General features: G+C 34.2%; 1 protein-coding gene across 3 annotated transcripts; it reads left to right on the top strand.

Moving 5' to 3' along the window:
• Window positions 1-60333: 60333 nt before the first annotated feature.
• KLHL4 (kelch like family member 4) lies at window positions 60334-118632 on the top strand (the record flags this gene model as incomplete). Of its 3 annotated transcripts, none has more annotated exons than XM_080910966.1 (11): window positions 60334-60755; window positions 88261-88425; window positions 89541-89677; window positions 92574-92770; window positions 96324-96536; window positions 102036-102222; window positions 107377-107601; window positions 109190-109352; window positions 111339-111551; window positions 117092-117263; window positions 117815-118632. In XM_080910966.1, 11 exons carry the CDS (start codon window positions 60334-60336, stop codon window positions 117872-117874), a joined length of 2154 nt encoding a protein of 717 aa, XP_080767092.1. In that variant the 3' UTR covers window positions 117875-118632. The 3 variants fall into 3 exon arrangements, with proteins under 3 accessions (XP_080767092.1, XP_080767091.1, XP_080767093.1); XM_080910965.1 differs by having other exon boundaries at window positions 102036-102204; XM_080910967.1 differs by having other exon boundaries at window positions 96324-96455; window positions 102036-102204.
• Between the last annotated feature and the right edge of the window lie 25547 nt (window positions 118633-144179).

Raw genomic sequence — 144179 nt, forward strand, 5'->3', positions numbered from 1 at the left:
GGAAAGCACGGACCCTGATTGTTTCAAGGGAGCAGGAACTCTGCCTTAGGGACTTGATTTCCACCCAGAAGGCCCTTGCTTGCGGACCAAATGCTCAGGCCAATTGCCACCAGGAACAGCAAAGATCCAGGGACACAAGCCTGGCCAGACTGTGCTGCCAGTAGCCAGGGCATGTAGAGGGCTAGGCCTCATGCAGTAGGTGTGGCCCTCAGGTTGATACAGGGGAGCAGGAACTCTCTGCCTTAGAGACTCGGGTCCACCTGGAAGTCCCTTGCATGCAGACCAAATGCTCAAGCCATTTGCCACCTAAAGCAGCAGAGATCCAGGGACACAGGCCAGGTACATGGGAGTGACGGGAAAAAAAATCTCTGAAAACAAGACAACCTATAATGACAGACAACATGGCAAGAAGAAAGTGAAAAAACTTACCTAATGGAAACCAACACAACCTGGGAACATCAGAACCCAGTTCTCCCATCACAGCAAACAGTGAAATGCCAAACACTCCAGAAAAAAATTAAAAAAAAATTCAGACACAAAATCATACCTCAAGATGATGATAGAGATCCTTAAACAAGAACGGTAGGAAAAGCAAAAAGAAATAGAAACTTTTAAAAAGGAAACACGAAAAACACTCAAAGAAATCAAAGAACTAGAGGAAAATCGAAACAAAGATATGAAGGAATTGAAGGAGAAATTTAAAATGGACATAGAAACAATAAAGGAAACACTAAAAGAAACAACCCTGGAGGTAAAAATACTAAAAATCAAATCAGATGTCACAGATGCAAGCATCTCCAACAGATTACAGGAGATGGAAGAGAGAATCTAAGGGGCCAAAGACAACATTGAAAACATAGACAAAACAGTCAGAAAACATGTAAAAGCCACAAAGCTCCTAGCGCAAAATGTCCAGGAGATCCAGGACAAAATGAGAAGACCAAGCCTAAGGAAAATAGGAATAGAAGAGGGAAAAGAATATCAACTAAGAGCACAGTAAGTAACTTCAACAAAATCGTAGAAGAAAACTTCCCTACCCTTAAGAATGAGATGACCATGAGCAGCATAAAAGAAGCCTACAGACTCCAAATAGAGTGGACTAGAAAATAAATTCATCCCGAAACAGACACATAATAGACAAAACTCCAAGTGACCAAAGCAAAGAAAGAATGCTAAAAGCAGTAAGGGAGGAAGGTCATGTCAAAAAAAAAAAAAAAAAAAAAAAAAGAAAAGAAAAGAAAAGAAAAGAAATGGCGCACCAATTAGAATCACACTGGACTTCTCAACAGAGACCATGAAAGCTAGAAGATACTAGACAGACATCATGCAGACCCTAAGAAAACACAAGTGTCAGCCCAAGCTGATATAATCAGCAAAACTCTGAGTCACCATAGATGGAGGGACCAAGATATTCCAAAACAAAACTAAATTACACAATATCTAACCAGAAACCCAGCATTACAATGAATTATAGGTGGAAACCCCAATACGAAGAGGAAAACTACATCCTAGTTAAAACAAGAAAATGCCTAATCAAGATAACCAAAAGAAGAAAGACAAAAAGGCACAATTCTACCTCTAAAAGCAAAAATAGCAGGAAACAGCAACAACTATTCCTTAATACAGCTAACATAAATGGACTCAACTCCATAATAAAAAGGCATAGACTATCAGACTGGATACATAAATAGAATTCAGGATTTTGCTACATACAGGAAACTCATCTCAGAGACAAAGACACACACTATCTCAGAGTAAAAGGTTAGGAAAAAACCTTCCAAACAAACAGCCCCAAGAAGCAAGCTGGAGTAGTCATTCTAATATTGAATAAAGTGGATTTTCAACCAAATGTTATCAAAAAAGAAAAGGAGGGACACTTTTTATTCATTAGAGGGAAACATTTTCAGGAAGAACTCTCAATCGTTAACATATATGCTTCAAATACAAGAGCACCCATATTCATAAAAGAAACCCTACTAACTCTCGAAAAATATATTGCACCCCACGCAATAATAGTGGGAGACCTCAACAAACCATTCCCATCAATGGACAAATAATGAAAACAGAAACTGAACAAGGATGCTGTGAAAGTAGCAGAGGTTATGAACCAATTGGAATCAATAGATATCTACAGAACATTTAATCATCAAAAAAAGGTATACATCTTCTCCTCAGCAGCTAATGGCACATTCTCCAAAATTGACCATGTAATCAGTCACAAAACAATACTCAATAGATATAAGAAGACTGAAAGAGTCCCATGCATCCTATCAGATCACCATGGTCTAAAGCTGGTCTTTAATAACAAGAAAGACTACAAAAAGCCCATATACATATGTAAACTAAGCAATGCTCTATTAAACAATCACATGGTCAAAAAAAATGGAGGATGAAATTAAGAATCTTTTTAGTATTTAATGAATATGAAAACACAATATACCAAAACCTATGGGGTGAATGAAAACAACACTGCGAGTAAAACTCATATTTCTGAGTGTTTCCAAAAAGAAACTGGAGAGAGCATACTTGAAAGCTCTCCAACAAAAGGAAGCAGATAGACCCAAGAGGAATAGACAGTAAGGAATAATCAAACTCAGAGCAGAAATTGACCAAACAGAAACAAAAAGAACCAATTCAAAGAGTCAACAAAACCAAGAGCTGTTTCACTGAGAAAATTCACAAGATTGATAAACCCTAAGCCAGACTAACTAGAGGACAAAGAGAGAGTATACAAATTAACAAAATCAAAAAGGAAAGGGGAGAAATAATGACTGAAACAGAGGAAATTCAAGAAAATAGATCCTACTACAAAAGTCCATACTCCACAAAGCTGGAAAATCTGGAGAAAATGGATGAATTTCTAGACAGATACAAGATACCAAAGTTAAACCAAGACCAGGTAAACCATCGAAATAAACATATGACACCTAAAGAAATAGAAGAAGTCATAAAAAGCCTCCCAACCAACAAAGCGCAGGTACAGATGAGTTCAGTGCAGAATTCTATCAGACATTTATTGACGACCTAATACCTATACTCTCCAAACTCTTCCACAATATAGAATCAGATAGAACACTACCTAACTCATTTTTCCAGGCCACAATAACCTTCATTCCTAAACCACACAAAGACCCTACAAGGAAAGAGAACATCAGACCCAACTCACTCATGAACATTGATGCAAAAATACTTAACAAAATCCTTGCAAACCGAATCCAAGAACACATTAAAACGATCATTCATCATGACCAAGTAGGCTTCATCCCTGGGATGCAGGGATGGTTTAATATATGGAAATCCATCAACTTAATCCATGATATAAACAAAGAAAAAAAAAAACACATGGTCATCTCACTAGATGCTGCAAAAGCATTTGACAAAATTCAACACCTGTTCATGTTAAAAGTCTTGGAAAGAACAGGAATCCAAGGCCCATACCTAAACACAATAAAAGCAATATACAACAAACTAATAGCCAACATCAAATTTAACAGTGAGAAACTTGAAGCAATCTCACTAAAATAAGGGACTAGACTAGACTGCCCACTCTCCCCCTACCTACTCAACATAGTACTGGAAGTCCTGGCCAGAGCAATTAAACAGCAAAAGAAATTCAAAGGGATACAAATTGGAGAGGAAAAAGTAAAAACATCAGTATTTGCAGATCACATGATACTGTACATAAGTGATCCCAAAAATTCCACCAGAGAACTTCTAATGCTAATAAACAATTTCAGCAAAGTGGCCGGATATCACATTAACTCAAACAAATCAGTAGCCTTTCTCTAGTCAAAGGACAAACATGCAGAGAAAGAAATTAAAAAAAGATACCCTTTACAATATTCACAAATAATATGAAATAAATTGGTGTGACTCTAACTAAGCAAGTGAAGGACCTGTATAACTAGAACTTCAAATCTCTGAAGACGGAAATCCAGGAAGATCTCAGAAAATGGAAAGATTTGCCATGTTCATGAATAGGAAGGATAAATATTGTAAAAATTGCCATTTTACCAAAGCAATCTACAGATTCAATGCAATCCTCATCAAAATACCAACCCAATTATTCATAGAGTTGGAAAGAGCAATGTGCAATTTCATCTGGAATAATAAAAGACTTAGAATAGCAAAATCCATCCTCAACAAGAAGAAAACATCTGAGTGAATCACCATCCCTGACCTCAAGCTACATTCCAAACAACTGTGCTAGAAACTGGTCCAGAAAAAGGCATGTGGATCAATGGAATAGAATATAAGATCCAGAAATGAACCCTCACGTATATGGTCACCTGATTTTTGACAAAGGAGCTATAAACATTCAATTGAAAAAGTAGAACCTCTCCAGCAAATGGTGTTGGTCCAACTGGCACTCAGCATGCAAAAGAATGAAAATAGACCCTTACTTTTCTCCTTGTACTAAGATCAAGTGGAAGTGGATCAAGGATCTCCACATTAAACTAGGTACACTGAAACTATTAGAAGAGAAAGTAGGGAAAACCTTAGAACACTTGGCACAGGAGAAAAGTTCCTGCACACAACACCACTGGCTAGTGTTCTGAGGTCAAATATTGACAAATGAGACTCAATGACATTGTAAAATTTCTGTAAGCCTAAGGACACGGTCAAGAAAACAAAATGGAAGCCAACAAATTGTCAAAAGATATTTACCAATCCCACATATGGTAGAGTCCTAATATACAAGAAATACAAAAATATCAAAAAGTTAGACACCAGAGAATCAAACAATCCTATTAAAAAATTGGTACAGAGCTAAACAAAAAGTTCTCAATTGAGGAATATCGAATGGCTGAGAAGCATCTAAGGAAGTACTGGACATCCTTTGTCATCATGGAAATGCAAATCAAAACAACCCTGAGATTCTACCTCATACCACTCAGAAAAACTAAGATCAAAAAGTCAAATGACAGCAGATGCTTCGAGGATGCAGAGAAAATGGAACACTTCTCCACCTTTGGTGTGGTTGTAAAGTGGTACAACTACTCTGGAAATCAGTCTGGCAGTTCCTCAGAAAATTGGACATGGTACTACCTGAAGACCCAATTATTCCACTTCTGGGCATATACCCCAGAGAAGTTCCAACATACAACAAAGACACATGTACCACAATGTTCAAAGTACCTTTATTTATAATAGCCAGAAGATTGAAAGAACCCAGATATCTTCAGTAGATGAATGGATACAAAAATTGTGGTACATTGACACAATGGAGTACTACTCAGCTATCAGAAACAATGACTTTATGAAGTTCTTAAGAAAATGGATGCATCTAGAGAATATCATCTGGAGTGAGGTAACCCAGTCCCAAAAGAACAGACATAATATGAAGTCACTGATAATTGGATACTAACCACAGAAAGCTCTGAACACCCCAGAAACAACTCACAGACTATTAGAAGTTCAAAAAAAAAAAAAAAAAAAGAAAAATCATTATGCTTAATCTTTACACACCAAGAAAACTTTGATTATTTCCTGGTTCCATCTTGTTTTACATGTACTTTATGCTCATTGTAACTAGTAAGATTTTAATGCATACTATCAAACCTTTAAAAAATATAGTACGGATAAAAATGTATTCATATACAGCCTATTCAACAAATAGTGTTGGTCCAACTGGCACTCAGCATACAAAGGAATGAAAATATACCCTTTCTTATCTCCTTGTACAAAGCTCAAGTGTAAGTGAATCAAAGATCTCCACATTAAACCAGATACACTGAAACTATTAGATGAGAAAGTAGGGAAAACCTTAGAACACATAGACACAGAAGGAAATTTTCTGAACAGAACACCAATGGTTTGAGCTCTAAGGTCAAAGATTGACAAATGGGACTTAATGAGATTGCAAATTTTCTGTAAGGCTAAAGACACTGTCAAGGATACAAAATGGCAGCCAACATCGTGGAAAAAGATCTTTCCCAACGTCACATCAGATAGAGCCCTAATACCCAAGGTATACAAAGAACTCAAAAAGCTAGACACCAGAGGATTAAACAACCCTATTAAAAAATGGGGTACAGACTTAAACAAAAAGTTCTCAATCGAGGAATATCGAATGACTGAGAAACATCTAAGAAAGTGTTCAACATCCTTAGCCATCAGGGAAATGCAAATCAAAACAACCCTAAGTTTCCACCTCACACCAGTCAGATTGGCCAAGATCCAAAACTCAGATGACAACAGATGCTGGCAAGAATGTGGAAAAAGAGGAACACTTCTCTACTGTTGGTGGGATTGTAAAATGATAACAACCACTCTGGAAATCAATCTGGTGGTTCCTCAGAAAAATGGGCATAGTACTACCTGAAGACCCAGTTATTCCACTTCTGGGCTTTTACCCCTTAGACACTCCAACATACAACAAAGATTCATGCAGCACAATGTTCATTGCAGCTCTATTTATAATAGCCAGAAGTTGGAAAGAACCCAGATGTCCTTCAGTAGATGAATGGATACTACTCAGCTACCAGAAACAATGACTTAATGAAATTTTTAAGAAAATGGATGCATCTAGAGAATATCATCCTGAGTGAGATAACCCAGTTACAAAAGAACAGACATAATATACAGTCACTGATAATGGGATACTAACCCCAGAAAGCTCTTAACACCCCAGAAACAACTCACAGACTGTGTGAAGTTCAACAACAACAACAACAACAACAAAAAGAATATATTTTAACTAAAATATAACTGTATCACATCCCCCTTTTCTCCCTACAGCCCCTCATAGTTTCTCTCCTATCCCCTCAAATTAATAGCCTCTTTTCCTATATTATTGTTACATATATACATATGAGTATGTATATGTACCCACAAATACTTAATTCCAACCTTAAAAATGTATTCACATACTTTTATGCAAAAATGCTTTTAAAATCTGTACATTTATCTGTTTTTTTTTTTTAAATAAAGTTGTTCAATTAAAAAAAATCATTGGGAGGTAGGAGGTTGGGAGGACCCCCCCTGAATATACCAGAGACCTGGGAAGTGAGAGATTGTCAGGACTCAAAGGGGAGGAGACCCTAGATGAAATGCCTACAGTGGGAACAGAGAGAACTTTTAGAGCTCACCTTCAGCAGAAAGACAGGGCATCAAATGAGAGATAAGGTTGCCATCCCACAGTCAAAACTCTGACCAAGAATTGCCCCTGTCTGAAGGAATAGCAGGGATGGAAAGAGAGAAGAGACCTAAGGAAAAGAGGGTACAGGGAAAGGCCCAAAAGGGAACCAGCTCAAGGGTAGGCACCAGGGCTCACACCATTACTGAGGCTATGGGGAACTCACAAAAAACAGACCTATCTAGACTGTCCTCCAAAAGACCCAACAAACAGCTAAAAGGTACAGATGTAGATATTTGCACCCAACCAATAAACAGAAGCTGTTTATCTCTGTGGGATGAATTGGGGAAAAGCTGGAAGAATCCGAGGAGGCCAACCCTATAGGAAGACAAGCAATCTCAACTAATCTGGACCCAAGATCTCTCAGACCCTGAGTCAGGAACTAGGCAGCATGCACCAGCTGATATGACATCCCCAACACATATACAGCAGAGGACTCTCAGGTCTGGATTCAGTCAGAGAAGATTAACCTAACTGTCAAGATACCAGATGCCCCGGGGACTTTAGAGTTCTGGTGGTATGGGTGCAGTGAGGACATCTTCAGGGAGACAGGGGTATGCTGATGAGGTATGGGATGTGGAACAGTAGAAGGGTGGACTGGGAAGGGAATAAAATCTGGAGTATAAAAATAAAAAACAAAAACAAAACAACCGCATTAGTGAAAGCTCTTGTCTATTACAATTTCCTGCTTAAAAGGTTTTGAAATGATGTGTAGTTTGTATAATGATATAGTTTAATGTTTTTTTTAACTTTCTCTTTTGCTACAAGAGAATAAAATTAAGCTAGCAGGCCAGCAATCTGATATCTCAATTGAATCATGTCAGGGAAGTGGGAATAGCACTGAATTATAGTGCCGAATTAATTTATATAGAAACAAAAAATTCGGCAATGTAAAGTTACTGCAATTCAGTAATAGTTAATGAAATTAAAAAAAAAAAAATACTGAGGGGACTTTTTTCACACCATGATGTAAAACTCAGAGCATCAAATAGTTTTTATTTTTAATTCTGTGATCATTCATCTAAATTGGAATTGTGTGTCAAATGTCTCTGTTTACACATAGTTTTTGAATAAAACTGAAAAAGAATCATGATCTCTAGGCACCAGGAACCAGATCTATTGTCAACATGTTCATTGTTCTGTACATGCCTTTCCTGTTTTTACACAGAAAGGTACCTGACCTGAACATCATAGATAACAGATACCTCTGCCAAGGATTTTAAAAGCTACATTTATATCTAAAGCTATATTTTACTTAAGAACAATGACAACAACTATTCATATTGTGGGGGCATTAATTCTTTATAGCTGCTTAAAATTGCCATTCAAGATGGAAACTAATAGGTAGAACTTACACACACACACACACACACACACACACACACACACTTATGGACACATATACACACCAATATTTATGCACGCACACATCAAGGCAGATATCCACACAGAAATTCATATAGGTACACATCCCACATCCCTTTGTAGAGGAGAAATCAAGGGAGATTGAGAGAATAATTTTTTACTACAAAGCTAAAACTTAGACATCAAAATAAATTAACTTAGCTGAATAACTCAATATAACGTTAAATGAGAAAAGGGAATAGCCACAATTTAAAATAAAGAGTTAATTATATTTTTCAATGCTCATGTCTGAGAGGTGAGTCATATAGATTAAGGTGAATAATATTTTCGATATTATAATAATTTCTTTCCACACAAATTCATTTATAATTGAATAGAGAACTAACGAGTTCAATATTTCATACTAATTTGTAAATGAGCTTATAGAAACTTTACATTTTGTTGTTATATAACTGAATGCCTTTCTTTTTGATGTGCATATTATTTCTTTGATTTGAATTATCCAGAATATTTCATTGTCATATCAAGCATGACACATGATTACAAAGTCTTTAAATTCATCAAAATATTCTCATAGCTCTTGAACTGTTCACATGTCCACAGAAAGTCAAAGATAATTTTAAATGATTAGGAGCAGATTTTCAGAAGAAATATATACCTTTTACATTGTAAAATGCAAATTTTCTGTGTGTATCTAAAGAATATTTGTGGAACGATAAAGTGCCAAAAGCATCATTTCATTCATTTTCAGGATACAGGAAAAAATATAGCTGCCTTACTGAAAAGAAGAATAGAGGAGAGCCCACAGAATTGCCGGTATGTGAAATCTAAAGAGGTTTGCATTCAGACATTTTTCATGCTTCCATCTCAATTCCTACCTGAGATTTAAATGTTTTCAGGCAAATTGAGGAGAGCATTAAATCTTCCACATTCTTCAATGACATTGATCTAAGTCTCTCCTATTACAATCTCAGATAACTTAAGGAAACTCCTTTTAAAATTTAAGTGTTAAAACATGTTTTGTTTCACATATATATTTCTAGAGTCATGGAAAACGCACTGATGTTATGATTTGAATGTACTGGCAATTTATTAGTCATGATAATGTTTAGATGTTTGGCACAGTGTAGGATTGAGGCACAATTTGATCTTTTGAGGTGGAGCATGACATGTGGTAGCACTATTTACTCAGTGGCTTATCAGAAATAATCATCAGATAGCCAGTTTGAGGCAGGAGAACACAACAGCAAATATGGTGAAATAAGAATCAGACATCTTGGGATGAAATTCTTGCTGCATCATTTATTATCAGGGTAACCTGGAAGAATTTCTTAGAGCTTTATTGTTTTAGTTTTCTCACATTTATAATGTAAAATAGAGCTATCTCATAAAGAATCACCTTCCCTGCATTCAAAGACCTTGCTTGATTCACTATGCCATGCTGGTATACCTTATATGAATGACATTGATATATCTAGCTTAATATGAATTAAATATATCTGCCTGTATTGTGATAAAAATATCTGTAATCAGAATTGTGAATAAATCATATTTAAGAGCATTTAAAAGTACATCTTGTCACATAACTGAGGTTATCTGGCACTTTCAAAAAAAGATCTCATTTTAAACTTCTGTTTAAACCTAAAAAAAAAAAGAAAAGAAAAGAAAAGAAAAGAAAAGAAATGAGTATCTGTCATATTGTGGCAGGCAGGAAATACCAGTGATGTTGACCTTCCCCTGGAAAAACATGACATCCATTGTTGGCAGTGGAAATCTGGGAGCCTGTATAGGAAGGACATGAACATATCTTAGCTATCATGAGGCTTCATAAGTATCCAGGTTTAAATTATCAGAAACTTCCCAGAGGAGTTGTTGTGTTTCAGGATTGCTAAAGTAAATAATAAAGACATTAGGCATTTCTTTCTAATATTTGACCTAAAGTGATAGGAAATTTATGCAAAAATATACAAATAAATGTTTCTTTAAATTCAGAAAATCTTGAGTGAGGAAAATATTGATAAAAACTTTATAAGATAAATATTTAAAACATTATTGACACTGTATTTAATAAAATTTAAGTGATTCTATTCTTGAAACTCTCAGGAAAGACTTACTGCTTATGAACCATGATGATGATAACTTTTGCCAGAGTAACCAAAATGCATACCTATAATCTAACACAAACATCAGAATAATGAAGGTGCTAGTTACTCTAAGCAGTCCTCTATCCAGTCTGATAAAATACCTAATTCACCTTACTGTCTGGCTGTTCTCCTTGGCAATTTCATTCGGTTTGTTTTATAAGAGGTCCAAGTGTGTAGCTGCAGTCCCCACTTACCTGTGTATGTCATGTGTGCCCAAAAGTCAGGTAATTATCTAAGCAGATAGTTAGCTAGGATCTATTTTTGTCTTTCTACATTGCCAAAATTTATTGATTAATAAATTCATATGGTAAAGTGGTTTTACTGACAACATTTTTTTCACACAGCCTTTTGGTTGTTGATAACACTGGCTCAGGCAAACACAGGTTTTTTTAAAATATTTCCAAACTGGGACTTTATAATTCCTACTCATTTTTTTATTATAATGAATACTAACAATGTCAACTCTGTTGACCAAGAATGAAACCAAGACATTTGTTTGATTACTTTGTTCCTTTCCCTATGTTGATCCCATCTAATTAATTAACTATTTTGTGAATTTTACTATATAGATATGTATTCTGTACTACATTTCATATTAAATAAAATTGATATAGTCAATCATAAACTCTATTCTCTCATGTGGTGTCTAATTCTGTGTTTAGACTCCTTACTTCTCTGACCAGTTCTTTCTCAATATACTCTTAGATACCCATCCAGAATTATTTCTTTTAAAAGCATTGTTTCCTTTTTTATCAAAGTACTTATTTCAATTTGTTGTTTTCTTCTAACCTGTTAATTCATAGTCTGTCTTCTTTGCTAGAACTAAATGCTTTTGAAAGCAGAGCATATAGCTAAATCAGTAATTATTCTCTAGTGCTTAGTATAACATTTGTCCTATATAGACAATTAATAAATCTTTGTTAGGTGCATGTATTATTGTGTGGTATAGTTCAAGCCTTTATAGTTACTGAAATCATCACCAGAAGCTTTATGGGAATCTAAGGGTAATCAACTACTTCTAAAGTGTATGAAATAAATTAAATATTTGGTTTAACAAAAGTCCATGAATAGTTGCTGTATTGCTTCATCTTGTATTAATAACTACTTGAAATTATAGTTGTGGATCACTGGTTTCAAACAGCTTTTCTTCTAGTATAATGAAGACAGGAAAATTCTCCCCTAACCTAAAACTCCTACATTAGGTATTATCCTTATTAGAGTATTGGCAAGATCAAGCAAACAAACAAAACCTACAGTTTCTGACCTCTATGGGTATTTCTAATAAAACACACCCTTCTGAACATTTAAAATTAACATCTGCAAGGTGACAAAGAACATTGGAGCTTTGTGTTTCTGTGTCTGGATTACTTCATTATACATTAAAAGTTAATATTCTTAGTAAAATATTATTTATTTTCTTCTATACTAATATGTTCTTTGATATAATTTATAAATCCATGAAACATAATTGACAAAATTTGTTTCAATTTGCTTTGCTTAAATTTGATGACATCTAAATAAATATTTTGGAAGTCATAATGTTTGTATTTGCTACAAATTAGATTTAGATGATATTATGAATATAAAAACCATTAAATCAATGGTTCAAATATAATAGCATGTGAGAAGAAATTTTACCTCAAGTTAAACACTATTTTAGAAAATTAATATAACTAAACAATTTCAATTTTAAGAGCCAAGTAAGATCTAATAAACTTAGCAGAAAATTACTATTTAACAACTCTAATGGAAATTAATTAACTTAATAGAAGCAATTGAATGTTCTAGGAACATAGTAAAGCATTGCACTAAGTTTTGAAATTTCATAGCTAGCTTGACACAGTTTAAATCTTTTAAGCATGTACTAGTCATATTACATGTTATAATCAGCAAATTATATTTATTACAGTGTTATTGGTAGGATAGTCTGTTCAATCAATAATGATAAATATGGAAACATATGAGAAGAAGTATAAAAACTTTGGGATAATTGAATAATGTTATTTAAAAAGCCCACATAAAAACTGAATAAAATAGAGGTAACTATGAAGGAAAAAAAAACATCAATGAAAGTATTAATACATGTATTTGTAACTGTTCTTAATTGAACTGCAGATATTGATAATTTTTAGACATACCAAACATATAAACACTTAAATGTCATCAGTAATTGTTTAACATTTCATTATGTCAAGGATTCAAAATTTTGTAATACACAACAAATATTATTTAATAGTCTCACTATTGTAATACTATTATTTCTATTTGAAATTAAATCTAATTTCTCAAAATTGAAAACTTAAAGTAAGTATCTGTAAAACAATCACAGTGAGTCACTGTTTCAGTAAATATTAAAAAATAATAATGGTTTACCATCTCTAAGGGCCTTGAGGTCTCACTCCTCAGGCTCGACCCTGATGCAGAGCCTTGAGCACCTCTGTTACTAGGCCCAGGCCACCCTGTCCAAGCGGTCCTAATGGCCCAACCAAGTCCTCCAAACTCCCTTCCCTGGGAGGTCTTCCTCTGCCTGCCTTCCACCTTTGTCCCAGGTGTTCATTTACCTCAAAACTCACATAAATACAACTCTACAACCCAATAGCTTTTCATATAGGTTTATATATTCAACTCTTAATCCACAAACCCTCTACACAACAAGATTGCATCAAATAGACAAAGATACAAATTGCCCTTCTATAGAAGATACTAGACCTATAAAATCTTTGATGTTCATAGTTATTTAATGCCAATTAATATCACATTGGTCTAGCTGGTCCTTGGAAAGCTCCATGTTGCCATTTTCTCTACCCCTAACATCTGACCTCTGAGACCTAGGCCTTCTCTCCATCTTCCTTGCCCTAACCTGTCACTGGCTTTCCTTTATTTTACTACTTAAAGTGAGAAGGTTCAGATGTTGTAACCTCTTTAGTATAAGACTGGGCAGCCCTTCTTGGGGGAAGTGGAATTAACATTAGAATACAAGCAGCCTGAGGACAATCTACAAGTCACAATTAGTGAATTTTAAGATTAACTGTAGTACTCAGCTATTAGAAACAATGACTTTATGAAATTTTTAGGAAATGGGTGCATCTAGTGAAAGGAAATTAAATTCTAGGACAGAGAACTTTGTAAAACAAGTCCAGGCATGCCCATTGTTAAAAACATCCCTGAGGCTAGGTTAAGTAACCTTAAAGATACAATGTGGTAGCTGGCCCAGGCTATTTTTTAAAACTGAGTCCCCAGTCAAATGAGCCCCTGCTGAGTCTATTCAAAAGTAAATTAGATGTTAACCACATGAATGCTGACTTGGATAAACATCAGCTCCCCCAGTCTCCTGACTTCTTAACTGCTGGTAGGCTATGGGTGTTGGGTAAACTGTACTTCCAAGCCCCCAACCCTCTCTCCCACCCCCCCCCCGCCCTATAAAAACCCCCAGCTTTCAAGTCTCATGGTCAGTACCTCTATCTCCTGCATGAGATTCGAGATGCATATCAGCCTGGAGCTCCACCATTAAACTGCCTAGTGCTTTTACAGTAAAAAGACTCTAGTTTCCTTGGGTAACCCCGCGTCCTAAGACTCCAGTGGGAGTCCCCGAAAGGGGGTCCTACACTAGAGAATATCATCCTGAGTGAGGTAACCCAGTCACAAAAAACAGACATAATATGCAGTCACTGATAATTGGATACTAACCCCAGAAAGCTCTGAACTCCCCAGAAAAAACTCAAAGGCTATATGAAGCTCAAGAAAAACAAAGGCTGTTCCCAGTGACAAAATAGAGAACTACTTCAAGATGTGCTAAACATTTTTGTACTTGTTTGCAGTAATGGAAAATAAATTATTCTACGTATGATTATTTTTGGCAAATATATATAGATGTTTGGTATTTCTACAGCTTCCTTTATAAAATTTATCAAAAATGTATTGCCTATTATTAAGATTCTGTGTCAAACACAGGGCATGTCATGGCACTTGCAGCATAGTTTTTATTTTATCTTCTTAATTAAGAGTCAAGGTAATTAGATGAAAGTCAGCAAAGAAGAAGGAAGAATAAAGAAAGTAAGAGACTGAGAAAATTATTTTGTGTTTAGATAGTGTCCAGTATTTACCTGAAGGAAGTGATAGAAATTCATTATGGATCATTTGAGGATTGTAAAGGGTATTAATGTTCACAGTGTTGTACTCATGGCAAGTTAGGTAAGGTAGCAAGTTACTCCCGTTTTAGTTTACTGCTTAGGATTTTCTCTAATTGCAGTCATTGGCTCAGAGACAAAGAGAATTCACCAATGAAACTTAAAATATTTGTCCTATAGCTATAACTAAGAAATGGCCCAAACAGAAAAGTACAGTGTCCTAATTTAGTCCTTGTCTCCTAAAACTACATTTTAATTAAAATAAATTACTCACTACATTCAGCTATGAAATAAATTTTTGTGCTTAGAATAATGATGAAGAAATCACTAAGTAGAAGGCATATATATTTATATATATTTTTTTTTTCTTTTCCTTTTATTAAACTCTTTAGACATAGAATGACTACTTTCTTTATTTTCACTGTGGTTAAATTTCCTTAAAGAACATAGTTACATATACTTGGATTTAACAGTTTGTTGAATCCAAGGTAGTTAAAGCAGTGTATTAAAATGAAGTTAAAGTCTAAAAGAAGTTGTTGTTTTCAGTGTAATGCATCTCAATGGTTATTAATACTCAAAGTTTATGCCTTTGTATTTTCTTAGTTTTGGCAGTTGTGTGCTGTAAACAAAGAATAAAATTGTCCAGTAATAATATTTTTGTTATTGTTGTTGTGGCAGAACCAAAATATTCTTTTACTATGAGCATTTTTGTTGATTATTGTGGAAGTTCACAAATTAGCATATAGTATTACTATCTAAAAAATGTCAACATTATCATTAATTTAGTAGAAAATATTAGTAATTGTTTTTTTGCTTTTATTTTAAATATAACCACTAAGTTGCTTTCATATTCTCTCAGGATTCTAATCTATTTCATCTCCAACTGAAATAATAGATTATTTGAGTTTGAAGAACTTTGTAGTATATATAATATAATATAACTAATATCTTATTATTATTTGTTAACATATTACTAATTTTATAATGTATGTCAATTTATATAATTAAATATCAATGGTCATTTTGGTAATATATTAATGTCTATGATAAGTTCTTTAGGTATATAATTATATTATACTTATGATTAACATATTATATATAAAATCAAACTATTCTAAGAAATAACACAAAGGAGTGTTTGTTTACCTTATGAATTACAGCATAAAATTCATATTTGGAACACATGAACTGATTCTTCCAGCTTCTGCCTGCACCCAGAGTGGACCCAGTGCCAGAGCACTTTATACCCAGACCTCACTAGGAGAAAGACAGTCTCACAGGAGTGCTGACACATCTGAGAGCATAGGTGAGACCACAACCTCTGCTAAAATTCCTGGCCCAAGAGGAAACCTGCTTGAGCCTTCAGGACATAGGAACAAAGGAGAGCAGTCTGGGGCAGGATACTTCAGGTTTCTGCCTGTGCCTGTATCTAATCCTGCACCAGAATACTTGGTACCCAGAACCTATGGGGAGAGAGCTGGTTCCCCAGATGTGCTGACATACCTGAAATACCTGAGAATACAAGAGGGTCAAGCCACTGTCAGAATCAAGAAGGCCAGCTAAGATAGGAGATAGCAGATGGCAATAGGAAAATTAAAGAACCTAAGCAACAGAAACTAAGGCCACTTGGTATCATCAGAACCCAGTTTCCCCAAAATAGCAATTCCTGGATGTCCAAACATATCTGAAAATCAATATTTTGATGTAAAACCACAACTCATGATGATGTTAGAGGACTTTAAGAGGGTTATAAATAACTCCAGTAAAGAAATACAGGACAACACAGGTAAACATAGAAGCCCTTAAAGATGAAACACAAAAATCAAACAAACAGGCAAAGGAATTGAACAAAACCATCCAGGTTTTACAAATGTAAATAGAATCAATGAAGAAATCACAAAGGGAGATAACCCTGGAGATATAAAAGCCAGGAAAGAGATCAGGAGTAATAGACAAAAGCATCACAAATAGAATACAAGAGATAGAAGAGAGAATCTCAGGGGCAGAAGATATTATAGAAAACATTGACACAACAGACAAAAAGAATGCAAAATGCAAAAATTTCCTAACCCAAAACATGAGATGATCAAACCTGAGGATAATGGGCATAGAAGAGAGCATAGATTCTCAAACTAAAGGGCCAGTAAATATTTTCAACAAAATTATAGAAGAAAACTTCCCTAATTCAAAAAAAGAGATGTCCATGAACATACAAGAAGCCTACAGAACTCCAAATAGATTGGACCAGAAAAAAAAAATTCCTACTGTCACATAAGCGTCAAAACACCAGACTCAGAGCAGAGCCTGGCCCATCTGCCACCCAGAATAGCAGCTCGTAAAGGCTGAACAACTGGTGAGTGGAAGACCTAGGCTACAGGGGAGCCAAGGGATCTCTGCAGAGTGCACACTGAAAGTGCAACCCCTGCCTTGCCCTGCCCTGCCTTGCCTGATCCAGCGAACGGGAACAGAAATTTAGAACTTCGGTTTCCACCCAGCAGCGACTTCAGGACGCAGAGCAGAGCCTGGCGCATCTGCCAGCCAGAATGGCAGCTCATAGAGGCTGAGCAACTGGTAGGTGGGAGACCTGGGCTGCCGGGGAGCATAGAGATCTCTGCGGAGTGCACACAGAAAGTGCACACCCTGCCTTGCCCTGCCCTGCCCTGCCTGAGACAGCGACCAGGAACAGAATGTTGAAACTTCTGTTCCCACCCGACGACTCTGAGGCATAGAACAGTGCTCGGCCATCTGACACCTGGACCAGTGGAGATCGAGGGACACAGACCAGATACCAGGGAAAGGCAAGAACATATCACTGACAACAAAATGGCAAGAGGAAAGCGAAAGAGTATATCCCAAGAAAACCAAGACAATCTAGCAACACCAGAACCCAGCTCTCCCATAACAGCAAACATCAGAATTCAAAACACTCCTGAAAAAGAAGACACAGACCTGAAATCATACCTCAGGATGCTGATAGAGATACTTAAACAAGAAAAGGAGGAAAAGCAAAAAGATTCAGAAGCTTTTAAAGAAGAAACAAGAAAAACACTCAAAGAACTCAAAGAGCTAAAGGAAAACAGAACCAAAGAAATAAAGGAATGGAAGAGGGAAATTAAAACGGAAATTGACACAATAAAGAAAATGCTAAAAGAGATAACCCTAGAGGCAGAACACCAAGAAAAGAAATCAGGAGTCACAGAAGCAAGCATTTCCAATAGATTACAATATATCGAAGAGAGAATCTCGGGGGCAGAAGACAACATTGCAAACATAGACAAAACAGCTAGAGAAGATGCAAAAAAACAAAAAGCTCCTAACCCAAAATGTCCAGGAAATCCAAGACACAATGAGAAGACAAAACCAAAGGATAATAGGAATAGAGGAGGGAGAAGAGTATCAACTAAGAGGCACAGTAAATAGTAAATATCTTCAACTAAATCTTAGAAGAAAACTTCCCTACCCTCAAGAACGAGATGACCACGAGCATAAAAGAAGCCTACAGAACTCCAAATAGGTTGGACCAGAAAAGAAATAACTCCAAACACATAATAGTAACAACATCAAGTGCCCAAAGAAAAGAAAGAATACTAAAAGCAGTAAGGGAAAAATGTCAGGTAACATATAAAGGCAGGCCAATCAGACTCACACCCGATTTCTCAACAGAGACTATGAAAGCTTGAAGAGCCTGGACAGACATCATGCACACCCTAAGAGAGCACAAGTGCCAGCGCCAAGCTGCTATACCCAGCAAAACTATCAATCACCATAAATGGAGAGATGAAGATATTTCAAGACAAATCAAAATTTACACAATATCTGACCACAAACCCAGCACTACAACGAATTATAGGTGGAAAACCCAAAACAATTAGGGAAAATACAGCCTGGTAAAAGCAAGAAAACTCCTAAACAAGAAAACTAAAAGAAGGAAAAAACACAGACACAACTCAACCCAAAAAAGCAATAATGGCAGGAAACAGAAACAACTATTCCTTGATATCTATTAACATAAATGGACTCAATTCCCCAATAAAGAGACATAGACTATCAGACTGGATACATAAACAAAATCCAGCCTTTTGCTGCATACAGGAAACTCATCAAAGAGAGAGAGACAGACACTATCTCAGAGTAAAAGGGTGGGAAAAAAACTTCCAAGCAAACAGCTCCAAGAAGCAAGCTGGAGTGTCTAATCTAATATCGAATAAAGTAAATTTAAACCAAAAGTTATCAAAAAAGATAAGGAAGGACACTTTTTACTCATTACCGGGGAAATCTGTCAGGAGGAACTCTCAATCCTTAACATATATGCTCCAAATAAAAAAGCACCCACGTTCATAAAAAAAAAAAAACCCTACTAAAGCTCAAAAAATACAGCTAACCCCACACAATAATAGTGGGAGACTTTAATACCCCACTCTCACCAATGGACAGATCATGGAAACAGAAACTGAACAAGGACACTGCAAAACTAGCAGAGACTTTGAACCAACTAGAATTAATAGATATATACAGAACATATTATCCTAAAGTAAAAGAATATACCTTCTTCTCACCAAACAATGGCACCTTCTCGAAAATTGACCACATAATTGGACACAGAAGGAGCCTACATCGATATAAGAACATTGAAATACTCCCATGCATCCTCCAGGTCACCATGGTCTACGGCTGGTCTTTAACAACAACAAAGACAACAAAAAGCCCACATACACATGGAAACTAAACAATGCTCTGTTAAATGATAGCAGGGTCAAAGAAGAAAGAAAGAAAGAAATTGAGGATTTTCTAGAATTCAACAAAAAGGAAAACGCAACATACCCAAACATATGGGATGCAATGAAAGCAGTATTGAGAGGAAAACTCATAGCCCTAAGTGCTTCCAAAAAGTAACTGGAGAGAGCTTACATCAGCAACCTGACAGCACTACTAAAAGCCCTAGAACAAAAGGAAGCAGATATACCCAAAAAGAGTAGATGGCAAGAAATAATCAAAATTCGAGCAGAAATAGACCAATTAGAAACAAAACGAACCATTGAAAAAATCAACAAAACCAAGAGTTGGTTCTTTGAGAAAATCAACAAGATTGATAAACACCTAGCCAGACTAACTAGAGGGCAAAGAGAGAGTATCCAAATTTTCAAAATCAGAAAAGAAAGTGGCGACATAACAACTGAAACTGAGGAAATTCAAGAAATCATCAGATCCTACTACAAAAACTTATTCTCCACAAAATTGGAAAATCTGGAGGAAATGGATGAATTCCTAGACAGATATAAGATCCCGAAGTTAAACCAGGATGAAGTAAACCATCTAAATAACCCTATAACACCTAAAGAAATAGAAGAAGTCATCAAAACCTACCAAACAAAAAAAGCCCGGGTCCAGACGTGTTCGGTGCAGAATTTTATCAGACATTTATTGGGGATATAACACCAATACTCTGCAAACTATTCTAAAAGATAGAATCAGATGGACTATTACCCAACTCATTTTTTGAGGTTACAATAACCCTCGTACCTAAACCACACAAAGACCCTACAAAGAAAGAGAACTTCAGACCAATCTCACTTATGAACATTGATGCAAAATTACTCAACAAAACAATTGCAAATGGAATCCAAGAACACATCAAAATGATCATTCATCATGACTAAGTAGGCTTCATCCCTAGGATGCAGGGACGGTTTAACATAAGGAAATCCATCAACGTAATCCACCATATAAACAAACTCAAAGATCAAAATCACATGGTCATATCACTAGACACTGAGAAAGCATTTGACAAAATCCAACACCCATTCATGTTAAAAGTCCTGGAAAGAACAGGAATCCAAGGTCCATACTTAAACATAATAATAGCAATATACAGCAAACCAACAGCCAACATCAAACTTAATGGTGAAAAACTTGAAGCAATCCCACTAAAATCAGGGACTCGACAAGGCTGCCCACTCTCCCCCTACCTATTCAACATAGTACTGGAAGTCCTGGCTGGAGCAATTAGAGAGCAAAAGGAGATCAAGGGGATACAAATCAGAAAGGAAGAGATAAAAACATCACTCTTTGCTGATGACATGATAGTGTACTTGAGTGACCCCAACAATTCCACCAGAGAACTACTACAGCTGATAAACAAGTTCAGCAAAGTGGCTGGATAAAAAATTAACTCAAACTAATCAGTAGCCTTCCTATACTCAAAGGACAAACATGTAGAGAAAGATATTAGGCAAAAGACACCCTACACAATAGTCACAAATACTATGAAATACCTTGGTGTGACTCTAACTTAGCAAATGACCTGTATGACAAGAACTTCAAACCCCTAAAGAAAAAAATGAGGAGGATCTCAGAATATGGAAAGATCTCCCGTGCTCATGGATTGAAAAAATCAACATCTTAAAAATGGCCATCCTACCAAAAGCAATTTACAGATTCAATGCAATCCCCATCAATATTCCAACCCAGTTCTTCATGGAATTGAAAAGATCAATGTGCAACTTCATATGGAATAACAAAAGACCTAGAATAGGGAAATCCATCCTCAACAACAAAAAAACATCTGTGAGAATCACTATCCGTGACCTCAAGCTATATTACAAGGCATTTGTGCTGAAAACTGCATGGTACTGGTACAGAAATAGGCATGGGGATCAATGGAATAGAATAGAAGATCCAAAATGAGCCCTCATGTATATGGTCACCTGATTTTTGACAAAGGAGCCTTAAACATTCAATGGAAAAAGGACAGTCTATTGAACAAATGGTGCTGGTCCAACTGGCACTCAGCATGCAAAAGAATGAAAATAGACCCTTTCTTATCTCCTTGTACAAAGCTCAAGTGTAAGTGGTTCAAAGATCTCCACATTAAACCAGATACACTGAAACTATTAGATGAGAAAGTAGGGAAAACCTTAGAACACATAGGCACAGGATAAAATTTCCTGAACAAAACACCAAAGGCTCAAGCTCTAAGGTCAAAGATTAACAAATGGGACTTAATGAGATTGCAAAGTTTCTGTAAGGCTAAGGACATCGTCAAGAAAACAAAATGGCAGACAACAGAGTGGGAAAAGTTCTTTACCAACACCACATCAGATAGAGGCCTAATATCCAAGGTATACAAGGAACTCAAAAAGCTAGACACCAGAGAATCAAATAACCCTATTAAAAAATGGGGTACAGAGCTAAACAAAACGTTTTCAGTTGAAGAACACCAAGTGGCCGAGAAACATCTGAGGAAGTGCTCTACATCCTTAGCCATCAGGGAAATGCAAATCAAAAAAACCCTGAGATTCTACCTCACACCAGTCAGATTGGCCAAGATCCAAAACTCAGATGACAGCAGATGCTGGTGAGGCTGTGGAGAAAGAGGAACACTTCTCCACTGTTGGTGGGGTTGCAAGCTAATACAACCACTCTAGAGATCAGTCTGGCGATACCTCAGAAAATTGGATATAGTACTACCTGAAGACCCAGCTATTCCACTTCTGGGCATATACCCCAGAGACACTTTAATACACAACAAAGATATATGTACCACAATGTTCATAGTGGCTTTATTTATAATAGCCAGAAGCTGGAAGGACCCAGATGTCCTTCAGATGATGAATTGATACAAAAATTGTGGTATATATACACAATGGAATACTACTCAGCCACCAGAAATAATGACTTAACCAAATTCTTAAGAAAATGGCTGAATCTAGAGAATATCATCCTGAGTGAGATAACCCAGTCACAAAAGAACAGAGATAATATGCAGTCACTGATAGTGGGATGCTAACCCCAGAGGCTTGCACTTCCCCAGAAACAACTCACAGACTGTATGAAATCCAAGAAATAAAGAAAACAAAACAAAACAAAAAAATATTTACAAAACAAGAAAACTTTAACTATTTCCATGTTACATTTTGTTTTACATTTACTTTATGCTCATTGTAACTATTAAGTTTCCAAGGCATACTATCAAACCTTGTAAAAAGTCAAGTACTGACTAAAAAATATATTCATATAGTTTCATGTAAAAATTATGTTAAAATCTGAAAAAAAGTACTGACAAAAATGTATAATTTTAAGCAAAAATGTTTAAAATATGTACATTTATTTTTGATTTGTAAAATACAGTTGTTTAAAAATAAAGAAAAAAAAAGAAAATTAAATAGCCAAAAAAAAAAAAAAGGGTCAAAACACCAAATACACAATAGGAAGAAAGAATACTATAAGGAGTAAAGGGAAAAGGTCAAGTAACATATAAAGGCAGACCTATCAGAATCACACCAGAATTCTCAACAGGGCGTATGAAAGCTACAAGATCCTGGGAAGATGTCATACAGACCCTAAGAGAACACAAATGCCAGCCCAGGCTTCTATACCCAGAAAAACTCTCATTTAACTTAGATGGAGAAATCAAGATAGACCAGGACAAAATCAAATTTATGCAGTATCTATATACAAATCCACAAAGAATAATCGATGGAAAATTTCAACACAAGGAAGGAAATTAAACCCTAGAAAAAATAAGGAAGTAATCTTTCTTTCTTTTTTTCTTTCTTTTTTAATTGAAGAACTTTATTTTAAAAAAACAAAGATAAATGTACAAATTTTGAGCATTTATGCATAAAAGCATATGAATACATTTTTGTCATTGCTTGGCTTTTTTTTTTTTTAGGTTTGATAGTGTGCATTAAGATCTTACTAGTTACAATGAACATAAATTACATGTAAGACAGGATGTAACCCGGAATTAGTCAAAGTTTTCTTGGTGTGTAAGGAGTAAACATAATGGTTTTTTCTTTTTTCTTTTTTTTTTTTTTCTTTTCTTGAACTTCACACAGTCTGTGAGTTTTTTTGGGGTGTTCAGAGCTTTCTGGGGTTAGTATTCAATTATCAGTGACTGCATATTATGTCTGTTCTTTTGTGACTGGGTTATCTCACTCAGGATGATATTCTCCAGATGCAGGAAGTAATTTTTCAACTTACCCAGAAAAAGACAACCACACAAACTTAATGCTGCCTTTAACAAAAAAAAAAAAAAAAAAAAAAAAAAAAAAAAAAAAAATAACAGGAAACAACAATCATTTGTCCCTAATACCTCCCAATATCAATGGACTTAATTCCCCAATAAAAAGACAAAGACTAACAGAATGGATACTTAAAGAGTACCCAACATTTTGCTGCATATAGGAAAAACACCTTTGTAGATTTGTGTTAAGGCAATACATGTTTGGACAGTGGAAATTAAGCAGAGTAAAAGTAGGAAAACAGAAGAGGAAGGGAGTTTGAGGGGAAAAAAATCAAGATGGAGCTGGAGAAAGCAGACCTGGAACCAGATGGCCATAATTGGCATTAGGTAGAATTGAATATTTTAAGGGATTTTGTAGGTCTATTATCTCTTATAAAAGGGAAGTTTGTGTCTTTGTCTAATGGGTGTAATCTTACTGTGTAGAGGGTTTGTGAATTGAGAATCTATTATACAAACCCGTTTGAAATGTTACTGGGATTTGAAATGGTGGAAAGAAGACACCAGGGCGGTAATTCCATACAGACAGAGGCAATAGGACAGGCATAGTGAACCTCCTGGAAAGGGAACTTTGTGGAGATTATGGCTTGCAGACCAAGTGACAGAGTCTGTGCAACGTCTCCATACTAGAAGCAGCGTACGAGGAGTGAGACTATGGGAGCTGATAGAGAGATAAGCCATACATTTTTAGTATTTACTGCAACATACTTTAGTGACAAAACAGACACTGCTTCAAAGGAAAAGGCTGCAAAACAACTTTTCAAGCAAATGGTCCCAAGAAACAAGCTGGAGTAGCCATTCAATAAGGAATAAAATCAACGTTCAACCAATAGTTATCAAAAAAGATAAAAAAAAACCAAAACAAAACAAAACAAAAAAACAAAAAAAAAAAACTGACCCCATAACAGGTAAAGTAGAAGACCCCTAGCAGGTAGAGTAGAGCCAAAAATGTAGGCTAACCAGTTCTGCAATACTATCCTTCTATTTTAGGAACTAGCCAACCATAAAAGAATTTATAGCCCTAAGGACAGGATGACTTTGTTTCAGAAACTGACTGACTGTAAAATCATAAAAGTTAAATAACACATTATAAACAATCTTGAGAAACCGGATGTCCCCCTGGAGATTCTTCACTGGTAATTTTCACCTTATAGGCAATCTTGAGAAACCAGATGTTTCTCTTATGATTCTTCACTGGTATTTTTGGTATTCTCCAATGATGTACTCCCCCCCCTCATCCAGGTTGTGGATTGTCTTCCTTAAAAACCCCTATGTTCAGCCACTTGGGGTCGAACTCCTCTACCCCTGTGTGGGATACAAGTTTCAAACCCAGTTCTGGACTTCAATAAACCTCCTGTGATTGCAAGAAGGATCCCCCCAAGAGTCCTTGGGGGGTTGTTTTATCCAGAGACTTGAGTAAGGGTCTCTCCTTTGCAGGGTTCTTTCAATACCAATACTCTTCAAATTCTTTCCCAAAATAGAAACAGATTTAACACTAGAACACACGAACTCTTCTTTTTAAGTTAATTATAGTAAGGAGGCTGGAGACATGGTTCAGAGTTTAAGAACACTGTGTGCTCTTCAGAGGGCCTGAGTTCAATTTCCAGAAATCATTTGGTGACTCACAAACATCTGTCATGGGATATGATGCTCTCTTCTGATGTGTCTGAAAACAGTTGCAGTGTACTCTTATATATAAAATAAATTAATATTTCTAAAAAGGCAAAAATAATTGTATAAAAAGTTGTAATTAAAAGAAGTAAATGAATCCTAGTCTCTGCATATTAACTATACAGTTTCACTGCCTCTCAGTTACAGATGAACTTACTTTGTAGGGTGTTTTTTGCGTTTATAAATAGTACAATATTATACAGAAAGACTTGCTTTTGTGATTATTTGCAATATAAAAAGCTCATTGATAGGTAAAACACAACTAATCTCTGTGAAGAAAGAATTAGGGATTGGTATTTGTAAAATTCCTTTATTTAATAATTCCTCTGATTATATAAAAAGTGACTGAAAACCAAATTTATAACCTGGCTATCAATAAAATACAGCAATGAATCTTATTTTATAACCTAACCTTTGTTTTCATCTTTCCATACAAAGTAAGACTTTGCCTACATTTAGTGCTTTGGAAATTATTTACAAAGTTTAATTAATAAGATTAATCTCTGATGTTGACTTTTGTATTCAAATAAAAGTATTGCATATAGAGTCATAAAAATCATTAATGTTGAAATGTAAGGATGATCTTAGAATTAAATGAGGGAAACTAATATCAATTAAGGTTATTTCATGTGTCAGTATCTTACTTCAATTGACCACCCTATAATTTGTCTAGAAAAACATGATTAGATAAAATTGTACTCCTAATTTCATCTGTTATGTGAAAATTATATACAATGGCCTGAAGACCATTTACAGCTCTCTATAATAAATCCACCATGTAATAACACCCACAACATCCACAATATTTATCCTATTACCAAAGGAATACATGTCCCGTGCACCTTTCCAGGTTGCATTATCCACTCCAAATAAGACCCCAGCAACTGCCACCTAGGGACTATCATTTGAACCTTTACATTACATAGATTTCTGAGTCATGCAATGGCAGCTTGCTAACTCCAAAGAACAATTTATTCTATACAGAGAAACTATATCTAAGCTGACTTAAGCTATGGACCATTTATTATACCATATTTGTATACCATCACCAAATCACACTTGAACTGAACTCCAAATACTACTCATTGTTTCAAAACCAAAGGAGTTATGATAAGAACAAACAGAAATCTGAATAGCTATATAATGTGGCAGGGGCAGAGGACAGATATCCCTACCAAAAACACTATAAATGATCTAATTCTCAGGTGCCTATGTCCCACCATAAAAAGCACAAAGAGTATAAATAATCAATACAGTCCCCAAATTAATTCTCACATTCCCTGAGAAAAACAGCTTGAATGACTCACAAAGCAATGGTGTCAAAATAACAATTATAAATACATTAAAGGAATATAACTAACATAATGATAAATCTCATAATAAAGACCATGAAAATAAAGTTGAATTCAATAAGGAAGCAATTCAAGATATGAAAAGAAAATAAAGAAAAGGAATTTCTTGAATTTTACATTATTTCTTTATTTTATTACTTATATGTGCTATTTGATACTATCATATAAGTATAAAATGCATTTTAGTTGCTCTAATTTTGCACCGTGTTCAACCACTCCTATGCCCTATATATTTTTTCACGACATTCATGTTTTTGTTTTGTTTTGTGCCTGATTTCCTGCCTTGACTTCCTGATATAACTTCCGTTGATGACAGATTGTAATCTGTCAGGTGAAATGAACCTTATTGTCTCCAAGTTGTTTTTTGGTCATTATTTTATAACAGTGGCTGACACCCTAAGACTGGAGTGTGGCCAATCTCCTAGGAGCCATACTCTTAAAGAAAACTGACTTTTGCTCGCTGAGAAGGTTCCCCCTTGCATACTCCTCCATTAGTGTTGGGAGCTTATGAACTACTTCTCATTCCAGTGACTTGAACTTGTCCAGGCTGTTTGCAGGCCACTACAGTTTCTCTGAGTTCATGAGTGCAGTTGTCACATCATGTCCAAAAGACACCTTTTTCTGTGGTCTCCTAGATCTTACAATGTTTCTGAGCCAACTCTATTATGGTCCCTGAACCTTAGAAAGGTGCTGTGATATAGATATCCTTTTTTTTTTTCTTTTTTTTTTTCTGAGTATCCACTAATACTTGTTTTCTACTTTGTGACTAATTGTGACTTTCTGCATTAAACACATCCACAACACAAAAAAAAATTTCTCTGATGAGGTCTGATTAATTTACCAATTTATGGTTATAAAAAACAATTTTGAAGTAAGTTTTTTCCTATGTTCATTTAACAAAGTATAAATAGTTGGTTCACCTCAGATTCTTGTGAGCTCCCAAACCATTGTTTCTTGCACAGATTTGCATTATATGGTATATGTTTCCTCCTGTGGAGCAGGCCTTCAACCCGATCAGCGAACGGGTTACTACTCCTTTCACATTTGTGTAACTATTGCAGCCATGTTCCTATCATATCTCACTGGTCTTTATTGTAGTTTAGAGTTTTCACAGTTGAGTATGACTGTTGATGACTTTTCCCTCAGTAGCTGGAGTAGTAGCTTTCCACTGTATATGAGAGCTAGACATCAGGGAGAAAGTTTTCTAATAAGTACTGAGTTGATTTTCCTGTGTTTGATGAACAATGTTTACTATGACTTAATCAATTATATCTTGTTATTAAGTACTGATGTACTGAGAAGTTTTTTTTTTTTTTTTTTTTCTAACGACCATTCAGAGCTCCCAGGGACAAAAGCAAAAGCCAGACAGTATACATGGAAGGAGCCAGGACTCCAGATACATATGCAGCAGAGGATGGGCTTATCTGACATCAATGGGATGGGAAAGAGGCTGGATGCCCCAGTGTAGGGGAATGCTAGAGGGTTTTAGGCACTTCATAGAATCAGGGTGGAAGAGGAATAAGATGGAGGTGTTGGTGGAGGGGGAACTGAGAAGGGGATATAATTTGAAATGTAAATAAATGGAATTATTAATGAAAAAGAAAAAAACACTCTGAACAACTATTTTTGAGTTCTTTTTTTCTCATGAAAAACTGTAGTATCTGGAATATTTGACAAAGTGATTGCAAAGCTTGTATAATAGAACAAAAGACTAATAGTCAAAATATTTTGGAAAAGAAAAATTAATGTACGTTATTGCTTAATGGAAGGCTTTCATATAGCTAGAATAATCAAGACAAAGTATTAATAGCACCAACACTGTCATTGAGAACAGTGGAATGTGTAAGATGTTGAGAAATTGACATAGTAACAGAGTCAACTAATTTTTAGAAATATTGCAAAAACTATTCAGTAGAAAATGATTCTTTTTAACAAATAAAATGCTCTGTTTTAATGTAATTATCCATTTTATATAAATATAGTCTTTATAGGAAATATTTTTCTCAATATATTCTGATAAATTTTTGCTTTCTCCAGTACCTCACAGATACTTCCTTCCTCACTCCCTAATCAACTCTATACCCTTTTGTTCACTTTGTCAATGAGTCTATTAAAAAGTAAAACTATTTTTTAAATTTTTTTATTAATGGATATTTGTTTTGTATTTACATTTCAAATGTTATCACCTTCCCCACCTCTCCAATATCCCCTCCCATTCCACTTGCCTCCATGAAGATGCTCCCACTATTAACCAACTACTCCCACCTCATCACCTTGGCAACCCCTACAGTGAGGAAATTAGTCTTCACCGAACCAAAAGCTTCTCCTCCCATTGATGCCAGACAATGCCATCCTCTGCTACTCTGCTATGTATGCAACTGGAGCCATGGGTCTTTCCTTGTGTACATTGGTTGGTGTTTTTGTCCCTGGGAGCTCTGGAGGAAGGGATTGGTTGATATTGTTGTTCTTTCCATGGGGTTGCAACCCCTTTCAGCTCCTTCAGTCCTTTCTTTTTTTTTTTTTTCTAAATTGAACAACTTTATTTTAAAAAACAAAGATAAATGTATAGATTTTAAGCATTTTTGCATAAAAGTATATGAAAACATTTTTGTCAGTACTTGATTTTTTTAAAGGTTTCATAGTATGCATTAAAATCTTACTAGTTACAATGAGCATAAATTACGAATGAAACAAGATGTAACCTGGAATTAGTCAAAGTTTTCTTGGTTTGTAAAGATTAAGCATAATGATTTTTCATTTTTCTTTCTTAGCCTTTGTTTTTCTTGAACTTCATATAGTCTGTGAGTTGTTTCTAGGGTGTTCAGAGCTTTCTGGAGTTAGTATCCCATTATCAGTGACTGCATATTATGTCTGTTCTTTTGTGACTGGGTAACCTCACTCAGGATGATATTCTCTAGATGCATCCATATTCTTAAGAATTTCATAAAGTCATTGTTTCTGATATCTGAGTAGTACTCCATTGTGTAAATGTACCACAAGTTTTGTATCCATTCATCTACTGAAGGACATCTGGCTTCTTTCCAGCTTCTGGCTATTATAAATAGAGCTGCAATGAACATTGTGGTGCATGTACCTTTGTTGTATGTTGGAGCGTCTCTGGGGTATATGCCCAGAAGTGGAATAACTGAGTCTTCAGGTAGTACTATGTTCAATTTTCTGAGAAAACACCAGAGTGATTTCCAGAGTGGTTGTACCAGTTTACAACCCCACCAACAGTGAAGAAGTGTTCCTCTTTCTCTCCATCCTCGCCAGCATCTGCTGTCATCTGAATTTTTGATCTTAGCCATTCTGACTGGTGTGAAGTGGAATCTCAGAGTTGGTTTGATTTGCATTTCCCTGATGACTAAGGATGTTGAGCACTTCCTTAGATGCTTCTCAGCCATTAGATATGCTTCAATTGAAAACTTTTTGTTTATGTGCTAAGAAGTTTAATAGCATTGACTTATTTGTTTTGACCTTCTTCTTCTTCTTCTTCTTCTTCTTCTTCTTCTTCTTCTTCTTCTTCTTCTTCTTCTTCTTCTTCTTCTTCTTCTTCTTCTTTTTCTTCTTCTCCTTCTCCTTCTCCTTCTCCTCCTCCTCCTCCTCCTCCTCCTCCTCCTCCTCCTCCTCCTCCTCCTCCTCCTCCTCCTCCTCCTCCTCCTCCTCCTCCTTCTCCTCCTTCTTTTTTTTTTGCCCAGAAACTTACAGGGAAACATCCCACACATGGCATTGTTTTTTTTTTTTTTTTTTTTTTTGGTGATTTTATTTGAGAATTTACTTGGATTATTATAATTTCTCTAGCAAGGCAATTTCAATTAAGTTATCTAGGATGAATATACATGCATGTGTGTGTGTGTATGTTTCTTTTATATAATAGTAGGATTCTATATAGCTTTTCTCTTATATACTATTGTGTCAGAGTGCAAATTGATGAAGCATCTATGTGAATTATTGTAACAGTTACTTTGAATACTTTATAAAAATACATTTTATTCCTGGGTATACATTCAATAGATTTTCTTTTTTATCTGTCTGCTATCTATCTCTCTCTCTATCTATCTATCTATTTATCTATCTATCTATCTATCTATCTGTCTGTCTATCTGTCTGTCTATCTATCATCTATCTATCTATTTTTAAATTTATTTTATGTCATGATAACAGCCCCCCTGACACTTTCATTCGCAGTCCCACCCTAATAAATCATTCAGCCCATTGCCCCCTCTCCTCCTTAGAGAAAAAGAGCACCATACCCACCTTAGATACCATGCTACCCTGGTTACCCTAGTCCCAGTAGGTTTAGGCACATCCTCTTCCACTGAGGTCCAACCAGGCAATTCAAGTAGAGGGAAGGGTATCCAATGGAAGGGAAGAGACACAGAGACAGAGACAGTCCCCATCCCTCATCAAAGGGAACACCAAGCTGCACATTTGCTACAGATTTCTAGGTGGTCTAGGTATAGCTCCTGCATGTTCCCTGGTTAATTATCCGGGCATTGTGAGTCCCCATGGTCACAGGGTAGTTGTCTCTGTGGCGTCCTTGACCCTTCAGAATTGCTAATTTCCATCTCCCACTTATTCTTAAGACTACCCGGCTCTGCCTGATGTTTGATTCTAGGTCTCTGCATCTGCCTTCATCCTCTGCTGAATAAAGCCTCTCAGCAGACAGTTATACTAGATTCCTGTCTGCAAGCAGGAGCAGAATATTAATAATCATGTTGGGAATGGCTCTTTCAAGTGGAATGGGTCTCAAGTTGGATCAGTCAACTGGTTAGTGGTTTCCTCAGTCTCTTCTCCATCTTCATTCCTGCAAATCCTGTAGCAAGACAAATTTTTGGTGGGTTGATATTCCCCCTACCCGGTTGTCTGGAACTTATGCCTGAATAGAGCAGATGGCCATTTCAATCTCCATATCCTCTCTGGTAGGAATCTCAGCTAGGGTCACCCTCCATAGACTCCCCATATCTTTTCCTAAAACAAGGCCTCCAACAAGTCACAAGAGACGAACTCCCTTCTGATTTCTATTCTCACTCCCAAGCCTCTCTTCCCCCCTGCTCCCCATACCTGGTGTCCATCCCCATTCCCCTCTTCACTCCTTCTACTACCAAATTCCTTTTTACCATCTACCACAGGTGAAGGTTTAGTGTCCCCTTTTGAGTAAGATACACACATACTCCCTTGGGACCTACTTTTTAACCCAGTTTCTTTGGTTCTTAAGATTGTAGCCTGGTTTTCCTACACTTGGACTTTATTTTCTACTATGGACACATATGCTAATACATGTTCAGCTGCTCTATTTTAAATAACTAGGCCTTACACATTTCCCCAGTATAGGTGAATGCTAGGGCAATGAGGTAAAAGTGGGTGGGTAGGCCTGTGAACATCTTCAGAGAAGAAGGGAGAGTGTGGAGGAGGAATGAGAGAAAGAAATAGGAGAACATTTTAAATGTAAATATATAAAATATCCAATAAAAATAACTAGGCCTTCAACCAGACTAATTACTGATCAATTAATGTCCGCAATCAGTAGTGACAATTTTGTATATACATACAGTGGAATTTTATGCAGCTGTAAAGAAAAATGGAACTTGCTGGTAAATGGATCAAGTAGGAAAATTTTATAGTGAGTGAAGTTAGCCAGGACCACAAAACCTTCATGTTCGCTCTAATATGTGGACTTTTAATTGATTATTTTATTTATTTACATTTCAAATGTTGCACCCCTTCCTGGTCTACCTTCTGCAAACACTCCATCCTATTCTCCTCCCTTTTAGAGGTAACTCCCCCACCTACCCACTCCCACCTCACCACTCTAGCATCCCCCTTTGCTGGGCAACAAGTCTCGAAAAGACCATGTGCCTCCCCTCCCATTGATGCCAGATATGGCCATCCTCTACTACACATAGATAGTAGCTGGAGCTGTAGATCCGCCCATACCTACTCTTTGTTTGATCCATCATGAAATATCATAGGACAGCACTTACAGGGTTCCTGTCTGAACTTTTAGATTTAATTAGGAGTACTCATAGTATCCAGGAGCCTAGAAATCATCATTCTTTTTGGAGAATGAGGTGAAAATCTTCTGGGTAGGGTACAGAAGAGTGCAAATGGTATGAAGGGCAAAGAATAATGGGGAGAGGGATGAGAAGGTAGGACAGAGGAAGGTATTCGGGAGGAAAAATTAACACAAGCATATTTCTTTTGACATAATAGCCTTCAACTGACTCATGTATTCATAAATTATAGGACATTTGTATATATAAGGGTTATTTTAATATAGTTTCCATAGTTCTTCATCATTTGGTATACACTAAAACTGTTTCTGTTTCTGGGAATAAACTCATATATGTCTTTAAAATTATGAAAATAAATGTGATAGTGGGAAAATAGCTTCTGACAAGTAAATTTCTCAAGAAGATGAACTAGACACTCCTGATAATTCATAATGGATCAAAATGATAAACAATTTCTAATATTATTAAAACTTATTTATGAAGAAAAGTCAGCATTTGAAAATGTAAAATTTAGCTTACTCCAATACAAAAACATATTCACTATAGGTAAAAAAAAAATAAGCTTCAGAATCATGCAAACCTAATAATCTGCAGCTTTTTTCTTACTAATATGAATTGAGAAAACTTAATCACTAGTTTTACGTTAAGTTAAACTTTAGACCTCAGTTTTTCACACAAATTTTGAGTATAATGATAAAATTTGCCAAAGATATATTGCCAGAGGGCATTGAACATATCATGTTCAAAATGCTTATGAAATACTTAGTATAGTGTATTCTGACACAGAGTTATAATTAATTAAGTGTTGTTGAGGTCTTGCTTCATTATATTTTCTGAGATTGATTCTAACAAGAATTACTAATAACAATTTTCTAATTACTTCCATATCCACTTGATGGACAGTTACTTAAAATTATTGAAATATTATATGTCCCTAGATTTTGTAATTCATAGGATGAGTGATAGTGAGTTTAAGATCGCTCCCATAAGGGTGCTTGTAAAATATGCAGATTCAAAATATTTGAATATGTTTCAATCTATTTTTAAATTACATAGTAGAATTGCATTCTAACTTGATATTTTACCTTCAAGATTAATTGATACAAATAAGGCTATTAGGTAACTAAATTCTCAATAAAATGGCACATTAATTTCTATGGTCAGAATTTTTAAAATGCACTTAAAAATATGCTTGGATCAAATAATATTATTTGGAAAGTTCATAAATCTCTGTGAAAAGCAGCTTAAGCTAATTTTGAACATTGTATACATTCTCATTTTAAAAATTTCTCCAAATTAGCTAATAGATGATGAGGATGAATAGAAATCATGCATTTTTTGTGGTGTCTGAACCTATCCATAGGCACTCTCTAGTAGCTGAGAAATTCTCACTAGAGAATTATTTCAACCCATAAGTGATAAATCAATTAAGGTAATGGTGAATTATATAGATTTAATGGTAAATTTTAGATTTCTGTGTTATGGTATTCTAAGAAAAAAAAAACTTTGTTAATCATTTGTAACTACACATGCCCTCCTATTTATTTGCTTATATATCATATCAGATAAAATGTTTGTATTAAAAACTACATGTGGGTTACTTAGTTGTATTCTTAAAACTCTTGTATAACAAGGTTAGGCAATAAAATTATAGCAAAAAAATGAGAAGCGTTATCACATCATTTAACACAATGTTTCAATTGAATGTGAGGAAGGTTCAGCAGTATTTCTGTAGAAGTAAACTTAGTTCATCTCACTAGTAAGTTTTCTTAGCTTACTTATTTTGTAATCTACTTGTTTAAATTGAAATATTATTATTTTAATGTTTTGTGCTTTTTATGTGCCCTAGCTAAATTTCTTTGTAATTATTTTAAGTTGAAACATGTTTTATTTAAATGGTCTGTATTTTTGCTTATTAATTAATTAATTAATTAATTAATTAGCTTTTGAGACATAGTATTTCATTAGAAACTGGGGTCTTTCTATTTAGTGAGATATGAAGCAAATCTGAGGAATGAACACCTTTCCACTTTCCAAGCCTTGGGATTACAATTGTGCACTACCACACTTAGATTCTTGATAGGAGATCAAACACAGGTCTTCATACTTAAGACAAACAGATGGAAACATGTATAATTAATTAAAAACTATAATGCTCTTTTAAAACACAGCAGGTACAACGAGCAATAAAATGTTCTTTGTCCTATAAATGAAATGCTTTGTTTCTTTAGTATGGTTTCATTTTATGCAAGTAGAGTAGCTTATTTATGGGATATAGAACATAAAACACATCTGATTACTTACATGAACAGGAAAATTATATCTATTTAAAATTGATAACAACAAATCAGAGATGAAATCTCTACATTATTGCTTTCTCAAAAACACTTTGTATTTCCAATATAAATATTTATATTTTCTATATTGTGCATCCTTTAAGGAGCCTTGGTGGCTATTGTTATTTTTAACTCTTTTATTTAATTTTTTTATATTATGATTAAGATTGATTTAATTACCACCATTACAATTCATTTATGCATGTACTTTAGCAGCAATATTTGTATTCTCATGTGCTTTTGTGCTGCTGTTTGAAGTTTATTCAGCTGGACTTCAAGGTCAAGCAGGCAGTTTGCTATGCTCTCTAATAGGGTGTGGCTGTTATTTAGCTTTTGGTTAACATTCACTGTTGGCTAGGCTCCCTGCTTGGGTGTGGTCTCTCCTTTGGAGATCAGCATCCTTGGCAGGAGACTAATTTTCTTCCATAGTCAGCCAGTACAAGTTAAAGGAACTCCATATTTGAGTGAAGTTATTGATGCAAATTCTGTTGACAGAACTAGTACTGTGGGTCCAAAGTCACCAGGAAGTTCTGTGCACTAATCAGTGTGATACTCCCTTGCTTTCCTTGCTTTCCCCAGTAGTATAGCTGTACCATTAGCCAGCCCATCCTGTTTCCATAACGGAACATAACAAAAGTGAGCCCAGCACCTGCTGTTCCAAAATGGAAAATAATAAATACTTGGTCTCTTGCTTCATACATTGAATCATTGCCAGTGAATAGTCACTACTTTTGTCTTCCTTGCTCAAAAAGCAACTGTGTTCAATGGCACCTTTTTTCACCTGGTGCTTTACTGATCCAGGTAAGAGTCATTAGAAACAAGTGCCATTTCTACTCTTAACATTTATCATTCTGTTTCTATGTTCTCCCATGGTTCTCTGGCCTGAGCCTATGTTCTGAAATTCAAATAAAGGCATTCATCTTTATGAAAAACAATTACATTTGTGTTTTATTCAAAGAACCATAACTGTGAATCTTCTATTCAAGTCTTACTACAACCTCTTATTTCTTCATTTCCTGATTTATTCCACAAACTTTGTAATTTAGCACACTTTCTCTGAATGTACTATGTTTCTGTATCTTTAAATGTACAAAAATTTATTTGTCTTATATCTTTTCTACAAGCCTTAATATTAATATGGAATATTCATGTATTTTACTTCTACAAAACTCCATCTAACTGCTCTATTTTATTTTAATAGTTTCTCAATGCAATCTTCCAAAGGAACATTACCCTTTATTTCAATATTAATTTCAAATAATTCTCCTTTTCACCTTCATATTTCCATTGGGTTTCGTAAGTCATTTGGTGATTTTGATATCTGATTTGAGAAGGGAAATCATCCATTTCTGTTGGGATATATAGACTATATCTGTGAATTTCCCTAAGAGAATATTAAATAGAAATGTTTTGAATGATGTAAATTTCAGAAAATATTCATGAAATTAATTATCTTGTAACAATAAGGAAGAGTAATAAAAAATAGAACTCTCTATAGAGATCCATTATTAACTGGAATGATGATTGCATTATTGAAGCAATCTTAATGAGGTGACCTAAAATGATTCAAAGGCCAAATTTTGCATCATTTTAGGTTATATCACAATCATAAAGTGTGATAGAATTCTTTCAAAATGTCTTTATTAGCACATGTTTAGTTTAACAATTGAAATGATAGGTTTCAGTTGTGACATTTTTGTCAAACTATGTAATACACATTGAGAGCACATAATGTATTCCTAATTTCAACTTCATCTAAATTTATCATCTCTGTTTTCATTTACTTTCCTGAAAATGATGTAATTACATTGTTCAAAAGAAAATATGATCCTGTAAACAATGATGTTTTATCTATCCATAATTTGAGCTGTAATTTTAATGATAATTATTTGCAGTAAGATAGCATGTTTGTGCACATATTTGAGATGTTGTAAGCATAGGGAAAGCATGACTAATAGATATGAATTAGTTTAAAGATTAATTTTATCTTCCTTAGCTATTGTGTGAATCAGCTTTTATTTATAAGTAATTCGTAAATTAATGAAGTAATAACCAGGAACAGCAGAGACCCAGACACACAGGCCTGGTGAGAAGGGGACCCGACTTGTCAAGGGGCTGAGAGATCTCTGTGGAGTGCTAAGAAAGTGTGCCCCTGCCCAGCTTGATCCAGGGACCCAGGAACCAGGCATTGGGATCTTTGTACACAGCCGGTGGCTTTTGGGTACAAAACAGTTCTTCTCTTCATAAAAGAAACCCTACTAAAGCTCAAAAATTACATTTTACCCCACACAATAATAGTGGCAGACTTTAATACCCAACTCTCACCAATAGCCAGATCATGGAAACAGAAACTGAACAAGCACACTGTAAAACTAGCAGAGACTATGAACCAAATGGAATTAATAGATATCTACAGAACATATCATCCTAAAACAAAAGAATACACCTTCTTCTCAGCACCTCACAGCACCTTCTCGAAAATTGACCACATAATTGGACAGAGAACGAGGCTCAATCAATATAAGAAGATTGAAATACTCCCATACATCCTTTCAGATCACCATGGTCTAAGGCTGGTCTTTAATAAAAACAAAGACAACAAAAAGCCCATATACACATGGAAATTAAACATTGCTCTATTAAATGATAGCAGGGTCAAAGAAGAAATAAAGAAAGAAATTAAGAATTTTCTAGAATTCAATGAAAATGCAGACACAGCATACCCAAACCTATGAGATGCAATGAAAGCAGTACTGAGAGGAAAACTCATACCCTAAGTGCTTCCAAAAAGAAACTGGAAAGAGCATACACTAGCAACCTGAAAGCACAGTTGAAAGCTCTAGAACAAAAGGAAGCAGATACACCCAAAAGGAGTAGACGGCAAGAAATAATCAAACTTAGGGCAGAAGTAAACTAAATAGAAACAAAAAGAACCATTCAAAAATTCAACAAAACCAAGAGATGTTTTTTTGAGAAAATTAACAAGATTGATAAACCCTTAGCCAGACTAACGAGAGGGCAAAGAGAGAGTATCCAAATTGACAAAATCAGAAAGGAAAGTGGAGAAATAAGGACTGAAACTGAAGAAATTCAAGAAATCATCAGATCCTACTACAAAGGCCTATACTCCACGAGGTTGGAAAATCTGTAGCAAATGGATGAATTCCTAGACAGATACAAGATAATAAAGTTGAAGCAGGACGAGGTAAACCATCTAAATAATCCCATAACACCTAAAGAAATAGAGACAGTCATCAAAAGCCTCCCAACCAAAAAAAAAGCCCAGGTTCTGATGGGTTCATTGAATAATTTTATCATTTATTTATTGACGACATAATACCAATACTCTCCAAACAATTCCACAAAATAGAATCAGATGGAATACTGCCTAACTTATTTTTTGAGGCTAAAATAACCCTCATTCCTAAACCACACAAAGATCCTACAAAGAAAGAGAATTTCAGACCAATCTCACTTATGAACATTGATGCAAAAATACTAAACAAAATTCTTGCAAACCAAATCCAAGAACACATCAAAACAATCATTCACCATGATCAAGTAGGCTTCATCCCTGGGATGCAGGGATGGTTTAATATCAGGAAATCCATCAATGTAATCCAACAAATAAACAAACTCAAAGGAAAAAACACATGGTCATCTCACTAGTTGCTGAGAAAGCATTTGACATAATTCCACAGCCCTTCATGTTAAAAGTCCTGGAAAGAACAGGAATCCAAGGCCCATACCTAAACATAAGAAAATCCATATACCGCAAACCAACAGCCAACATCAAATGTAACAGTGGGAAACTTGAAGCAATCCCACTAAAATCAGGGACTCGACAAGGTTGCCCACTCTCCCCCTACCTATTCAACATAGTACTGGAAGTCCTGGTCAGAGCAATTAAACAGCAAAAGGAAATCAAAGGGATACAAACTGGAAAGGAAGAAGTAAAAACATCACTATTTGCAGATGACATGATAGTGTAATTGAGCGACCCCAAAATTCCACCAGAGAAATCCTACAGCTGATAGACAAGTTCAGCAACGTGGCTGGATATAAATTTAACTAAAACAAATAAGTAGCCTTCCTATATTCAAAGGACAAACGTGGAGAAAGAAATTAGGGGAAAAGTAGCCTTCACAATAGTCACAAAATCTATGAAATACCTCTGTTTGACTGTAAGCAAATGAAGGACCTGTATAACAAGAACTTCAAACCTCTAAAGAAAGAAATTGAGGAGGATCTCTGAAAATGAAAAGATCTCTCATGTTCGTGGATTGGAAGGATCAACATTTTAAAAATGGCCATCTTACCAAAAGCAATCTACAGATTCAATGCAATCCCCATCAAAATTCCAACCCAGTTCTTCATTGAGTTGGAATAAGCAATGTGCAATTTCATCTAGAATAAAAAAAGACCTAGAATAGCAAAACCCATCCTCAACAACAAGAAAACATATGTTGGAATCACTATCCCTGAAGTCATGTTATATTACAAGGAAATTGTGCTGAAAACTGCATGGTACTGGTACAGAAATAGACACATGGATTAATGTAATAGAATAGAAGGTCCAGACATAAGCCCTCACATAAATGGTCACCTGATTTGTGAGAAAGGAGCTGCAAACAGCAATGGAAAAAGGACATCCTATTCAACGAATGGTGTTGGTCCAACTGGCACTCAGCATGCAGAAGAATGAAAATAGATCCTTTCTTATCTCCTTGTACAAAGCTCAAGTGTAAGTGGATCAAAGATCTCCACATTAAACCAGGTACACTGAAACTATTACATGAGAAAGTAGGGAAAATCTTAGAACTCATAGGCACAGAAGAAAATTTTCTGAACATAACACCAATGGCTTGTGCTCTAAGGTCAAAGATTGACAAATGGGACTTAATGAGACTGCAAAGTTTCTGTAAGGTTAAGGACACTGTCAAGAAAACAAAATGGCAGACAACAGAGTGGGAAAAGATCTTTACCAACCCCACCTCAAATAGAGGCTTAATGTCCAATTTATACAAAGAACTCAAAAAGCTAGACACCAGAGAATCAAAAAACCCTATTAAAAATGGGCTACAGAGTTAAACAAAAAGTTCTAAATTGAGGGATATTGAATGGCTGAGAAACATCAAAGAAAATGTTCTACATCCTTAGCCATCAGGGAATTGCAAATCCAAACAACCCTGAGATTCCACCTCACACCAGTGAGATTGGTTAAGATTCAACACTCAGTAGACAGCAGATGCTGGTGAGGATGAGGAGAAAGAGGAACACTTCTCCACTGTTGGTTGGGTTGTAATCTGGTACAACATCTCTGGAAATGAGTCTGGCGATTCCTCAGAAAATTGGACATAGTACTTCCTGAATATCCAGCTATTCCACTTCTGGGCAAATACTCCAGACACACTCCAATATATACCAAAGACGCATGCACCACAATGTTCATAGCAGCTCTATTTATAATAGCAAGAAGCTGGAAAGAACCCAGATGTCCTTCAGTAGATGAATGAATACAAAAATTGTGGTACATTTAAACAATGGATTACTACTCAGCTATCTGAAACAATGACTTAATGAAATTCATAAGAAAATGAATGCATCTAGAGAATATCATCCTGAGTGAGATAACCCAGTCACAAAAGAACAAACATAATATGCAGTCACTGATAATGGGATACTAACCCCAGAAATCTCTGAACACCCCAGAAATAAGTCAGAGACTGTGGGAAGTTCAAGAAAAAAGAAAAAAGAAAAGAAAAGAAAAAAACCATTATGCTCAATCCTTACACACCTAAAATCTTTGACTAATTACAGGTTACATCCTGTTTTACATATACGTTATGCTCATTGTAACTGGTAAGACCTCAATGCACACTATCAAACCTTTGGGGAAAAAAAAGTGCCAAGCACTGACAAAAATGTATTATTATACTTTAATGTAAAATTGCTTAAAATTTGTTTATTTATCTTTGTTTTTTAAGATAAAGTTGTTCAAAAAAATAAAGTAACTAAAGTAATAAGAAAGATGTATTTAGATAGCATGATGTGTGAAATGGAACCTTTAAGTTTTTGATTATTTTACATTTTATCAAAGTACATCTTTTAAAAATGTCATAAAAAGCTCTAGAATATCTCCTAGTGAGAATAAAGGCAATAATTTTACAGGATCCAAAAACCTACTAATGTTCACTTATGTGTGTTACAAGGATTAACAAATACTGATGTCAAAAGAGAGATTAGTAAGTATATTACAAATGAGTATGAGATAAGCTTTGTCCTAAAAGACAAAGCTTGAGTTGTTTAGAGTGGACATGTTGTGTTTTAAAATAAGAGAAAACAGTGTACAAACATATAAAATGCAATAATAAGTGGTGTGTTGTTCATGAATATGTTTGGAATTGAGAATCCTAAATAGGAAATTTCAGTCGATATATGTGAATAACTATACCATATTTTGGAATCTCTAATGCACAAAGAAGTGAAAAGACCAAAATAATCTCAATTGTTGTTAATATATTGCTTGCTTACACACTTTGATATTTGATTTTACTTGTATTCTCTCCTCTCTCACTGGTCAGTATCACTTTAAAAGTTTAGGTAGCGTTATAAACCTAGGGACTAATGAAGATCAATCTCAACCCAATATTGTTTCCATTTGTTTTTATGGAACGTTTCTTGTTCCACATTTTCAACTTAATTTGAGACCAGCCTTTTAAGTGGAGAAACTGAAACATTATATGTCATAACATACCTTTCTGCCACATATGAACAATAATAGGTCCAGCTTTCACAGGAATGGCTTTTTTTCGAAATCACAGCAAATTGTCCACAGCTTTTACTCATGTCAACATTTATCTCTTAATTTACTGTTTTGAGTTGATCGTCAATAGTCACAGTTTAGTGTGTGTGCAAATGGACTATTTCCTATTTGGAAGATGACAATTTTTACATATGACAATTCACTGCAATATTTGTAATAAGTTATAATAACATCTATTATACTTCATCAAATAATTATGGTGTAACATGGTGGTAATTTCTGATATAATGGAAGGGAGAGGTCAGGGAAAACATACAGCTTCAGTTTTAGGATAACATCATCATTGTGTCAGAGTACTTCCTACTCTACTACAAACCATAGAATTTCATTAGGCTGCTGGATGCCAATAGTTTATCAGCTAGACATCCTCAAATTGTACGTATTTTTTAGTAAAACACTCTTTCACCAGTGCTAAGATACCATGCTTGGTGAAACAAGTTAATGTAAGGCAGAATTCTAATTGGAGAAGTTATCCTTTATTCCTTGTAAACATTAAAAGCATGAGCTGTGCCACCATAAAAATCATTTTGCGTGTGCTCTTCATTCTGGACCAAGCCATTATAGACTCTATGTTGCCTATGCTGCCCATTACAAAAGTACCATCACCTTGCCATGAGTGACTCATTGCTGTACCTGGGTCCTTCTACTTTAGGGTTGACATAAACCCATCACATTTTATTCTTCCGTCTGAGCAACATCTATCATTGTTTATAAGAAGTTGGGAGCCATCTGAAGTGGCTGGTGGGAAGCAAACATTGCTACTGTGCCAGTGCAGTACTTGCTCTTAGCTGCTAAGCTATCTCTCCAGCTCCATCTTTTAAAAAATATTTTTTCTTCTAAGCTGCTTGTAACTAAATTCATCATTTTCTTCATCCTAGGAAATTGTTCTATTAGATTCACATTCCTGACACTTCTGTTTTTTTCCCCTCATATTGAGTTTTCCTTCAATTTCTGTGTTGAAATTTTCTATTTCAGTTGGTTTTTGTTCATAGACAATCGAAGAAAAATTTTAATCCAGATTTTAGTTCTTATGCACTCAATTTTCCATTTGTTTTTGTAGCATTTAAAATTACTTATGTAATTATTTTTAAACAACAAAATCAAATTTTTTCAAATTTGTCATAATCTTACCAAAACTGATAATGAATCTTATACCACCGAAATTATTAAAATAAAGATGTTCATATAGTATTCATTCTATCATCTCAGGCAGGAAGCAAAAGCTTAGCCAATATTGGTTTATTACTATGAATGGAGTGGCTTGCAATTTGATTTAGATGGTATATTTGACTATGAAAGTACGGGGGAAAACACTCTGAAAATTTATATCAGAATCAGCGATCAATGCCTACCATTGTTAGACTTTGGATTGCTCCAATAACTAGATTATGAAATTCTTGTTTCAAAAATTAAAATTCAGATAGTTAAAGTTCAGTAAATTAAGCTATCATTCCTCAATATGAACCACTCTACAAACTACCCAATTCTGCTGGTAATTGTTCTATCTTCTCTTTGAGTATAAATAGTATTTGTTTTTTGGTTTTTGTTTTTATGGGGATTTAGTTTATTTTTTCAATTTTTTATTGGATATTCTCTTTTTTTACATTTTAGATGTTATCCCCTTTCCCCGGATCCCATCCTCCTTCCCCTTCCCATTGCCTCCATGAGGGTTCTCCCTCTCCCAATCACTCTCTTCCCATCTAGCGCCTTGGCATTCTCCTATACTACTGAAAGAACAAGCCTTCCCTGTAAAATTTTTACATTTATCTGTGTTTCTTAAAATAAAGTTTTTCAATAAAAAATAACTGAAAATATTAATAAACCCTTCTTAAATATATGAATTGCCATTCACATATGCAGTTGTTATTTTTATAAAAATATGTAAACAAATAAACTTGCAACCCTGTGGAAAAAATAAGAAAGAAAATACAAGATATTACATTATGTTTGGCAGTGTGGGAGAAATGGAGAAAAATGCCCACTTTGTTTAACAACTAACTCTTTGAAGAACTAACCATGTCTCCTTAAAATGAGTCAAGATTTTCTAAATAATCCATTCTATTTTAAAATATTTTACTTATTTACATTCCAGTCATTGTCCCTGTCTCCCTTGCCAAAGTTCCTCATCCCATTCCTCCTACCCCTTGTTTCTGAGAGGGTGCTCCCCGCCACACACCTCTCCCTTCCCTAGGCCCTCATGCCTCTCGAGGATAAAGCACATCTCCCAATGAGGCCAGACCACATAGACCTCTGCTATATATGTGTCAGTGCTTTAGACCAGCCAGTGTGTGCTCCTTGTTGGTGTCTCAGTCTCTGGGAGCTTCCTGGCATCTGGTTTTGTTGATACTGCTGATCTACCTATGGAATCGTACTGCTTTCATCTTCTTTAATTCTTCCCCCATTCCACTAATTCAACTGAATTTAGTCCGATGGTTGTGTGTAGGTAAAATTTGACTGTGGGTTAGTAACCCTGTCCCTTTGCTGGAGGCTCTATCTAATACAGGTAAATTATTCAAGTTCTCTTTCCCCAATGTTTGGAATTTTGGCTACGGTCACTCCCATTGAGTCCTGGGAGTCTCTTACCTCCCAGGTCTCCGGTACTCTCAAGATTGTTCCCATACTTCCCACTCACCAAGGCTGCTTATTTCCATTTCTTCGCTTGGCCCTCCAGGCTTCCCTCTTGTCCCCTCCCCGACCTATCTGATCTTGTCCCCCCCTTTCACCTCCCACTTTTTTATCACACCCTGGTTTCTCTCTCACTCTGCCTTCTGTGATTATTTCCTCCACTCTCTGCCTTCTGCCCAGTCTAAGTGGGACTGAAGCCTCCTCACTTGGCAATTTCTGCTTGTTGTACTTTTTATGGTCTGTGTCCTAGGTATTCTGTACCTTGTTTGGCTAATAACCACGTAACAGTTGGATCCAGTATACTATGCATTTCCTTTGGGGTCTGAGTTACCTCACTCAGGATGGTTTTTTCTAGTTCTACCCATTTGTCTACAAAATTCATGATGTCCTCATTTTTTAATAGCTTGATATTATTCCATTTAAATTAACCTCATATTGTAATTTCCATACTGTAAATTAACCTCAATTTCTGTCAAGGGACATCTGGGTTGTTTCCAGTTTCTGACTATTACAAATAAGGCTGATATAAATAAACACAGTGGAGCACATGTCCTTGTGGTATTGTGGGGTTGTCTTTTGGGTATATGCCCAAGTGTTGTGTAGCTGGGTCTTCAGATAAAACTATTTCCAATTTTCTGATCCAACAGATTGATTTCCAAAGTTGTTGTACCATTTTTCAATCACAGCAGCAATGGAAAGGGGTTCTTTTTCTCCACATCCTTATCAACACATGCTGTCACCTGAGCTTTTAATCTTAGTGATTCTGCTTGGCGTGAGGAGGAATATCAGGGTTATTTTGATTTGCATTTCCATGATTAATGGACTTTAAACATTTCTTTAAGTGCTTTGGGGCATTCAATTTTTTTTTTTTTGTTACAAATCCTCTATTTAGTTCTCTACCCCATTTTTAAATTGGGTTATTAGGGTTCTTGCAGGTCAACTTCTTGAGTTCTTTATATATTTTGGATATTAGCTCTCTGTCAGATTTAGGATTCATGAAGATTTTTCCAATATGCAGACTGCTGGTTTGACCTACTGAGGCTCTCTTTTTCCATACAGAAGCTTTTCGGTTTCATGAGGTTCATTTATTAATTTTTTTTATCTTAGAGCCTGAAACATTACTGTTCTTTTTAAGAAATTTCCCCCTGAGCTAATGTATTTAAGGGTACTTCCCACTGTCTCTTTTATTAGATTTACTATATCTGGTTTTTATGTTTAAGTTCTTGAACTATTTGAATGTGAGCCTTATGAAAGATGATAAATATTGAACAATTTGCATCCTTCTATCTTTAGACCCCCAGTTAGACCAGCACCACTTGTTGAAGGTTCTTTATTTTCTCTGGTGTATTTTTTTTGGCTTCTTTGTAAAAAGATTAATTGTCCATATGTATATGGGTTTACTTCTGGGTCTTTCATTCAATTCCACTGATCCACCTGTCTGTCTCTGTGTCAGTACCATGCAGTTTTTATCACTATTGCTCTTTCATATATCTTGAGGTCCTGGATGGTGATTCCCTCAGAATTTCTTTTATTGTTGAGAAATGTTTTGATTATTCTGGATATTATGTTTTATTTCCATATGAAGTTGAGGATCTTGGTTAATGGGCCTACTATCTCTTCCTTTTTCTCAAAACCCTGCCCCATTCTTATTCAATCCGTTAACCTCATGGTATTTCTGTTTCTTTTCACCTATATTCTATATTTTTAACTTTTAATATTGGTTTTGCATATTATAGACTTATACCTTTAGTCATATATTTTAGTTGTATTCTGCCTACATCTACCAAGATCTTTAGTTGTGTTGATATTATTATTGTAAAAATATACATTTTATTCCTCTACAGGAATAGATACATGTTTTTATATATGTATGAGTTTGCTATATACATTCTAAGAGTAACCTGTTTATATCTTAAAATATATACACCCCAAATATATGCATATATATTTATATTTTTACAAAAATAAATATGTATTTATATTGCTTTTTGCTTAATATATACAATAAGACATATTTTTGTATACAACATTATTGTATTTGTTTTTCAGATTTCTATCTTTCTTTCTCTGATGAATGATGACTTCGCTGAAGTCTTTGATGAATAATTCCTTTCACAGTATTATATTTGGCTATCCCAAATCCACCCACTCAAATGTATGCCCTCTATTTTCTTTTAATTGCTTCTTATTTAGTTGTAGGACTTTTTATTCCTACTTCCTATCTCCATTCTGCGACTTAATATGTGTAAGTTCCTTGCTGTGTCCTGAAAACACAATTTCCTTATGTCTATCAAATTCTTCCCACTCCAAATGCCAATCTTTATGCTTCATCCTCTGTAATGATTCCTGAAACTTGTAAGTATGAGGTGTGATATAGACATCCCATATTCACTAAAGTTTCTTTTTCTCTACACATTGATGGGTTGTGTGTCACATTATAAATATCCAGATACTTCAAGAAGAAGCTTCTCTTTTGAAGGATAGGAAATGCATTAATTTATGAATGTAGTGATAGGTTAATAGGAATTTGCTTAATATTGGGTTCATTTAACAGGTAAACAGTTGCAAATTTTCACTTGGGGCCTAATAATCTGCCTAACCACAGTTTCAGGTTCCAACAGTGGTACTAGGTATGGCTTTCACCTTTTAGAGTAGAATTTACATTCAATCAGAAAGTGAGAGGTTACTTCTGTGAGATTTCTTTCACTATTGCACAAGTGGGCAGTTCTTTCCAGACTAGTTGTTAGTGTAGTATATAGTGCTTAAAGCTGCATAAGATTGAAGTTTATTCTTTTCCTACTGGCAGACTGCATAGTACATTCAATAAGTAATGATAAAGCTTGAATATCTGTACCAACTGATTTCTCCTTTTTCTAAACTAAAATAAGTAGTTTCTTCAACAATAGTGTCTTATCTACTTTTAGGAGATAACTGTAATACTTAATCTTAGTTGTCAACTTGACTATATGTGGAATCAAGAAAAGGCATTTGAGAACATCTGTGAAGGATTTTCTTAAATGGATCACTTGAGGTGAGAAGACATACTCTGAATCTCAGCCACAGCTTCTGATAACAGTCTATATAAAAAGACATGGAAGAAGAAAGCTGTTAGGAAGTTCTCAACATCATTAGCCATCAGGGAAATGCAAATCAAAACAACCCTGAGATTCCACCTCGCACCACTCAGAATAGCTGAGATCAAAAATTCAGATGACAGCAGATGCTGGCAAAGATGTGGAGAAAGAGAAACACTTCTCCATTGTTGTTAGGGTTGTAAACTGTTACAACCACTCTGGAAATCTGTCTGGCGGTTCCTCAGAAAACTGGACATAGTACTACCTGAAGACTCAGTTATTCCACTTCTGGGCATATAGCCCAGAGAAGCTGCAACATGCAACAAAGACATATGCACCACAATGTTCATAGCAGCCCTATTTATAATAGCCAGAAACTGGAAAAAACCTAGATGTCCTTCAGTAGATGAATGGATACAAAAATTGTGATATATTTACACAATGGAGTACTACTCAGCTATCAGAAAAAAATGGCTTTTTGAAATTCTTAAGAAAATGGTTGCATCTAGAGAATATCATCCTGAGTGAGATAACCCAGTCACAAAAGAACAAACATAACATGCAGTCACTGATAATGGGTCCCAGAAAGCTCTGAACACCCCAGAAACAACACACAGACTATATGAAGTTCAAGAAAAAACAAAGGCCAAAAAAAAGAAAGAAAATGAAAAAACATTATGCTTAATTTTTGCACACCAAGAAAACGTTGACTATTTCCAGGTTACATCTTGTTTTACCTGTACTTTATGCTCATTGTAACTAGTAAGATTTTAATGCATACTATCAAACCTTTAACAAAATCAAGTACTGACAAAAAATGTATTCATAGACTTTTGTGCAAAAATGATTAAAATCTGTACATTTATCTTTGTTTTTTTTTTTAAATAAAATCGTTCAATTAAAAAAAAAAAGAAGGAAGCCGTTTAAGCTTTGTTTGCTTTCTCTCACTATCACTGGCAAGTTTATCTATTCTATTAGTGAGGCATAGCTTCACTGGCATTAGAACTTACTTTAGAATTCCAACAAAGACAGAAGACCACTGACCTTTCCATCAAAAGGTAAATATTATTGATTAGCCAGACAACAGCCTGTGACTACTTTTTTTAAACCTTACTTTTAATAATGGTTCTTAAATACTTTAACCTCCCTTTTAGCCTACTCCTCAGCAGAGGTAGTGGGAAAGAAAGGATTCCTGGAGTGGTGGGAGGAGGATTGAATTTATCTAGAAAGGTTCTTTGAAGAAACTCCTTTCTGTGTTGTCAGGAAATATGCAGTTCAGTTTGCAGCTCAGCAACAGCTGCTCAATACACTTGCAAACATTTCATGGATTCGCCAGCAGTCCAGTAAAGGATAGCAACCACGGATCAGCAGTGTTGGCACTCCCTAGCAGAGACAGCCAGTCCTTAACCTCCTCCCAAGTTGGCAGGGACCTGGTGGAACACCAGGAGAAGTTCTTGGCTGTACCTCTCTCAGGCAAGTGAAGATCAGAGAAGAAGCTAAACCCACAAGTGTTGCACATCTAGTTCTATAGGCCGGCCAACCTCAGCCCTGTCACTGTTGGTGGAGTTCTATTTATACCCTCTCATCACCATATGTCCTCCCAGGGTTTTGCCTCATCACGTGCATCTGTGACATCTGACAGCACTTTGTCAATCACCATGAGTCCACAAAAGGGACAAGAAACTGAACCACACTTCTAGAAGTTGTTTGGTGCATTTCTCTCTATGGAGTGCCAAAAAATGCAGCTCAACTTTACAATGCAAGGCAAACCAATACATGTGTATTATCAAAGAAATCTTTACAGGTACTTTCATGTGCTTGCTTTAGCAGAACAACCTGAATCCTGTGTCTGCTTCAATAAAATATTCCTTCATGAATCTGCCTTAATCTACACAACTATGTCCACTTTAAAAAAAATTCAACCAAAATGTCAACGTGTTTGCATCGACATCCAAATAACTTTCCAAAGAACCCTTAACTTTACACCTTAACAGCCTTTAAAGCTGTTTGTTTTCTCTCACTATCACTGGCAAGCTTATCTATTCTATTACTGAGGCAAAGCCATGCTATTTTGAGGCATTAGGAGTATTATTACCTAGCATGAGGTGTCTGGGTAATTTCTCTCTATTACATTGTAACTTCATCGAAACATTTTTTTTTAAAGTGATAACATTTCATTGAGGCTGGTTTACAGGTTGAGAGGTTCAGTCCATTATCAAAGCAGGAAGCATGGTGGTGAAGGAACTCATAGTTCTACATCTTCATCTGAAGGTTGCTAGGAGGATGATCTCATTACCCATGCCCACACTGACACATTATCTTGAACAAGGCTATATACCTCCCAATAGTACCACTCCCTGGGCCAATCGTATGCAGACCCCCTTAGTATGTAATTGTTCATAGTGATCTTATGATGCACTTTATTTTTGTGGTAACAGATATGTCTCTTCTTTCATTTCGCTTTTTTTAAATTAAATATTCTCTTTACTTATGTTTTGCATGTTATCCCCTTTCCTGGATTCCCCCCCTGGAATCTCTCTTTCCCACCCACTTCCTCCCATCTCCCTGCCCTGGCATTTTCCTACACTGGGGTACTGAGCCTTCATAGGTCCAAGGGTCTCTTCTCTCATTGGTGCCTAATAAGGCCATCCCTTGCTGCATATGCTGCTGGAGCCATAGGTCCCTAAATGTCTACTCTTTGGTTGGTGGTTTAGTCTCTGGGAGCTCTGGGGGTCTGGTTGCTTGATATTGTTGTTCTTCTTATGGGGATGAAAATTCCTTCAGCTCCTTCAGTCCATTTTCTAACTCCTCCATTGAGGACCCCATTCTCAGTTCAATGATTGGTTGAGAGGATCTGATACTGTATTTCTCAGGCCCTGGAAGAGCCTTTCAGGAGACAGCTATATCAGGCTCCTGTCACAATATACTTTTTGGCATCCACAATATTGTCTGGGTTTGGTGACTCTATATGGGATAGATCTCCAGGTTGGGTAGTCTCTGGATGGCTTTCCCTTCAGTCTCTGCTCCAAATTTTGTCTCTGTATTTCATCCTGTGAATATATTGTTTCCCCTTTTAAGACGGACTGAAGCATCCACTCTTTGGTCTTCCAACTTCTTGATCTTCATGTAGTCTGTGGATTGTATTTTGGGTAATCTGAGCTTTTGAAGAAATATCCACTTATCAGTGAGTGCATACCATGTGAACTCTTTTGTGATTGGGTTACCTTACTCAGGATTTTCTACTTCTATCTATTGGCCTAAGAACTTTATAAAGTCAATGTTTTTCATTGCTGAGTAGTACTTCATTGTATAAATGTATGACAATTTCTGTATTCATTCATCTACTGAAGGACATCTGGGTTCTTTCCAGCTTCTTGCTATTATAAATAGAGCTGCTATGAACATAGTGGAGAATGCATCCCTGTTATATGTTGGAGCATCTTTTGAGTATATGCCAAAGAGTGGTGTATCTGGGTCCTCAGGTAGTACTATATCTGATTTTCTGAGAAACCACCAGACTGATTTCCATAGTGGTCATACCAGTTTGCAATACCACCAACAATGGACATTGAAACACTTGTAATAAGTGTATTTATATATTTTATGAAGCTTCTACAGGAATAGGTTTCCATATGACTTTTCCCAAATGTCTTTACTGTTACATATTCCTGAAAGTATTCCTTCCACTATGGTGCCCTCTTCTCCTCCACATCATTTAACCCATTCTGTTCTATTTTTTATTATACTACAGATAATGCTCTATTTTATTTAAATTAGGTACATAAAATGATAAACATATGACACTATATATAAGCCATACATATTTTATACATAAAATAATTTTATTTTTATTCTAGTTTCACATTTTTAAAGTTTTATTTATATGATTACACTGTAGCTGTCTTCAGACACACCAGAAGAGGGCATCAGATTCCAGTACAGATAGTTGTGAACCACCATTTGGTTGCAGATAATTTAACTCAAGACCTCTGGAAGAGTAACAAGTGCTCATAATCATTGAGACAACTTTCTAGCCCCAGTTTCACATTATTACAAACATTTACACACGAATTTCAAGGTATCACAGTGGTTTGAAGCATTTGTTGATCTTTCAGTGGACCCATATTCATGTTTCTAGTAACAGCGTGGTGGTTCACAAACATCTGTAACTCCAGCATTTGGTGATAAAATGCCCTTTTCTGGCCTTCATTGGTATGAAGCATGTAAATGTTACAACACAAATACACTAATTATTTTTTTAATTATTGTTCTCACATACATCCCAACTGCAGTTTCTGCTCTTTCCATTCCTCCCAGTCCCTTCCCCTACCTCCTCTCTCTCTCAGGTTCACTTCTTTTCAATTTCCATTCATAAAAAGACAGGCTTCCCAGGAATGGCAACAAATATGGCGTATCACATTACAATAAGACTAGACACAAACCCTCATATCAAAGTTAAAATGAACACTTGCACATGAACTTCTGTATATTTAACTTCATTTCACAGATATATATGAAAATGAGTATATGGAATTTGGGGGTGAAATATAACAACCACTGAGTGTTACACAACATTAATTTTATGAAGGCACACCAAAAGTATTTTGCTAATGTAACCAACTGCACTATCACATATTTTAGTCAATGATGGATATTTTAATGCTTTGAAATAATTAAAGATTTTTTTTTGTTGTTAGTATTTCTGGTAGTTTTTCATGTTTGAAACTTCAGGTTTTCTATGCTGAGGACTACATTTATGTACATTCTTCTCTTTAAATTGAGTCTTTTCAGGAATACCAGTACAGATAATGATAACTAATCAAAATGCAGTGTTTTGGAGCTCAGTCCCAGTGGATACATCTATAAAACAATGTTATAGCTAAGGCTGAGAAACACTGAAAGAGAGGAAAGAGAGTCAGAGGATCAAGAACATTGCTGTGAGATTATGTCTCCTAGGAATATCAGATGCCTTAAAGCCTTAGCAACATGACTGCCCAAACATGAACCAAACAAAGATGGTACCAAGGGAGATTCCAAGATCCTGAATCTCATACAAAAAAAATAGGCAACTTGAGGCAAGCTGTGTGTAGGAGTATTATCTAGAGATGAAGACACCAATTGATTGTCCAGAGCCAATTGATCAGCCCTGAAAACTTACATCCTATAACACTTTACAGACTAAACTGGTTATTTTTAGGAATATGTATGTATATACATATATGCATGCAATAACAATTAATGAATACATAGGTGGGTGGGAGAGCACCCTCATAGAAGCAAGGGGAGGGCTAATGGGAAAGGAGGTTTCTGAAGGGGAAACTGGGAAAGGGGATAACATTTGAAATGTAAATAAAGAAAATATTTAATAAAAAACAATTAATGAGAAAAGATGCTATGACTTGGAAGGAGCACAGTGAGAGGTATATGAGAAGATCTGGAGGGAGGAAAGAAAAGGGAAAAATATTATGATTATATTATAATTTGAAATAAGTATGTATATAAATTGAATTCTTATTACATATATTTTTATTTAATTATAAATAGTGCTGATTTTAATGTCTGAAAAAACAGTACTGACAAAAATGTATAATTTTAAGAAAAAAATGTTTAAAATCTTTACATTTATCTTTGTTTTGCAAAATAAAGTCGTTTAAAAAATAAAAAAAATAAATAGTGCTGATTCCTAATATATATATATATATATATATATATATATATATACAATGCATATATCATACATGTGACTAATATTAATTTATACATATTGTATATGTAATATATACATGTGTTTGCACACAGAGACAACACATACACACGTAAAAAAACAGGCAAACATATAGTCAGAATTAGAGAGAAAAACTTTTGTTAGAATAATATAATTACATTAATTAAATTTAATTAAATGCTTTGGTGAAATCTATTTTAATATAAAACTATAAACATTAATAAAAATTTAGAAAAAAAGAAAGATCAAGGCATCACCACATATTTCTTATTTTTTTTTAATTTTTATTTTTATACTCCAGATGTTATTCGCCTCCCAGTGTACCCTCTGACTGTTCCACATCCTATACCTCCTCCCCACCCCACCTTGTCTCCATACTTCTAAATTGCCTGGGTCCTTCTCTGACTCAATCCTCGACCTGGCAGGCTTCTGCTGTACATGTGTTGGGGGCCTCATATCAGCTGGTATATGCTGCCTGGTTGGTGGTCCAGTGTCAGAGAGATCTCAGGAGTCCTGATCTTAACAGTATTTTTTTTTTCTATGACAGTATTAATGGCAGCACAATTTTAAAAATTTTCTTTCTATATTGTCTTGGTCATGCTAAACTGGAAGTTATACACATGTACTCACAAGAGATAAATGACAGTATTAAGTTATTTCTTTGAAGAGGGTTTTATTTACCTTTCAATAAAAGAACAGCAGTTTCTTTTAAATATAGCACCTAACCACAGTTCTAATAATCCCAGTGTGCCTGCCTATTCTATTACATATTAATTTATTTAGGACTAAAAATTAAAGACTTTAATATATTTTGTCCTGGTAGTTGTTACACAAAAGGATACATTCATTAGAATAGCTGTAAATTGTCATTTTATATTTTCTTATATCTTGATATCTATCACACTTTATAGTTTAAATCACCCTTCTTCAAAACATTTTATGCAGTAGAAAACATCTGCACCATTCTTTGTTTTTGTTAAAAAAAAAGTCATGAGATAATTTTTAACCATTTTTTCTTAAATATTAAATTGCTATGGAAGCTAAAAACATTATCACTTCAATTTTTCTCTTTAAGTAACTATGGTTATCTCATTGTATATCATTATTTAATCCAGAAATATTGCTATATGCAAATGTAGTAAAAAACCTAGGAAGTTATTTTTAAATGTAATTTTACTCAAAATATTCCAAATATACACTGGTAGTCTTCAATGAAGCTCATCATTTCTGCATGACAAAGTGAACACTAATCGTATTTCAAAGAACTCAAACTGTGAATTTAGCTCTTGGGTTATTATTAGCATCAATATAAGTTTGTTCACTCAGCCTTGATATTCATTGGGATTTCCAATTACCTGGAATGCTTGCAATAAAGAATTGATATTTATGTGCATTTTCATGTATTGTCACAATTCATATCTCCATGAATGCTGAAAATGCTGGTTATATAACACTCGTGTGAATTTCTTTCAATTTAATAGGTAATTAGTATAAACAATGACTCATGAAATATGCCTCCCTGTTACTCTTTACATAACACAATATGATTTATAAGCAAGTATAAAATAGAAATTTTGTAACCATAAGCTCAGTGCTCTTCTCTGTACAAAATTATAATTTTATATAATGTCAGAATTATGGAATATCAACTATATTATATAATAAGTCAGCTGTTTTCTACTGTGCCTAATTTTGTGGTAACAGCATTAACTTTTCTCCATTTTATTTTTATTCAACCCCAATTATCAAATATTCCTGGTTCTCATTGAATGGGAGCTTTATGAATTTATATGGGTTGAACATGAGTTGATTGGCTTATAGGGATGTGGGTATGATTTTGGAGGAGTTGATTGAAGGTAAAATATGATCAAGGTATATTATATGAAAATGTTAACTTAAAAACAGCATTTCTTAACTTATAAATCTCAATAACTATTTTTTCCACCTCTCCCCCATTCTGACAGACATTTCTCTACAAGTTGGTACATAAATTTATTATTTATTTTAATTATATATATATATAGTTATAAAAGGTGATTTGTTTTCATTTATTTATTTATTTTATATCACAATATTAATTACCCTTCTCCCTGTACCCCGTCATGCAGCTCTTTCTACCATTCCACCCTCCTCTACTCCTTTGAGAAGGAGGAGGCCACCCCTTTGCATCTTGTAGCATCAAGTTACTGTAGAACACATCTTTTCCCACTGAGGCCCAACAAGGCAGCTGGTTCAGGGAACAGGATCCACAGGCAAATAACAGAGTCAGGGACAACATGTGCTTTAGTTGTTGGAGGACCCATATGAAGACCAATCTGCACATCTGCAGCAGTCTGTATGTGTATGTGGACAGGAAGGAGAGTAAATCGAGCCCATGCTTTCTCTTTGGTGGATAGTTCTGACTTTAGGAGCTCCTAAGGGTCTAGGTGAGTTGTTTCTGTTGGTCTTTCTGAGGAATATTATTCTCTTTGGTTCCCTCTACCCTTCCTTCACCTCTTCCACAAGACCAAATGACCAAATCAGGCTAATTAGCATACTTTGACTTTAAGTATGTCTACTTTCTTTATGGTAAGAACAGTAGAATTATTACTCAAATATTTTACAATGCTCAATTGATCATTATTAATTATAACCATCATATTGTATAATAGAGCAATGGAATTCACTTCTTCTAATATCTGACTGAATCTTTGTACTCTTGATTAGTGTTCCCCTTTCTCAATTCAAAATCTTTCCCAGCTTTGATAATCATCCGTCTATTTTCTCCTTGTGTGAGTTCAATACCCTTTTGATGCCATGTATAGATGAACTAACACTGTTTTCCTCTGTGCCTTGCTTTTCTCCTTTAACATTATGTTCTCTAGATTCAGTCATGTTGTTATACATCACTGAGTTTGTTTCTTCAAAGTCCAAATAGCATTCCATTGGGTAGTTACATGAAATTTTTAATGCAAATGAATAGTTAAACTATTTCCATTTTTACTACTTGAATAATGTTTCAATAAGCATAGTAGTACATGTCTGCTCAATATGCCAATATTAATTCCATTTTACATATGCTCAATAGTAAGAGTATTTGTTTAAATGATATTTTTATATTTTTAGAGGCTTCCATTCTGTTGTCTAAAATGACTGAACTGATTTATCACTCTACCAAATATGTAATTTCCTTACCTGACCATTCTTTAAGTTAAAATATAATTATATTATTTCATATTTTCCCCTATTCCCTTAACCCATGCCCCTCCCCTCTATCTCGTTCTTTCTCTCTCTCTGTTTTGCTCACTCTCTCTCTCTCTCTCTCTCTCTCTCTCTCTCTCTTGTTTTTTCCATGCCCCAAATCTACCTCTCAAATTGCTAGCCTTTTTTTTTCTGTGATTACTACTTTGTACTAGATAAATATAAAGGGAGCATATCTCTGTGATAGAGTAATTTTTCACTCTCAACACTCATTAGTGGCCTGTAGTTCGTTTTTCTGAAGCGTGGGACTCCATGATATTTTTCTCAACTGCATTAGTATATTTATTGATACTGACGTTGTCAAGTCTTGATTAAGCAGCCCTTTCTAGAAGATAATCTCATAGCTGACTTCCTAGTCTTCAGGCACTGAAAATCTTTGTACTACTTCTGCAGTATTCTCTGATGCTTAGGTAAAGAACATTTTTAACAGTGGTTAAATATAATGTATATAATTAGATTTTTAAAAATATAAAGGACTACAATAATTAATTTTCTGCAGTTGTATACTTTATCAGCTATAGAGTATCTCAGGAATGCATACCTATGTAATGTGTACCTAGAGTCTATGTGATATCATCTTAGAATTTAATTTTACTAAATTATTGTGGATTTTTATTTAGAGTAGCATTCTATAGCACCTTTGGAAACTTACTTCTAGGTAGGAAGGATGCTTAATACCATCCTATGGTAGGAGCACATGCAAAATGGAGAAAAAAATCACATAATGAGGCAGGACTTCAGAGAATAGGTCAAGAATCAGTTCTGACTTTCCTTTGGCTGTTTCTGTGAGTGTGTCAGTGTAAATCCAATATTTACTTTAACAGAGTAAGTAAAATAGATTGGCATAATTCAATGTGATATAGTCAATCAGTTGAATGCGTGGATCTTTGTACAGATTTGAACTAATAAATCTTCCTGGAACTCAAGCCTGGAATCATACAAACATGAAGTACACTATTACATCATTTTCTGCATATCTGAATACTCCACTCCCTATAATTTTATACTTTATTACATTACTTTTACTCTCTTCTTTCCTACTATGCACTATATATTAGTTATAATAATATAGTTATATAGTTCTCTCTAGAGAACTCTGGACAACTCAAAAGGTTTGTGCTATATTCACAGGTCATTAAATACATGCTGATAAGTTGTAGAGCTCAATTTTGAGTTAAGGGCATTTTTTCTCACCTTCAAATTTCTAATCTATTTTCTTATAGATTATTTCTTCCCAGTGTTCACACATATAATCACCTGTCTGGCAGCTTTTTGGCCAGTAGTCATCATGCAAACTTTAAATAGCAAAATAAAACCTCAAAGTAGTGCTTTGCATCTTTACAGCCCAGTCAACTTAAAGTGTTTAAAATAACACTCATAACTTACGAAAACGAGGTAGATAAGAGGAAGATACAATTTGCTTTATACTTAAATAGAGACAAACCCCATACTTAGAAGAGTTAATTTCCTTTTCTAAATTCTTTTTAACGCCATTTTACATTAGTGTTTATAGATATTGGTAATCTAGTTGCTCCTTCCTATTACATGTGAAGAAACGTAGATGCAAAGAAGTGACATCTACAGGGTCACACAAATTTTTAACCACAAAACTGAAACAGACTCTTATGGATTCAGTATGGATTTTTAAGGATGTGATAAAAACAAGTTCTTTATTAATACAAGTGTATGACACAAGTTCTAGGCACATTTTAAAAATAAATTGCACAATAATGTTGGCATTGTACTATCAATATATGTTAGTTTGAGTTAGAAATATTTGCCTTGTCATGAAATTGTCATTGTGAACCAGATGTCAAAGTATTTTGGATTTTACTAGTTTACTTGCAATGTGGTGATTTTGTGTTAATTTTTATTTACTTTAAAAAAATATTAGATATTCTTTGTATTTGCCTTTGCAATGATATTCCCTTTGCCCACCCTGCTCCCATCCCCCTCCCCCTCTACTTGTCTTCACAAAGGTGCACTAGCTCCCAATTACCCTCTCCACCTCAGTGCCTTTGCACTCCCCTACACTGGGAAAACGTTCCCTTCCTGGACCAAAGGTCTCTTCTCACATTGATGCCAGACATTGTTACTCTCGGCTGCATATGCAACTGGAGCCATGGGCCTCTCAATGTGTGCTCAATGGTTGGTGTTCTACTCCATGGGAACTGTGGAGGATTTGGTTGGTCAACAATTCTGTTCTTCCCATGAGGCCAAGACCTCCTTCAGCTTCTTCACCACCACCCCCAGCACCCTCACTGGGGTCCCCGTGCTCAGTCTAATAGTTACCTGCAAACATGCTCAGCTGCATGACTCTTGCAGAGCCCCTGAGGAGGCACCCCTATCTGGTTCCTGCCAGCAAGCACCTCCCAGCATCAACTATAGTGCTTGGGCCAGGTGGCTACACATGGGGTGGATACCCAAGTGAGGGAGCCCCTGAAAGATCCCCTCTTCAATTCCTGTTCTTCCACTTGATCCTGTACCTCCTCCCATGAGTGTTTTGTTCTCCCTTCTAAGAAGGACTGAGGCATTTACCTTCTGGCCTTCCTTCTTTTTGAGCTTCCAAAATGTGGAAGCCTCAGTCCTTCTTAGAAGGGATTTTGAGTTAATTTAAAACATGTCTTGCTGTATCCTTCTATTAAAAAAAACAACAACTTCTGAACAAAGAAATAAGCCTGTGAAAGTTCAGGGTATGATACAGAGGTGTTTATACTAGCAAGAAGCCAGAATGATTAGAATGATTTGCTCATTTTCAAGCTATCTTCGATGATAGAAAACATCTCTTCCAATATGACTTAGAAAAGCACTATTTCTCTTTCTATATATTAGTTTAAGTTACTTACTATCCAGACAGCACTTAGTGGGATGAGTGTGTGTGTTTGTCTGTGTGTGTGTGTGTGTGTGTGTGTGTGTGTGTGTAGTGATGGCTAATCAGCATGATTTTGTGATTTTTATAGCTTCTATTTTCAAGTAGAATGTTTATATAGAGACATTCACATTTTCAGAAGAGCTTTGCATATAATAACTGCAGATCTCCATAAGGGGAGTGAGGATAGGATGCTTTTCCTTAATGAGCTACATTCAAATTTTCCATAAGAAGAATCTCAAAATAGATCATAACGAATTCTCCATGACAAATTCTCCGGAGAGAAATTGGCACAGTTTTAGAAGTGGGCTATAAAGGAGTGAGTATTACAGTGGGCGGAGTGAGGGAGAAGGGTGTGTAGAAGTGACTTTAAACAGTTCACTTTTACTCACACTCCTGGGTTTAAGTGACAGCAATGCATTTTGGCATCAAAGAAGCAGGGTTAGATGTTTACAACTTCAGGCGTAAGGAAGGGCTGTGAGTTTGCAAATCTAGCAGCTGGAGTGTTTGTGGTAGCTGCTTTCCTGTGCTAAGCTGATTTACTTGTTTAAGGTCTGACCTCATCATCCTGTCAGTATGGGTTCCCACCTACACTGTTAGCGCAGCTTTCTGGCTTCAGCTAAGCTGGAAGTATTCGCAGTGTATCACAGGCAGAGGGGGAGGGGAGAGAAAGCAAGAAAAACTGCTCGCTCTCTCAGCACTTGTGCTTTTGTTAGTTCTACACAAGAGGCAGAGAGAAACAAGAGATAACAAAGGCTCCATTTCCTTTCTGTTAGAGAAGGCTTTTGTCTTTTCTCCGGCAACAATGTCAGTGTCCGGCAAGAAAGAGTTTGATGTGAAACAGATCCTGAGGCTGCGCTGGAGATGGTTTAGTCATCCTTCTCAAGGATCGCCTAACACTGGAAGCTGCCTTCAGCAGGAAGGATATGAGCATAGAGGGACCCCGGTGCAGGGCAGGTTGAAGAACCACTCACGGGACAGAAACGGGCTCAAGAAAAGCAATAGTCCTGTCCACCACGATATACTGACGCCAGTGCCAGGACCAGCCCCTACCCATCAAAGAGTCCTTCAGAATTGGCACCAACAAAACGTGATAGTACATCTTCAAGCAAATGAAGACACTCCTAAAGCTGTTCCAGAAGGAAATTTGCTTAAAGAAGCTTGTGAGAAGCGCTCACGAGATTTGGAGATGATGGGTGATGACAATATAGAAGATTCTAGAGCACGGTAGGAGTTTTTGGTTATGTAAGTGAAAGCTTTAGCTTAGATTAACTTAGTCTATAAAACTCTCATATCATACTAAATAGGAAGTGTCAAATAATCTGAGTTTGTGTGCAGCCAATCAGGGTCTTGAAAAAGCTCTCACTTCTAAGTCTATGAAAGAACATTGTAATCACACATATGTTTTGATAATTAATGGGAAGCTATTTTTCCTAGTAGGTTTACTTTTTTCCCCTATCCATTTAAAATTTTTTCAGTTTTAAGAAAGAGTTTTATTTATTTATTTATTTTTATAACTAACCTCTGTAGCTTAGCTTAGCTGTTCTAACAGTGGTGGTTGTTTTGACAAACGCATTAAATCAGAACTCTTTTTTTTTTTTAACAGGATTAACTTTGACAAAAAATAAATGCACATTCTGACTGCTGAATATACCCTTGCTTACTGCTTAGAACATAGTAACAGTTTCAAAATTTTTTGGGATTTTATTTTTGCTTTCAGTTAGAATATATAAAATTCCCTGTAATTGAGAGTCATTTCAAATGCCATTACTTTCACAGCTAGTTTGCAAACAAAAGTGTTCACATCAGTGGCTTCTTAAAATAAGAAATGCCAAATATGTTAAGGCAATAACATTGAACTCATAAAGCAAAATGGGTATTTGGGACAGAATTCTTAAGGCATGATTTTATTTTAAATTTCATTCATCAGTAAGCTTTGAGTGGAAGAACTGTTTCTTTTCTTCTCTAGTATTCTCAAATAAAAGATAATCTAGTGCATTCCTTATTTTCTGTAATACCAGCAGAAATTTTATATCATTAATTTGATTAAGTCATAAAGAATTTTTAATTAAAATTGAAATTTAAAAGTGCTGTATAAAAAAGAACATGTTTTGAGGTATTGAAAATTGTATATATATATATAGATAGATAGATATATAGATAGATATATATATATAGATATATATATATAAAATTTATCATGAAACTTTACTAACTTTGGAAATCTTAATGTTTAAAAATATTGACAATATATTTCTGTTAAGGACTGGGATATTTTGCTCATCATGTGAATTTGTATAGTATATTTAGGATATGTTATTTTTTTCCATGAATTCAAAACAATATCAAAAGAAAATGTAATATATTAACATTATAATAGAGACAAATCACATATGCAAAACAACAGGTTTAGAGAAACTTGGTCTTTTTGAAATGTAAATATGTAAAGAAATGACATTAAGTACAATATTAGATCACCTGTAATATAAATCTTACAAGATTTCAAGTATTTCTTTGTGAACATGTGTGTTTTTCTTTACTTACAGAAGCTATACAACTATCAAAATTTAAAACTCAATTTAGTACAACTAAAAGACTTTCAGAATAATATGGAATCAGAGTTCTTAATTAGAAGAATTTTCATGTGAACTCTCCTTATTCTACTTTTAATGGATAATTTGAAAATTAATATAAATATTTAATTCAGATATATACAAACTTAAAAAACCCACCCTTATTTCCTAAGAAAATTATTTGGAGTATCTGGGATTAAAACTGAATAAAATAGAAAAAAGTAAGATAGGTTTGATGTTGGAAGAAAATAAAAGCAAATGTCCAGTCTAAAGTATCACCAGATGACTTTACTTGTGATTTTGATATTTCTCATATTTCAAAGAATGTTTTTCACTATTAAGATTTCATTGAAAATTTAGTAATTTCTTAAAATAAACACAGGAAATATTATTAAGTTTGCCAAGACTATGAATTTAGAAGGGGAGGACTAAATTGGGGAATTTATTAATCAAAATATTATGTATTATTATCCTCTTATTACCTATTATAAATTTCCATGTTTTGTTCCAAACAAGTTCAAGGTGTAGGTTTGGAAGATTTTGGTGCTTTAATTCTCTCTTCTGCAGCAAGATTGCAGAAGTAAAGGAAAAGATTGTGCTAAATTGGAGAGTACCACATTCTTGATACAATTCCTTTGACTAAACGGAGATAAAAGAAAAAAAAAATCAGCAATTAGTATAGAGAAATCATGATAGTAGTATGGGGGACCTCTGATAACTCAGCAAAGAAGGCTAAGACATTCCACTTTCTGTATATATTATAAAAGTTGAATCCATAATGGACTAATTGAGAAGTATTCAGTATAAAAATAATTCAAATTAATTCCCCAAAGATATTACAGTCACTGTGTTAAAATTTTATTAATATTTTATTTAATTTGAAATTCCAAATATATATTTCCAAGCTTCAATCATAAATATGTAGTATATTTAAGAACAGGTGTCATACGTCTGAGCACTATGAAGATGCATGCATCAGTACTCCTATCATCAGCCTTGTGAATTCTTCTGTCAATCGATTTTTATGATAGTCATCTGCCAACTGCATCTTTGCTCTTGTTTAAAAACTGTTTTTCTCTTCTTTGTTTCAATCACAAACTTACAGTGATAAATAGTTTAGTATTACATTATGATAATGCTAATGTTTAGCTATATGATAGATATATAGAATGTGTTATATTTACTTATCACCAGTAATATTGCTGATTGCTACTAAATAAACAATTGTTTTAGTGTTTAGGTGAAAATCATGGTGTTAAAACAATCCCCACTAAAATAAACTTCAGTTAGTAAATAAAATGAATATGACATGTTTACGATACCAGCATATACCTTAAGCTGCCAGTTAAAGAGCTATTTAGTTTAAAGACATCAAAAGGAATGGGAATCACGCTGCTGTTCTGTCGATTGGACTTGTAAGATGTGGAATAACTGGCAGCCACACAGACACTAATCTGCATACCTTTCTAGTTTAGGGGTGTGAGCTGATACTCAAAATTCTGCTTCACTAATCATTGTTTATTGGTCAAATAAAATGTGCTTTGAACACTGCCATTATAAATATCACTATAGCACAGGAAAGGAGAACTGTATTAATGACAGAATTTTTCAATAAGTAAATTCACACATATTGAGTTTTCAATGTGTTCAGGAACCTGCCTAGTTGTTAGGAGTAGAATGAAATCTAAAAGAACAATGTATTTTCATAATATTTATATATTATGAACTCATATATAAAATTTAAGTGGCTATAAGTGGTATTAAAAAATTAAAGGGGATAGAGTGGAAAAGGAGTTATATTTCACATAGTGATAATGTGTCCAAAGCAATTTCAGTTTAGCAGATATTAAACTGCAACAAAAGAATCCAAGCTTCTGAGTCACAAATGTGAGACAAGTGCCAGGTCACTGCCCCTGTTTCACAGGAGCCGTTAGGGGCATACGTCATTTTTCTGTACAAATCAGTGCTACATGTTGAACACTACATGTTCCCACATAAACAAATGAATGAAGTATCGTCAGATTAAATAACAACCTAAAAATCGCACGTTGTCCTGTTTATTGTGGAGATTTTATGATCATATCTATGTCCTCAGGATACAAAGGTGACTTCCCAGACATCCTGTAACCATGGTGGCATTGTGCTATCTAGACAATTCAATACTCAGCTCTCAGAGAGTGTCCCTCATGGACAGAGATCTATACCCTTTCAGTGAGTAGTTGATTTTTTTTGACAAAAAATATTCATAGAGAGACAAATTCAAAATAGGCTTTCATTCTCTCCCCAAACCTCTGTGCAGTATGGAATAAACCTGGAAAATACTTAAGCATAAGTAGAAGCCTAAATTGAAATTGATGAAATGTATTCTAATACTCTTTCTGATACAATAAAGAGCCATCTATGTTGCATTTGTAGGCAGGCTCCAAGAAAGCAAAACTGTAATTTCAGTGTCCCTGTGACTGATGTGTACTAAGCACCTTAAAATACAAGCATGTCTCCTAGTAAAGTGCACAGCAGAAACAGTGAGAGAAGACAGGTACTGAACTATCACACGAATAAAATCTCATTGCCATCTTTATTTCTTGGCATGCAACCTGTGTTAAAAAAACTAGTTTTAGTTGTACAAGTGATTGTTACATCTAAAGGTATAAACATGTCTTTTAATATCTCATGATTCTAAAGCCCCTTTGAAATAAATGGAAACTTCTGGGTCTGATGATGTGTGTATAATATGCATGGTCCGTATTTTTAAAACACAGAAAACTGCAGAGATATTTTAATTTAAAAATCCAAATGCTAAAACTTATCTGGCACAGCCGCAAATACCTAACTGTTTTGCTTCTCATTCATTCTTTTTTTTTACTTAAACAACTTTATTTTAAAAAACAGAGGTAAATGTACAGATTTTAAAAGGATTTTGGCTTAAAACTATATGAATATATTTTTTCAGTACTTGAATTTTTTTAAAGGTTTGATAGTATGCATTGAAATATTACCAGTTACAATGAGCATAAAGTACATGTAAGACAAAATGTAACATGGAAAAAGTTTTCTTGGTGTGTAGAGATTAAACAATGATTTTTAAATATCTTAGCTCTTGAATTATTAATGATTTAAGGTCTAGGTGTACCACACACTGAGGGTGCTATACCCTTATTCTTTTTTCTAAGAATGACTGAGGCTTCCACTTTTTGTTTTTTTTTTTTTTTTTAACTTCTTATGGTTTGTGAGTTGTTTCTTGTGTATTCAGAGCTTTCTGGGTTAGTATCCAATTATCAGTGACTGCATATTATGTCTGATCTTTTGCTCACTCAGGTTTCTTTACATAAACTTATTCTAAGGCGATCTATGGATTAATAATATATTATAGATAATTTAGAGTTTACAACCCCATGGATTTAAACAATAATGTTTCAGTTAGCAATGGCAACTCTTTAAGTGATCAGGATCCCAAAAATTCAGAGTTACTTTGCTGCAAATAAAACGGTTTGAAAAACAAAGTATTAACAATACTTGAAAATTATTACCTAGTTCATAGTGAAGTGTAGTTGTTAATAGCAAAGGGAAAGATTATCCACTGGTATTGAGCTGACATACCCAAAAGACTAGTGAAACAAACAATTATTAAAAGTATATCCTGTTTCTTAGTTTGTATTAATCCACAACAATTTGAAAACACTGAGACATTTGGGTTTTTTTTTTGTTTTAAATTTTTCTATTTACTGTATATTATAATTTGAAATTATGTCCTTGTCAATGAATAAGCTTACTTTGTTCTTGTTAATAAAAACTTAAAAGAAACTTTTTTAAACAAATAATCTTCTAGCTCACTTAAGAAAAAAAAACATATACATTTAATCCCTCTGTGTATGAAGTTAAAGCTAGCAATATAAAAATTAAGATATACCATAAGATGGGTCTATTTCCTATTATAAAGTTTAACTATATTGTTAAATTACAAATTACTAGGGTAATAATTGCTATCTTTCCTCCAATGCACTTCCTGTTTCAAGTTTATTAGGCTATTAGTATATAACACATGAAGTTTTAACTAGAAGAAGCAAATAATACTCAAAATAGCAGGCCTGATATGTTAGAATTCATCTCCTTCAAAGTTAGATATTACTTAGATGCTAAAACTTTGTTAGCTACAGTATTTTTATTTTTACATCTAAGCTTTATTAGCAAAAATAAACGTGTAGTTCAAGAATTAGGATCACTGAAAGTTGATTAAATATAAAACAAGTTTAATTAAAAGAACATTTATTTTATCTGGCAAAATACATAAAACTTTAAATTTGACTCTGGAGTAAAAGTCGCACAAAAAGCACCAAGAACGGAAAGCCAATCTTAAAGGCTAAACAGGAAAATAAAGAATAAAGCACCTTTGCTAAATCACTAAGGCTATAAAGCCTGCAACAAAGCAGCCTGAGAAACAGAGAAGATACTACAACCAGCCTAGCCCTGGAGAAGTTCTGCTACTTATAGTAATAATTTCTCATAATGTTTCAATAGGAAAATGTTTAACTTCTAGTCTACAACATTACTTATGCCTTTTGCTACTTCTATATGTAATGGGATTTATTAAGTTCTACTACAGAATAGGAAATATTTTAAAGATCATGCCCTTAAGGAGTTTGTATTGGAGTCAGAATAGTAAGAAGACAAGGGGGAGGGAGGATACTCTTCCTGGAGAGCAATTAAAATAGTGACTTTTTTTAGACCTTCGTGGTAGGACAGCAAAGATGGAAGTGAGTCTAATAATTAATTTACAATACAAACAGGGAAAGGCTCAATTCAAGAATAGAATCAAATTCGACATTGTGAATTTTTTATTTGGTTTCCATTTCCAGGATCAAAAAGAAAATTACAAATAATGTACTATTATCTGTAGGATTCCAGTCAACTCTCTGATGAGCAGTTTGGAAAATTTCTAATATAATCCTGTATATGCTGCAAATATTTATTCTGCCCATCATGCTCTTGTCACAGCACTCAAAGATTTTACTTTTTCCCCCAGGTCTCATAACAAATTTGCACAGATATTGTATATCTAGGATAAGCATAGTAGTTCACTGGATTTTGATCATTTTACTTCCATTGAGCTTTCCATAATAATCTCACTTTAAATGATTGTGAGGTCCTGAGTTAAAAACCTATACAGATATAAAAAGGAAAACCCAGAACAGCATGGTCACAGTTAATTCACAGAAAAATAGAATTGTAAGTAAAATTTCCTAATTGCAGGAGGCTCATCATATTTCTTTCTCAATTTTGTGTCTGATTTCCTCATTCTGAAAGTATTATGAGTCTGCAGTTAACATTATAGTTATAATTAGAAAGTACCAAGTTAGGACTGCACAGAGAATTTTGTCCAGTTAAGTATTTGAAGTAACTGTGATATTTTAAAATGTTACACTATCATATCAAAGATACATTTTGATACTTTGCAAACTTTTAGAAACTAGATATGGTTAAATCACCTTGCTTTATTACTTAGCCACAATACATTATAGGTAATCAATTTGTAAATAGGTATTTGTCTCCATAGGTTGTCTATGACAAAACAGGGGTTTTACAGATTCTGTGAAATTTTAAATCTAGGAAAGAAGGACTAATTATTTACTTTGCTTCTGTCTGTTAGTAATATAGAGAGGAAATAAGTAAATGAATTGTTATTTGAAATGTTTTCGAGTATTTTGTTTGGTTTGGGATGGCATGGCATGGTTTGATTTTGAGACAGGAATTTTTTCCCATACAATATTTTCTGATTATGCTTTCCCCTTCCCTTACTTCTCCCAGTTACTCTCCATCTCTCCTCCCATCCTGATCTACACCTTGTCTGTCTTCCATTAGATAACAAATATCTGTCTGAGGAATAATAATACATTGCAATAAAATGAAACAAAATCAAAGAATAATAGGACAAATCATGCAAGAACAATAGTGAAAGGAAAGCATATGAAATGGATATAAATGCAGCACACATATATGCACATATACAGGAATTTTATTTTAAAAGCAATTTATAATATATACATAAAACACAATATGTAATATACTATTTATTACATATAATATATTTGCACATATTCACAAAGTACTAGCAACGTAAAACAAAATTTAAGAAGCCTTGAACAATATGAGACAAGGAACCTTCAGCGATTGTGTTGACTTCATTTTTCTTAGCCATCTACTGCTAGGCATTGGGCCTATCCTTAAAAGTGGTGTGCTTTTCCAGTGAGACTCCTTTGTCTTATCTTACTGCATTTTATTATTAGTTCTTAGACCCGTGTTGCTTATCTTATGTGAAACAAAAGAGGCATGGGTCTGGATGGGAGGGGAGATGCCGAGTAACTGGGATGAGTGAGGAGAGGGAAAATCATAATCAGAATATATTTAAGAAAACATATTTGCTAGTTGCTATCAATTGTGAACAGCTTTGGGATTAGGAGAGGATCCATGTGTCCACTTCTTTCAACCCTAGGACCCTGCTGATGTAAATGCTTGCAGGTACTGGGCATGATTCATAGACTCTGAGTTCGTATGTACATCAGCGCTCTTGTTTCTAGAAGGCCTTGATTCCTTGGCATCCTGTATACCCTCTAGCTCTTACACCTTCTCTGTTTTTTCTTACATGGAGTTCTCTGAGCCCCGAGTGGTGGGACTTGATGGAGAATACCCTTTTAGGACTGAATGTTCCAAAGTTTCTCACTGTATGCTTATTTTCTTGCTGTAGGTCTCTGTATTTGTTTTCATCTACTAATGGAGGAAGCTTCTCTGCTGATGGCTGAACAGATAACAAATTTATGATTACAGAAGAATGTCATACAGAGTCATTTTATTGTTATATTCCTTTAGCAGACCAGTAGTTTTTGGATTTTCCTGGGTTCCTGGCATTTCTTGTCTTATATTGCTGGCCACCCAAAAAGTATTGGATAGGGCTTCTAGCCCATGGGTTGGGCCTTAACTCAAATCATATATTAGTTGGATAATCCCACATGCCCAAGTCTATATTCCAAATAAAGGGTTTTGTAGCTGACTGGAGAGATGGCTCAGCCATTAAAGTATAGGCTCACATCTTGAATTTATTTTAATGTTTAAAAGCAGACTTCTATTCTTTTACAGTTTGCTAGACTGCTGTAATGAAAATAAAGAAGTCTTCAATTCCATTACCATATTTTATTTATGATATAAATGACTTTCACCATCACCCATTCTGCATTCTATTGTGTTCCTCGGGTTCAGCCTCAAGGATTTAATGCAAGATAATGAAGTAAAGAGTTAGTATAGACCCGATGCTGCACCAAATATTGTTTTCAAATTGCTTTAATTTTAGGAAAATGGTACAAAAACATTTAATTATTTCTCATATTATAGTAATGAGGATAAACCATTTGTGTACCAAATGAAACCATGAGATGTTTATATTTAATTTTTATTTTAAGGAATAGTTATGTTTATAACATGTATCAGTACTTTTTCATAAAATACAAATTTAGTCATTTTTATCTCTTTCCCAAATTCTTCCCAATTTCAATTCTTCTATGCTCCCAATTTCACATTCTTTCTTTCTCAAGCACTAAAATAATTATAGAAATAAGCAGCCAGTAATACAAAAATATGAAATCAAAACAAAATACCCACAAACAAATATCAAGTCTATTTTTTTGTTGGTCAGGTATTCCTTGGTATGGGGCCTGCTACCCAATGTGATTGGTGTAACAAGTGACAATTTCTTGTTTTTTTAAAAAAGCATATTTCACCTTTCTAGCAGGTATCAATTAAAAATTGCTTTAAGATAAGTGGTGAGAATTTGTGCCTATGTCTTCTCACTACTAAGCTTTTGTGTGGCTTGAACATGTTCAGGTCTTCTACTTGATCCCACAGTCTCTAAATTCATGTGTGCATTAATCCTTTTGTTTCTGGAAGACACTATTTGTTTAGCTCATTTAGGACTGACTGTCCACCTAACTGCTCCATCTACAATATCCAGTACAATATCTCTATTAACTACCATAAAAGAAGAAGCTTCTCTGAAGCTATTTGAGTAATGCACCACTATATGAGTATAACAATATATCATAAGGAGTCATTTTATTACTAATAAATGTAATGTTAGAAGGATTTCACCTAGAATCATGACCTATATAATCTAAGGTTCATAGTCTCTTAACAGTCTTTTCCTTGGGTTTCATCCCATAGTTTAACACTTGAATCTAATCTGGCAGGGGTTGTTTATTCCCATAGCATTTTGGTCATTATTGCAACAGTACATTCTGTAGGCTGATTGTTTATGTCACATCACAGTGATTGTGGATAGGTTATACTGATGATTACTTCTCTCCTCTGGTAGTGTAGAAAGTGTCCTCCAGCACCATAAACACTAATCAGTAGGAGTAAAGCTTCTAGTTGGGCACAGCTAAATATTTCCATGTTAGATAACACTGCATTAAGCAGGAAGGACTATTAATAGTTCTCTAACCTCTGTAAACATTACGATTGCCTAAAGCTTAAATAAAAAGTAAACCTGGACATTTGTCTCTTATGTCTGTAATACCCCATTCGGGATGTTGTGTCTTGTCAATCCATTTATGATTTCATTTTTCTTAACATATGAATAATAATCCAGTGTGTAAATAATCCAGTACGTATAAGTGTACATAAGTGTATACATTTTCAATATCTATTCATTAGTTGATGGCCACCTAGGCAGTTTACAATTTCTATCATTTGTAAGGTGAGCAGCAACAAACATGTATGATCAAGTACATCCATGTAACAAGATGTAAAGTTTTTCAGTGTATCAGCAAGAATTGTATAGCTTGACCTTGAGATAAATAGTTATATTAAATTTTAAAAAATCATACCTAAAACAAATGCAACTGATTACAATTTTATGGTATTAACAAATACTAAAGCAATCAAGAATATGGAAATTATATTCTGTATGTTCTGTACAGAAAGAGAAAAAAGCGAATTTTCATATGTGGTAATGGTAAGACATTAGAATCATTTCACCATATGTTATCTATTACATCCCACAAGAGAAATAAAGAGGGCATAATACTTGTAAATTGAATCCCATTTTCACTCTTTATTTTTCTTATTTTTACACTCCATATTTTGTTTCCTCCCCTGTACAACCTCCAACTCTTCCACATCCCTTCCTTTTGCCCCTGTCTCCACAAGGGTGTCCCCAACCCACTCACCCTGCCAGACCTCTAAACTCCCTGGGGCCTTTAGTCTCTTGAGGGTTAGGTGCATCTTCTCTGACTGAACCCAGACCTGGCAGTCCTCTGCGGTATATATACTGGGGGTCTCATATCAGCTGGTGTATGCAGCCTGGTTGGTGATCCAGTGTCTGAGAGATCTCAGGGGTCCAGGTTAGTTGAGACTGCTGGTCCGTCCTACAGGATCAACCTCTTCCTTAGCTTCCTCCAGTGTTTTCCTAATTCAACCACAGGGGTGAGCAGCTTCTGTTGATTGGTTAGGTGCAAATTTGATATTTAAAATTTCACTTTTGCCAGGCAAAATGGAAATAATTCTTAAAATTTGACAGAGTATGCTCTAACATATGATAATGTAATATTCATTTTCTGACTTACATTTAATACCTAACAGTATTTAAACATAGACAAACTGCACCAGTTCTTACTACACCAAGGTCAGGTCTGAGAAAGAGAAACTCTAGATTGTACATGGTTTGATTTTCCACTAAATAAATATTATCAACACATCAGTTTTGCATCTTTAATTATACCAGCATCATATATATCCAAATCAGAGTTTATCTCAATTGTGACATCACTTTGTCAGTACCTCTAGCCATTGGAACAGTGAAAAATTTTTCTGTATCAAAAATTTCCTTTGTTTATCCTCAAATAGATGCATGCCCACTCTCACCCCCTTCTCACCACCTTGCCATTTATTTTTTTCAGTGCCATAAGCCTTTATATAAATTCGCATTGGACTAATGCAAAATCATAAAAAGGTCTACTGTAATAGTAAGAAGATATAAAAAAAACAGCTTGTATCATTTAAATTTGGATAGGGAGGGTCATATTCTGAATCTCTTGAGATTCTGAGATGGTACTATTATTCTTTTCATATAGTAGAGCTATTACTTGCCCATGTCAGTTTTTATAACTACCTGTGATCATGGAAGGTAATTTTACTAACAAGAGGACATAGGATAAAATTTATGTAACTAAAATGAGAATGAGAAGATGAACATTCCTTCTCTTAATTTTCGGGGAACAAATAAAATGTTTTAATTGAATAGAGGTTATCATTTTAAAGTATAGATACACAGTAATAAATATATTTGCATATATATGTATATATAGTGATTAACAGATTTTTTCTTGTAACTAAAAATTGTCTGACATAAAACCAGTAAGGTGAGATTCCATATGTGCAGCCTGCCAAATAACAAGGAATGAACAATGCTGAGGTGATTTTGACCTAAACAATACATAATTATAACAGTATGTCTTTAATTTATATTGTGATCTATAATTGAAAAACCATAAATGAAAATTTGTCAAGATCGATTTCTTAAATCAATATCTCTAAATTTCAAGGAAATATCACCAAAATCATTCTTGTACTGCTTTATAAATATATTATCTTGCTATATATTATCTTGCTGCTGTGCAAATGCAAGACAGTTTTCCTCCCATTTTTTGATTTTTCACTTTGCTGCTATCTCAAAGTTGAAAGATTAACTGGTAATTGTTATGTATAACAGACAAAGTGTGACATTGTAGTTCATTGTTTGTCTTCTCTGACATCATCTTTGTTTTTCTAGTCTATGTCAGTTTGTAGTCAAATTCGTTTCCAAAGACTAACTGAATGAATAAAACTACTCTGTTCAGATTTCTAATATGTTAAATGAATAAATAAGTGACTAACATATGAAATGGTATTTATTTTTAATTAAGGAAACCAACATCCCAATTTGTTTAATATATGTAATGTAAAAGCTATTGGCCTCCAAATGTAATTTCTTTCTTGAACACTGTACAGAAAAGAATGATTGAGTGCTATTGCAAAGTATCTAATTCCACGTGCCATTTCTAGTATTAAATGTTATGAACTCCAGTGAACTGTTTAATCTCTGTGAGCCTCAATTTCTTCCATCTATGAAATGAAGAACAGTTACAAACATTTCATATGACTGTGCAGGCTATTTGCCAAGAAAATAATTGAGAAATTTCTGAAACATTTTATTATCCATACATGTTCAGTAAATGTTAGCATTATTAATCTAAATTTCTGAATAATTTTAGCATGCCTTCTTTTTATTTTATAAAAATAAAATAATTAAGCAAACATTATTGTTTTAAGGTAGGAAAATGGCTCCTAAATATTAATTTCTGATTCACTTACCTGTTTTATAGAGTGATAAGCCATTGCTATTTTTATAATCCCTTCACTTCTCATTTAGAGATATTTCCATAATCCAGTCTATTATAAATATCCTTTTCTAAAATTAGTTTCTGGAATAATATTGGTTAAAAGTTAATATGTTCTAGTAATCCAAACATTGAATGGAATATGAGAAATTCAACAGTTGACTGTGTCTCTTACCTTATTGAAGATGGTAACTGAGATATAGTGTCCACTTCTGTTACCCTGGCCTCCTAACCTCTAGCTCCCATTTGTAAACACATCTCCATCTACACTGGCCATGTTGGAGTCCATATCAACAATGCCTGCAAGAAGCTCTACTACCTGGAATATAGTGTCCAGGTGACAGTCACACACCAAATGACAAGACCACTGTTGGAAGGAAATGATTCCTGCAATAACTTCCTTGTTGAGCCAGGCACTGGAAGGCATTTCCTGAGGGCACTGATTGTGGACATGTAATTTACAGTTATTAATAAATTTTGCACTGGTACCTACTACCAGCAGCTCTTCAACCCTGAGCAAGAACCCTCATCACAGGCAAGAAAGATGTTTTGACTAACTATGCCAATGGCTACTCCACTGTGGAAAAAGAGAACATTGACCTTGTTTTGAACCAAATTCTCAAGCTGTTTAATAAATGCACAAGTCTTCAGGGTTTCTTGCTTTTCAACAAAAATGACTCTAGGCTCACATCCCTGCTGATGGAGTGGCTCTCTATTAAATAAAGAGAGAAGTGCAAGCTGAGGTTCTCCATTTACACTTCCCCTAGGTTTCTACTGCCATTGTTGAGCCCTAAAATTCCACACTCACCAATAACACTACCCCTGTAGAAGTCTGATGGTATATATGATATATGTTTTAGGAACATCAATATTGAGAACTCAACCTACATTTGCCTTGCCATAACTACAAGCTTGAGGCTTGAACTTAACCTAGACCACACATTTGACCTGATCTATGATAGATGTGCCTTTTTGCACTGGCATGTAGGCAAGGGCCCCGAGGAAGGAGAGTTCACTTGGCCACGTGAAGACTGCCCTAGAGGATTATGTGGAGGTTGATGTGGATTCTCTTGAAGAAGAGTGCAGGGAAGAAGGAAGAATACTAATTTAGTCCTTCTATGCACTTAACAAGTCAGACTTGAAGAACTTCCACTTCAACATGGGTTGAAGAGTATCAATCCTTCTAATTTTGTTATTTTAATTCTGTGTTTATGTTTATTTTGCTAAGAATACTGATAAAGGTTTTTTATCATGTCTCAAAGTGAAAGCTTTAACAAAAAAAAAAAGAAATTCAACTATTACCTTTCTCTATCATTGCCTTGTTTACATTATATTAAATCAAATGATCAATATATAAGATATGATAATAAATGTTATTTTAGTCTTTACTAGGTGTTCTAGATGCAAATTCTGAAAATAAATTTAGGGAATGTATTAGAACATAGGTAAATATATCTTTTCTATAAAAGCACAGGCAATAAATATTAAAATAAAATAAATATTAAGACCTGCTGTACTTGTACCTTACATACCATTAAATTTTAATAAAACCATGTTTGTGGATATTGAATTTTGCATTTTTCATAGTTCATTATAAAATTTTAAAATAGAATCTTAGCTCTTAGTCATGAAAAATGGCCAGCTGATTTTATTTAACCATCAGTCGTAATTTGTCCACCCCTATTCTAGAAGCATGCTAGAAGACATACAATTAATATTGCCTAGAAGAGCTAAAAAGCAAGAAAATGCTTTCAGGCTGGGAGACTTATTTGAGTTCCTTAGGGCTTTGAACTATCTCACTATTCTCAGTAGATGACTCTAGCTTACTCTTTTAGAAGTGTTTTGATTTCACATTGTGTTTAGATTCATTCTTTTATATTAGGATGCTCTCAACACTGTTAAGGAAACTCAAATAAAGCTGACTGCATGTTGTTTGACATTGATATGAAACTAAAAATAGCATATAGAATGCACCTTTATTCATGATCAACTTCAATAGATATTTGCAGAATGTATAACAAATGCATGGTATCTTAAAATATGTTTTCTATTTGCTTACATTTTAAGAAAGAATGAAAATTATATGCCAACAACTAGAATGACATAGTAAGATATAAACAACAGTGTATCTCATAAGTCATAAATAATATGTTTCTAACTAAATTAGAAAAACATACTTGCAGGAAATAAATTTTTAATTCTAGTTTGTTATCTACTGATATGAGTGTGTAAACAAATAAGTGTGTCTGTGTGTATGTGTATGTGTGTGTAAATACATACTTCTCATTTGAAGTATATATTTTCAGCACCTACTATTTCATAAATGGGTATATCCTCTATGTATATAAAATGTGTTTATATTAAAATAAAATCACTGTACTTAATGGGAATATTACCAGCCAGCATTTGTTTTTGTAATCCTATCAGAGTATTGTTTCATTCTGCTTTTAAGACTCCTCATAGCATGAATTTAGGTATTCAGAGTATAGCTTAAGGAGTACTAGAAAAATAAAGACATTTCACAGGTCAAATATTTTGCCCTCATACATCCAGTTAATTTTCCAAATTTATTTTTGGAGATTACTTCCTCTCTTTCAAGGCCGTCATTGTCTTTTGTTTAGCTGTAAATAGCCATGGCCTTTCTGTTACTACTTTCAGTAGGAAAGCATTCATTTGTAGACAACCAATACACTTTTCCATATGTTATTGGTTCATTGTTTTATTGTGGCAGGAATATTTTAAGTTAGGTCTAATCTCTTTAAAATTCTGAATGTACAATAGAATATTATCTCATAGTTATTGTGTAGCATATCTCTCAAATTTATTCACCATACATAACTGAAACTTTACACAATTCTATAGCAATTCCACTTGGTGTAACTATAACCTCTTAGCAATTTCTGTTCCACTCCACATTTCTATGAGTTTGACTCTTGCAGACATGCCATATAAATCAGGTAATATAGTATTTTTCCTGATAATGCTACATAATTTCATCTAATAATTTTTTAATTCATCCATATTTCACATCACAGGATTCATTTTGTCCCCAGTAATGAATAATAAATAAATTATAATTGTATACCACAATTTATCCTTTAAATCATCTATGTTAATGTAGATGTTTTTCAATTTGTGAATAATGGGGCAATTAATAGGTAGTTAATAATAGGGGTCAAAATCATAAGGTTCAGAACCTTCCAGGAGACAAGCCTCTGGATGTGCCAGTGTGGAGTTATTTAGATATTTAATTATCTAGCTATTCTCCTTAGTCGATCAACTGGTGACATGTGTCAATGAGTGTGGGGACATCCACTGCAGCACAGAAAGTACAACAGTATTTGAATCCTCAAAATAAACTGACTAAACTCCTCTAAGAAGTCGTCAACTGCCAAAAGCTTCTCAGCTAAGGGAAAAGATGGCTGAGCACATTCCCTATTCCTTACTGGTATATCAGATGATGTAATTATATGCCAGCTACAGCTATTATGAGTTCATGTGGGTATAAGCTATGTCATGTCCTTCCAGGCAAATTAGAACCTTACATGTAGACACCAAACCTAAAGGAGTGTCATGCTCTTCAGTGGACTTGGGTCTTGGGCCATAAAAAGAAAGGAAGTGAGTTGCACATTAACATTTCTCATTTTCTTGTTCCTGACTATAAATTACATGTGATCTCCCCCAGCCATCTCCTCCCCCTGACACAGTGACATTTACCCTCTGGATAGACTGTAACAGAAAGTGTAATCCAAAATAAATTCTTCCTTTGGTTAATTTTTTGTTGAGTATTTTGGTACAACAGAAAGATACAAAATAAGCTTCGAAATTCTGTTCATTTTTTTCAAGACCTATTATCTACTGTTATTTTCAAAATAACCATATTAAAATATTAATTAATTGTTCATAGTAGTTTTGATTAATTACATGTTTTAAAGATTTTTGTATCTTCAATGAAGAAATATTTATTTAAGTCACTCAAACATTGTAGTATTTCAGCCAGGTGAAATATTCTGCCTTAGTTTTGTTGTTTTAACAAATTTAAATCGTTTTATTCATTAACTCATTTCTTTGTACTCTGCCTTAACGGAAGAGAGTTGAGGTTAGTTGAAATTTGCAAAGTGAACTACAAACATGTAGGTACATTCAATTATTTTATTTTATTTTATTTTTTATTTTTTGGTAAATTCAATTATTGTTCAATATAGATATTTAGGAAAAGGTCGTGCAAGATTTATTTTTTAAATATTTGTTATGCATGAATATAGATTTGGAAGAGAGTCACTTTCCCTTGTCTTCATTCCAGTTCCTATCCTATCTAGCCACTCTCCACTTCATATTTGCTCTTTTGCTTGGCACTGAAAAGATCCAATGATTTCTTTCATTGATGCCTATATGAACACAAGTTTGTAAACATCCACTATAGCCTACCAGGGCTTAATCTCTAAAGAAAACTGACTTTTGCTCCATTTTGTAGAATAATAGTCCTAGGCTACTCCCAAGGACTATGATCTAGACAGCAATGGAGTTTTGAACTAGTTAGTATTACTAGACATGTTCCAATTATGATGTTGGATTTAAATCTAACCAGAAAGTAGCTGGTTATTCCCATATTGTTTTGTGACAACATTGCACCTTACTTGATCCTGCCCATTTCTCACCCTCCTTTCTTCCCCCCAAATGCCTCCTCAGCTCTACTTCCTGTGAGTATTTTGTTTCCCGTTCTAAGACAGAAAAAAAGATTCACACTTTGCCCTCAAATTCATGTAAGTTCCTTATTTAATTGCTAGTTTTTGTTATACACACATAAGTGAATCCAATTCCACCTGCTGAGTTTACTTAATGTTTCTCATCTATATATGTTTAGAGCTTACCATTTTAGGATTTGGATAACCTATCACGCAGTCCATCTCTTTAGAATCACCTAAAAAGTTCATCACTGAACAAACCTTTTTATAATACCTATATACCAAATATTTTTAGTCTTGTTAGACAGAATCAGTATTGTTCTCAATAAATGGTCTCAGCCTTCATCTTGGAAATGAATTCAAAGATTATTCATAAATTATCCTGTGCTATCTTCTTCCTTCAACTAAGTCAAGATGCTTTTTTCCAGTTAGTCTCCATCCCACATTGTTTTCCTTATGTATTCACAGTACAGGTAATTGTTGAAAGTGTCTTGTGTATTTATGTACTTATGTTGTGTTTCTGTCTATCTTCATTAAATAGTAAAATGCCAAAAGAAGTGAAAATCTGTATGTTCCATTTTTGGTGCATAGAGCATGTTCGGTATATCTTTCTTTTAAGCAAAATAAAATATAATAAGATAAAACAAAATCCATCATTTCTAAGTTGACAAAGCAAATTGAGAGAAAAACCACCCTGCCTTTGTAATTACTTTCTTGGAGATTTGCATGCATTATTGATTTTGTGGATTGAAGGGTTATACTTGTAGACCAAAGACTAAATTTCTGTTGATGCCAGAGAAGAGAAAATGTAAGCAGACAATTTGAGGATCTGTCCTCTATGTATTGCATTTCCCAATAGCTCTTTAAGTAATATGATTCACTGAGAAGTGTGTGCATGTGAGAGCTTTTGTGTGCTACCATGCTGTGCTGAGAAATTGAAAAGTCCTTAAAGCACACTGTGTTTACCCAGAGCCAAAAGGATTTAATATTGTGATTCTAAGAAATAAAAAGTACACATACAATTTCCAGGCATTGCTTAAATGTTCTTACCGCTCATAGAAATAAGGGTTTATTTTTTCATTTTGCACAGCAACTTGTCCTTATAGCCAGACACTAGACATTATATTATGTTCTTCCTCAGTATTCATTTTACTTCAATTTTAAAAACCATTAACATATAATATTCAAAAGTATCATAAGAAATAACTAACAATTATCACACAGAAAACAGAAAAATACAGAATTCAATTAGGCATAAGGATATTTGTGACAAAATATATAAAATTGTATTATATAAAGAAATATTTGGTTTTATGAGGAATGCATATACTATAGTATAAGATTAAACATAAGAATATTGTGAATGAATACATTTTATGTACTCTGTAACACTAAAAAACTGTTTCTATAGCAATTAAACCTAGATGAAATTAGAAGAAACATTTGTTTTTCTATTTTCATAATCTTCTTTTGTGTGCTGATTTTCTAAATTGAATAAATTAAACAACATTTTTCATACTAATGAGACCACATCATTCTTGATATTTTAAATAATTTGTTCATTAACAGACTGTTCAAATTAGTAAAATGGCTTTGATCTTCATTCTATTTGATCAATAAATCTGAACTGTTTTATCTTCACAACCTTATTTTTTATCAAGTAGGGGAAAGCATTAATCATAATGCTTCAGTTGTCAGAGGGACATTTTACAGAATATGTCTTACACTTTCCTTGTTTACTCTTCTTTTTAAAATTTATTGTAAAAAATTTTTTTTCTCATACAATATATCCAAACTACAGTTTCACCTCTGTATATTTCTCCTGGCTCCACATTCTACAACCCTCTTCCCAGATACACTCCCTCTTCTTTCCTCTTCAGATAAGAACAGGCTTACAAGAGACAATAGCTAGATAAGACAAAACAAGACACAATAAGACAGGGCAAAAGCCCTCCTATTCAGACTGGACAACACAATCCAATAGGAGGAAAAGAGTCCCCAAAACATGGAAATGACTACAAGATACACTGCTCCCACTGTTAAGAGTCCAACACAACCAACCAATCTAATGACAACATATAAGGAGAGGACCTGGTGTAGACCCATGCAGGCACTGTGCTTGCTCTTTCACTGTCTGTGAACCCATATGACCCCTACTTATTTAATTCAGTATGCCATCTTCTTCTGATGTTATCCACTCTCTCTGACTTCTTCACTCTTCCCTCCTTTTCTTCCATGGAGTTCCACAATCTCCAAGGTGAGGAACCCACTTTGAGTTAGACTCTCTCCCTATATATATAATAGCTGGCTGTGGGTCAATGTACACATTCCCATATTCTGCAGGAGGAAGCCACATGGAAAATGTGTGTACAAGGGACCAAACTATAAATACAACATAATATCATTAGGAATCATTTATTGATAGTTTTTTTTTTTGGGGGGGGGTTGTGAGTCCTGTTTGATTCTCTTAGTGTACTCTGTGCAATCCAGTGTCTGCTTCCTGGCCATCAGGCAGTGCATGACATGCAGTCCCTCTAGTTGTGTGGACCTCGAGTTAAACTGGATATTGCTGTGAGAGAAATAGCCTTTGGCAGGGATGAGTCCCTAAATTCAAATTTTGCTTTTCTGGTGTGTTGGGATATACACTACTTAATGTGGCAGGAAAATTGAGTTCTGATGTTGCCAGGTTGTTTTGGTTTCTGTTACTTAGGTTCTTGTGCTTGCCTCTTTCCATCTTGTTATCTGTGATGTTAAGTGATCTTGTTGTCTCTAACTGGAGCTTGTCTCTTCTGTGGGTTTGTGGTCCCATGGATTCCAGGTGGAAGAGTAGTCCTGAGTGTTCAGCTCTCTGTGGGCAGACTGAGTTCTGATGGGCCAGCTCTCCCTCTGGGAGCAGATGGAATCCAGATGGGTCCAGACCTAAGCAGCACCGTGATACCTGCACCCCAAGAGTTCTGGGTGGTCTCTCCATAAATATTCGGCAGAGAGAAAGTGGGAACTCACCCATTGGTTCAGGAGGGATAACAGTCGTGAGGCCCCTCTGGGTGCTTAGCTTGCTATGAGTAAGCCTTGTGTCCTGATGGTGGTGGGCTGGCTCTGACTTTGGGCACACAATGGAGGCTGAAACAGTCTTTTCTCAAGTAACACTGAATACCTGTGCCCTGAGGGCACTATTATTCTCTCAAGATAGTCCATGGAGAGAAAGTGGGAACTCACTCGTGGGGTCAGGTGGAAGAGCGCTCCTGAGGCTCCTTTGGGTGCTCAGCAATCTGTAGGCAGACCATGAGTCCCCATAATTTTATTTTTTCAAATGTAAATATATTTATGGTTAATTAGATGAAAGAATTAACCAGAAAATATTCTGCAATGAGTCAGGAGTAATTATCAAGAGTCTACTTCCTGGGTAAAGACTTCCATTTAGAACATATATCTGTTACATATATGTTTTTGATGTTTTTATTGGAATCCTTTGCATTTTAGTCAGATGGATATAGTCTTTTCTCAGTTCTTCAGTAAGATTTATTCCCTTTGACAATGCTATGCTCACTCTTATTTCTCTTCATTCCTCATGAGTATACTGTAGTAGAAATAACATGGTTGAATTTGGAATATAAGTAATGCTAATCCCATATGACATTAAAACATTGATTCAATATCCATCTTGATATTTGTGGATAAGTAATTTTGGTACATGATATTTTGGATTATCCGTAATCCAATCTCCTGTGGCAGAGCCTTTAGGATTCATAACTGATATAGTACATCATTTCCATTTCCATGTAATTCTTTGAAAATACAATGTTATGCATGAATATCTTTGTGCTCCCATTTTATACAATTTATTTTAAATCATTTGAAGCCAGATAGATGGCATTAAATACCTCTGATATCTTTATCTGGAATCTGGGAGAGTCTCTGCATGAAGGAAAACACCATACAATTTAGTTTCAAATCAATAGGTAATTCAATTGCTGGCTTAGAACCTAGCATCCTAATTTTATAAGCTATTCTGTGTTAGAAATCCTCTGGTGGAGGATCTGATATTTGCCACTTGATCAAACAGCCTCTAGCTTCCTACATTGTGCATCTATGCTTTCTGCAGTCCAAATGGAAGTCCCATGATTTTATTTTTTACAGTTGAATAATATCCCATATTATTTTATACTTATACATATACACATTTTCATTATTCATTACTCTGCTGTAGAAAATTTAGGCTATTTATATATTATACCTTTTGTGAATAAGCTACCATGAACATTGCTGAGCAAATATCTGGTTGGTGTGGCATGAATTTTCTCAGCAGTATACCAAGGAGTTGTATAGCTGGGTTATGTTGTATATTTAGTACATTTATTTTTCAGGGCATTTTTGTTTTGTTTTGTTTGAGTTGTGCTGGATATTTATTGCTGTTGTAATTTTCTTCTCTCCCCCCACCTCTCTGCTTCTCTCTCTCCCACTCCTTGGGCCCTCAAGTGTCTTGAGGGTTGGGTGCATTGTCTCTCACTTCCCAGGGAGTGAGGAAGACTGGGAGGTAGGGATGTGTTAATATTTTTTGGAGATGGAGAGAGAAAGTATGGGAGGTGGAACAGTCAGAGGGCAGACCAGGAGGAGCAATAAAGACTGGCCTTTAAGAAAAAGAATAAAATAAATGTCATCAATCTTATATTTTATCTTACTTGAGAAGTAAAGTAATATAATTACAAAAAATAACACAAAAATAAAATGTACTTATTTTATGAATACAATAAGAAACAATTATCAATACAATTTTATAAACCTGATATCATTATATAAAAAAATATGTGCAATGAGCAAGTGGAACTCATTCTTTGAATGTTGATTCAGTAGTCAAACGTTAGCCAATACTTAAACCCATTAAAATAATGAAAACTAAAAGAACATGCCAATGAATGATGTGATGCATTTAATATAATTTAATGCCACACTTATATATAATATTTGCCAGTCCCACCTGTTACTGAACTTTAGCATCTGGGCTGGCTTTTTTCAGATTCATGGCCCCAAAATTGAAATCATGGCTTATAAGTATTGCAAAGACTTTGAGGAAACTTGATTAAAAACAAATGAATCATTTATAACACACAAAAAATAGTCTGCCAATATCAACAGCAATTTACATTAATGAGAGTGATAATTGGCTAACATTTTAAATTCTGGTTTCCTTTTGTAAAGTTCAAGAAAAGGAGAAGTTTGTTTCCTAAGGATATAGTATAGATGGTTCTCTGTTTAAGATTACATAAACCTTTGTTCAATATATGTATCATTTCTTATGATGTTTCAACTTTGAATCTTATATAATGGCCAAATATACATAGACATAAAATAGTAAGAAAGCAGTTCTTTTTTAAAGTTCATTTAGAAGACATAGACTCATTGCACATGTGACACACACTATTTCATCCCATTGTCCCTCTTACTTTTAACTGTATTCTTTAATTTGATTTAGCTTTAGCTTGATTTTTAGGAATGGAGAAGAATCTTATTCAATTGTTCAGAGAAGGATGTAACTGAACCTTACTACAAGTGGGGTTCTAGGTTGCAAACAGGTATACTTTTAGAATAGGGAGGCTTCCATAGTGTACAAAGATAAAGGTTGTAGGCTGTCAAGGGCAGTAGTAGAAGAGAAGTATATGTACAACCTTAGCCAGGTGGGATTCCAGGTTGTTAAGCTATTTTTTATACATATCTGTCTAATGTTTATTTCCCTAAAATCTTCATAATTATCTATGTATAAATAAAAATTCCTTGGGTGCAATTATCACATATAATTATAAAATTATATATTCATTCATTGTTAGGCAAGCAGTTTGAATTCATTTCCTTGCTATTATGACTTGAGAACCAATAATACATGTGCACAGGTATCTCTGTGGTAAGACATAAAGTTAATTGGGGTATATACCAAGAAAACGGGTGATAACTGACTCATAAGGCAGCTTTATGTTAAACTGTTTAATTGTGTGTGTGTTATCATCATCACTATTATTACTGTTGCTATTATACTTATTATTACTATTATTTCCCTGGCATAAGTCAAGTTTTTGATCTGCATACACATGTGCAGTTGACTTGCCCTACAGAAGTAGATATGTACTCTCTCCTGTGGAAGTGGCCTTATAGTCAATGAGACATGTTTGCTTGTTCTTATGTATGTCAAACCACTATAGCACCAGTGGTCACATTTTCTATGGTAAGGTAGAATTATACTAAATGATTTCCAATACAAGAAAATTTCTCCCCCAGAGGCATATTCTGATTTCTGTAGCAACTGCACCATTTTATGTTCCCATTAGCACTAAATAAATGTTTCACTTTCTCCCATCTTTAGCATCATTTCTGTCCTATTTGGTTTGTTTTCCTCCTCATTCTGTTTTATTTTAATTTTTTTATGATGGTATCTGTCTGACTGGTTAGGGTGGAACTACAAATTAGTTTTAACTTGAATTTTGCTTATGGTTAGGATATTGAATAATTTTAGGAATGTTTATTGTATTTCTTCATTCGAATATTATATTTTATTTAGTACAGTTGATTATCATATAGTTTTGTTTATTTTTGTAATTCATTGAATTCTACACACAAAGCCTTTGTTTGAAGTACAAATGGCAAAGACTTTCACCCATTGTGTATTCTGTCCTTTCTGAAAAGAATTTCTTTTGCTGTGCTTTTTAATTTAGTGTAATCCTGTTTGTTTATTATTAGGACCATTTTCTGTTTCATTGGGTTTCCCTTTAGAACTCTCCTACCTAAATCAATTTTCTGAATATTGCCCTCCAGAAGTTTTAACATTTTCAGACTTTATACTAAGGTCTTTGATTCACTTTAAATTCAAGTTTGCGCAGATTGGGAGAACTGCATTGTATTATTCTTCTTTAAGTGCCCATCCAATTTTGTCAGGACTATTAATAAAATAAATTGTACTTTTTTTTTTTTCTGAAGAGGTTTGTAGGCAAGTCATCTGTAAGAAGCTGCTGAGGATGAGGCTAAAGTGACCACAATTAATGGCAGGAGGGTCAATAGTTGCCTATCTGACTCCCAGCAGTTATGGCCACCGGGGCTTCTGATAGAATGTGTTTCTAGCAATATGCAACTGATGCAAAGCAATGGAGGTGAATTACAAGGGAGGGTTGAAAAGGTCTGCAGGAGAGTCAAGCTAGCTCCTCTCTAAGATAGATAAACAGTCCTCAGGGAGTGGATGTGCTATGAGAGAACCACTTACAAGCAGACTGCCACAGGACTATGGGAGAAGGATATTGAAAAACAATTACCTGAGTCCTAGTATAGTATGGCCAATGGGGATTTCCTGGTTGCTTTTGGATACCTATGGCTGAATTAAAGGAATAGGAATGCACTAGAAAGGAAGCTGAGAATGTCCACAGAAAACAGCAAAGCAGTCTCTACATGAAGAGCCAATGGAAATCCCAGGAAAAGAAGCATTAATATTATTTTTATTCCAAATTTGTAATATAAAATAAATGCTTGGAAAGACAAAATTATTTGTTCAGCATAACTTATCCAATATATAACTATGCTTTTACTGACCCTGTAAGGCCTTCACCCCAATGTTACAAACTGCAGTTAGAAGATCATGAAAGAAGAAGAGTCTAACACTGTAGTTTCCATTCATAATAGATACAATATCTGACCAAGTAGTATTGTAAATTAAAAAAAAAAAAAAAAAAAAAAAAAAAAAAAAAAAAAAAAAAAAAACAAGTATGATCTCCAGGAAATTACTAAAATCAATTTAGGAAAAAAATGGGCTGGCTTTTTTCATGGTAGCAATGGCTTGCTTGCTTGCTTCCTTACATTTCACCAAAAAATAATGACACATACATTAGAGTTTTCTTTCACATTATAACAATTTATATACGTACTATACTTAGGATGTTACACTTTCGTCTATGCATATCTCTAAGCATCTTAAATTCACTGAGCATGGGCTTCTGGCCAGTGAGATAGCTGCTTAGGTGATGGTACTTGTATGAAGTATTGTCAAATTATGTGGAGTCCATTTTTGTATGCCTTTTAAGCTTAAAAAATCTGTCAAAAATAAAATGTTTCAAGTCACTGTATCTGCACAAAAATCTGAATTGTTATTTAAAGGAAATAATTTTTTCCTTAACAAAATTGTGGCAAAGAAAACTCAGTGTTTTCTAATTCTCTCATATGTTACATCCCATCCACGTTTCCCCCAGGCTCATTGCTTCCAAGTGCTGACCATTCTCAGGGCTGGACTCGCTCTTGTACTGAGGTTACCACCTGTCCCCTGGATGAAGCTCATTTCTGCACACTTTTATCTTTGTGTGCATACTGAATTGTGCTAGGTGCCTACTGTGGGCTGTCATGTTCTTTTTACTCCATAGTTCCCTTGTACTACTAGATATGTAAAGCTCTTCGTTTACCTCTATGGTGAGCTTTATGCTCCAAGATGGCCAGACATGGCTATTTTCAAGTCCACAGGACCTTTATTTGTATCATAAGTAAGTTGAGAATATAAGGGGTGGTGATTTTGCAGAGAAGAAATAGAAAACGTTGTGAATGGCTCCCTATGAGGTAGAGTGGCTGAGTGAGTAGGTAATGTGAAGTGATTCTCTGTACACAGATGTACACATGGCCTTTAAGACTGTACAGCATTAGCTCCTGTTGCCTGTCCCAGAGAGAGCTAGAAATATCAAGTTGCATGTTAGCAGTAGTCTATAACTGAGGACTATATGATAAATATTTTAATAAGTAATATATTTTAATGAGTTTATCCAGCTAGCAAACTTCAAAGTATCTACAAAATAGAAGGTGCGATTCTATAGGCATTTTAATTTTAACATTGGTGAATACGTAAAATCTCCTTTCATTGGTATAAATTTCATGACCCTTACAGTCAATTTATGTCCAATTCTAGTCAGCATATGTTCAAATCCTAAATATTAAAGGATTGATATTTGTGATGGAAATATATGTAGGTGTTTTCCAAGAGAGTTATATTATAAAAGAAATTATATTTACTTTGAGACTATTGTCATCAAGATTGTAAAGGAAGAGGTAATGGATTATCCCAAGGAAACAGCTTCTTCCAGGCAGAAGAATTGATTCATATATGAATTCAAATGGGTTATAATATGTGTAAAACCTGCACAGGTTCAAAACAGACAAAACCCAAGTATTCAGAGGGGGAAATGAACATAAAGTCTTACTGTTAATGAAACAATTATTTGAAATTGATACCTTCTAGAAAAGAAAAAATTAGGCTTCTCCAATGGAGTGTCACACCAGGGCAAGCACTATGTCCAGGAGTACCAGGAGTAATTGGCACAAACAATTACTACTACTACTAGAAGTACTACTACTACTACTACTACTACTACTACTACTACTACTACTACTACTACTAATAATAATAATAATAATAATACAGATTCAATTTTCTTCTGTGCTAATTTTTGGTTTTGTTTTTGATAATGTTTTTTTCTCTTATAGGTTTTCTTATTCTTAGTTTGTCTTTTTAGTTTTTGTCTTCTTTTTGAGAAAGATAGAGAGAGAATAGTTTGAAGTGGGCTGCTAGGGAGGCAGGGAACAGATTTAGGAGATGTTGGAGGAGAGGAAAGTATAGGATAGAATTATATTGCATAAAAACTTTGTTTTTTAAAAGGATTTTTGACATAAGGATCTAGTACATATGATTAAAATATTATTTTGAATTCAATATTAAAGCACTAAAGAAATAATACAAAATGGGGTGATAGTTGTTGATTTATTTTATACACATAGATAATAGATTGATGTATATATAGTTATAGTATTGTCCTGAATAAAAATACTATGACCCTCCATTTGAATTGAAGTTAAAAAGTTGAGGCAGTAATAATAGTGAAACATTTATTATTAGAATGCAAATTTTAATGTAACTTACTCAATATTTGTATATAGAAGTGTTAGCAAGGTTTACACTAGATATATACATATTAATTAGGAGAAAGGTGAAGTGTGTAAAAAAATTATACAATAAATTATATTCTCATTTTCACTTAACTTTCAGACAATATGCTGAGGAGCCTGAACAAATGAATATCAGTTCTGAGGATCACTACCGTTCTCGAAACCATGCAGATTATACTCTCTGTAAGATGGAGAGCTATTTGAAAGAGAAAAAACTGTGTGATGTGCTACTTATTGCTGGACCTCTTAAAATCCCAGCTCACCGGTAAATACCATTATATGTCCACAGAGTACCACTATGAATGAGGAAGAACTGATAAACTGACTATAAATTGGGTCACTGGGGAATCATTTTCTACTTTTAAATATTCAAACATTAATATTTTCTTGTCTGGTATTTAATAGATGAAAAGTTGGTGATATTGATGACAATAACAAAAATAACACAAACCTTAAAAAGGCCATCCTACTTAATTGCCCTAACATGAGTTCAATTTAACAAATTGTGATATGTTAATGTTTGTTGTAAGACAGGGGCTTACTATGTAACCCAGTCTGGCCTGGAACTTGTTATATATATTAGACTCACCTGGAAATCACAGACTCTGCCTGGATCTTCCTCCATACCCTGGCATTAAAGGCATTTGCAAGCATGCATTGTCATTTTTAAACATTTAAGGAGAAAGTATACTAATACATTTTTAAAACTTATTGAAAGCTCTGCATGAAACCTCACAGGACCGAGGGCTTCATTTCCCACTGGCCCAGACAAGGCCATCCTTTGTTACATATGCAGCTGGAGCCATGAGTTCCTCCATCCGTATTTTTTGGTTGATGGTTTAGTCCCTGGGAGTTCTGGGGGATCTGGTATGTTGATATTGTTTCACTTCCTATGGGATTACAGATCTTCAGCTCCTTCAGTCCTTTCTCTAACTCCTCCATTGTAGACCCAGTTCTCAGCCCAATTGTTAAGTATGAGTATTTGATAAGCTCTGGCAGAGCCTTTCAGGAGACAGCTAAATCAGGCTCCTGTCAGCATGTACTTCTTGGAATCTGCAATAGTGTCTGGATTTGGTGGTTGCATCATATGGGATGGATCTACAAGTTGGGCAGTCTTTAGATGACCTTTCCTTGGATCTTTGATGCCCCAAAGTAAGGGAATGCTAGGGCGGTGGGGAGGGAGTGGATAGATGGGTGGAGGCGCACCCTGGTGGAGGGAGGTGGAATTTTTTTTTTTTGGGAGAGGGATCCTGAAAGGGGAATACCATTTGAAATGTAAATAAATAACATAACCAATAAAAATATTAAAAAAAGAAAGCTTTGCATTATGATTTGTTGTACTTTTGACTAACAGTATTTATTCAACCTTGCCATTTCTAGATTGGTTCTCAGTGCTGTGTCTGATTATTTTGCTGCAATGTTTACTAATGATGTGCTTGAAGCCAGACAAGAAGAGGTCAAAATGGAAGGAGTAGATCCAAATGCGCTTAATTCTTTAGTGCAGTATGCTTACACAGGTAAGCTTTCAGTGTGCATTAAATAATATTAACTCTACATTATATAGTATGTGTCTCAATGGGCATTAACTAGCATTAATGCTACAAAAATGGAAAATATGAGATATAGCAGTTAAATCATTTTGTAAGAGTCATAAAAGAAAACAAGGCATAATGATATATTAATCACCATAATAAAAAGTCTAAAGAGTGTGCTGTTAGATATTATTACTACTAAAGGATAGAGCTATTTTAATATAAAAATAAAAGAAGTACCTTGTATGAGTGAGCAGGATTATCATTATTTTTTTTATTTTTTTACCTATGTGTAATTTTTTAAAGATGCTGTGTATCTGAGTATAAGTACCGCAAAAAGCCAAAAGAGATTGTTGGATCCTGGAGCTGGAGTTACAGCAAATTGTAAACACTTCGACATGGATAAATCATCAAAACATTAGAATAATTATAAAAATAAACATAGCATCTATATGATCACAATTAAGTAAAACTAGAAATCATCAAAACAGTCCCAGAAACTATATAAATACATGTACATTTCATATCAAAGATTATTGAATGATTAATGTATCATCACAGATAATAAGGATGAAAATTAAAATATTCCTACATGCAAAGGAAAGTAGAAACACAGCATATGAGAAACAATAAGAAAAAAAGGAGTTCGAAGAACAAATTTTCACTATACATGTTTACATTAAAAAGGTAGAGATGTTAAAGAAGCAACTTAATGTGCATTACTGATATCATACTTAACTTTAAATATTAGTGATCAGAAAACTATAATTGAGATCAGAAAAGCCATTAAATAAATAGACAAGACTAATATGCTATAAAATCTCAATGAAATAATGAGTTGAGTGTCTAAAAACTGAACAAGTTCAATAACACTAGAGAGCACAAAGAAACCATAACAGTAAAAACCAATCGAATTCAGAGTATCATTATAGTATATTTCAAATCATATATCTCAATAAACTAGAAAATCTGCTCTTGTTCTCTTGCTCTCTTGTTCTTGCTCTTGCACCCTTGCTCTATCCCTTACCCCTCCTCTTCCCCTTCCCGTCACTCCTCTCTTTCCACATGCTCATGGCCAGCCTCTACTCCTCTACTTTTCTATTAATCTCTTCCCTCTCTCTACCTCTTAACGCTCCCATGACCTGAATAAACTCTATTCTGTACTAAAAAAAAATAAATTCGAAAATCTAAAGGCAATATGTATGTTTACAAACACACAAGAATTACCAAAATTACTCCAAGATAACATGAAAAAAGTCAAAACCTTGAGCAACAAGTATTGACATTGATAAAGTAAAAACACCAAAAAAATGCAATTGAACCTTACTATACTGACTGTTGAATTTTACCAGATATTTAAAGAAATAGTACTAATAAAATTTTGTGTATTATTATACAAAATATAAATAAAAGAAATTCTACTAAACTCAGTTTATAAAGAGTGCTATGCAAATAAATAAAAAAACTTGTGAACACACACACACACAAAATAAGAATCACAGGCCAAGCTTTGTGATAAACATGAATGTGCAGAAAGTCTCAATAAAACTTCAACAATGTATAAAATGTCGATTGTTATGATAAAGTAGACAGGAAATTGTCACACAACTGAATATCATTACTTTTTATTATAAAGAGTGAGAAATATGAATATTTATAACATGTTGATACATAGTATGTGCTGTTAATAGGCAATGAAGCAAGAAGCATGCACTGATAGATGCTCTGATAGCAATGGCTTTTTAAATATTATACTCATTGATAGAAACCTACTACAAAAGACCATTTTTCATATGGTTCTAAAGGTGTAAGAATTTAGGGAAACTGGTAATTTCAAAATACATGGTATGCTTATGACTTTCTGTTTTATGATATGCTAGCAATTATCTTCTTTAAATCTCAATTAAATAAATAACACAAGAAACTGTATGGATGTACTGCACACATCTACTACATGATAGTTTGAAATAAATCAAACAAATACCAATGCATATTACTCTTTTATTTATGGCCATCGAAACCATATAAGAATTTTAGAATAAAAAAAACTTTTTAAGAACAATACTGTTTATGTAAATCATTTGAAAAAATGTTCATAACTTCTATATCTTGTCCAACATGACAAAAAATAAGGATATATTTTATGTAGAAAAGTTTACAATAAGGTATGAATAATGCTTGTAAAAATATAATGAATAGAGTATTTTAAGCATGTGATTTAAGTTGCTTGTGATAACTTCATAAGTGTCAAATGCCAAAATGTCAATGAAAATGAGCAGGTTTCATTTGTGAAATTTTTGCAACATTTTCTTTATTTTGATACAGTGTCAGAGATTAGCATAATACTTGGGATAAGGTAATCTCACCATATGTACAAACAAAAAAGATAAAAATATGTGTATGTTTCTTGTTTATCAAGATCTATGGCCCTACAAAAATACCATATGACCAATTTTGTCTCTATAAAATATGACATTGCATTTCTTAACTCATAATGTGAAGTTTCATTTATATATGATTACCAATTTAAAATTATATAAATTCAGAGTGGTGTTTTTATGTTATGCATAAAATATGAAATGATTAATCTAAAATTGAAATAATGCTTTAAATCAACAAGAAAATACTCAGTAACTATTTCTTACAATTACTACTGATTTGTTACAACCATCATGTTTAATCTTCACTGATGGCTTTTTCCTCCTTATTTGTATGTACACAAAAACTCCTTTGCCTTTCTCAGTCTTAAACTGTATTCCTAGCAATGTTACTGAACATTAAAAGGCATAGATGCTATATAAAAAGCAACAAAAATATCATGTAACATAGCAGTGATGTTTATGTAATGCGTAATCATTTTTTACTAATTCAAACCATTTAGGTGTGCTACAACTGAGAGAAGACACCATTGAAAATCTGCTGTCTGCAGCCTGTCTTTTACAGCTGACTCAGGTCATTGATGTCTGCTGCAATTTCCTCATAAAGCAGCTTCATCCTTCCAACTGCCTAGGAATTCGCTCATTTGGAGATGCCCAGGGCTGTACGGAGCTTCAGAATGTGGCACATAAGTACACTATGGTAAAATCAATTATTTAAATTAATTCATTGTAATAATACATACTTTCTCTCATATAACTGAAAACCTATATAAACTTACATGGTTTTGAATAATTTGTGCATATTATATATTAGAAAAACATTTTATTTAGTTGGATAATAGTCAATCACATTTTTCATTTCAGAACTGAAAATGTTTTGTTAAGTCTTTAAACTTCACAAAATTAAAATATTGCTTTTTATTAAATTAAATAACTGTATTTCTAATTGAATCACAGTACTAAAAACATTATCTCTGTCTTCTCACAAAATCATCAATTTATTTTGTAATATTGTACAAATTAAGATTTCTGTTATAATTAAACATTACTCAGTTTGAATAAGTGCTAGAGCTGTAGAAACAGGTCAGATTGCAGAGGTTTGTTAATTTACAAGTCTTTCATGAACTGATCATGATGACATATAACTGCCTTCTAGCCTATATTCTAGAGGCAAGAGGATTAAGGGTTCTTTGTCATCCTTTACTCACAAAAGAAAGTCTTAGGCCAGCCAGAGATACTTTAGATTCTATTTCAAAAAAGAAAAGGATGTGAAAGACGAAAATAGCAACAGATCATCAGTTTTTCCCTAAATATTAGCACTTAGATATTGGGATCTCTAAGTATTTTGGGTGTAAACTTTTCTTCTCCATTTATTTTCCTTGCCAACCAGTTCATTTTCCAGAATTCAAAGTTTTAAATACAATCTTGAAACAATACCAATGTGTGAAGAATCACATTATCACAGATAGACGTTTTACAATGTGTTATTTCGTCATGCTATTTATATCCCTGTGTCTGAAATACAGTTGCCATATAATCTAAAAGAACAGCAGTTATGTAGGTCAAAGGTTAATCATACCATAAAAGCCAAACACGAAAACTTCCTGTTAAATTGCCTAAATTCTTGAACTAACTATTAACTGTTTCCTGTCTGGTATCTTACTCTTGCAGACAAAATACATTCTGATAAACAACTTGAATTATTTTTGTTGCTCAAAACAAAGTTGTCTTCCTTTGTGCATTGTGCTATTCAAATTGAGTGTCAAAGCAGGATGTCCATAAAAATGCAATAGTGCTTTGTCCCTTAACACTCATTCCAATAATACTAGCATCTATTCTAAATAAAAATTAGGAAAAAAATGTGTCTTACAGTATTTTTTACAGTTCTGTAACAATTGGATTAGAATGCAAAAAAAAAAAAAAAAACTTGATGAATACTGGTAGACAACGTAGGGATTCAATTATGGTAGATATGCAATATTATGAAAATATCTATTATATTGTATGAGACTGTAGCTTTTTATGGACCTCATAACCCGTTAATAGTACACTCTGAAGACACTTAAGACTTAAGACTGATGTCCTAAGTGTACTCAAACTGTTCATTTAGCCTGATTTTAATAGAACAATGTGACAACAAACCTTACTTCCTTTGAATTTTCCAAGTAATCAACTTTCACAACCTAAGATAACGAATACTTTATACTTCTGTACTGCTGCATGCTTCTGATTCAGACTACCCTTTTTGCATTATTTACCGAGAGCAGCAAAAACAGAAGCTGAAAATAACTTCCCACAATCTAACATAGAGGTTGAAAACAAACCTGAATGTTGGTTGATATAAAATCATGTTTGTTGCTTCACTCAACTGGGACCAGTTAGAACCAGTGACTTAGTATCTTATGAAACTCTGCTAAAGATTTCTGTGAATTATTCGATGCTTTCTATGATGTTCAATAAATAAAAAAAAGTTATTTGTCATTGACAGACAGAGAGACTCATGAAGACAAACACAAGGGTACAGACACACATATTTAGGTACAGATTCAGACTCATAAAATAGGACAGAACACAGAGGGACCATGAAATAGAGAATTTGAATCTATTCTTGCTCTTGGTTAAATGAATCTGAGGGGAACTCCAAAGGGAAGTTCTTTTATTTTATTTTATTTTCCTTAATGCCATACACACAACCATTAGTGACTCAAAGTTGATCACTAATGCATTATAATGAACAGAAATTATAGTTGGGTTGGTAGAATAAGGAAATCAACTTTATGTATACTGATTTGTTTAATTTTTATCCACAATTTCCTTCAGATAAATACATAAAGTTGACAAATAATAGTTTATATCTCTGTTATATAAGTACTCAGAATATTGTAAGCAGTACTTTTAGTGTAAAAAAAACTAAGAAATTAAGTATGTATCTCTAATGATTAACCAAAACTATAAAACTAAATTTGGGGTTAATTGAATAATGAAAAGTACATTAGGTTCTAAATAATCTCAAAATAAAGCCACTTAAAATGATTACTCTCTACATTACTAAATACCACAGTGGCATGTGCCAATCTTTTAACATTATACATATGCTTTTATTTAGACCAATGTATATTGCTCTCAATATTCTTATGAGAAAACAACTCTGAAGTAATGGCAATGAAACTTACTTATGATTAGTTTAATTTTCAATGGAGGTATTTTAAATAAACATCTCTATGATGCACTTTGGCATTGAATAGGTGTTACACATTGAAATTTTTCATCTCAGTTTTCCCATTTTTATTTTAATAATAGTTTCAGAATTAATATACAGTAACAGTGACAGTTGATAATACTTTTAAATTTTTATAGTGTTTTATTTACTTCTTAACTTTTCTACAATTATTTTATCACTTAGAAAAGACAGTTGCACAATTGACCAACATGTAGTAAGCATGATTTCAGATTATGTTTAGTATAATCTGAAATATAATCATTATGATTAATGTCTGAGTTCAGAAATTCCAGCCCATTATATAGGAGATAAACAATGTGCAATACATTATTCTCATTAGGGTAAGTTTGTCCCCTCATAAAATCTCATAATGATTACTTTAATACTTTCTTAATTATTAATGTGTAAAGCAGTATTGCAATGGTTTGCGATTAATAAGAGGAATACCAGCTAGAATGGTCTTCAATAATAAGAACATCAGTTATATCTCTAGTGATAAGTGATTGACTTTTTCACAAAAAGGTTCATTGTCTAAATAGGTAAAGGAGTTTGGGAATTTGTGGCACCAGCTTTCCATTATGGAATCATCAGCCTTGGTTTTTCATTTATGAGAAAATTTGCTATTTAGTCTCCTTTCAATAATAACTAAACTCGAAATTAAAAGTGAGGTAATAATTTGATTTATACAAAACTCACAATTATTTAGACTCTGTTTGAAGATGATCCCAGAAAAAAAAATGTGACTCCTTAATTATGTTTGAAGAGTACAATAATTTATTGCACTTAAAACTTAGGATATTCAACTGTAAGAACTATAGATTATGGTGATGTTTTGATGAAAAAATGAGACATGATTGCTTATAATTTGAGAGAAGATGAAATATATGACAATTATAAATGGAAACTTGACATAAAAACAATTAAAACACGTGTCCTGATATTTGTGGAAGTTAACAAAATATAATACTTTTGCATTCTTATTTTATTAAGCAGCTTCTCAACTACTGTATCACAAGATGTTGCTTCTTTTTAGGAACACTTCATTGATGTCGTGAAGAACCAAGAATTCTTGCTGCTTCCAGCTAATGAAATTTCAAAACTTCTGTGTAGTGATGACATTAATGTGCCTGATGAAGAAACAATTTTCCATGCTCTTATGCAGTGGGTAGGTCATGACGCTCAGACTAGGCAACGAGATCTGGCGAAGCTGCTTTCTTTCATCAGACTGCCATTACTCTCCCCACAGGTATGGAACTTTATCAAGATAATGTGAAATAGATTTTTAAATAACTAGTAGGGAGCAACCTAACCATTATTTCTCATTTTTCCAAATAATATATAATAACGGTGTGTATAGAATTCACTTTATAGAAAACCAGTTTTCAATTAAGAGTATTAATAATGGAGAAAAAGAAATGCAGCTTAAAAGAGTAACCTACAGATGATCCCCAACATTGTAATATCCATTAGTTTTAGTTTCCTCCCTTGCAAAATAGCACTATAACAGGCTAAGAAAATGACTAGGGCTTCTTTTCTTTTTCCACTCACCTTCTAAGCAAAGCGGTAATAATCAACGTAGCAGCTTTGTGTAAGGGGCTTTAGTAGAAGTCAGATCCTGGATAATACTCAAGAACATGGGCAATTATCTCCTGTAATTGAAAGCAAGCCCCTGTTCTTTCAGGTGCACTCAGTATAATGAAATTCTCATTGTGCATACTGAACTAAAGGATTATGGCAAAGATGATTTTAAAAATAAATGTCTTTAAAGAAGATTCAAGATTAGCTCATTTGTTGTTCAATTGCAACATCTGCATTAACCACATTTTATCTCTGTTGGAAACTGATCAGTAATAAACATGATATGTATAATACGGAAGAATATAATGCAAATTTGGATTTTATATTCATTGAGTCTGGATAAAATACCAAAATAATTTACTTTGGAAAAAAAGATATCTTATAAGATTAATGTGAAATTAATACATTTTATAACAATTTCACTTAATTAAATATTAATATAGAAATAAATGCTAATACACTTAAAGATTCTCTTATTTTTCATCTCTTGCCTACTTATATGTATGTTTATATAAATGTTATTTTAAAGCCAAGCAATAGGCCAAATTTATTTTTTAAACTGGTTGTCACTCCAGTTCTAATAGAGTAGAAAATGTTTACCTAACTTTATTTTTAATTTTTTAATAAAAAATTTGCATACAAAACCAAGCTCTCCTTATCACATTTTATGTTTATCTACTGTAGTTTGTTGATAGTTTACTGACACCGCCTAGGTTCTCCTTCTGTCTTTCATTTATTCCTAACAAATATATATGACATGAAAGTAGATAAGACACACACATAAGGACGCACGCATATAACTAAATACTACATTCCGTATATAAGTTGGAACAGTGATTTTTGTCTTTGTGAATAGCTTTTTTGGCTGAGAATGATCTCAAGTTCCTTCCTTTATCTAATATACGGTATTTTCTTGTCTATCTTCATGGCTCAGAGTAACAATATTTTCTTGTATGCAGTCATGTCTTGATGAGCATCCAGGTTTATTCCAAATGGAGGATTTTGCAGTAATCATGGGTAAGCAGGTAACTGTTTACAAAGACAGCTGGCTTAGATTTCTTTGACCATATTCCGAGGGTAATGTAGCTCGATGATATATTAGTTCTTATTCTAGTTTTTTGAAGACAATCCATGTTGGTTTCCTTTTACCAGTTTACTTTTGCAACAGCAGTGTAGAAGGGTTTCTTTCCACATCTCTCAAATATGTCATTTATTGAAGTTTTTAAATTCTGAATTTTAAATTATTTTTAAAACTTTCTTACAGGTATAGATTGATTAAGTCCATTCTGACAGGAGTGAGGTAGAATAGCAGTATGGTCTTCTTTTGTGTTCCTCTGATGGCTAAGGATATTGAAACTTTTTTCATATGTTGGTTGGCCATTTTGATTTTTAGTTTGAGAATTTTCTGTTCTGTTCAACTCATTTGTTCTTTCATTGGCTGGGTAAATTGTGGTTTTGATATTTAAAGTTCTGAGCATTTTGTGGATGCTAGATATTAATTGTTAAATGTATAGTTGGCAAATAATTATGTTGTGTTCTGTAGATGTTTGTTGCACTTGTTTTCTGTGAAGTTTATTTATTTATTTATTTCATGTAATTTTCAATTAATCTTGCTGTTTATTGAGTCTCTGGACTTTCTTTTTCAGATTTTTTTTCTCTCACTATTTCTCAGTTTCAGCAGATCTGTTTAGACCCTCGATCCATTTAAAATTGGTTGATGTAGGGCAAACGGTAGGAATTTAGACTCACTCATAGGCATAATGATATTCAATTTTGCTCCCTTCATGTACTGAGGAGAAAAATCTTTGCTACTAAGAGGTTTATCAAAAATTATGCTGTAGGGGTGTAGTTTATCCTAAGTACTCTAAGCTGTACCACTGGAATGACACTCTCTCCCCCCTCAGTGATATATTTGTATTCACTTTTGTGCAAGAATCATACTTATTTCATTAAATGGCTCTGTACTACTGTTTGAAATTAAATATTATAATGCCTTACCATTCTTCTTGCTTAAGATTTTGTTGGACATTTGTGGTATTTTGTGTTTCCATATGAGATTTTGGATTATTCACTCTTGCTATCTTTGATAATCGCTACTCTAATTTTGTTAGTCAAATTAAGACATTGAATCTGTACCTTTTTTCCATTCATGTAGACTTCCCTTCTTTGATCCTTTAGAGTTTTCTTGGTAGAACACTTTGGCCACCATAAATAAGTTTATTCCTGGGTAGTTTTCTTTTTCAGCTATTACAAGTATTTTTTTTTCTTGTTTTCCTCAGCATAATTGCTATTGATATACATAAGATCCACTAATCTTGATATATCAATTTTGTATATTGCTACTTTTCTAGTGATATTTATCACATCTAAGAGTTTTATAGTCAAGTGCATTATTGCATATATAATCATATCAAAGATATACACATAATGAAAATTATCTTCTATATGAATGATACATTTTTAATGAATGATACTTTTGTCCTATTGATTTGGCTAATAAATCAAACAGTTAACTGACTAGAAAAAAAAGTGGCCGTAACTGTCTTCCTGCTTTTCAAGTAAATGCTTTTCCCTTTCTCACCATTTAATTACTGCCTTAGTAATGCAGTGTCTTTTATAGTCTTCTACCTGTTTCGCTGATATGTGTGTGTGTTCACAACTTTGTGTTAGTGCCATGCTTATTTTGTAATACTATATGAACTTCAATATCATAATTTGAGCACACTATGAATTTTTCTTTTATATTCTTCATTATACTTAGGTATATTCCTTCTTGTAAGAATGTTTTATGGCTTTCAATCCTTAGTGATATTGAAGTTCACTGAAGCCATTTCTATATTTAATAAAACCATTTTGTGGATTCTTTATCAATGTCTAGTAATTTAAGATTTTACATTTGTTGACTTACACTTGGTGTACCTTCCTCACATTCTTAAAATGAAACCCATTTGTTCCTATCGTATAACTGTTTTAATACAGTATTCAAGTACTTTTGCAAATATTTTATTGAAATATTTAGTGTCTATGTTCACTAGGAAAGTTGATTTAAAATTTTCTGGTGTTACATTTCCTTGTTTGTATCCTTATATGGTTTTAGGTTTAGCGTGATGTTAGCTTCTTTTAGTACAGTTTCTATAGAATCCTATCTCCTTTTGCTTTATTGAAAGATCTGAGACATATTTATGTTGTTTCTTCTTTTAAAACCTGGTAAAATTCAACAATGAATTTGTCTACAATTGTCCTTTTCTCTGTTGAAATAATTTGATAAGGTTTGACTCTTTTAGCTTACTACTATTATACTTTTGATGAACACCTTTTATATCACCTGAATTTAATTTACCTTAATAATTTGTCCCTCACAATAGATTTTTGTAGAAGTTTTTGAACATGCATTTTGAATATATACTCTAATGATTTTTTGAATTTAATCATTCTCTGTTGTAAAGTTTCCTTTTTCATATGTAATCTTTGTAATTTGGCCCATCTCTTTGATTATTTATAATGTTCACTTAGTGTCCATTCCATTATATTCAGCAATGAATTTTCTTAACTGTTTTTGTTTCTTAACTTTGAATTTGGTTTGTTAGTAGTATTTTATGGAGTTGAAGTATGTTGTTAAAATTATGCATTTTTGTTTTTTAATGAGATCATTAATATCCTTTTAGGACTGATTGTGGTATCAAATAGTTTCTAATAAGCTTTTTCTGTGAGTCAAACTATGAAATTCTACATATTATTTAGTAATCTATTCATATGTAATGACATAATACTAATTGCATTTTTGGACCTACTGTATACCCAAAAGATAAGAAAATTATAATACCTTCAAATAAATAAATATACATATAATTTTGCTCTCAAGGTTTTAAATTAATAACAGATATCCAAAATTCAGGACATGTGGACATTTTATGTTTGTGTGAATATGAGAATCTTGGAAATTTATTATATTTTCTAACAAAATGCTATATATAAATGCTCTCAGAGGAACAGCATAATATTTTCTATAAACTTCTTAAAATCCACCTTCATAGTCACTAGTCAGACCATCAAAATCACTGTCATCATCAGCATCACTAATATATGATTTAACCCGTGGATCAGATATGTTTAGGTATGCAAAATCCTGAGATGTGCTAATTTATCCAAAGCTCTTAAAGTTGGAGTTCTTTGTGTAGAGTTTTGTATTTTTCAGCAGGCATTAGTTTAACTTCTTTGTATCAGAAGCATACAATTCTTGTTCTTTCAACTCTAATGCTTTCTGCTTAAAAAATACTTTGTGTGAAAAATTCCTGATGCTGTAAATGATAGGCAATGTTGTGAACCTTCAGACTTTCTAAAACAAGTAAATATGTTCTAAACACCATAGTTTAAACACCCAAAATATGTGAAGATGATAAATGTATAAAGCATTTTTAGAGAAAAGTTCTGTAGCTTAGGCTTCAAATCTATTTCAAATACTATGTTGAAAAAATACCTAGTTTTGTCAGGCAAATCAAATCATGATTCATCAGAGATTGCAAATTGGAAGAAAGCAGAACTGAAATTAACCAGAAAAAGAAAATATCAGAGAAATCTTATGAGAAGAGATTAATAATTTTACTCCAGCAAACTTGCTTGTTATTTCTTTTGATATATTATGACAACATAGATAAATACTCCAAAAACAAATTAATAGAATATAATACATGTCAACATTATGAAATATGTTCAAGAGTTTTCTCCAGTTCACCTTTGCTGCAATATTTTGCATATACATCATCACTGTTCTTTAGGATCCTATATTATATCAGGTGATGATAGGACCTATGAATAACTTTTGCTGGTCTTGACTATTTTCATATGTATATTATTAACTCAGTTTTAATAGCATATACTTTCTAAATATTGCTCTCATATATTGGAAAAATACAGTATTCCTATAGGAGATAATATCTTAATAGATCATGTTTCCATGACATCTATGATAGTCCAAATACAAACGAAAATAAGTAACGTATTAAATTACCCTAGTTCTGTGTGACTATAGCTAGTCTACTTGATTGTTTTTGCCAATTCTTTTTATCAATGTCTTTTTCATATATAGTGCTTCTTGTAGTAAAAAATAAATAATGTTCTTTCTGATGTTGGACACCTGATATATGTGTCATGCATTATTACTTTCCAGTTGCTTGCAGATCTGGAAAACAGTTCAATGTTTAGTGGTGATCTGGAATGTCAGAAGCTCCTAATGGAAGCTATGAAGTATCATCTCTTGCCTGAGAGAAGATCCATGTTGCAAAGCCCTCGTACAAAGCCTAGAAAATCAACTGTGGGGGCACTTTATGCTGTGGGAGGTATGGATGCTGCTAAAGGTAAAAGCAACACATTTATTAGTTGGGAAAATGTCTCCAATTGAAAAAGAAGAGCTATTTCTAACAATCGCCACGTGATAAGGATGATATTAAATCCTTATTGTGTAAGTGTATCTGAAGCAGTTTTTCATTAGGGTAATTTGTATGATTTGTGATCTCATTTTCCTTCCTTTCATTTGAATGATAATCCTTTAACTAGGACGCATCTAAGTGCTGATAGTGATTTTACTTTATGAACTGTGTTAAGTCTATGTTTGAACATTCAGTTTTCCCTATTAAATCTTTTCAGGAGATTTTATTTACATATATTTATTTAAATTGAAAGTGACAAGTGCATTCAAATATATTTTTGACACTAATGGAATAGAGAGCTCTAGATACAGACCTCAGCTCTCTGATACATACTTAAAGACATTTCAAAACTATTGAATGAAGTGCTGAAAAATCATTACTTCAAATTTGCAGTAAAAGCCTAGTTTTTACATAAGAATTTATGGAATGAAAGGAGCAGTTTCTGAAGGCATCATCCTTGGCCTCCTTGAACATTTTTTACCCATAGCTTCACTTATTTGCATGTGGTTTTTCACTCTTGCCATGTATTTTGTTAATATAACGAAGCAAAGACAACTTTCATACTTTTATTTTATATGCAAGGGTGTTTTCTTTTCCTGTATGTCTATGAACCATATGCATGATTGGTATCTGTGAGTAAAGACTCAAGGGGAATAGAAGAGTCATCAGGTTTCATGGAACTGAAGTTATGGAAGTTTTTGAGCCACCATGTGGGTGCTAGAATAAAACCTGTGTCCTGTAAAAGAGCAGCCAGTGCTCCTGTCGACCTTAAGCATCTCTCCAGCTTAAATAAAAGATTTTATAAGTTGAATTTGATTCTATAGAATGTGGATCACACTTAAAGACAATCCTAGTAATAAACTAAAAGCTGAAATTATATTTGATACATTGACATAATTAACAATAAAGTGAAGATTTATCCATATTAAAATCAATTATTTTGACTGGAAATTTGAATTCTTAAGCAAATGGATAAAACTAGAAAATATAATCCTGAGTGAGGAAAACCAATCACAAAAGCTACTCATGGCATGCACTCACTGATAGGTGGATATTATCCCAAAAGCTTAGATTTCCCAAGATACAATTCACAGACCACATGAAGCTGAAGAAGAAGGACTACTAAAGTGCAAATGCTTCAGTCCTTTACAAGGGGGAACAAAACAATTACAAGAGGAAATATGGTGACAAAGTTTAAAGCAGAGACTGAAGCAAAGGATATCCAGAGACTGTCCCACCTGGAGATCCAGACAATAATGCTGATGTCAAGAAGTGCATGCTGACAGGAGCCTGATATTGCTGTCTCACGAGAGGCTCTGCCAGAGCATGACAAATACAGAGGCAGATGCTGTTACAACTATTGAACTGAGAACAGGGTACCCTGTGAAGGAGTTAGAGAAAGGATTGAAAGAGCTGAAAGGTTTGCAACTCCATAAGAACAACCAGACCAACCAACCAGAGCTCCCAGGGATTAAACCACTATCCAAATAGTACACATGGAGGGACCCATGCCTCTGGCTGCATATGTAGCAGAGAATGGCCTTGTTGGGCATCGATGGAAGGAGAAGCCCTTGGTCCTGCCAAATTTTGATACCTCAGTGTATGGGGAATTCAGGGCAGGGAGGTGGGAGGTGGTGGATGGGTAGGTGGTGGAGCACCCTCATAGAAGCAGGGAGCGGGTGGGACAGGGTGGTTATGCAGGGGAAACCAGGAAAGGGGATGACATCTAAAATGTAAATAAAATATATCCAATAAAAATACTAAAAAATAAAAATAAAAATAAAGTTCTTTATAAAACTGGAAACAGTAAATAGGAAATATGCTAGTTAATTACATTTTTTTCACTTAATGAATTTTTAATTAATATAAAAGTGTGAGTCTTGAAAATCTAAAATAATAGACATTTATAAAAATGGAGATGGAAGTCTAACATGGTAGAAAGTAAAAGAACAAAAACAGTGAAAATGGCAAAAAAGCATATAGATGAGCAACTTTGATTTTTGATAGTGTGCATTAATCTAAGAATACTATAGCTTCATTATGACAATTTTATACAGACATATAATAACATTTATTATTATTGAACCCTATATCATCTTTTTTGTTATTATTACTACCCTTTCTTAAAGATCCTGTCTGAATTTTCTTGATAATCACCTGTTCTCATGATAACTAATGGAGTCTTGTGAGAGCAGAATTAATCCATTTGTGAGGTTAATAATTCATTATTTTATCAGTTATTTTAATTTAAACACCTTAAAAAGTGATTGCCATACTATAGACTTTTTTTTCAAAATACAAACTGTAGAAGAAGTTGTGTACTGGTGGTGCACACCTTTCATCCTAGCACTCAGAGACATAGGCAGGCAGATCTCTGAGTCCAAGGCTACCCTAATGTACAGAGTGATCTCCAGGACAGCCAGGGCTGCAGAGAGAAACTTTTCCTCAAAATATACAAACAAACAAACAGAACTCTAGAAAATATATTTAAAATTTAACACCCCTGAAAATTAGATTGTTAATGGGATTATTTCTGAAATTGTGGATCTGGCTTTTTCAGAAAATTACAAATACTGTAGGATAAGATAATTAATTACAGGTTGACTTTACCCGTTGTCTTTTTTCATTTTTTTATTTTTAGTTTATTTTTTACATAGTCTGGGTTAACCTAAATCTCATTGCAATTACCTTCATTATCCCAAGTGCTTGGGTTATGGATATAAGTCACTATACCAGGCTTCATTGCAACAAATACAATAATATTAACAGCTTAAATTAAGTGCAAAACAAAAGCATATACTGAACAAAACTGGAAAATCTGCATGAAATGGGCTACTTTTGAGAAAATACCAGCTTTCAAAGTTAAGTCAAGATCAGATAGACCATCTAAATAGTCCCATAAACCTTTAGGAAGTAGAAGCAGTCATTTAAAGTCCCTCCCAATTACAAAAAAAAAAAAAAAAAAAAAAAAAAAAAAAAAAAAAAAAAAAAAAAAAAAAAAAAAGGCAAGGCCAGATCAGATCGCTTTAGTGCAGAATTCTATCAAACTTTCAAAGAAGACCTTATATCAATACTCCAAACTCTTCCACAAAATAGAAACAGAAGGAACACTACCCAAGTCATTCTTCAAACCCACAATTATAATCATATTTAAACCACAAAAAGACCTACAAAGAAAGAGAACTTCAGACCAATTTCCCTCATGAACATTAATGCAAAAATACTCAATAAAATTCTTGCAAACCAAATCCAAGAATACATCAAAATGACCACTCACAATGATCAAGTTGACTTCAGCTCAGAGATGCAGGAATGGTTCAATATATAAAAATCTGTCAATGTAATGTACTATACAAACAAAATCATAGAAGTGTAATCATCATTGATTGTGGGTTTTCTTTTTTTTTTTTTTTGTGCTGGGAAACAGTTCAAGGTTTTAAACATGCTGGGCTAATTCTCTATTTTTCAACTTTAGGTTTGAGTTTGTGTTATCTATAAGGACACAATCTGCAATATAGAAACATTTCTAAGCATTGAGGACTTTGTTCATCTTATTCATTGACAGTGTATGTGAATGCATGGGTCACAGTGTGCATGTGTACACAATTTACAGGCATCTGTTTTCTCCTTGCCATCACACTTCAGGCATCAGGCTTAGCTACCAGTAACTTTACCTACTGAGCCATTTCTCTAGTACAGTATAAAAACTTTTTATGTGTGTATTGTATTAGCTTATAGTTTATCATTTTCAAAATATCTTGTCTATTTTAAACTTAAATGAAGGTTTAAAAAAACAAAATCATCATTATAAGTATATGTGGCTACACGCCTGATTCTAGGAATAAGCAAAATAGGAGGTTTGTATGAGTGAACTCTATTACCAAAGATCAGTTTTGGGAACAGTACTTTTTGAAAACACTTCATAAGTCTGACCATAATACTGGACAAGAGTTTCTATTACCTCAACTTTGGGCATTTTAAGATTAGATAATCTTGAAATGTTATTGAATGAATTTTTGCTGAAAGTATACATTTATTTATCTCTATTGCCACTGTTCTAGAAAAGAAATAGCAGCAAAACTCTCCTTACTATGTGTGACTTCAGGTTCTTGAAAAAAACAGTGTAAGCACTTAAGAACAAAAATAAAACAGGAAAGAATTAGAAACAATCTAAGTAAGCACAAAACATGTAAAGGGTAGCATTTGCTTATAAAAGTAACTATTATAATAATAAAGCATTCATCAGTACAGTTTTTACAGTACTGTATGAGTCTTTCCTTATAATATATTGTTTCAGTTTCCCAAAAGAAGCTTTTTGAAATTTCAGCTATTAATGTTTAGGAATAAGGTGCTTTGTTATTTAAGTTTGGTTCTGTATCATGTGGTAAAGACAGAACTACTTAATTAAATAGATATCACACAAATGTCTGAAGCTAACTTTAATGACTACAATGTATCATAAAAGAAGTATAAGAAAGCTATAACAAAGACACAAGTCAAAGTTTAATAACTGATAAGATAAATTATCAGTGAAGGTTAGTAAAGGAGCTGAGAAAGTCTTTGTAGTTTAAGTTGCTTAACTACTAGTCAAATGGTATATGATTGCAGTAAAGAAGTTAAAAGACACACTTATACACACAATGAATAAATCCTTTAAGTGTAGAACAGCACAGTCGTAAACAATAATTATTATAATTAAAAATTTAAAGATATATAAATATGCAATTACAGAATCCAATAATATGAGCTTTTTCATTATAAACATGATGTGGGAAACGTGTTATAACACCGGTAATATAGCTATAAATTTATTTTATTTTGTGTTATATTTAATATTAGCACCACAATCATATTTTGATGGCATAAGAAATATAAGTAGAACTATTTTCTTCTCGGTCTTCCAGTTCAATCCAGAAGTATCACTCCTTGCCTCATGGTTCAGTTACTACTGTCATCTGAGCTAATAAATTGAATTTGAGCTTTCTTTCCTGATGCTATGCTTCAAATTAAAACACACAATGTGAAATAAGTCAATTCTGAATTTTAAGGAGGCTTTACCATTGCTAATTATATCTTTAACAGGTACCACTACAATTGAGAAGTATGACCTCAGAACCAACAGTTGGATCCACATTGGCACTATGAGTGGTCGTAGACTTCAGTTTGGAGTTGCAGTTGTCGATAATAAACTTTATGTTGTGGGAGGAAGAGATGGCCTAAAAACTTTGAATTCTGTGGAATGTTTCAATCCAGTTACAAAAACCTGGGTTGTGATGCCTCCTATGTCAACACATAGGCATGGGCTAGGTAAGATATTTAATGCTATATACTTTCTAAAACAAATGTACAGGGAAGCTAATAAAATTAGATCTAGCTGCATTTCATAAGGAGGTAGTTCTGGGGAGGTTACACAAATCTGAAATGTGCGTGGAAATCTTTAATTTTAGCATAATATATTTGAATTCTATGTCTCGTCTACCAGTGTTTGAAAGGGTTCCGTTTCAGAGAAGATAATAATTTTCAGAAGGAATATTTTATGGAAAATATAAAGGGCAACAGAACACTTTATCTAAGCTCAGTTCAGAGTGTAAAATATTTGACAATAGGAAAACATTTTAAGTTCTAATTAGACAATTATTCGTGCCGTAACAAGCAAATGTGCATTCACTGAATGACTTAGAGATCTAGCATAAACATATTTATGATTAGCACTTCTGTTGATCAGAGCTCTAAAATATAATTAAGGCAGAGATTTCTAAGCAGTTTAAGAATGAGTAAGGTTGTGTAAAACAATCGAGAACTTTAATATTTCTGAGTATTTGTCAAAGTATATATTTTCATCTTATGTTCCATATGTTTTAAATATTATAGTATTGGAAAAATAAAGTATTTGGTTCTTTTTTTTACACAATAGATGTTTTAGCTTTATTTTTTTAAATCATTTATAGGAAAATGCATCTATGTATGGGTTTGTGAACATGAAAATGAGGCCCTAGAGATAAGAAGAGGATGTCAGATCTCTTGGAGCTAGAGTTAGAGGCGGTTGTGAGTTGCCAGTCATGAGTGTTAGAACTGAAATCATCTAGTACTTGGCAATATCACCTACTTTTTACCACTGAGTTATTTATCTATGACCACAATAGACTTTAATAAGGCTACTAAGTATCAGTTTTAGAACTGAGATTGTCTCATTTGTTTTAATAAACTGTTTCTGCTAAATCATGAACACTATAGTTATTATCTATCATATCAGTGTAATTCTTTTACACATGCGTGTTCTGTAAAGAAATAAAGTCAAGCTTATAAAAATACAGTTTAACAGATGTGAACAACTGCATATATGAGACAGGTGGACAAAACACAGTAAGAGTCTAAGTAAGATGAAAGTGAAAGCAAAGACCAATTCTCAGAGTCCTGAGAGGCAGAAAGACATGATTTCTATAAAAACTTCCAGTTAAACCTTGAATGCATGCTAATTGAATTATCTCAAGGAAATCTCAAGGTTCAAATGAACCTTGATTTCAAATACAAATTGAGAAGAGATTCCACATTAAGCCTGAAAGTAGTGCTTTATCTTAAGTAACCTGTCCTGTATGTGTTTGCATTAATAAGCTGCGTTAAAATAATGCCAGCAAAAATATTAGTTTCTGCTTTATTCCTTTCCTGGTACTATTCTCTACTACTTCTGTTGATTTTCGTGATTGATGAAAGATACCTTTCTATGATATATATCGATCAATGGAAGTTTTTATGATAATAACAAATTTACCCTCATACAAGAATCAAAGTATTTATTCCTACAGAAAACTTTTGGCGATTGGTTGCATGTAAAGTGAAAATAAAATTATTGCGTGAGGTATGCCTAAGTGAGCCCTTATATTATGTTCATCTTTAGGCGTAGCCACACTCGAAGGACCAATGTATGCTGTTGGAGGGCACGATGGATGGAGCTATCTAAATACTGTAGAAAGATGGGATCCTGATGGACGTCAGTGGAATTACGTGGCCAGCATGTCAACTCCAAGAAGTACAGTTGGAGTTGTTGCATTAAACAATAAGTAAGATTAAACACAAACACTCTTTGCTCCCAGATCTTGTAACTGAGAGTCTCTATGTCACTGTCATCAATCAGTAAACATTCTACGTGGTCAGGCATCTTTATTAGCAATTATGAAAGTCATTTGGTGGAAATATTCCTTCATTATGAAGGAAAACAGTTGTCTAAAATAAATGCTTCATTAAATATTTTATAAACCTTCCGTTTTCAAAAAATTTGGTACTGTGGAGAGAAATATCAGAATTTTTGAACAAATTTTGCATCTTAGTCCTATCTTAAAATAGGCAGAATTTGCATTTTAACAAAATCCTTACACATTAATTGTACTTTGTGTATAATTGTGCATAGTACTCTATCCTGTAGAGTACTACGTGTGAAACATATATCATAGTAAATGGCAAAATCATGAAAATGAATAATAAACATTCTTAAAAAAGAAAAGCATATATGTATAACTTTAAGAACATTGTTTTAGATAATTATTTCCAGTTTAGCCTAAATAAATGGCAAATTTTGCATTGCTATTTACTCTAAATTTAAAAGATCATTTGTCTGCCTATGTTTATAAATACGTTTTTGTTCAGCAGTCTATCTTCTGGGAGTTTAAAGCTCCTAAGTATTCAATTCCATCTTGTTTGCCCTGGAAGATTTACTTTTTCTGATCCTGTAAAAACAAGCTAATAAACTAAGCCTAATAATGTCTTCATTTGTTAAATTTGTATCACATAATTATGGTATATAATGTTTTTCTTTATTTTTTAATTTTTCTCCTGTCATTGAGATAATAATATAATTACTTTATTTTGCCTTCCCTCCAGACTATCCCATATACCTTGCACTTCTCTTTCTAATTTATAACATCATTTTTATTCACTATTTTTGCATTCATATATTACTAGATATAACACAGTTAGTCTGTATAATGCTATGTATATGTATGTGTATGTGTATGTGTATGTGTATGTGTATGTGTATATGTATATGTATATGTATATGTAATGTTTTCAGGGACAAGGAACCACTCAAGGATAGCTTACATGACAGGAATTTTATACATCAGCATAGGCAGTGTCTAGAAGAGCTATGTGACCGTATACTCTATACTCTAATTATACATAAAGCTGGCACATGAACAAATAAATGAGCACAGTAAAAAAATAAGGCCAGGTATAATTTCAAACTCAACAGAAGAAGAAATAGGAAATGTGTACAGCAGATAAGAGATCCATATACATAATACTTTTGGATTTTACACAATCCGAAATGGACTGTCTGGTTAAACCTGATGATATCAGGTTATTCACTTCCATAATCTCCTCTATGCATTACACCAGGTTCAAATCACCAACTTGAACTAATTTTATTTTGTTTTAATATATTTCTACTGTTCAAAATTCAGTGTAAAAAGTAACAAGCATATAGTTTAATAAATTTTCATCATCTTTATTATAACAGAATAAATTTAAATTAAACATTATATTTCAAAATAATAAACAAGAAAGTAGTAAGGAAAGGGTAAAAGTTACATTTTCTTCCTGGAGATAATTCACCTGGTCTATTTTATTCTATTTCCTCAATTGACTTATATAAATATTTTAGGAAAATATTTTATACTAAACAACTTGTACATTAATGTGTGAGGTCACATAATTGTAAAGTGGGTGTTGGCGCTATATGCAAAACCTTTTGATATACCTTCTGGATTTTTACAGATGCTTGTTTTCTGGATGGTATATTGTTATTTTAATTTTACTTTGGCATAAATGAAAGAAGGCTGTTTGGAAAAGGCTAGGCTGGACCAAATATCACAGATAAATACACACTCATAAACCTAGCCTTTCTGTTGCAAATAGTGATGAGATAGAATATGCATTTTGAAGTGTGAGAAAATAAAAATGCCTTCATTTTTTATTTGGATGAATAAATTTTACATGAATTTGTTCACACACACACACACACACACACACATATGTTTATATTTTTCTAGACTGTATGCTATTGGTGGGCGTGATGGAAGTTCCTGCCTCAAGTCTATGGAGTACTTTGACCCACATACTAACAAATGGAGTCTGTGTGCCCCGATGTCCAAAAGACGTGGAGGTGTAGGAGTAGCAACACACAATGGATACTTGTATGTTGTAGGGGGTCATGATGCCCCTGCTCCTAATCATTGCTCCAGGCTTTCTGACTGTGTGGAAAGGTAAGTTTTGTGCATGTGCTTACTTGAATTGTTTTTTTTTTTTTTTTTTATGAGAAAAATATGAAAGGACCAGAATGCAATCCTTTTTCTTTTTAATTGGATATTCTCTGTATTTACCTTTCAAATGTTATCCCTTTTCCCCCCACTCCCATTCCTCCTCATACTCTCCTTGCTCCTGAAGTTGCTCCCTTTCCAAACCATGCTCTCCCACCTCAGTGCCTTGGCATTCTCCTACATTGGGAGACCAAACCTTCACTGAACCAAAGGCCTCTCCTCGTATTGATGCTACAGTGCTATCTTCTACTACATATGGAACTGGAACCATGTGTCTCTCCATGTGTGTTCATTAGTTGGTGTTTTAGTCCCTGGAAGCTGTGGAGGGTTTGGTTGTTTGATAATGTTGTTCTTCTCATAGGGTTGCAAACCCTTTCAGCTCCTTCAGTCCTTTCTCTAGCTCCTTCATTGGGGTCCCTGTGTTCAGTCAAATGGTTAACTGCAAGCATCTTCATATGTATGTGTATGACTCTGGGAGAGTCTCTGAGGAGACATCCATATCTGGTTCCTTGCCAGTAAACACTTCTTGGGATCAGCAATAGTGCTTGGGTTTGGTGGCTGCATATGGGGTGGATCCCCAGGTGAGGTAGTCTCTGTAGAACTTTTCTTCAATCCCTGCTCCTCTATTTGTTCCCGTAATTCCTCCCATGAGTGTTTTGTTCTCCCTTCTAAGAAGGACTGAGGCATCCACATTCTGGCCTTCCTTCTTTTTGAGCTTCATATAGTCTAGGAATTTTTTCATGGGTATTTTGAGCTTTTGGGTTCTAGAATCTGCTTATCAACGTGTGTTCTTTTGTTCCTGGTTTTCCTCACTCAGGATGATAGCTTCTAGTTCTATCCATTTGCCTAAGAATTTTATAATCTTCTTATATGTAAGTCACACATTTTCAGTTGGATCTCAGAAGACTCAGTTCATACAGGGATTAAAGAAATTTTGGAATGGGTAAAATTTGTACTTTGTAGACATAACTTTCTGTTTGAATTTCCTTGATAACACACACATACACCCACACAAATGTTACATATGTTTAAAACCACTGGAGCAAAAGAAGAGAAGAGTTTCTAATTTTCTGGTGTGATTCTTTGCCGCTGTGAGAAAACACTGACCAAAACTATGTTAGTAGAAGAAGGTATTTATTTCACTTTATAGCTTATAATCTGTCATCTAGGAAACCAAGTCAGGAACTCAAGTCAAAATTTTAAATTGGAACTCAGGCATTGGCTATGGAGGAACACTGCTTACTTGCTTGTTTCTCATGTCTCACTAAGCTTGTTTTCTTATACAGCTAGGCCCATCTGTCCTAGGATGGCACTGCCCACACTGTATTGCACAACTCCACATCAGGCATTGAGAAAATGCCCACAGACTTTTCTACATGCCAAAATCTAATGGCGGCAACTGTTGAGGTCTTCACTTTCCTAGTGAATCCAGTTTGTGTCTAATTGACAAAAACTTACCAACACATAAAAAAATTGCTTTATTTTTCTGACATTTGTTCAAAAGAAATGGTTGATCTGTCCATTATTCTGGATTTTTTTAACCATTATTTAACTTGGAAGCATTAAAGGGTTCCCAAATATTTTTCTATAATTTTTATAGTTTTCACATTTTTTCTATAATGTTAATTTAAAAATATAAAAGTTTTCTAATATTTTATCATATATGCAATGAGCCAGTGATAAATTATTCTAGTTTTTCCAAGATCACTAGAAATGTTCATCCAAAGTAATATATATTTATGTGTGTGTGTCTATAGACTGACCATTTTAAAAAAGTAGCAGAGAGAAAAATAGCGAGAGAAGCAACACTATTTTAAGTCGAATATGGTAGTCATTGTGCTGAGTGACAACTACTATGTGCCTTCAGATGATAAAACTATTAACAATTTCATTTTTTTCTAAAAATTCACTATTTTCTATGCTGGGAGTATAGCTAAGTGCAAGAGTGAACGAACACACTTGTCAAACATGTTAGGAACCCAGACTTAACCCTCAGGAAGATCAATAATGAATAACCCAAAATCATAACAATTCAACAATTTCTACATTAAACAATTACCTGATAATCTCCTGATAATCTTGACATTTTTAGATTTAATTATGCATGAATAGAAAATATGTGATTTTTTTGTAAATATGTAAGTAAGAAGTCTGGAGTTCTGGTTTACCATTTGAACATGTAAAAACATTGATTTAACTAACTCACTAGAGCCTTAACTAACAATGTTGCTTGGAACATGGAGCATATAGGATGTACTTGCTTTGGTTCGAGGTCTCAACATACTACAACAATTTAAGGTGATACAGTAAGAATATTCCATACTATATAACATACATAGATATAAATTTGACAATGTACAATTTCATGATGGTATTAAAATATTATTGATTGATATTAAATTCACATACAAGTTAAAGTGAGATGCTTTGGATATCTATTGAAAAAATTAATGTTTAAAGGATGTAATATTAGTATCAATAAATTAGTAAAAAATGTCATATGAAAAAATACTTTCAATGTGCTATTACAAATAGGTAATGATTAGAAAGTATTTTATGTGTAATTATATGAGTTTACTTAAATTTTCACATATTTAGATTAAATGTTATCTTTTTTTAATGTACAGTTCAGAGCTGCAGAAATTTTCCCTATAGAAGGTTTTAATACCAAATTTGTATACCATAGGAGAAAGGAAGCAGAAAGAACTGCTTCATTTAGTTTATATATGTTTTGTGCTCCCTCTTGTGACCAAAAAGAGTTATGCTATGTACATGTTCTTTTCCTATATTTTTTACCCACTCCAGGTTTTATTTCCCTCTTGCTCTACTCTTTTGTATCCCATACCTCCTTCCTGCACCCCTGTCTCTACAAGGATGTCTTTACCCCACGCACCCCACAAGACCTCTAAACTCCCTGGAGCCACCAGTCCCTTGAGGGTTAGGTTCATTTTCTCTGACTGAACCCAGACCCGGCAGTCCTCTGCTCTACATGTTTTGGGGGACTCATATCACCTGGTGTATGCTGCCTAGTTGGTGATCCAGTGTGTGGGAGATCTTGGGAGTCCAGGTTAATTGAGACTTCTGGTTCTCCTACAGGGTTGCCCTCCTCCTCAGCTTCCTCCAGCTTTCCCCTAATTTAACCACAGGGATCAGCAGCTTCTGTGAATTGGTTGGGTGCAAACATCTACATCTGGCTCTTTCAGGTACTTGTTGGTCAGTTATGATAGGTTTCTTTCTGTGAGCATTCCATAGCCTCAGTAATGGTGTCAGGCCTTGGGGCCTCCCATTGATCTGGATCCCCTTTTGGGCCTGTCCCTGGACCTTCTTTTCCTCAGGCTCTTCTCCATTTCCGTCCCTGCAGTTCTTTCACACAGCAAGAATTCTGGGTCAGAGTTTTGAATGAGGGATAGGAACCTCATCACTCACTTTATGCCCTGTCTTTCTGCTGGAGATGGGCTCTACAAGTTCCCTCTGCCCGCTATAGGGCATTTCATCTAGGGCACCTCTCTTTTGAGTCCTGTAGTTTCTCCCCTTCCAGGCTTCTGGTATATACTGGAGGGTCCTCCCAACCCTCTACTTCCCCAGGTTGCCTGTTTTCATTCTTTCTGCTAGCTGTCAGGACTTCAGTTTTTTTTTCCCCCACCTGATACCGGATTATACCCCCCAATGCCCCAGCCCCCTGTCTCATTTCTTTCCCAGGTCCCTACTTCCCTCCATCCCCACTTGTGGTTGCTTTTTTGTTTTTTTATTTTTTTGCCTAATATCCACTTATTAGTGAGTACATATTGTCCATGTCATTTTGGGTCTGAGTTACCTTTACTCAGGGTGATATTTTCTTGTTCCATCCATTTACCTGTAAAACTCAAGATGTCCTCTTTCTTAATGGTGGAGTAGTATTCCATTGTGTAAATAAACTATATTTTCTGTATCCATTTTTCTGTCGTGTACATCTGGGTGGTTTTCAGCTTCTGACCATCACAAATAAGGCCAATATAAACATACAGGAATATGTGATATGGTGGACTTCTTTTGGATATATTCCCAGGAGAGGTATTACTGGGTCTTCAGGTAGAGCTATTTCTAATTGTCTGAAGAACCTTCAAATTTATTTCCAGAGTGGTGGTAATAGTTTGCAATCCTACCAGCAATGGAGGAGTGTTCCTCTTTCTCCACATCATAGCTGGCATATGCTGTTACCTGAAGTATTGATCTTAGCCATTCTGATTAGTGTGCATTATAATCTCAGGATCGTTTAGATTTGCATTTTTTCTGATCACTAAGGACTTTGAATATTTCTTCAGGTGCTTCTATGTCATTCGAGATTCCTCTGTTTTGAATTCTTGGTATAGTTACACCCCATTTTTGATTGTGTTTTTGGGTTTTTGGTGGTTAGGTTCTTGAGTTCTTTATATATTTTGGATATTAGCCCTCTACTGGATGTAGCATTAGTGAAGATTTTCCTAGTCTGTAGGTTGCTGATTTATCTTATTGACTATGTTCTTTGCCTTAAAGAAGCTTTCCAGTTTCATGAGGTCCCATTTATTAATTCTTGGTCTTAGAGCATGAGCCATTGAAATTCTGTTTAGGAAATTTCCCCCTGTGCCAATGAGTTCAAGTTTCTTTCCCACTTTCTCTTCTATTAGATTGAGTGTAAATGGTTTTATGTTGAGGTCCTTGATCTACAAATAACATAAAACATATCAGGGTAATTCTAACCAAATAATTGAAAGATCTCCATGACAATAACTTCAAGTCTCTCAAGAAAGAAATTGAATATCTCAGAAACTGGAGATATCTCCCATGCATATGAATTGGCAGAATAAACATAGCAAAATGGCCCTCATACCAGAGGCAAGCTACAGATTCAATGCAATCCTCATCAAAATCCCAACACAATTCATCAAAGACATAAAAGCAGCAATTCTTAAATTCATCTGGAAAGGCAAAAAAAATAAAATAAAAACAGAATAGTGAAAACAATTTTTAACAATAAAAGAACTGCTGGAGGAATCACCATCCCTGACCTCAAGTCCTACTACAGAGAAATCTTCATATAGTCATTAAAACCTGCATGGTATTGGTACAAAGACAGACAGATTGATCAGGGGAATGGAATTGAAAACTCACAAATTAAAACACACACTTTTCCACTCTTAATCTTTGACAAAGAAGCAAGAAATACACAATAGAAAAAAAAAGCCTCTTCAATAAATGGTGCTGATATAACCGGCAGTCTGTATATAGAAAATGTAAAAAGATCCATATTTATCACCATGCACAAAGCTCAAGTCCAAGTGGATCAAGGACCTCAATATGTACATGTTCTTTAATAAGAATTCTTTTGTCTTGAGTAGAAAACATGTGCTTGATCATTACAATGCTTCAAATTCTGTGCTTTACACCATAGCACATTTTTATTAATGCTTATTTTTCATTGAAACATTACTGGAATTTTACTTCTCAATTATCCTCCTAAATCTCTTTAGATATGATCCAAAAAGTGATTCGTGGTCAACTGTGGCACCTTTGAGTGTTCCTCGAGATGCTGTTGCCGTGTGCCCCCTTGGAGACAAACTCTATGTGGTTGGCGGATATGATGGCCACACTTATTTGAATACTGTTGAATCATATGATGCTCAGAAAGATGAATGGCGAGAGGTATTCTTGTGAAAAAAAAAAACTTCAAATTGGTATATTTTAGAATTTGAGGAGAAGTTTTAAAGATTAATTTTGGAATTAATTTTCCATTATTCCTTAGTACAGCCGTAGTAGGTCTTTTCTTAGGAGACAAATACCAAAATCAACCTAGATTCTGTTTTTGGCTCCATCACTATTTCTGTTTTTAATCTCTCAAAGCATGAAAGAACACTAACAGAGAATAGCTGTATAAGTATATATACCAAATTATTGTGATACATTATTTTGTTTAGTCCTCATAAAATCTTGGGGAGTTAACATTAGTTGTGCCTTTTTAACTGAAAAAAAAAAAAAAACAAAAAAAAAAACAAAAAAAAAACAAAAAAGAATGTGTTCCCAAAGCAACTGATCATCTAGCCATGATCTATTTGTGTTTTATAGTCTATAATAATCTGAGTGGTAGCTTTCTTATTTTTAGACAAGGTAACAGGTAAAAATAGGGAACAATTCTTTAAGGGCCAACATTCTGGATTATGCTAATGACAGTGTTTCTTTTCTTTTTGTTGTCTTAGGAAGTTCCTGTGAACATTGGAAGAGCCGGAGCATGTGTTGTTGTTGTGAAGCTACACTGAAATTATTTGCTAATGCAATGAAATGTATTTCAAGAATGATGAAAATATGCTGTTTTCAGAAGTTGATAAGCAAACTAAATGCTGTTGTGTCATTCTCATGTATAGTTGGAACTGTTAGCATTTGTAAGGCTGAAAATGAAACATAAATGTGGATTACATGTTAGTGTTAAGTGTATGTGCTCAGTTTATAGTTTAATGAGAAATCCAGTAGGCTATGATTTATGCTTGTTAAAATAAAGCGCTAACATACCTAATGAATATTTCATAATGGGCAACATTTAAAGGCGATGAATACATTAACAATTTTCATGCAAGGATCTGGGAAGTAAAAATTGTTCTGTTAAAGGTACTCTACTGTCTGGAATAACTTAACATAAAAAAGACAGAAGCTTCAAAGCATAACGTCTGGTTTTCAAATAATAGCTCACATTGCTAATAATACCTCACATTTGTCAAGAAGAAAGGTTTTTCTGTGTCAAAGACAAAGAGATCATACGTTGATATAATTTGCTATACTAATCACAGTATTTCAAACTTTTCACAAGCCTATTATTTTTAGTTAACTATCTGGCTAAATACATGTATAGACTTTCTATTTAATGACATGGTGTATTGGTAGATTCATTCACAGTCATAATGTCACATATACAATCTCTATTCTGAAACAGTGATATAATCTGCGACCTAAGCTTCAGAATTCAAAGACCTCATTTGTACAGACATTAACTTTCTCCTCAAACATTTAATGTTTTCTCTGTAACCACGATTCAATTAAATATAAAAAGTTGATTTAAACAATTCTACAGAAGATTATAATTGAGAAAATGATCCACAACACTGACATTTGGATACTTCATAATTTTTAATATGCATTGTCAATTCTATAATTTCTATTTACCTATCAATATCTGCTCTTCTTTTATTTCTATAATCATGTTTATCCAGTAGGAGATAGTAAGAATAAATGTACTTCAAAACTACACTTTTGAAAATTAAAAAAAAAGATATTGTGTCATGGTTTAGCTTTAAACTCATTTTTCCTTCATCCTAACTAATGTTCAAGCTATATGGTGAAATATTGAAAACTCATGTTTATGTAGTTAAATTTTCAAGTAAATGTTCCATTTTAGAATTTCTGTAATATCTTCTCTTAAATGACCTTTGTATTGTAGGCTATTAAAAACAAAACAAAACAAAAAAATCCAGAGAGATGCTTCTAAGATGTGTTACTGCTACCTATTAAGTTTATTTTTAAATCACATCATAAGTTGCATAAAGTTGTTTGTACTTTGACCAGCTGAATTTAAATAAAATCTTTTTTCTCTGGCTATAGAGACTATGCTTTTGGAATATAATGAATGCTTGCTGAATAATCCTTCTGATGCTGCTGTGCCACAATACGAAAAATATTTAAGTGCTATTATACAGTCCCCGCTTTTGTCTGTAATTCTTAACAGAAATCTATAGATTTTTCCATGTCTAGAAATGAGGCAGAGTGACATTGAGAGGCTATAAAACACATATAAGAACCTGCTGGAATTTTTAATATTTGTTTAGCATGTATTAATTACATATAATAATGAGTTGCCTCATGACTTGTATTACATGTAATATATTTTGATATTTGTGATACGTTATACTTTAGCTACCCTCTCTTCTTCTCACTCCTACTAATCTCCTTCATCTTCTCAGGTAACCCCTCACTTCATGACTTTCATTAGTGCTATTTATAGTAACATGGGTAAGAGGTTGTTTAGATGCTTTAGATTAATATTTTAAAAAAATGAAGGAGAGATATCTTAATCTTTGACACATAATACCATTTGAGGTACCATGTTAAATAAAGTTGTGAGTAATTTGGTAAGTTTCAGGTTAAATGCCCCCACTGTTTACTACAGATTCACAATGTTACAATGATGGTACATGGTACCAAGAAACTGTCTATACTAATGCCTGGTCAAACAAGTAGACATGTAATACCATCTTTTTTTGCCCAGCTTTGTTTTCATTGATATGCTCATTGACATCTAGGAGAAGGGCACATGATACCCAAGACTACTGTTTCTCAGCTGCATTTGAAAATTAGGCTGAAAAAGAAAAGAAAATTAGGCTTAGCCATTCTAGCCTAGCATGTACTGCAAAATGAAGTTCGAAAATCTGAGTACATTTGACTAATAGGGACAGAGAACTGCAGAGGCCCAAAACCCAAGAGTACAGCTTTACTCCTCACACTGAAACACAGTTGCAAAATAGGCTGAAGACAGTTTCTTTTTTACATGTATTATTAGTGGAGAGTATTTATCAGTGGCTAACAAAAGCAAACTAAGTTAGAGAATACCTAGGCAACTATATTTGTTGTGAAGAGAGACCATGGCCAAGATAACTCTTCTTTAAAAAAAGAAAATATATTTAATGAAGGTTTTTGCTTGCAGTTTCATAGGGTTAGTTCATTTTTATCATTTAAGGAAGCAGACAGACATGGTGCTAGAGAAGTAGCAGAGAGGTTTACATCAGGATGCACAGGCAATAGGCATAGAGCCACTGGGTCTGGCATGGTCTTTTGAAACCTCACAGCCCACATCCAATGATACATTTCTTCCAAAGAAGACATAACTACTCCAATAAGCACACATCTCCTAAACCTTCTCAAAGAATTCATCAACTGGGTACTAAGAATGTAAATATATGAGCCTATGGGACCATTTTCATTCAAGCCACTATAGGAAATGATTTTTAATTAACATATTCTTTTAACATATGTATGAATACTTTACACTTAGTAGACAAAGTGTTCTTTCATATATGTATATGTATGTGTATGTGTATGTATGTGTATGATAATATAGATTATATTACTTGGTAATGGGGATAATGGCTCTACAACAGATAAGGAAATAAAAAGTACAGTGACAAGAATGGGTGGGTTATCTGCTTTAGAGTTGATTTATGGTGATATCCTATAGACTCCTAAACATGACAGGCTATTACCATTATTTTTGTTTATAACCCTTCCCCATGAAATTGACAATAAGACTATCTACTGCTAATGGTATCACATATATGACTCATACAATTCAGAAAAATCAGGCTTCACAATGCTACAATAATTTGTAAACATGACCTGATAGTTTTGTGTCTATTTTCTAGCATTCAGAGTTCTAAAAGGTGCTATCTATGCAGGCTACCAGAAGATAAATGCAGACAGCAATCTTTCCAAGCTGTGAACTCTCCAAAATACCATAATGAAAAGCCCAAATAGATATGCCCACTGGTAAAGTAGTGGCATTTACTTTATAGGGAATAACCAAAAACTTTTTGATTGAATTACTGCCCACTCTACAAGATGGATATCAAAAAAAAAAAAAAAAAAAAAAAAAAAATACTGGCTCCATCAACCTGTGCCTAGACAAATTATAGACTCTAAGAGAGAACATATTACTTAGTTATTATATGAAAGAGTACTATTTAGCTATTAAAAACAATGACTTCATGAAATTCCTAGGCAAATGGATGGAACTTGAAGCTATTATCCTCAGTGAGGTAACCCAGTCACAAAAGAAGACTCATGGTATGTACTCACTGATAAGAGGATACTAGCCCAAAAAGGTCTGAATACCCAAGAAACAATTCACAGAACTTATGAAGTTCAAAAAATAAAAGAAAGAAAGAAAAGAAAAAGAAAAAAGAAAAAAGAAAAGAAAAAAAAAGAAAAGTAAGGCTAGAAGGTAAGTGCCTCAGTCCTTCTTATATGGAAGATCAAAACACTCATGGGAATAAATAATGGGACAAATAGAAGAGCAGAGATTGGAGAAAAGATCATCCAGAGACTGCCTCATCAGGTGATCTACCTAATGTGCAGCCACTAAACCCAAGCACTATTCCTGATACTAAGTAGTGCTTATTCACAGGAATCCGATATGGACGCCTCCTCAGAGGCTCTGCCAGAGCCATACTGATACAGATGAGAATGCTTGCATCTAACCATCGAACTGAACACGAGGACCCCAATGAAGGAGCTAGAAAAAGGGCCGAAGGGGCTGAAAGGGTCTGCAACCCCATGGGAAGAACAAAATTATTAACTATCCAAACCCACCATAGTTCCAAGGGACTAAAACACCAACCAATGAGTTTTCATTGAAAGACCCATGGCCCCAAGTGCATATGCAGCAGAGGATAAGATTCTCGGCATCAATGAAAGGAGAGGACTTTGATCCAGTGAAGGCTCAATTTCCCAGTGTAAGGGAATGCCAAGGCACAGACTTAGGAGTGGGAGGTTGGGAGAGGGAGCACCTTTATGGAGGCATTAAAAGTGGGAAGGAGGATAGGGTTTGTGGAAAGGGATAACACCTGAATTGTAAATAGAGAAAAAATACATTAAAAAAGAGATAGAAGAAATTGAAATAGAAGTTTTAAAAATGAAAAGAGATGCTCAGTCCTAAATAGTATATTTATGTCCTACCGCATCTCACCAAATCTTATGATTTTTTGAGGAAAAAACGGAAAGCTACATAAGAGTCAGAAGTGGTGGATGACTACAATAAAATGGTGTTTTCTGAAAAAATAGGAGAGTTAACATATGATCTCCCAGTGTTTGTGACAACATGCTTAAGAACTTCAAAAGCTCAAGTCAGACAAAAATCTCAGCATGGAGGAGAAAATAAAAGATAAAGTCCCTAGCCAAGGAAAAATGTCCATTGATATCTTCTGGAAGGAGAGTCAATTTTCTTTGAAGAGTGTGACTCATAGTAGATTTACTGTCCTCATAACAGGTAATTCTATACACAAGACAGTACATTTCACTCACCACTTTTAAGAGAAGGAAATGAAGAGGATATGAATTTGGGTAGAGAAGAGGGTGGAGATGGTTCTAGGAGGAATTATGTGACCTATGATTAGTCACAAAACCAGAATTCTGAAGAAGGTGTGAGAAAGATGTGGAGAGGAGTGCCTCTAATGAGAGCGGTAAGTGCTAAGAGAATGGCAAGAGTGATGAATATGTGCTGCACACACACAAAACTGCCTCAAAGCAAATTTAAATTATTTGACATCTAAAAAGGTTTTAATCAGAATGAATTAGCTTGAACTACATTGCTGGGTACTGAAGTTCTGATTTCCAGAGCAAGAGTAGTCTTCACTTTAAAATAGGCCTGAAATAAAATCATGTGGAGATCTTTGAAAGCCATGCTTTCACCAATCTTAACAATTACTTCGTCTGTTGATTCTGCACTAGAAAATGAGGCAGAGAAAGACTATCTGAACTCATATGACATTTCTGGCCAGCCCAGTTTACATTAGATTAACTTTTTTTGAGTGAGCAAATGCCAAATTCAGTGAGAAATAGATAATTCTCTTTCTCTAATGATAAGGTGCTGCCTGGTTTTATTAGCTGGAGTCTTTCCAATGCATATCATAGTTTTAATATAGAAATGGCTTTCAAACACAGCTATTCAACTTGATGAATACTTTTTTCCATTGCATCAAAGGCCTTATATTTTATGACGATAGGATCTAATTAATTGCACTAAAACATGGCACAATAAGTAGATCCGGTGCTACATCCGATAATATACATCAAAATTTTAAAGAAAAATAAAAAAAAAATAGATGAGAATAGTGTGAAGGTTTTAGGACGACAGGGAGGTGCTGTAAAAATGTTGCCTTCTGGATATTACATGGCCATTTTAACAATGAACTTGGAGTAGTTCTGGTTTATTGCACTGGAAAATATAATAATAGGAAAGAGACCTGTTGGTAAATATAAGAAATTCATCAGAAGTAGGTTAATTATATACAGGTATAAAATTATGAAGACACAAAAGCAAAGATCAACTCCAGAAGAGGAATGGATACATAAATTGTGGAACATATACACAATGGACTACTACTCAGCTATTAAAAACAATGACTTCATGAAATTCATAGGCAATTGGATGGAACTTGAAACTATCATCTTGAGCTAGGTAACACAGTCACAAAAGAACACTCATGGTATGCACTCACTTATAAGCAGATACTACTCCCCTCCCCCCCACACACACAAAAGCTCGAAATACCCAAGAAACGATCCACAGAACTTATGAAGCTAAAAAAGAAGGAAGACCAGAATGTGGATGCCTCAGTCCTTCTTAAAGGGGAGAACAAAACAGGGGAGGAATTACAAGGTCATATAGAATATTAGGGATTGAAGAAAAGATCTACAGAGACTGACTCACCTGGAGAACCACCCCATATGCAACCACCAAACCAAAGCACTATTGCTGATGCCAAGAAGTGTTTACTGGCAGGAAGCAGACATGGATGTCTCTTCAGAGGCTCTCCCAGAGTCATACAGATACAGATGACGATGATTGCAGCTAAACAGCAGACTGAACACAGGCACCTCAATGAAAGAGCTAGAGAAAGGAATGAAGGAGCTGAAAGGGTTGCACCCTCATGGGAAAAACAACATCATCAACAGGCACTTAGTTGGAAAGGGTGGTTGGGAGAAGGAGCACCTTCATGGAAGCATGCTAGTGGGGTGGAAGGACGGGAGTGTGTGTGTGTGGTAAGGGTGTAACATTCGAAATGTAAATACAGAGATATCTAATATTCAACAGCTAAGAATGTAGCCTTGTGGCAATTCTTGATATTTAAAAATCATTATGTTTAATATTTACACACCAAGAAAACTTACTATTTCCATGTTACATCTTGTTTTACATGTACTTTATGCTCATTGTAACTATTAAGATTTCAATGCATACTATCAAACCTTTAAAAATCAAGTACTGACAAATATATATTCATATAGTTTTATGCAAAAATGCTTTTAAAAATCTTTACATTTATCTCTGTTTTTAAAAATGAAGTTGTTAAAAAAATTTAAATGTTTACCTTTGTACTCTTTCTAAGTCTGAACCCATGTGTCCTATAGAAGTAATATTTACTAAATAAACTTCTAAATATTTTCCCTTCTTTTTCAGAAAAAAAAAAGAATTGGCCTGTGACATTAGTAAATTCATATACAAATCAATCACTAGAATGTAACAGAGGGTTACATAAATATACTAAACCAGTATTTGACAACTTAGTCAATTTAACATAATTGAAGTAAGTTTTTCAACAAATAGTTATCCTCATAAAAATAAATTTAGAAAACACAAGTTTTTTTCTGAACATTAGTTCAAAATGGATTTAAGATCTTAAACTGACTCCCAAAATTCTTACACTTAAAATAATCTATGTGGTCTTTGCTTTATAGTGGCTTACTATGTATAACAGCAAATAGTCCATGGAAGAACTGATAAATTGTATTTTATTAAACTAAAATATAAATTTTCTCTGTAAAGATATAAAAATAATGAAAATATAAGCTGCAGAGTGGGTTTTGTTTTTAAAAGACATCTGAAAATAATTAGCTGCCCGAAATATACAAAGATCCTTTAAAATCAATAACACTAAATCGATTGGTATTTTCTCAGCTTGTGAATACTATTGACATTGTGGTTTATAAAAATAGACATTTATTTGTAACCATGACAGATAGTAAAACTCCCTTGTTTAGGGTTCTTGAATGACTTGATTTTGGTGAGGTTTCTTTTCCTTTTTAAACTGCAAAATTCTCCATAAATTTTAACAAAATGGAAATAGAGAGAAAATGCTTTCAGAGTTCTTCTAAAAACATTCATTCTATTAAATATAGTTCTATCTTCATGGTATCAAAATTGTATTTTAAAGATCCCACTTTCTTATATCATTACAAATAGAAAACAAAATTCCACCGTGTATATAGATTCTCTACTTATATATTTAGATACTGATTCTACAAAATACAAATTAACCCCCCCTTTAAAGTAGTCACTTCATTTAAACAGCTATAGCAAATAAATTATTTGTAGATGTAATTCAGAGTTCTAAAGTCTAAGATTTAATCTAAATATTTAAGTAAGATATGAGTGTAAATAAAGATAAGCTTTAAGAATAAAATCCTTTCCATAAGCCGTTGTAACTAAGCACATTAATGTGTATATAAATTATAATGAAATTACTTTGTGTCAGCTGCTTTTTTAGAACATATCTAAAAATATGTTCTACCTAGAATATCTAGTGGCTATGATAGGCTAAGACTTAGGTGACTTTTGCTCTCCTTTCTCTTTTCCATTACAACCTTCTTAGTCTCTTCTTTATTCGTTTAGTAGCCTGCTAGCAGATACCACTCTTTCTACCCTATCTACATCCCATACACCCCTTGGGGAATTCTGTCAAATTTTAGTGCTGAGACAGCTTTATTTTTGCCTGATGCTTCTTTCTAGCCCATTCCCATTCCTTTGTGTCAGCCCCAGATACCTAGAAACACTTCTACCTAGGAGTACAAGTAGCCATATCCAGTTTGGATTCAGTGGGAAATATTTACTCTTGTTGTTGTCTTCCATTAAGATCTCTTCTGTCTAACAGGTACCACTTCTTCCAACTTACTTCCATTCTTTGAGACCAATACTTGGTGAAGACACAGCTATGTTTCTACTTGGCCTCTCTCAGCACTCTTTTCTAACCCACCTTGATCATTTGTGTTATCCCCCTATACCTGGAATTACTTTCTACCTGAAACCTTCAATGGACACCTCAGGCTATGAATCACATAAGTGATTCATACTACACTTCCTTTTTTAAAATAACAATCTTTTTAAACTAATCATTCAATCTGTTTACATTTCAAATAATATCCCAATTCCTGTTACTCCCTCCACCAACCCCACATTCCATGATATCCTACTTCTCAGTTATACCTCTGCCAGCCCCCCATTCCAGATCTGCCCTCCCCCTACACTTTGCCTGTATGTGAGTGTTCCCCCACCCACACTCTCTCACTACCACTCCAGCATCCCTTAGGCTGGTTTATCAAGCCTTTCAGGGACCAAAGGCCTTCAGTTGCTGTCAGGTAAGGAAGGCCATGGATCCCTCCAGGTACACTCTTTGATTGGTGGTCTAGATTCTGGGATAACTAGGTGGTCAGGTCAGACTATTTTATTCTTGAAGTGAGATTGCAATCCCTCTCTGCTCCTTCAGTCTTTCTGCCAGATCCCCTACCAGTTTTCCTGAGCTCAGTCTGATGGTTCACTCCTCTAAGCATGTACATTTGCATTGGTCAGATGCTGGCCAGACTTCCTCAGGACCTGCCACACTAGGTTCCTGTCAGCAAGCATCACTTGACCATGGCAACAGTGTTGGGTTTCGTGTCTGCAGACATGATGAATCCCCAGGTAAGGCAGTTCCTGGTTGGTGCTACCTTCAGTCTCTCTTCCATTGTTTTACTCTGTTCTTCCTTTGGACAAGAACATTTCTAGGTTAAAAACTTTGAGATAGGTGAGTGTCCCCATACTGTGACAGCAGGCTGTGCCTAAAGGCTGGAGGAGGTCTCTATAGGATCCATCTCCCCTTTCTCTGCCCATTTCATCTAAAGTCATCCCCACTGGGTCCTGGAAGCCTCATGTTTCACTGGTGCCTGGGACCTTCAGGTGGCTATCTCCAGTTCCTCACACCTGCTGCTACAAATTTTTGTTCCATTTCCTGACCTTCTCTACCTCTCTCACATCTCCAGATCCTGGTGCCACCATCATTATGTCCTCCTCCTTCTTTCTTCTTCTCTGATGCCCCTTTGCCTCCACCTTTCACAATTGTCCTCTACCTCCCCCCAATGCAGCACTGAAGCATCCACACGCTGTTCTTCCTTCTTTCTACACTTAATATGTTCTGTGGGTTGTATTTTAGGCATTGTGGGCTTTGGGGCTAATATGCACTTATTAGTGAGTACACATCATGTGTCTTTTTTGTATCTGGGTTACCTCACTCAGGGTGATATTTTTTAGTTCCATCCATTTGCCTAAGAATTTCATGAAGTCATTGTTTTTAAGTGCTACATAGTACTCCATTGTGTAAATGTATCACATTTTCTGTATCTATTCTTCTGTTAAAGAAAATCTGGGTTATTTCTAGCTTCTGGCTATTATCAATAAGGCTGCTCCTGGTGTGACTTTTAATAAGATGAATGTGTTTGGATAAAAAGGATTATGTTTGATAAGTCTGCCTCAGAGAACCTGTGGAAAATGTAGATGCATATAAAACTGTGAAGCTTTATAGCATGTACTAGAAGCTGAAGATAAAAGTGTTACACCTGGTGATTACTATAAAAATTTACAGTATTTTGATGCCTTCAGAGCACAATTCTACACTCCTGAAACAAAAATGTCGGAAAAAATTATCAATATATTCTCCTCTTTCATCTAAAACCAGCCCTGCATATTTCTAAGGAATTTACTTATTCGGTCCTATAGTTCCTAGCTTAGCACAGCTAAGAATTTTTTTTTTTTTTTTTGATTTCTGGAAGACCTCTGTCTAATAATCATTACTTTCATTGAAATTTTATATGCGTAGAATTGTGCCTTGTTAATTTAGTGGTTTCTCTGGATCACTGCTATACTGAGCCTATGGATTGCTCAAGAAAGTGATATATTCCTGTGGACACTAACTACATAAAACACAAGGAACAGTTTAAATAGATGTGGAGTTTTTTTTCCTTGAATGTTTTATTAAGTCAGTGAAGAATGTGATCGAGAAGCACTATGTCCTACTAAGAAACCAGGAGACGTTGCTGAATAATAAAAATTAAAGCTGAATTAAACTTAAAAAAAAATCTGCAATCTCAGCTTTTTGCAGTAGATGGTGGTGTATCACCAGTTTTCTCCTCGCTTCCAAATCATATGAATACTGCCATCAGCATACACTAGGTGGCAGCATCTCCATATGCGTCTCAGCATTCCCGAAACGCACATCTTTCTAGCCTCATATTCTAGCCTACATTCTCAAGAAAGAGAGACAGACACACAGACATACAAATAAGAGACTCAGATAGACAGAAAGAAACGCACATGGAGAGAGAGAGAGAGAGAGAGAGAGAGAGAGAGAGAGAGAGAGAGAGAGAGAGAGAGAGAGAGAGAGAGAGAGAGAGAGAGAAAGAGAGAGAGGAGGGAGAGAGAGAACGGGAACATTGGCCATGTTTAGAGCAATGTGCAGCTCTGTGTATATAAAAATCATATAGCCAATATTTGTGGTTTTAAACAACTAAACAGTGTTTTCAGTAGCTATTCCTTTTACTGAATTTAGCATAAAACAGGCATAGAAAAATATTATGGAGGACTTTAATTTATTTTCTAGCAAAAAGTAAGGTAGGGAATAAGATAAAGTTTAAATTCCAAGTAACCATGAACCTAATACAGGAAGTGGTAGGGCCTAGTATAGAATCAGGATCAGACTTGCCTCACTTTAGGATACGTGCTTCTGCTGCTCTGATCACTTCCTCCTTGAGTTTATATATGTGATGATAGTGGTAAGCTAGGTTCCTATAGATGTAAGTTGTGATAGTTACAAAATTTTGATTTTTAGGAATTATAGTCCATATAACCAATATGGCAACATTTATGTTCATAGATAATTTCTTAGGAAATTAAAAATTGTACACAGTATGGTAGTTTCTCCTATGACTTAACTAGATGACAGTACAGAAGAAATAAAAAATAAAACTCTGTATTATTTTAGACACAGTTTCTAAAAATCACTAGTATTTAAATTAATATAACTCATTATGAGGATTACCTTGATCAGATTGGTGGTTCTCATTCACTTAGACAAAAAGCCTTAGGCAAAATAAAATAAAATAAGATTTCAACATAGAAAAAGAGTCTGCTTCAAAATGGTAATAACTCTTCCTTTAGAGTTCTGATTCTTCCAGTCTGTCCTACAAATCTCATACTTGCTAGCTCCCACAACACATTTGCAAATATCTTAAAATAAATCTCTGCTGGTTCTGTTTCTCTAAAGAGCCCAGTATGAGACATGCATACAAATTTAACACATATGAATGAAGCTATGTATATCTTCATTTGGACATGTAACAATCCTTTCTTGTACTCTTCTGTCTAGGGAAAAACAATTTATAGCCATAACCATGTCACATGGCTCTCTATCTTCACAGTTTATAAAAGAATTTCTCAACAGGAAGCAATTTTCTCCATCCCAAGAATATTTGGCAAAATCTTTAGGTCCTTTTTGTTGTTATAGCTGATGGATTCAACAAACTTTCCCTAAGTGCAGATCATAAATGTAACTATATCATGTATATAATATATTAAATTGTGAGTAAATATGTTGAATCGCATGGGATAGAGCCATATAACAATGAGATATTCATTAAAAATAATCATAACATCAATATCAAAAAGAGCTTATCTTGGATTAAAATAAACTATAGTCATCTCAAAATGCTCTTAAATAGTTTCAGAATGGTGGCTCACTATCCATCATATCTAAGAAGATAAAAACAACCTCAATATCAATAGGTAAATGGATAATGAAAATGTGATACATACAAACTATGGAACACTATCCACCTTCAATGAAAGTGAAATTTCCAGGTAAATGTGTAGACATAGAAAAAAAACCATGTGGAATAAGGTAATTCATACCTAGAAAACTAATGCCTGGTGTTCTCTTACATCTGTAGTTCTCAGCTTTCAATCTTCAGATGGGAATAAACAAGATGTAGTAACTGCAGGAACTAAGAAAGTATGAAATGACTCCCTAATGGGTGTCTTGAGAGGGAAATAGCAAGAGGGTGGATGATATTAAGGGGTAAAAGAAAAAGGGTAAAGGCAAAGATCCAACTAGGCAATGGATAAGGATCTTAACATAGTAAGGGAAGAAGAGATCAGACAGATGAGGGACAATTAACAAGGTTATTTGATATTTGTCTACAATTATGCTACACACAAACACACACACACACATATACACACACACACATATTATGTCACTTGGGCTGACCATGCATACCACAAAAACCATAAATTAACAAAAAAGCTCATAAACTAAAAAAAAAAAAAGTATCATACATAAGACGCATTCTTTTATGCTACAAGACTCCCAGAACAATACAAACTATTGCTGTTGCTCTTGCATGTCTCTCAGAGTTTGAAGTTATGCCCTTACTAATGAAAACACTGCACACACTAAAGACACTGAACACACTAAAGACACAGATCTCATAATATTCTAATTGGATCTAACCTCAAAGCCCTCTTCCTGTAGTACAGCTTTCATGGTACCAGAAAGTAATATGAAGATGCCATGAGATGAAATTAATTAATAGTTCTACTCAACTGTGATATCTATGACACACAGCAATAACCGACATGGCAAGATAAAGGTGTAACAGAGACACTAACATGCTGGTGCTAACAATATCTCTCTAAATGTAGTTAATGTCCACTCAGAAGTTGGTAAAACATGCCCTAGTACTAGAAATCTAGTCAAATAACCAGTTAATGAAGTTATGCATATTGTAAGAAAATCCACTACTGTCAATTTATTGCCAAGGGTAAGTATGTAACTACATTAAAAAATCTTATCCTTATGTTTACAGATAAGTGTGACTACTATTTCTTATCAAAGCTTTTCTTTAAATCAAATGGAGAGCATCTCTCTCTCTCTCTCTCTCTCTCTCTCTCTCTCTCTCTCTCTCTCTCTCTCTCTCTCTCTCTCACACACACACACACACACACACACACACACACACAAACCCACAAATGTACACAGTGCATAAATCAGTAGATTTTGTAGATCTCCATCACAAAGGACACATTTATAGCACATATTTGTCATCTGTGTCTCAGGGAATATTGTGAAAGAGACATTGGAAAACTTGTAAGAGCCAGAATGCTAGTAATTTTTATGTGTGACCCTTTCTCTTAGAAATAGATGCATAAACAAGAGCTAAACAGCTGCAGTATCAATAATAATAATAATGTAAATGGAAATATTGAAAGATTGTTTCTCTAAACAAAAAACAAAGGAGAAATAATGACTGTTAAGAAAGGAACAATTAGCTTTTCTCAGGTATGAACATGTTTATTGGTTATTCTATACACTGTGGTCATCCCTGAAACCATGTACATATAAAAAACAAGTATGGACCCAGCAGGTTGTCTTTATATCTTTGCAAGCATACATATACAATAATAATAATAATAATGAAGAAGAAGAAGAAGAAGAAGAATCCTTATTAGTATTATTATATTTTGATAAAATGTGCTTTAAAATTAATAAAAATAAAAGAACCACTAGTATTTTCAACCCTGACTCCTCTCATACCAACACAGGTATTAGGATTTACTGAAGGTAGAAATGCTGTTACTAATACTTGTCAGTAGCCAGGGTAAGGTGACCAATACCTAACTTCTAGAGTTTTTTTTAAAAATATTTATACAAAATATTTGATCATTTTTAGAGTATTAATGGTTGTGTTATATTTTTAAATTAATGTGAGGGATGGAATCATTGTTGCCCAATTCAGAGCTTTTTGTGTCTTCTCATTTTATTATCAGCTAATTTATCACAGTCCTCTACTCCTGAAATTCAGGAAATGATCTGGGTAACATTTGCTTCCTATACACAGAGTAATTCTTTTACTTCATCTCTTTTTATTTCCCACGAACAAGAATGAGTTTCCCAATTTCCTTTTACAATCAATTATCTCCCAAGAGCTGAGGTATAATATGACTTAATTCTTTCCTTTGGGTACAGTAAAGAAATGATTCACTAAGGGATAATATTTAATCTGAGACCTAAATGATATGAAACGTCTATAAAAATTCAAGTAGATAAGTAGGTGAAACAAAGAACCAGAGAGTAAAAAGGCACGATGGATTGAACTTGATGAGAAAGGGAGTGCATAGAGCATGATGAAATCAGTCCTACAAGCTTCAGCTCCTGCAGCAGTCACTGTGTCGTGGATACACTGCAATGCACTGATAAACAGAGCTAAGGTAAATGCTCCAGATCTCACAACATGGTTCAAAAGATATATTAACCAGGAATTTCACAAATAAATATGCAATTGTGAGGTACACTAAATATTATAAATCTAATCATTAGATGTCAGGTTTTATGACTAAAGTATACAATGTGTACGAATTAAAGAGAAGAGATCTTCACAATGGGTATAAAGGTCACTAAAGATGAGAAAAAGGACCACTGTAACACAAACCCAATATGGTGCCTTTTTCTACTTAAAAAGAAATCCTTTATAAAAAAAGATACTGTGATTCAGCAAACAGATGTGTTTTAAAGAAATAAACAGAAGATTACAAAGAAACACATGTTTTGTTTTGTTTTTATAATCCAATGTAGTTAGCAAAATCTTAAGTCCACAGAGACTACCTGTGGGTTTCTTATGGTCATTGACTTCTCACTTGGAACTGCTGTGATATTAAAAGCGAGAGCCTCACTTAGAGCTTGTGAAATGAAGTCAGTGTAAACACACCCCTAATTACCATTGCCTCTTTCTAGGGTAGGTGAAGAGTTATTTTGGACAGGCAGTGTTATAAGCTCTTCGAAAATTTCACTATCCTAGCTATTTGTATATTTCCTGCAATTTTCTTTCAATCTCTCTCTATGAGGAATGTCTACAAAGTCTTGCCCTGATCGGGTTCCAGAGTAGATCATGAGGTTGTTTGCTGTGAGTTTTTATTGGGACACTATACTCAAAGTTTTCAAACACATAACTGTCTATAACAGGATCAAGTGTCCCTCTAGAAGAAATTCTATACTATTAGACGACCTTATTGTGACCTGTGTTTACTTTATTCTTACTATATAGTCACTTTCTTGGAAAGCCCTGATAAAAACACAGTAAAGTTTAAGTGAGTCCATCAAGCAAGACACAGAAACAGTAACAAAACTGAAGGAAAGAGTTGAAAGAAACAAGCATTATTTATAAATATTAGAGGACTGACACTCATGATAGAATATGAAATATGAACCAAAGCACTGTTTGATAGTATATATCTGTGTGCAAATATCAGTGAAATGGCAGGCACAAATAAAACAATTGACTGTGTGGCATAAAGTGTAAGTTAAATGTATCACATATGAAGAACTGAAACAAATCCCTAAATTGGTCAAGTGCCAGAGTCTTCTTTTAGAAAAAAAATGTTGTTGTGAAAGTGCTTAAAATATTTCTTACCCGATATTTTTAAACACTGTGATTTTCCAGTGTTAATATTGATGCTTCCTAATGTGCAAATGCATATAGTTATCACCGCCGCCAATAAGCTGTCTTGCTGGTATTTAAAAAGTAAGATGAATGTTAATCTAGTGACAGACATCTCATATTCTAAGAGAAGTTAGAAGATGTTTAAAATGCTAAAGGACACCTCTGATGTAGGTATAAGCAATATTTATATGCAGAATAAAATTTGCGTATTCTCAGGTACAAATCCGCATCAAAAATTAAAAAAAGAAACTGTTATAGTTCCATAACTGACTGCTTCATAACTGTTGGTGCCATTTGATTTTTAGAGACCAACCATATTTGACATTGGAGAACTGAAAAACTTTAAGATTCATCAAAGACATTTTTTTTTTATTTCAGTAAAATTGAAATAAGCAAATAAATGAGCTAGGAGCATATGATTCTGAATTTAAACTCATTATGAAAACCCAAACGAAATGAGAAATATAATATATCTTCATTTATTTTATGAAGTATATTTTGTAGCCCATGCTCATAAAATAAAAATTAAGACCATAAATACTTATTGAAGGTTATGAGAGCTTATTATAGCTGGATATTTGATGAATCTGTATTTTTCTAGTTCAATTTCAAGTAAAATTTTGTCTCCTAGTATAGAAGTGGTACATGCAATAACTACAATTTATGAATCTGACTCTGTCACATTCAAACATTACCAAGATATCTCATTTAAGGATAGTGCAAATCACTTCTGCTGAAGAAAATGCAGTGAGCTTGAAAATGAGCAGTTAAGTATTGCAAATTCTCAGCTACAAGGATTGTGCATAAATTTGCTCTGCAAGTAGATTAAGGGGCTCTTATTCTGAGTTAAGTCATTTAATTTTCAGCTTGACATGAAAAAAGCAAAAGACTAAATGTTAGAACTGACATCACTGCTAGAATAAACTTCATAGTCTCTGTAACATCAAACATGTAAACAATTGTATCAAATTCAATGAAGAACCAATATATTACTGTGCAAAGAATGTGAATAAAGGGAACCATGGCTCCTGCTGCACATGTAGCAGAGGATGACCTTGTCTTCTATCAGTGAGAGGAGAGGCCACTAGTTTTGTGGAGGTTCAGTGCCCCAATGTAGGTGAACGCCAGGTCAGAGAGGTAGGAGTGGGTGGATGGGGTAGCACCCTCATAGAAGCAGGAGGGAAGGAGTTAGGGGGTTTCTGAAGGGGAAACTGGGAAAAGAGACAACATTTGAAATGTAAATAATTAAAATATCCAACTAACTTTAAAAAATGAAATTTGATATTATACAGACAGAAGACCATGCGTGGATATGCAGGAAGATAAATAAGTCAAGACAGTAAATTTATTGTGAACCTGGATAATATGCAGGAACTTGATTCTAGTGAAGAAGGAGGTCTGAGTGTACAGCTCAGTAGTAGAAATCTTTCTTTTTATTCACAAGCCAATGTTTCAGTATACAATAATGACATGAGGAAAACAGAAAGGAGAGGGTCAAAATAAGATGAAAATAGCTTAAATTGTGTTAATATATTGAAATTTATAGTTTTATATTCCATTTTGAAATACCGTAAGTTGTGAGCTTTTCAAAGAGCAAATGTTTTAAATTCAATTATAAATCTGTTGAATTGTTATTCCATAAGAAGGAACATTTAAGTCTTATTTTTCCTTACATAAATGTTATAAAATATTCAGTAATTTCATAGATAATTTTTCAGTTAATTTGTAATTTGAAACATATTTATTGATAGAACAGACTCTCAACAATGCTCAAAAATGATGCATGTAAACCAATAAGCACACATTTCATTATAAACAATAGGATTGAGAATATTCTCTAATGAGCAGATTTTTTTTGAGTTTTCTAGGTGCCTCAGGATCTAAACACAAACAAGTAGTGAAGAAATAAATCAATATAGGCTATATATTATCTCAACTTTATGAAATATAAAACATGACTACAAAGAACATTTCAGTAAATATTGACAATAGTAAGACTGTATTTTAAAATATACTCAAAGTATCATTACCAGTAACTTTGTTGGTGCTTGAGATGGAACCTCAGGCATTACATGTTCTGAACAAGTTATAGCTCCAAAAAAAAAAAAAAAAAAAAAAAAAAAAAAAATTCATTCAGTGTAGAGTCGCAATCAACTTTCTTGTTTTTGTCCCAGAACTGTAGGCATATTCAACCACTCAAGGCATTACCTGATGCTTTAAATTCAGAAAAATAACTTGTCTTTAAAAATGTAAGACAGTTTTTGAAACAGTTTCACTTTGAAAATGGTCTTCTAAAATTTTTGTTGTATTTTATATGCATATGTATCTGAATATTTAGCCTGTGTGTCTATTTATGTATCACACACATGCCTGGTGCATGAAGAGGCCAAAAGAGATCATAACCCATGGAACTGGAGTTACATGTGGCTGTGAGCCACTGTGGAAGTGACATGTACTTAACTCAAATCCTCTCCAAAAGCAACAGATAATATTAAACAGATGCTATCTCTTTAGATGCTTGAGACTAATTTTGTTATTTGATTGTTTTTGTTGTTTGTTGTTTTGCATATTGTACTGTATGCAGAAGAAAAAAAAGGGGAATCTCATAAAATGTTAGAAAAATATCAAATCGATCACATCCAAAGAATCAAATGGAAGAATGACGAAAAATTAGGTCTTACCACCAGAAAGGAGCTGAAAACTAAAATTGTAAAGAAACCCTATGAACCGATCCCCACAAATTTTGGAGCACTTGGTGAGTTTCAGTGTTCTTTCCTATGAAAAAGTGAATTTTTGTTGTTCTATATTTTATTCATGATATTGTTTTTAGCTAGAGTGGTCATGAAGGTACGTAGAAAAATAATAAGTACCCAAGTACTCATTTCTTCTAGCAATAGGAAAGCCCACAAACATTAGTTTCAGGACATACAAAGGCCAATGGTTTCTCTGTGGCCTTCATGAACTAGTGAGTTGCTAGCCATATTCAGAGCATGAATAAGCCATTACACTAGCTCAAATTCTCCAGTAATTTATATTGAGAAAATGGTGAAAATTACAATATAAAGATTTAGATATATTTTTGCATTAATTTATGGCTGTTTGCAACAATAATATAAAAGGGGGAGGAATTTAAGAGAGTATAAGATTGGTCATCAGAGGGGCTTGATGTAGAAACTGACAAGGAGAAATGAAATAAACTTAATTAAAGTTTAAAATTAGAAAAGGATAGGGTAGAGAAGGATAGCATTGTCTAGGGCATCAATAGGATGAGAAGCCTTTGGTCCTGTGAAAGCTAGTTTCCCTAGTGTAGGGGAATGCCAGGGTGGCAAGGTGGGAGTGCGTGGGTGGGAAAAGGAGCATCCTCATAGAAGCGGGGGAAGGAGGATGGGAGAGATTCGAACTGTGAAAGGGAGTAACATTTGAAATGTAAATGTACAAAATATTCCAACAAATAATAGAAAATTTTAAAGGAAATAAATAAAGCCAGGTTATTCTCTAAGGATATAAATAGATATAGATATAGATGCAGATGTAGATATGGATATAGACATAGCACAATAACCTAGCTTGTATCATTTCCTAATTTCATTCTGCAGTTACTCCATTTTGAAAATTAATTTACTGTTCTAAAAACAGAGTAATTTTTACGATAATACATACATACATTGTAAAAAATATACAGTTCTATTTGTTTTTATCTTCTTGTTCACTCTTTAAAGTACTGTAGTATAGATTAGATTTGAATATTAACTCTCAGATTCACTACATTCTTTGTCAAGGTTCATCAAAGTCACTAGAAGCATTTCTATAAAGCAAAATACAAGATGATTTTTAAAAGAACAATGATAGTCTTCAGGAATAGTCTTGAATCTGCTTTCTCAAAGATTATTAATCATAGTAAATATGTAAAGGCACTGTAGTGTGAAGTGAAACTTGTGTGATAAGAGACAGAATTCCCATGGGATTTTCACTAGAAAAATAGTTTAGTATTTTGTCAAACAACATATTCAATACAAAGCCATTTTCTCCATAAGCAATAATTTTAAAATGTTTTCTTCTTCTGAATGCAATCCATTTCATTATAGAAAATTAAAAATTCAGTGAAAGGAAATTAAACATGGATGCTACCTCTCTCTGAAGAAAACAGTTCTTGTGACTCATTATCCTCAAATATTTAATTTGTGGAATTGCCTTCAATTGTGTTTTGAAATTTAATTTCAAAAATATTATTTCTATTTCTGTTGAGTACAGTAAGTCTAGTAAAGTTAGACAACAGGTATATGGACAAAATATGGTAAATGTCTTACTGCATGTGTAGTGCAATTTGTACACAGTTAAATTATACAGAGTAGGACTGAATAGCTTAAAGTTCTAGCTTTAACTCTGCTGTAATGGATGCATGTCTTTAGAAAATTACCCCTCTGTCTTTCAGTATGTAGATCTGTGGAAAAGCAGTTCAGCATAGTATCTACCACATAGTAGTGGCAACATCAGATCAAATATAGAGAAATCACCTAGTTTATGGTGAATGCCTATTGACTGTTAACAAATTTTTAAGCTTTATTTGCATAGATATCATTAGCTCAGTTAGGGAAAAGACTGATCTCAATATTTTCATTCCCAAAGCATGTATTACCTCTCTGAAGGAAAGAAGAAATATAACATTGGTCCTTTTTTGGATTATTGTATTTATTTTTTTTATTTATTATTTCACTTTAAGTTCTATCTTTCTTTTCTTCTTCTCATCACCAAAGATTAAACTTAAATTTGATTATACTAGGCAAATATTGTACCAGTGATCTGTAATGTTTGATTTTCAATTCCTCTCCTTCTTTAAGTACAAATTTGTAGATTAATGTTAAGTTTATAAATGATCGGACATGAGAGAGCTAGGCAAGGAAAAGTCGAGGAGCAGAAGTAGAGACAGGAGACAGAGAGAGCTATGAAGAGAATGTGGAAGAAGATGGAGATAAAACATGTGGCCTGGAGAAATCACAAATGATACTGTATCTCATAGCAGGGGAATAGAGTACTGCAGTGGTAAATTTGCCCAGTCTAGGTATGAAGCTTATTTTTATACTTACTGAGTTGTGTGTTCATTGAACAGGCTTATTCGGGTAGGAGAGGTTAATACAACACAAATTCCTATCATTTTTTTAATTGAACAACTTTATTTTAAAAAACATAGATAAATGTACATATTTTAAAAGCATTTTTGTATAACAGTATATGAATACATTTTTGTCAGTACTTGATTTTTTTAAAGGTTTGATAGTATGCCTTAAAATCTTATTAGTTACAGTGAGCATAAAGTACTTGTAAAACAAGATGTAACCTGGAAATAGTAAAAGATTTTCTGGTGTGTAAAGGTTAAACATAATGATTTTTCAATTTTTTTGACCTTTGTTTTCTTGAACTTCATATAGTCAGAAACTTGTTTCTGGGGTATTCAGAGCTTGCTGGGGTTAGTATCCAATTATCAGTGACTGCATATTATGTCTGTTCTTCTGTGACTGGGTTATCTCACTCAGGATGATATTTGCTAGATGCATCCATTTTCTTAATAATGTCATAAAGTGATTGTTACTGATAGCTGAGTAGTACTCCATTGTGTATATACACCACAATTTTTGAATCCATTCATCTACTGAAGAACATTTGGGATCTTTCCAGCTTCTGGCTATTATATATAGGGCTGCTATGAACATTGTGGTGCATGTGTCTTTGTTGTATGTTGGAGTGTCTCTGGTAGTACTATGTCCAATTTTCTGAGGAACCACCAGACTGATTTTCAGACGGGTTGTACCAGTTTACAACCACACCAATAGTGGAGAAGTGTTCCTCTTTCTCCACGTCCTCGCCAGCATCTGCTGTCATCTGATCTTAGTCATTCTGGTTTGTGTGTGGTGGAATCTCAGGGTTGTTTTGATTTGCATATCCTTGATGACTAAAGATGTCAAGCACTTCCTTAGATGCTTTTCAGCCATTTGATATTCCTCAATTGAGATTTTTTTGTCTAAATATGTACCCCATTTTTTAACAGGGTTGTTTGATTCTCTGGTGTCTGACTTCTTGAATTCTTTGTATGCCTGGGATATTAGACCTCTATCAGATGTGGAATTGGTAAAGATCTTTTCCCAATCTGTTAGCTGATGTTTTGTTTACATAACCATGTCCTTAGCCTTACAGAAATTTTACAGTCTCATTAAGTCCTATTTGTCCATTTTTGACCTAAGAGCACAAGCCATTGGTGTTCTATTCAGGAAATTATCTCCTATTCTTATGTGTTCTAAGGTTTTCCCTATTTTCTCTTCTAATAGTTTCAGTGTACCTGGTATAATGTGGAGACCTTTGATCCACTTGCATTTCATTTAAGCTTTGTACAATGAGATAAGAAAGGGTCTATTTTCATTCTTCTGCATGCTGAGAGCCAGTTGGAACAACATTTGTTGAATAGGCTGTGCTTTTTCCATTGAATGTTTACAGCTCCTTTGTGAAAGATCGAGTAACCATGTATGTGAGGGCTCATTTCTAAATCTTCTATTCTATTCCACTGAACTATGTGCCTATCTCTGTATCAGTTCCATGTAGTTTTTTTTAGCACAATTACCTTGTAATATAGATTGAGGTCAGGGATGTTGATTACCGCAGATCTTTTCTTGTTGTTGAGGATGGATTTTGCTATTCTAGGTCTTTTCTTATTCCAGATAAAATTGCAGATTGTTCTTTCTACTCTGTGAAAAATTGGGTTGGAATTTTTATGGGAATTGCATTGAATCTGTAGAATGCTTTTGGTAAGATGGCCATTTTTACAGTGTTGATCCTTCCAATCCATAAGCATGGGAGATCTTTCCATTTTCTGAGATCTTCCTCAATTTCCTTCTTCAAATATTTGAAGTTCTTGTCATACAGGTTCTTCATTTGCTTAGTCAGAGTCACACCAAAGTATTTCACATTGTTTGTGACTATTGCGAAGGATATCTTTTCCCTAATTTCTTTTTCTGCATGTTTGTCCTTTGAGTAAAGGAAGACTACTAATTTGTTTGAATAAATTTTATATCCAGCCACTTTGCTGAACTTGTTTATCAGCTGTAGAAGTTCTCTGGTGGAATTTTTGGAGTCACTTACATACACTATCATGTCATCTGTAAACAGTGATGTTTTTACTTCTTCCTTTACAGTTTGTATCTCTTCTGTTTCCTACTGCTATCTAAATGCTCCAGCCAGGAATTCCAGTACTATGTAGAATAGGTAGGGGGAGAATGGGCAACCTTGTCAAATCCCTGATTTTAGTGGGATTGCTTCAAGTTTCCCACTGTTGAGTTTGATTTTGGCTGTTGGCTTGCTGTATTATTATTTTTATTGCTTTTATTATGTTTAGGTATGGGCCTTGGATTCCTGTTCTTTCCAAGACTTTTAACATGAAGGGGTGTTGGATTTTGTCAAATGCTTTCACAGCATCTAGTGAGATGACCATGTGGTTTTTTTCTTTGAGTTTATTTGTATGTTGGATTAGGTTGATGGATTTCCATATATTAAACCATCCTTGCATCCCAGGGATGAAGCCTACTTGATCATGATGAATGATCATTTTTATGTGTTCATGGATTCAGTTTGCAAGGATTTTGTTGAGTATTTTTGCATCAGTGTTTGGAAGCGTGATTATTCAGAAGTTCTCTTTCCTTGTATGGTCTTTGTATGGTATAGGAATGAGGGTTATTGTTGCCGTGAAAAATGAGCTAGGTAGTGTTCCATCTGATTCTATTTTGTGGAATAGTTTAGATAGTATTGGTAGTAAGTCATCAATAAATGTCTGATAAAATTCTGCTCTGAACCCCTCTGGACCTGGGATTTATTTGGTTGAGAAGCTTTTGATGATTGCTTCTATTTCTTTAGGTTTTATGTGATTATTTAGACGGTTTACCTGGTCTTGGTTTAACTTTAGTTTCTGGTATCTTTCTAGGAATTCATCCATTTCCTTCAGATTTTCCAGCTTTGTTGAGTATAGTCTTTTTTACTAGGATCTGATGATTTTTTGAATTTCCTCAGTTTCAGTTGTTATGTCTCCACTTTCTTTTCTGATTTTGTTAATTTGTATATTCTCTCTTTGCCCTCTAGTTAGTCTGGCTAAGGCTTTATCAATCTTGTTAATTTTCTCATAGAACCAGCTCTTTCTTTTGTTGTTTCGTTGAATGGTTCTTTTTGTTTCTATTTGGTCAATTTATGCTCAGAGTTTGATTATTTCTTGCCATCTACTCTTCTTGTGTGTATCTGGTTCGTTTTGTACTAGAATTTTCAACTGTGCTGTCAAGTTGCTAGTGTATGCTCTCTCCAGTTTCTTTTTGTAAGCACTCAGAGCTATGAGTTTCCCTCTCAGTACTGCTTCACTGCATCCCACAGATTTGGGTATGTTGTGTTTTGTTTTCATTAAATTCTATAAAATCCTTAATTTCTTTATTTCTTCTTTGACAATGCTATCGATTATTAGAGCATTATTCATTTTCCGTGTGTATACGGGCTATTTGTTGTCTTTGTTGTTATTAAAGGCAAGCCTTAGACCATGGTGATCTGATAGGATGCATGGGAGCATTTTAATCTTCTTATATCTATTGAGGCTTGTTTTGTGACCGATTATAGGGTCAATTTTGGAGAAGGTGCTGTGAGGTACTGAGTAGAAGTTGCATTCTTTTGTTTTAGGATGATATGTTCTTTAGATGTCTGTTAATTCCAATTGGTTCAAAAACCTCTGCTAGTTCACTGTGTCCTTGTTTAGTTTCTGTTTCTGTGATCTGTCCATTGATGAGAGTAGGGTGCTGAGGTCTCCCATTATTAATGTGTGGGTTGCAATGTATTTTTTGAACTTTAGTAGGGTTTCTTTAATGAATATTGGTGCTCTTGTATTTGGAGCATGTATGTTAAGGATTGAGAGTTCCTCCTGAGAAATTTTCCCTGTAATGAGTAAAAAGTGTCCTTCCTTACCTTTTTTGATAACTTTTGGTTGAAAATCTACTTTATTCAATATTAGAATATCCACTCCAGCTTGATTTTTGGGGCCATTTGCTTGGAAGGTTTTTTACCAACCTTTTATTCTGAGATAATGACTGTCTTTGTCTCTGAGATGAGTGTCCTGTATGCAGCAAAATGCTGGGTTCTATTTATGTATCCAGTCTGATATCCTATATCTTTTTATTGGGAAATACAGTCCATTTATATTAACAGATATTAAGGAATAGTGGTTGCTGTTTCCTGCTGTTTTTACTTTTATCGGTAGAATTGTGCCCATGTGTCTTCTTTATTTTGGTTCTCTTGCTTAGGTATTTTCTTGTTTTTACTAGGATGTAGTTTCCATTCTTGTATTGGGTTTTCCACCTATAATTCACTGTAGTGATGGGATTGTTGTCAGATATTGTGCAAATTTAGTTTTGACTTGGAATATCTTAGTCTTTCCATATATGGTGATTGATAGTTTTGCTGAGTAAAGCAGCTTTGGCTGGCAATTGTGCTCTCTTAGTGTTTGCAAGATGTCTGTCCAGGCTCTTCTAGCTTTCATACTCTCTGTTGAGAAATTGGGTGTGATTCTGATTGGTCTGCCTTTATATGTTACCTGACCTTTTTCCCTTACTGCTTTTAGTATTCTTTCTTTGCTTTGGGCACTTGGTGTTTTGACTCTTATGTGTCTGGAGGAATTTCTTTTCTGGTCCAACCTATTTGGAGAACTGTAGGCTTATTTTATGCTCGTGGTCTTCTCATTCTTAAGGGTAGGGAAGTTTTCTTCCGGGATTTTGTTGAAGATATTTACTGTACCTCTTAGTTGATATTCTTTGCCCACTTCTTTTCCTATTATCCTTAGGTTCGGTCTTCTCATTGTGTCCTGGATTTCCTGGACATTTTGGATTTGGAGCTTTTTGGCTTCTGAATCTTCTTCTCTGACTGTTTGGTCTATGTTTTCAATGTTGTGTTCGGCCCCTGAGATTCTCTCTTCTATCTCTTGTAGTCTTTTGGAGTTGCTTCTGTCTGTGACTCCTGATTTTATTTTTAGGTTTTCTACCTCTATGGTTGTCTCTTTTAGTGTTTTCTTTATTGTTTCCATTTCTATTTTAAGTTCCTCCTTCAGTTCCTTCATCTCTTTGGTTCTGTTTTCCTTTAGTTCTTTGATTTCTTTGAGTGTTTTTCTTGTTTAATCATTAAAAACTTCTATTTCTTTATGCTTTTCCTCCTGTT

The sequence above is a fragment of the Micromys minutus genome, assembly GCF_963924665.1.
Source record: "Micromys minutus genome assembly, chromosome: X".
Taxonomy (NCBI): domain Eukaryota; kingdom Metazoa; phylum Chordata; class Mammalia; order Rodentia; family Muridae; genus Micromys; species Micromys minutus.